The following is a 144,179-nucleotide window of genomic DNA, read 5'->3' on the forward strand; positions in this document are numbered from 1 at the left end:
CGTTGGTGAGGCGCCGAAGCTGAAATTGGGCTTCGGCTTGAACGAACCAGACTTCGGCCTGGGCCTCCCAAAATTCGGGAAGTTTAATCGCCATTGCCTTGTCGTTTGCCATTGCAATGGCGTCGTGTTCGGAAGGATCGCTACGGCAGATCCAACGTCGAGGTCACCATATAAAGCGCGATGCTGCGCGCGCTAATGCTTACGCAAGGAGCAAGCGGACAACGCGGTTCATAAAAGAGTCTTTATTCAAAGTACTCAAACTGCAGCACTAAACTGCTCAGGGCTGCGCGCCCCATGTATATCGTGAGGCCACACCTCTCTCCCTGGCGTGGCCCATCCCCACTTGGTGTGCGGGGTGATGTCACCACGTCAGTGCTTTCGTGTCCGCCACAAAATCCTGTTATTCTTCTGTATGTCTTCTTCTTCCTCTTTACATTCGGTCGCTTTAGAGGTTTCCATATTGAATATCTGTGGCGCGATTTTGGCCAACGTCCAGGAATCGGGTTAGTCGGGGTAACTGTTAGGGCCGTGGCGCCATCCGCTCGGCAAAACAACATCCTATCCGCGGTCCGTAACAAGTGGTGTCAGGAGTGTCGGATTCGGACCTGAAGCGCTTAGCGCGCTCAAATTACGAGTGGCCCAATAATTTTTTTAAATAAAATCCTAAACTTTGAAATCGCGCCATGGACAATCAAGGCGATCGGATGCAGGTGGGTGAGCAAGAAGAGAGGTTAGGGGTAACCCGGGACCACAGGGAAGAAATGGAGGAGAACAATGAGGAGGTGGTTGAGGGAGTATCAGGCGCACAAAATGGCGCCCTCGCGCACGTGGTTGAAGAGGCACAAAATGGCGCCTCGCACATGGCGGCGAGAGCCGCGCCCTCTGTACCAACGGTTGAAGTCATGCAATCATTTATGGCTGGAATGGAGGCCCTTATGGCCGAGATGAGGGAGCAAGTCAAAAATGACTGGGGAAACCAAATTAAAGAAATAACTGAGGAAATGGCGAGGGACAGAGTTGCATATGAGGTAAGGGAAGCGGAGAGGGACAGAGACCGTGGGTTGGGCGAAAGGGTCCCAGGGGTGCACGACAAGGTAAAGCGGGGGCAAAGGAGCACTAGTCTTATGGGGTTTATGGCAGTGAAAACTAGCCCGGGAGGGTTAGGATATAGTGTGTAGGGATCTAGAGAAGATGACAATAGGTAACGGTAAGGTTTAGGTAGTGACAATGATACCTGTAGTGGGGACGCAGGTAGATTAGTTTGGATGATAATGACGTGGTATGTGCTTAGTTTAAAGGGAATACGGGGAACACTAAGTTAGCAGGGCACCAGGTAGTTCAGATGATGCCGTGTGAGTGTTGGAGGTGTATTCAAGTGTATTGAGCATGGTATGAGTAAATGATTGTGAGTGTGAGTTGTAGTGAGATTGCACAGGTGTGCAACTGAACAGGTGGATGGAGCAGTGTATGAGGGAGTGATGGTGATGTGTGTTGTGTTGACCCAAATGGTCCAGGAAGGAAGGAGGGTGCAGGTGGCACTAGGAGAGATTGCACAGGTGTGCAACTGCAGGTGTATGGAGAATGGTTGTGTGGAATATATGGATTATGGAATATATGGAGTATGGGAATGGATGGTCGTGGAGTGAGTATGGTGGAAACTGTGGAGTGGAGTGGATGGTGCGAAGGTGTGGATGGGGGAAAGGAGGATGGACCCCCATCACGAATACCCAGGGGGGGGGTAGTCTAAGAGTTAGGTAGAGGGTACAGGTAAATTGTGGTTGGATATTGGCATCTGTGGTGCGTGGTGGAAGAATGATGGTTGAATGGGTGCATTAGTGTTGTGGAAATGGCTGGGCGTGTAGCCTGTTAGTGTGTGTAGTTGGATTGGGCACTCCACCACTGTGAGGATGTCGGCCAGGTGAGGCCGCAGGTGGGCTCTGGGAGCCGGTAGTTGTTGTGGATGGGGCCCGAGGATCCAGAGGACGGACCCGGGTAGCCCAGTGCCAGAGGGCACCGAGGGGTGACAGAGCCAGGAGGGGCCTTCCCCAGTTAGATAGGTTAGGGTGAGGAGCTAGGTAAGCTCGGGTGGCAACTACAGTGGTGGAGGTGTGCAGGTGGGTAGACCTGCTGGGAGAGCTACACGACTCAGCCCAGAAATTGTGCAAGGGCACCGGGAGATTAATCGGGGGAGTGAGACCCCAAATTGAGAAGCACCACAGTTTGGTCAATGGGAATTTTGTTTTTAAAACCACATAGAGTAAGATTGCCAATGGTTTGGCAGGGAAAGACCCCGGGTAGTGTAAAGTGTGTTAAAGTCATTTAGAGGATAGTTAGGATTGAAGTCTCCTCGCACCATCTGCATCCACTCACCTGTGATGACGTACCTCCACACCATGCCATGTTTTATTATTTTTATTGTGCAGATGTTTGGAATGTGAGACGCATCATGACGTGGGTGTGACATTGTGCTGTGTTCCATCTCTTCCTCCTTATGAGGATTGATGAGGAATTGGGTGATGGCAAATTTTGGATAGAGGGATTGTGGAGACGAATTTGGTATAGGGGAAATATGGGGAAGACGTGACATTAGCAACGAATTTGTAAAGGTGTAGATTTTGTAAATATGGGGTAAGGGCAAGGGTAGAGTAGGTGACAGGGGGGGTGACGTACGGTAGGGACGAGCTTTCTCACTTCGCTCTCCGTACGCACTTCGCCTTGCATTGCCTGTATTGATGTGTACCCTTGTGACCTTACCCCTCGCTCATCTGTCTTTTCCCCCCTTGTCTCCCACATGAGGACCTGTGCGCCACTGGGCGCCGAGGGGAGCGTGCGTGAGTCCGCCATTGTGCGCCCGAAACTCCCGGAACCAGCTGTCTGCATCGATGCACCACCTTATGGACCACATGTCTGTGGCTGAGCACCACTTATGGACCCCATGGGTTGGGGCATGGCCCCTCTGCTGGAACCGGCCATGAAGGCCCGAGATCTTGCTGGCGGACCTTGGTCACAGGGCACCGATGCCCCACAGGTGAACTACACATAGTCGGCCCTGTGGGCCATAAATAAAAATGGACACGTTCTGTGCTTTTTATTATGACAAATAGGCCGCCAGCAAAGAAGATGACAACATCAGGAAGAGAGCATTAGCCAGCAGAGGGGGCCGAAGAGCAAGACACCATCAAGGGTTTTTTTTATTTTTTTTATTGAACAGTGATGACTGTGCACCGATTGGTGCTTGAGGGTGTATTGGTGCATTTTTGGGTGCTTCATGGTGCGTCGATGCAGAGCAGACTGTCTCCCCCCCCAAAAAGAACAATCACAGTTCCTGGGTTAGTTTTGTAAATAAAATAGCGTCATTGTAAATAATGCGCCCCCACCGTAAATGTATAGTTTGAAGACCATTCCGCAATTCGGTTAGTTGTGGGCGTGAATCTGTTAGGCAGGGTGCAATGGAGCAGCGGGACATATTTATTATGTTTTAAAACTGTCGCACTCAGGGTCAGGTTAAATGTAGAGGGAACTACGCCTACGTGCCACACTAAAAGTAAAAGTAATAGGCCCGGGACGTGCCTAAGAGGAGGAGGGTGCAGTGTTGTGGATATGAGAATGGTGTTTTTTTTATTGTGTTTTTTTTATTGTATAGTACATTGTAAAATATCGCCCTCCTTCCTCCTGTTGTGTATAAAGGTCAAAAGGGCATCCCGTAATTAGGTCATCAACAATCACGTTAGCCAATCATAGATTTCCTCCTTGTTGGTAGTTTATTTCCTTATTCTGTGTATTAGGCTAAGGCTTTGTCTTCCATTAAGTAATACTCCATTGCACTGAATTACATAAGATAGATCCCCTTTCAATTCCCTCAAAGCCTCCATTACCAACTGCATTCCCCTCTTTGCATCCTTTGCCGACTGAATTGGGCGGTTTGCTGCAATTGCCGCCATTGAACATGTGCTCGGGTCGGGGAAGAAAGGCGTGTCCCCACCTCGTCATAGAGGGGAGGAGTGAGTCAGCCCCACTCAACCAACCAAGAACAAGGGGTTGGACTTGGAGAGGGTGTGGAGAGAAACATCAAGGAGGTTCGCGAAGGTTCAGGGGTGTAGGGGAATTTGTAGCTGAGAGACTCAGGACTCCAATGACCGGACACAGGTTTACAAAAGGTCTGGTTTATTAACTGGTTATTCACTTCATTCCATTTACCAAATAATACCGCATAATATAATGGATCAGGTTAACTCTTTTCGCTTGGTCCTTCTCGTTCGGCTGATGTTCCTCCGCCACTCCCGTTGGTCAGAGCTTCTGGTAGCAAGTTCTCTCGACTCCACGTTTGCTCTCGTTTATATGGACAAACTGGACTTAATCCCCTCTCCGCTAATGCCCCGAGGTCATGCATGTACCAAGTCCTGGTATCAGCTCGCTCCCCTCCTGTTGTGAGTTCCGTTTACCAAACGATAGTGGGGTGCTTCAGCCAGGGGCTGTGACCAGGTGGACAAGAGATTATCATGTTCGGGCGCATTCCTGACACTCATTTACAAACTCGTCTTTCACAGAGTTTGCATGTAAAATGTATCTGCTTTGTTACCAGGTTAATTAATAAGTTACCAGTGCCAATTAATAAGTTACACTGAGTTACACTTCCACAATTCCCTCATCTTTTTGTTTTTTGTTTATATTAACCATTAATCTAAACATCAATATAAGTAAACAATCAATCACTACAAGTAAACATCATTACAAGTATAAGTAAATAATCAATCACTTTGGTAATCAAATTCCCTTGGGCATACACCGTCATCCTGCAAGAATCACAAAACATTTCGTTGGTCATTGACTCCTTCCATATCGTTCAATGTATTGCATTTGCATCACAAATATATTTTCAAAACAACACTTCACCATCACCAAGATACAACAATTTCACTTCATTTTCAAGTTTTATAAAGCATCTGCACCATCTGGCAAAAACGTTTGCCTCCACACAAATGTTGACTTTGTTTGAAAGGAAGGGCTGATCACTTGTGTTTGAATCCTGGTATGAAACATTTTCTTCTAATGTCTTCATAGCTCCTGCACTACTTCGTGTAGGATTTCGCTGTTGTGGTAACATTTCGGAGTCATAGACTGACCCTGCTCTCCTTGTAGCATTCTTGCCACTTTTTTTGCTGTAAACCATAGTAATTCCTGAACAAGGCCTTCACCCAGTTGTAGTCGACTTGCCTCCTCCCTCATTGTGAGTGGGCAGCAAGTATTGGTGTGACGTTGATTGGCCAGCAAGATGTGGAACAGGGATGCCGGATGCATCCACAATGATGTTGGGACCATGGTGTTCAGGTCATTCATGGTCCTTACCAGGAGCAACCAGCAGAATCGTGCACAGCTGTTGTGACAAGGGCACAGCCGTTTTTTGCAGCTCCATGCTGGTTCCCCGGACGTTGGTGAAGTAATAACATATGTCCCCGCATTTCACAGAGGTTGCAGGTAAAATGTCGTTGTCCTGCAACTTCTGATGTGGTGAATGTTCGAAGCCTTCGAACAAGAGTAAGTGATCGCCTTTCTTTCATATGTTGCAGTGTGATCCAGGCAAATGGTCACATAAATTTCCTTGGTGAAGGTAAGCATTCATCTCCAAGTTACACGGGAGAATGTCTTCATCATTCTTTGAGAAAGAGGGTGTATGCCACGATTAACTTCATTTTTTAGCCACAAATTTTCTTTCTCGAACTTCTTCCCAATTCCGTTAGCAATCCCTCCAAAATGTGATCTCGTCTTATCCTTATGCTCAGTCACATCTGAATCTGCTTTCCGCACACACTGAATCAGATAGGGTACATCTTACCATGAAATCAGCATAATCATGTATATCTTCCGACAGTTTCACATTCAACAATTTGTTGTTTTTCCTTAACACAAAAGTTATATTCATTTATATGCGTCACACAAATAATATTCAATCAGGTATGTATTTTATTACTAAACTAAGAATAGCATTGTATATGATTACAATCACAAACGGGAATACCTAATTCCCAACAACAATTTTTTCAAACCAACAAATTAAACATAATGTATTATTACCATAATTCCTCTCCACTTTTTCTTTTCCCTCTTTTTCCTAACAGTGTGTCACTCGTGGTGATATGAGTTCACTGATATTGTAATTGACACAACTCATAACATTGTCGTTATGCCATTATCTTAATTCTACTGTTTCATTTGCAACATCACTTGATTTAATCTTTTAATCTCAGTATTTATTCATATCATCATAACAATCTTTCTATTTTAGGTCCATATTTGTTTCTATTCTTATCAACCTCCTACGGTTTATCAATTTGTTCCAAAACACTGCAACCAAAGGTTTTAACCAAAGCTCTACCAAACTATTTCCAATTTGAACTCAACATGCTAATTAAACAACAATTCAAAGAATTAACTTCAATGGGTCAACAAAACTCATTTTATAAACAGATCTAATTTTCCCATCCAATAATTTTCCTTGCCAAATGTCATATTGCAACACTTTAATAAACCTTCGAAAAATGTCTCCCAAATCAATAAATTCCCTTTTTACTTCCCAAATACTCATCTGTAAATTACATATTCAATTACAGTTTTTTTCTATTTGTTCGGCCTAAATGGCCACTGAAGTGGCTGCCAACATGCAGTACCGTTTTTATCTACCAAGCAAGTATTCGTCCACATAAGATCTCTACCAAAATGTTGTTTGTAAAAAAAACAAATCTGGGATTTCTGATTACATGGATGCACACTCTCAGGACATTTCAGGCTGCTTGTTAACAATCCACTACGATTAATTAATTCCTTTACCCACAATCAAATAATTAGTACAAATTGAGGATATTATCCCTATCACATTCATTTATAGATTCATTATGTTGGATCTAAATTTTCTCCCACTGCTGCAAGGAAGAACAATAGCTCTAATAAGTCTTTGTAATATCTCACTTCATTTACCCAGCATCGAAGAATTTATTTACTATCCATTCCCATCTGTTAACCAGTGACTTTGTTTGAACTCCAAAACTTAATTTGATGAATCCCATGTGTATGGTACCACTTATTGAAACCCCTACTTTTGTAGAAAATATCCAAGTAAGTGTTTTTTTTTTTTTTACACCCCCTTAACTGTTGCTCATCCATTTCTATGCACCCAGTGAGTACTACTGACACCAGTATGCCAATATAGGTGTGCGAGATTAACAAATATGTTGCAGGTACACGTAACAGCGCGTTCTGAGTATAAATAACGTAACAGCGCGTTCATGTCTGCCCCTTGGTTTAAGATGCACAATGCATTCCGTTTTAAAACTCACAATAGTTCAAATCAGCAAGATTTTCTTTACTATTTTCCCATATCATCTATGCCTAATACACATCCATACATGCAGCACAATTTATATGCTGATAAAATTCAAGTTTATATATATATATATAAATCCATGAGCAGAGTATTCTGGGAAGTCAGTGTAAGACCTCTCCCAAATTTGGATAATTTTGTACTCCCTCATTTCCTTTTATGAAGCTCATATCCATAAATAGCTGTTATTCTCATATAAATTCTATCAAAAATGGAATCCCCAAATTACTCACAATTTTACTATTTAATTAATGGCTGCTCATAACCCAGCACATCAAATCTTTATATTCCATCTCCCTTGACAAAAGAGATAATGTTCATAATCAAATTTTATTTCTATTTTATTTTACGGATTCTCTGCATATTCAATCCCATCCACATAAAACTATCCATTTCCAGACAGGCACACTGTCGGTGTCAACAATCTTGTAAGATTGATACACAAAACAATAAAAAAACACTAACATTGACACACAAAAAATACACACACACATGCATTATGCGTATTTGTTTGCGTTGGAACTATTATTTACAGATCAAGATGGGTGTCAATTTTATTTCAATTTCATAAAATTTGTCCTTCAATTTTTTATAAATGCTAATACACAAATGGACCAAAAAGTTTATTCTTAGAAAACCCCTATGATGTCACATTGAAATTACCCTTTCAGTTCCCACAATAATTTATCCAAATTTGACTACACACCCATTTACATGTCAGTCGACCACTGACTTATCAATCGTGTGGAACAATAGTCCGAAATTCCCACCTGATCATCATGTGACCCTTGTCCCTTGGTTTAAAATTTGCAAAGCAATTGTTCCAACTTTGTAAATTTAAAATTGTGTGCCCAACATAAAAGATCCAATTTCGGCATTTGATCAATTAATTATCAATTTGCTTACAAGCAAAAGAAAAAAATGAATAATTCTTGCTCCGAAAACTTTTCAGACCCAAGAATCATCGACAGTTATTCATGTTTGTCCAGTAATCTAATTTGTTGAGGCCAATCGTCATTTGGGATTTGTCGCAATGAAGGCCTAATCATTGTCTGAGGTATCGGTCAGCACTGGTACCCTTGATCTTGGTTTACCCTATGAACTTGTCTTCCTTTTGGTATACGGACATCCTCTTTTCCAATGTCCCATCCGTCCACACTTGAAACACCGGTTTCTGTCGTTGCCTGGTCTGTGTACCTGTGCACTTGTATTGCTGGGTTGCATCTCTACATCCCTGAGTTGCCACTGCAATCTCTCGTTGTCTCCTGAAACACGAAAAAATTCTCTGTACCGTCCTTTCTGGGGAGACAACTGGAAATCAGATGGGACAACCGTCACTTTCATTCCTAATTTCGAGGGCAGTTGTGCATTTGTCTCCTCCACTGTATCCTGTATCCTTTTTATTTTAAGTTCTAGATCCGTTATCCGTTCTTGCTGTTCCCGTTGTCTGGATTCACCATCCCAAAGATGGAATGCAAGCCAGTCTACCGTTAGATTCTGTCTCTTCCTGGCTTTCAATCTTTGTTCCAATCTTTCCAATCGACTTCGCTCAAATGTACCATCTCTTGGAAACACCTCATCATGTCCCTTTGTCCACAAATACCAATTCTCGACCTGCCTTATAGCTTCTGCACCATAACGGTCGTACATATGATGTGTACAAGTACCTTTTTGTGGAATCTCTGGTTGTCCTTGTGTATTCTTGCAGGCTCCATTTCCCATTCTGCCTTTTATCAAAGTAGCGTTGGATGTGTTGTAATTTGTTCCTCTAAAGCTTCACTCGTACCTCCAGGAAGGGTCTCTCCACCTGTTCACACGGTGATTTTCAGAGAATCTCCCTCAGCCGTGGCTTTTGCACAATCCAATCTCACAGATCAGTATTTGCAGATGAGCCGGAGGGTCAGTATGAAATGGGTGAATCCTCAGGTGTCCGCTCTGTTGACGGGGAAATCACACAATGGTAACCGCACATATATATCTGTATATAAACTCACCACCTTGCTCAATTTTCCCAGGTTGTCTCCACATTGTTAATATCTCGCAAAGATATCAAAGCTTCTTTCTTGAGACCGCATTTTCATCAATCAAACAATCAATATATTCAATTCAATTTATTCAGTTCAATTTATTCAGTTAAATTTATTCAATTAAATTCAATCAATTAGATTCAATCAATTAATAATTCAATCAATTATTCAATTTCAATTAATTCATCAATATTCATCAATAAATCAAATTAATCATTTTGGATGACTCCTTGCATAAGCCCTTTCCCCAATGATGTCAGGACAGGTCCATCCATTGACCGTCACCTCTGGTTCGTACCTCATGTTAATTGATGAATCACCGTCCTGTCCTAGGGTCATATCTGACATATTTCCCCATTTTGCCTGGTCTCCACAAATTTTCTTTGCAACCACTAAAGGCAACTCATCCTTCATTCGTGAGACAGCCAAAATGGATGGCAGATATTAAAGTTCTTTGGGAAAAATATCTCATCATTTTTCTTTTAATAGTACCCAAATCTCTTGGCAATATAAATTTCGTAAAACTCCTGAAATAAGACTGTAAAATTCCTTCAATCTTGCTAAATTTTGAAACTCCATCGCTTGTAACACCCAATTTATCCCATAGGGCTTGAAAGTTCTTTCCCAAGTTCATGCAGCATTCTGCATTTGAACCCTATGATATCATTCATAATAATCATCATGATTTTATAGTCATGGTACTATCATAATCATCTATTTAAAACGAACATTTCCTTTATCACCACAGCTATGTGGTATAATCAACAATAGAATAAAACTGTACATAGCAACAGGCTACCTCATGGCCACTTAGTATACCTATTGACAATAAGTCATAACAATATCGAATAATCATTGAACAATTCAAAAATCGCTTCCACTGCTCCAGCCGCAGCATTCGTTATTTTGTTTGCTCATTCACTATTCCTGATTCGTCATCAAGGATCTCTATCATCACACAGCGTACTTAATTCCGCATTTTAATGAGAATTCAACAGGAATTTACGACTCAAAGGAAAAAGAACGAGCAGACCTTTTGCAGGATGATCGTTACAAAATCGTTACATATATTAAAGTATTTATAATGTCGACAAATCATATCTTAATTCTTACAAGATTTGGTTCTTTGAATAAATCACAGCACCGGGAGAACCAGCTCCAAAAATGGATCTTTGTGTTTATTCAGCACCCTAGTAATTGGTTCTTTGTGTACTAATTACACAGCACCCAGGCCCCGCTCATATGGATCTTTGTGCAGCGCTGCACAGCACCTGAGCAAAAGGGGTTTCATCTACATTTTCCCTATCCGGCGTACCATCCGTGATATTTGTTTGCTCATTCACTATTCCTGATTCGTCATCAAGGATCTCCATCATCACACAGCGTACTTAATTCCGCATTTTAATGAGAGTTCAACAGGAATTTACGACTCAAAGGAAAAGAACGAGCAGACATTTTGCAGGACGATAACTGGAATTAGTCGTGAAAATATATCCAAATACACAAAAATACACACCCACACAAATACAACATTTATTCCGTTTTCCTTATCCGGTGTACTATCCGTGATATTTGTTTGCTCATTCACTATTCCTGATTCGTCATCAAGGATCTCCATCATCACACAGCGTACTTAATTCCGCATTTTAATGAGAGTTCAACAGGAATTTACGACTCAAAGGAAAAAGAACGAGCAGACATTTTGCAGGACGATAACTGGAATTAGTCGTGAAAATATATCCAAATACACAAAAATACACACCCACACAAATACAACATTTATTCCGTTTTCCTTATCCGGTGTACTATCCGTGATATTTGTTTGCTCATTCACTATTCCTGATTCGTCATCAAGGATCTCCATCATCACACAGCGTACTTAATTCCGCATTTTAATGAGAGTTCAACAGGAATTTACGACTCAAAGGAAAAAGAACGAGCAGACATTTTGCAGGACGATAACTGGAATTAGTCGTGAAAATATATCCAAATACACAAAAATACACACCCACACAAATAAACAACATTTATTCCGTTTAACAGAACAAACATTTCCTCTATCATGACATGCATGTCTTCAAAATTATATGACCAAGAGAAAAAGTAAAATTAATTAAAACTGCGAGCAGTGATAATCCGGGGACCATACCGCTCCATCCTGATTGGACGAGTGCGTGCTAGAGTCGTTAACAGCGACAGTCCAGATCCGATTGTTCAAAATTTCAACTCAATCGATCGAAAAATGAACGCAGGGATGCATTTTAAAGGTGCAGTGGCACTAACTGAGTTGCCACGAATATGGCCACGAAATTGCCAATATGGCCATCACAAAATATTTTCCTTAATCAATTGGCTCATAGCATAACCAATCTGTAAGTATTTCATCCGAAGATGTATTTCTGAGGACTTTTAATTAAATAAGTCATTTATAAATCAAAGAGTTAATTTATTAAATGATTAATCAATAAATCAATATTTTCCTTGACAGCCACATCACTTGGTCAGTGTCATGTCCAAATATCAGCTTCCTTACTCAAAATGTGACTGAGTAATGATTACTGTAATTACTGTAATTACCGGAACTGTAATTACTGTAATTTAATAAGAAATGTAATTAATTAAATAAGTACTTCATTAATCGCTCATAATTAAATAACTCGTGAATTCTTATCCGATTTATTTAATATTTGAGTGTCCCCAAAACGTTGGAGCAAAACGTTGCAACAACGAAAGTGAAACGTTGTAGCGACGTTGTGGAAACGTTAGCACAACCCAACATTTGAATGTTCCCAAAACGTTGGAGCAAAACGTTGCAACAACGAAAGTAAAACGTTGTAGCGACGTTGTGGAAACGTTAGCAAAACCCAACATTTAAATGTTCACAAAACGTTGGAGCAAAACGTTGCAACAACGATAGTGAAACGTTGTGGCGACGTTGTGGAAACGTCAGCAAAACCCAACATTTAAATGTTTACAAAACGTTGGAGCAAAACGTTGCAACAACGATAGTGAAACGTTGTGGATTATCCCAATGGATAATCCCAATGAATCACAATGCAATCCCATTAAAATCCCATTAAAATCCCATTAAAATCCCATATCTTGTCACCCTTTGCATTGTTGAAAGCAATTAATTCCATAACTCAATATTACCTCTATTTATATATACTAGGGCGTGCCCGCACGTACGTGCTTGCCCGTACGTGCTTGCAAAAAAAAAAAAACATGCGTGCAAGCAACAACAAAAACTTTGAAACCACGTGGCAGTAACGACCACAGAACCCCCCTTCTATTTACATGCAATGGTTTGGTCCATTCGCAAAGCCAAAGCGAACGACCACAGAACCCCCCCTTCTATTTACATGAAATGGTTTGGTCTATTCGCAAAGCCAAAACGAACGACCACAGAACCCCCCCTCTATTTACATGAAATGGTTTGGTCCATTCGCAGAGCCAAAACGAACGGCTTGCGAGTACGGTGACCATACCTTGGGACCCACTTGTCCGATTAATTTCAAACCTTAACAAATTTTCCATTCCTTCCCTTCCTGATCTTTCGATGTAGGGATGGGTTCTTTTTAGGATCATGTTGCATCGAGCATTATTTTCCAAAACAGTGTGAACATTAACCCACACCAAAACCTCTGACATCCCACCATTAACACCTATTGTAAGCGTGCCGAATCAGTAAGCATCACCCCTTCTATGAGCCTCAACCAGAGGGTGGTTGTTACTCACAAACACTCGTCGCTAGCTGTTCCATTGTCTGCCGATTCCCACTCTGCTGTTTTTGTCTCATAATCACCAAACAAGAACAGTACACATTTCCTGTAATTATCTCTCATAATCAGGATAAATTTGGAACAGCCCTTAAACTAACACCAAGCAGATCAATTTTTATATTTAGGTTGAGGTTTCACACAAACTGGTTAACTAAATAATACAGAATTATTATTATTATTATATCTCCGCCTTGGTGAACAGTTTATGTTTTGTATCCCACTGATAGGCCGGATCTGGATTCGGACCTGAACCAAAAATGGAATCGGCGTGTTTTTGTCACTTTTTTTTTTTAATATATGAATAATATTAAAATAATAACATTAATAAGTATATTATGTTAAATATCATGTATATCGCTTTTCACCCGATCTCTTTATGGTGAAGAATCACTTTAAACAATTCTCGTAGCCGGATTCGCACCTGGGTCTTCACCAAAATCCAATCATTTCGTCGTGTCACCCATGCTATTTATCTGGCAAATTTCGTTAAAAAAAACAACAGCACTGGTTCCGTGTCACCCATGCTATTTATCTGGCAAATTTCGTCAAAAAAAACAACAGCACTGGTTTTGTTTCCTGGAAGCGTCCTGCAAAACGCTTTGCTTCTCGCAAAACGTCCGCCAATGGGAAGTAAAGGGAGGGAAAAAGAGCGGGAGCAAGAGACAGGGTGCCGGAATGGACATGAGGGACAATGAGGGACAGTGAGGGAGTGTTGGTATGCAATTTTTATCCAATCGCCATCTTTCACAGTAATTCTGGACCGGCATGAGGTGGGATTGTCTGTCATGAATTTATTTGTTGATCGAACGAGTTTTAATTTGTCTAAATCCGACCAGTCGTTCCAAAGATATAAGCCTTTTTGTCGCAATACCATAAATTGGAATGAGGTAAAAAAAATATATATATAAATATAATTCCCTTTCCCGGTTCCCTGTCGCTCGCCGAGCGCCGAGCAAGTCGCTTGCTCGCCGAGCAAGTCGAGTGCTTTGAACAAGTGCAAAAAAAAGAAGTACTTTATACGTGTACGGGTGGGTAAACGAGTGTACCGGCCTTACACGTCCTGGAAGCAAATGGTCGCAAGGTGCACGCTTGCTCCGTTTGCTCCCAGGTCACAGTAAGACCCTTAATGACCAGCGCAAAAATACGTATTTACAGAAATCATTTAGAAAAAAAAAAAAAAAACACGAATAAATTGCTACAGTCGTTTATCGAAGTACCATTCGTGATGGCTCACGCCACCTATCGCGGCATCGGTGCGCACGGAACCCCCAGAACCACCTCCTTCCCCATGTATGTACAAAACTATTTCCAAGTTCGTAATCATATTGGACAAAACAAGACACACTCACCTTTTTTTAAAGACTTGTTCGTACAATTGATGTCAGCGGTGCCTCCAAATTGTAGGGGAATTTGTAGCTGAGAGACTCAGGACTCCAATGACCGGACACAGGTTTACAAAAGGTCTGGTTTATTAACTGGTTATTCACTTCATTCCATTTACCAAATAATACCGCATAATATAATGGATCAGGTTAACTCTTTTCGCTTGGTCCTTCTCGTTCGGCTGATGTTCCTCCGCCACTCCCGTTGGTCAGAGCTTCTGGTAGCAAGTTCTCTCGACTCCACGTTTGCTCTCGTTTATATGGACAAACTGGACTTAATCCCCTCTCCGCTAATGCCCCGAGATCATGCATGTACCAAGTCCTGGTATCAGCTCGCTCCCCTCCTGTTGTGAGTTCCGTTTACCAAACGATAGGGGGGTGCTTCAGCCAGGGGCTGTGACCAGGTGGACAAGAGATTATCATGTTCGGGCGCATTCCTGACACTCATTTACAAACTCGTCTTTCACAGAGTTTGCATGTAAAATGTATCTGCTTTGTTACCAGGTTAATTAATAAGTTACCAGTGCCAATTAATAAGTTACACTGAGTTACACTTCCACAGGGGCGTGGCATATATAACCCGCAGAAGACGCCCCCACCTTAGACGAGTCCTGGCAAAACACGCGACGTCCCCAGAGCGGCACGAGCAGACGATTGAGGCAGCAGATGAGTTCGGAGAAGTGCGAGAGAAGCGCGGGGAAGCCTTGACAGAAGTGCGAAACAAGAAGCGCGGGGAAGCCTTTGACAGAAGTGCGAAGTAAGAAGTGCAACGAAAGAGTTGCGCCCCACCAGTAGTTTTGGCTCCACCAGCAGTTGACTCCACCAGGCCGCTTCGACCCGTTACCCTGCGGGAACCAGATTGCAGTGGCATCGGTGGCCGTCGAAGTCCAGCCCGACGTCCCGTGCGGGATCAAGCCCGAACCATCTGCCCCAGCTGAACCTTCCCATTCCTCCTTCCAGCATTCATTCCTGCCATTCCATCCTTCTTGTGTACGTGAGTTTGTTTTGTTTGTCTTGTCCCAGGGAATAAGTTAAGCTTGTATAGTTAAGCTAGTATTTTCACTGTGTCACCTGCTTTTTCCATTTTCCCTGTATATAACCTTGACTGCTCCTTTTGCTTTAGTGTGTGTAAATAATAAATCCTGTTATTCTTCTGTACGTCTTCTTCTTCCTCTTTACATTCGGTCGCTTTAGAGGTTTCCATATTGAATATCTGTGGCACGATTTTGGCCAACGTCCAGGAATCGGGTTAGTCGGGGTAACTGTTAGGGCCGCGGCGCCATCCGCTCGGCAAAACAACATCCTATCCGCGGTCCGTAACAATATATATATATATATATATATATATATATATATATATATATATATATATATTGTTGCGGATATGGGATTTACATCCATCCATATCCGCTTGTAAATATTCCCCTATTTCCCCAATACTTCCCAACTATCCCCAATCCCCCATTCCCTAGTCCCATTTTCTGTAAACAATACTCTGTAGACCCGACCTTCCCCTATTTCCCCCATTAAATGTCGCATCCAGGTCCACCGCATCTCACGTAGACAACTATAGGACATCTTGCTAGTTATTCTTAGTCTATGTCAGTTAAGGACTCGTTTCCATTAATTCTGACTCTTCGTTGCACCAGAATGTGATTGTATGGCACCGTTAGAAAGTTTAGGACCTCCCAATACCTCCCCGCAGCTCTTCCTCATGGTACAACAACAACAACAACAACAGCGGCGGCGGCGCGGGGAGTGTGCGTCCTCACTCCGGCTTGGTTAGCCGCCATTGAACATGTGCTCCGACGGGGTTACCACGCAGGGGCTCGCTGTCAGCTCCTCGTCAAGGGCGGAGCCCGGTAACCCCCCGCACCCAATAGAAGCAGCGGACCGATTCCATCTGGGGGAGACAACGAGCCGAGGGTGTGTCACTCCCCACTGAGCATGCGCAGGAAGAGGGAGGTGACGTCAGATGCGCGCTGAACTTGAAGCGAGAGAGACGCCACCTCCGAGCGCTGCAATACCTCCCCGCATCTCTGGACCGGACCGCGTTTGATTCTGCCCCTGAGCCAAGGTGCACCTTGTGCTATCGACTGCCTGTCCTTCCCTGCCATCAATCCCCGTGTAAGTCAGTCTTGTCCCGTTTGTCTGTGGTCTGTCGGGGATAGATAAGACTGTGTTTAAGTGCCCATCTTTTCTGTGCTTTACCTCTTACCGTGTAATCTACCCCTTTTCTGCATCACCAATTATATCCTCCTCCGGAGGTCTTGAGAACTGTACCCCTTGTGTCGTGTCATTTACCCCAGCCGTTGTGTCCTTTCCATCATTGATTTAGCGTAGCGCGATTCGGCCAACGTTCGAGTGGAATCGGGTGAGTTGGGCGGGATCGGGTTCTAATCGGGGAGTAACTGTTCGGACGCGGTAATACACCACCGCTCGGTCAATATAACATCTGTCCGCGATCCGCAACAATATATATATATATATATATATATTTTTTTCGATACAAGATCGAGGCTCATGTAAGAACTAACATTAATCACAAAAAAAAACAAATGGACACATAAGACAAAATAAAGGGAGCGGGAGACAAGATGGGGAGAGAGGAGGAAGCACACAAGTACAACATTTGAGAGCAGGGAGATCGGGAGATCTGTGGAAGGGAGAGGGCTTGGGGGGAGGAAGCGTGGGAAGGTGGGCGGGGGGGTGGGAGAGGTAAAAAAAACACATTAATTAACAGGGGTAGAAAAGATCAAGGTTTTGGATGGGAGAAGACAAGAGATGGTGGTGAAAGCTGTTTTGAAGACCTGGAGTGAGGAGTGGGATTGAATAGAGTGAGGGAGTTTGTTACAGAGGTTAGAGAAAAGCGGAATGAAGGAGTGAAGGTGAGCAAAGAGTCTTGATTTTGGCAGTTTAACCATAAGAGGGTTGCAGGCAGATATTGTGTGTCCTGTAGGAATATTTGGGGGACAAAGCACAGATAGAGCTGGGGGAGCAAGGCCGGAGAGGAGTCGGTAGAAGACAGAAAGACCACCATACTCTGGTGGCAAGAGTGGTCAACCAGACACGGTCTGCTATAAAAGGTTCTTGTATATGGTTGGATTCCTTAGACCCCCAGCAACAACTTCCAGGTGGACAACCTTTCCAGCAGGCTCCTGTAACTGTGCAATTCAAGATGGCGTCCAAGATGGTCGCCATATTTTTAAATCTCCATATTGTCGTCAATTATTATCTTATTTTCATGTGTAATACTTTGTTTCTTTGGTTTTCACGGTCAGGGAATCTATTTATGATGGTTTCAGAGTGATATGATGTGTTTTATGCCATTTGTCTCATAAAAATCATGTGGGCAGAAATGTCCAAAACTGTGTGATCTGTAGTGGTGTGGCCATTGTGTAGTGTGCATGTAGTCTAGCATATCAGAAATTTGCATGTAGTGTAGCATATCAATAGCTTGCATGTAGGCCTACTCTAGTTGCTAGTATGCATAACATGGTGGTGGTTTTGCTGTTGCAGGTGATTGCATGAGAGGTACGATGATGACCCAGGCAGAGAAACGGGTGGTGGCCCGTTGTCACTGAAAGCTTGTCACTGAAAAAGGAACCCAAGAGGAGACGCCAGGACACTGACATCGACTACACAAAGTGCATAATATGTCAAGGACTTGGTGCAAAGGGACTATATAATATTACAACAACAGACAAACTAGTTTTGGCCATGAAGGCTCGACAAGATGAGACATTTGAGAGACTCAAATATGATTTGGCTACTGGTACATGGCTGACAGACAAAATGCCCAAATGGCACAGTAAATGTAGAAACTGGTACACGAATGAAAAGAGTTACAAACTTGCTGAAAAGAAGAACATTGGAAGCAGTGATGCTGAAGACTTGAACCAGCCTGGGTGCAGTACCTCTTCCCAGCATTCAAGGTTAACCAGGACCAACACACCAACATTTGATGCGAAGAATGCATGCCTCATCTGCAACAAACGGTGGATGCGTGGCAAAGAGCCAACATGCAAAGTATCTACAGAAAACAGTCAGCAAAACATCATAGATAAGGCAAAGCAACTAAACAGAGAGGACATTCTCCTCAGACTGGTTGGTAAAGGGCATGACATGGTGGCCAATGATATATCATACCACAAGCCATGCATGGCTTCATTCAAAGCACATCGTGTCCCCACTGGGAAATCAACAACACAAAACTTGTATGATGTTGCATTTGAGCGACTCCTAGAACAGCTACAGACCCCCCTTTTCCATGACATGTGTGGGTACTTGGTGAAGTCACTGCGGGACCAATACAGGGCCATTTTACGAGAGCTAGGAGTAAAAACAGCAGACTCGTACCGATCTATCACCCTCAAATTGAGGCTGCAACAGAAGTATGGCAAGCGAATTTCCATCCTCGATCAAACATGTGGATCAGGATTCATTTGCGCATCAACCATACGCCTTGGTGAGAAACTGAGGCACCTAGAAGCAGCGCAACATGAGGATGAAAAGCATCGTACACTTCGGCATGCAGCAAAGATACTCCGAGCAGATTGCAAGCAATGCAAAAGACAATGCCGAAATGAACAGTCAACAGAGATTTCTTTTGCAGCTGCTGCCAGACTTATTCCTGATTCCCTGTTCAATTTCACAGCTATGCTGCTCAGTGAGACACCAACAAAACTGCAGGAATCTGGGAGAGTACTGGTCAACCAGCCAACAATAGAGAAAGCCCTCATCGCATCACAGCAATTGCTGCAGCATATTGCTGGTGTACCCACCCCATTGGCAATAGCCACGGCCTACCATGTGTTCAACCAGACACGCAGTAAGTCCTTGATCATGCTGAACAACAGGCTTGGACAGGGTATTAGTTATGAGTGCTTGCAGCGTCAACTGACTGTTCAGAGTGCCAACATCATGCAAAAGGTAGTAGAACATGGTGTGTACATCCCAGAGGGCATGACGCATGGAACAACACATGTCTTCGCAATGGACAATCTTGACTGGAAGAAGAAGACTTTGGGAGGGGGAAGTTTTAATGCAACAACAGCAATCATCATTGAAAATCCGGTGACTGCCAACCAGTCAAGGAGCGGGGAGGGTGTCACGCTCTCTGTTGCAACGTCTGGAAGTCAGAAGACCCTTTCTGATGTCCCAAATGCAGACTTTCCTATGTGTTACATATCTGGCAAGGATAGACAGAAGTCCAGGTCCCTCAGTAGCATCAGAGATGTGGAGAGTTTGGCGACTGCATCTGACAACTCTGCCGAAGTGATGCTACTTGTGTGGCGACTAGGAAGAATGGCACCAGCATCACAGCTATTGAATGTGCCATCAGAAGAAGTCTTGCCTGGTTTTTCTGCTTACTGTGGAAGGCTATTACCACACAAGGATCTTTATTCAATGAAGATGGAACCATGAGGGCTGCAGGTACAAAGGCTAGTCTCGTGAAAACACTGAAGGAGGAGACTCAAGTGACCAGTGCTGATATTCTGCCACAAGGAGACTGGAAGACGACAGTAGTTGTTGATGCAATGCATGCCATACGCCATTGGTCCTTCAAGAAAAATGAGACATTTGGAAACATTGCTGATCGCTACAAGGAGCAGCTGCTGAAAGATGTGCCTGCTGGCACAGAGATCATACATTTCTGCTGCGACCGATACAGTGAACAAAGCCTCAAATCAGCAGAACAGCAACACAGGTATGGCCAATCCAGGCAAGCAAAGGTGTTTGAGGTCAGTGAGCAGTACAAAGCCCCTGACCCACAGGAATTCTTCTCTGTGTCAGCTAACAAAGCAGCCCTTCTGAGTTTCTTGTGTGAGACATGGAGCAAGAGTGAACAGCTAAATCCAGCACTGGGCTCCACTCGCCTTTACTTAGGTGGAGGCTTCAATGAAGAAACCAAGAGCATGCTGGTCACTGAGGGGTCAGCCACCGACATCACTGCCTTGGAGTCTACACAGCAGGAGGCTGATACCAGAGTAATGCTTCATGCTATTTATAGTGTCCAGAATGAAGGTGTTGATAGGGTGGTTATTCATGGCAATGACACAGATATAATCATCATTTGTATCTACTATGCTGCCAGCATTCTGGAAGATCTTCCTGAACTGTGGGTAAGAACTGCTGCAGAGACATATCTGCCCATACACCAAATGGCTAGGTCACTAGGACCTTCGAAATGTCGTGCACTTCCCTTCATCCACAGCCTGAGTGGAAGGGATACGACCAGCTACCCATTCTTCACTGGCAAAAAGACCTGGTTGAACCGTAGCTATACCACAGACATAACTGAGCTCGAACACTTTGGTGAGCAAGGTCAGAACCGCAACCAGATCACATCAGACCTCATCAACCAGGCACGCAAACTTGTCATTGCTGTGTACACTAACAGATCTGATGACTTTGAGGACTGCGATCTTGGAAAGCTTAGAGCCTATAAATTCCTGATTAAAAGGTCAACCATGCTGAAACTACTCCCACCAACAGAACATACATTCCTTCTACATCTACAGCGTGCAGCTCTTGCAACGATTAGAGATAAGACTGCACATGTGGCCAAGCCTCAGCTTCCCCCATTTGTGGATTATGGTTGGGCTCTGGAGGATGGGAAACTAGTTCCAGTCCTGTCAACTCAATCAGCCTGGCCACAGACAATTACAAAGGCTGTTGCATGTGGCTGCACCAAAGGCTGCAACAGGAACTGTTCCTGTGCCAGGAAGAACGTGGCCTGTTACATTGTATGTCGTTGCCAGGGATCAGCCACCAAGTGCAGCCGAGTGAAATACATTGCAGCATTTGACAGCAGTGACAGTAGTGACAGCGGTGACTCAAACAGTGACAATTAACTGTATACCATCAGCTGTTCACATGGACACTTGTATTGCAGCATTATATTGAGAGGTAGACCTGTTCATAGGATGCAACATTGTGGCGTGTATCACTGACATGAATTTTACAAATTTTTGCCTCAGCCATTTGGCTTGCATTCCAAACTGTGAAGCACATGCAGTAGTTCATTTCTCATGTATTCTGTTCTTGGTAACTAGTACCTTTCTGTACCATTGAAGTGCGCGGTGCTACGCGCGCGACTTGCTATCAAGGAGGAAGCGGACAACGCGGGAAGTTTAATGTTCTTTATTAAAAGAGGTCACTGTAGCACTGGCGCGCTCCGGGCTGCGCGCCTGGTGTATATCCTGAGGCCACGCCTACCCCTCGGCGTGGCCGCCGCCCACTTGGTGCGCGGAATGATGTCACCACGCCAGTGAGCTTCCGTGTCCGCCACACGCGCCCCCCCAGAATTCCCGCGCACCTGGAGGGCCAGTTTGCGGGGCAAACGGATGACCCGGCCGAAGCGCCCTCTGGCGACCGGCGGCGTCCGGGGTGCAGGGATGCCAGGTGGGATGCCCCCGGCTATACCCGGGATGGGTGCCGGACCGGGGGGCGGCGTGCCTGCGGTGCTGGGCGGTGCCGGGGGTCCACCCGCAGGGGGGCGGCCCCGACGCGGGGGCCGAGCCACCGGCGGTGGGTGGTCCACGTCGAGGTGGGCCGGCTTGAGGCGGTCTATGGAGACCCGGTCAGGAGTGCCGCCGATGTCCAGGGTGAAATGTTTCACCCCGGTCTCCAGCACGTGGAAAGGCCCGTCGTACGGGGGCCGCAGTGGTGTCCGGTGGGCGTCGTGCCGGACGAAGACGTACTCCGTGGTGCGAAGCTCCGGGGCGACGTGTGTAGGAGGGTGCCCGTGGTGCGCCGTCGGCACCGGGGCGAACCTCCGGGCGGTCTCCTGCAGCGCAGAACGCTCCTGCGCCGCGGACCATGGTGCCGTGGGGTCGGGGAGGAACTCGGCCGGCACCCGCAGCGGTTGTCCAAAAACCTACTCCGCCGCGGAGGCGCGCAGCTCGTCCTTGGGCGCCGTCCAGAGGCTCAGCAGGACCCAGGGGAGCCTGTCGACCCAGCCGCCGTCGCGGAGGGTGGCCCGGTGCGCGGCCTTCAAGGAGCGGTGGAAGCGCTCGCACAGGCCGTTGGCCTGGAGGATGGTAGGCCGTGGTTCGGTGCAGCTGGACCCCGAGCCCCCGCGCGACCGCCCCCCAGAGCTCCGAGGTGAACTGGGGGCCGCGGTCGGACGAGATGTCCAAGGGGGCGCTGAACCGGGCGACCCAGGTGGCGATGAACGCCTGTGCGACGTCCGCCGCCGTCGTCGTCGCCAAAGGCACGGCCTCCGGCCACCGGGTGGTGCGGTCCACCATGGTGAGGACATGGGTGAAACCCCGCGAGGGGGGCAGAGGTCCCACCAGGTCCACGTGAACGTGGTCGAACCGACGTTCCGGCACCGTAAACGGGGCCAAGGGGGCCTGGGTGTGTCGGTGCACCTTTGCGCGCTGGCACGCGAGGCACGTCCTGGTCCAGCCGTGGACGGCCTTCCGGAGGCCAGGCCAGACAAACTTGTCGGCGACCAACCTCTGGGAGGCCTTCGTGCCCGGGTGGGACAGGCCGTGGATGGCGTCAAAAACCTGGCGCTGCCAGCCTGCGGGCACGATGGGGCGAGGCCGCCCGAGGGAGACGTCGCAAACGAGGGCCGTGCCCGCGCCGTCGAAGGGCACCTCGGTGACGCGGAGGCCCGTGATGGCGGTCCGCAGGGCCTGGACCCCGGGGTCGGCGGCCTGGTCCGCCGCCATCCGGGCATAGTCGATGCCAAGGTGGACTTCGTGGGCGATGGCCCGGGAAAGGCAATCGGCCACCGGGTTGTCCTTTCCTGCGACGTGCCGGATGTCCGTCGTGTACTTGGACACGGCCGCGAGGTGACGCTGTTGCCGGGCCGACCACGGCTCGGCAACCTTGCCCATCACGAAAACCAGCGGCTTGTGGTCAACGAAGGCCGTGAACGCATGGCCCTCGAGCAGATGGCGGAAGTGCCTGACCGCCAGGTGAAGCCCAAGCAACTCGCGGTCGAAGGTGCTGTAACGGCGTTCGGGCGGGTGAAGCTGCCGGCTGAAGAACGCCAGCGGTTGCCAGGCACCACGCACCCATTGCTCGTACACCGCGCCCACCGCGCCCACCGCGCCCACCGCGTAGTCCGAGGCGTCGGAGGTAAGGGCGATCGGTGCATCGAGTGCCGGGTGCGCGAGCATGGTGGCGTTGGCCAAGGTGAGCTTCGCGCCCGAGAACGCCGCGTCCATCTGCTCGGTCCAGGTAACGTCACCTTTGCCCGGCTTCCCTCGTAGGGCCTCGTGTAAGGGGCGCAGGAGCTGGGCGATGCGGGGCAGGAACCGATGGTAAAAGTTTACCATGCCTAGGAACTCCTGGAGCCCCTTGATCGTGCGGGGGCGTGGAAACCCCTTCACCGCCTCCACCTTGGCCGGTAGGCCCCGTGCCTGGTGATGCGGTGCCCCAAAAAGTCGATGCTGGTGATGCCGAACCGGCACTTGGCGGGGTTCACGATGAGGCCATGCTGGCCCAGACGTTCGAAGAGCGTGCGGAGGTGATGAAGGTGCTCTTCGCGGGACGCGCTGGCGACGAGGATGTCGTCCAGGTAGACGTACAAAAAATCCAAGCCGCGCAAGACGCTGTCCATTAGGCGCTGGAACGCCTGAGCCGCATTTTTCAAACTGAAGGGCATCCGAAGAAATTCGAAAAGCCCGAACGGTGTGATGACAGCCGTCTTCGGGATGTCCTCCGGCCTGACAGGAACCTGATGGTAGCCGCGCACGAGGTCCACCTTTGAAAAGAAGGACATCCCCACCAACCGGGCGGAGAAGTCCTGTATGTGGGGGGCGGGGTAGCGGTCGGGGGTGGTGGCGTCGTTGAGGCACCGGTAGTCCCCGCACGGTCGCCATCCCCCGCCGGGCTTGGGTACGATGTGGAGCGGGGACGCCCACGCGCTCTCGGAGCGCCGAACGATGCCGAGCCGCTCCAGCGTGGCGAATTCCGCTTTCGCTACCGCGAGCTTAGTCGGCTCGAGGTGGCGTGCCCGGGCGTAGACCGGTGGCCCGGCGGTGGGGATGTGGTGTTCCACCCCGTGCTTGATGGTCCCCGCCGAGAAGGTGGGCCTCATGAGGGCCGGGAAACACGCGAGGAGGCGGGCGAATTCGTCCGCTGCCGGAAGCGTACAGATGAACCTGGCCGGAATGGAACCGCTCAGCAAGCCGCTCGGCGAGCCGCTCGATGAGCCGCTCTGTGAGCTGCTCAACGAGCCGGGCAGCGCGCACGCGAGCGAGCTGAACGTCTCAGCCTGGACAAGCCTTCTGCGCTTTACATCGACCAGTAATCCATTAGCACATAAGAAGTCCGCGCCGAGCAGTGCCATGGGCACGTCGGCCGTAACGAACGACCAACGGAAAACCTGCCCTCCGAACCGCAGGGAGAGACAGCGTTTTCCATACGTGCGTATAGACGTACCATTGGCCACAAGCAGCGCGGGACCTCGGCCCGCGGTGTGCTTGTCGGACGTACCAGCAGGAACGACACTCACCTGCGCTCCCGTATCGCACAGGTAACGGCGCCCGGACAAGGTGTCCGTTATGTACAGAAGGCTGTTGGAATTGCCTACGCTCACCATTGCCACCGAGCGCCGGCTCGCCTGTTTCCCGACCTGCCGAATGAGCACGGTGGGCGACACTGCCGAGCCTCGTGGCCGAACTTGGCGTGGAAGAAACACCAGGTGGGCAGCTGCGGCGTCGGAGGCCGCGGTTTTCTTCGCGGCGGCGGCGGTGGTGGTGGTGGGCGGGGCGTGGCGGCGGCCACGAGGTGCGGTGCATCAGGGAAAGCCTCGGGAGCGGCGACCGCGCCAAGACTCGCCTGCATGTCCAAAGCCGCGTAGTATTTGTCGGCCTCGGCAGCGAGCGCACGGGGTTCCGTTAACGCGGAACTGGCCAAAGCGAGGCGGACTCGTGCTGGCAGCCGGCGTCAAAATAACGCCCGGAATAGAGCGTTCAGGGTTTCGTCGCCCATGAGCGCCAGCATATGATCCATATGGACCGACGGTCGCGTGTCCCCGATCTCGGGGAGGTCCAAGAGGCGATCGGCCCGTGCGTCCACTGTAAGGCCGAACGTGGTGAGGAGGAGACGCTTGACCGCCTCGTACTTGCCGTCGGCAGGTGGATCCCTTAGGACCGATACGACGCGGGTGGCCGTGCCGGGCCCGAGGGCGGCGACCACGTGGCAGTACATGGTCTCGTCCACTGTGATGCCTCGAAGTCGGAACTGGGCTTCTGCCTGCAGGAACCAAACTTCGGCTTGTGACTCCCAGAATTCGGGGAGCTTGATGGAGACCGCGTTGGTTGCCATTGTTGCGGCGGTTTCGGGTGGTCAGCGACGGCTGACTCGAATGTCGGAGGTCACCAATGAAGTGCGCGGTGCTACGCGCGCGACTTGCTATCAAGGAAGAAGCGGACAACGCGGTAAGTTTAATGTTCTTTATTAAAAGAGGTCACTGTAGCACTGGCGCGCTCCGGGCTGCGCGCCCAGTGTATATCCTGAGGCCACGCCTACCCCTCGGCGTGGCCGCCGCCCACTTGGTGCACGGAATGATGTCACCACACCAGTGAGCTTCCGTGTCCGCCACACCATTATTGTTCTTACAACAACAGTAAACTACTGTGTATTGTTCTTTTAGATTTTCTGTGTCATGGTCGCCTTAAAATAATATATTAACATGTAATAAATATTAGGCCTAGTACATGGTATAAAACACATCATATCACTCTGAAACCATCATAAATAGATTCCCTGACCTTGAAAACCAGAGCAACAAAGTATTACACATGAAAATAAGATAACAATTGACGACAATATGGAGATTTAAAAATATGGCGACCATCTTGGACGCCATCTTGAATTGCACAGTTACAGTAGCCTGTTGGAAAGATTGTCCACCTGGAAGTTGTTGCTGGGGGTCTAAGGAATCCAACCATATACAATAACCTTTTATAGCAGACCGTGTCTGTTTTCACAAAAAATGGGGGGTTTGCCCCCTGGGTAACCAACCTGCCTGCGGTGAGTGAGTGAAAGGCCCTTGGAGTTAGCTTCATCGTGGGAGATTCCAATGATTCTGAAAGCTTTGGTTTCAACAGCGTGAAACCAAAGTGAGTGACAACGAACTCTCCACTAGTGCAGCAGATATGTGCAAATATTGTGGGTTTGATGATAAAAGCATAGGATTTGGCTCACATTTAGTACATACCACTAGGAAGATTTTTGGATATAGGGACATTGCATATTCCTCCTGGGGCCAAAATGGCGGCCATTTTACAAAATGGCCGTGATCGGGTATTACATAACACATAATCTGTAGGAGTTGTGCACGTTTTTCAACTGGAGATGCATGCAAGTGATGCAATATCTCTTAAAATATAACCTGGGATGTCAATTAAAGGTCAAACACCTTACATAACCGATTTATTGGGCCTATTAGGCAACAATTACGCAAAATTTGGGTTTTCTTATGAGTTTTGTCCGTATTTTGCACTCTGAAAATGATAGGTTTAACATTAAACTGCATTGCCACTGTAGAAGTGCGTTTACCCTTACATATTATCTTACATTTATCTTTTACCCTTACATTGTCAGTGGGTACATGTCTACATCATATTAAAATATAACAATCCGCCATGCGGACAAAGGCGATCAAGGTGAGCAAACCGAGCATCAAACGTACATTAATGCCAACCACCCATTTACACATGTACGTTATGTAGTTGGATCTTATCAGCTAATGAAATATTCTCATTGGGTATTAAAGCATGGTAGTAGATGGGGTCTGCAATCCCCAGTTGACCTATACAAAGGGGTTATGGTTGTGTTCTCTAAGCCGTCCATGATACTGCAAGTTCTACTCCCGAGCACACTGTCCGCCGCAGTGGCATAGTGCTGTGCACTGGAGTACAGCCTTCCTACACTTGCATTGTCCTCTGCATCCCTTCTTGCAGCCGCATCTGAGAAGTTGCCGGCATGCTTGCGTTGCCTCCGGGAGGGTTGTCCAGCAGACGTCCCAGCCAGTGTCACTCTTCACCCACCCCCATTCGCTAGGGGATGGGAGCTCTGCAGCAGCAACCATCATCTGGCCCCAACAGTAGCCAGCTTGGTAGGCAGTTCTCCTGATGTGCTGTCTGAGGGCTTCTCGAGTTGGCGGGAGAGCATCTATTGCTCGACCCTTCTGGGTGAAGAGCTGCTTACGTGCATCGTTGACATGCTCGTGGCTGCTAGTGCGATCATACAGGAGAACGACAAAACGCTCCAAGGTGTCCAGGCTGTCATCTACGATTGAGGGGTTTGGTGTAGCGCCCAAGGCACAGAAGATCGCAGTGACCTCATCACAGGCCTTCCACGTCTCCCATGCAGTATTTTTGCTCCTGCCTCCAAAGCTTGACACGGTATCACACCCAGTGAAGGCATGAAATGAGGGTAGTCCTCGACACTTGTCAGGCCCCAATGCCTGGGCCATCTCGTGAGCTGCTAAGAACCTAAAGCTCTTCCCGGTACCGAAGGCAACCCACAGCTCATCTATGTTGAGGCGTTCGGCTGCTGCCACCGCAAGGACTACGACATCCGTGTCAACTGTGCGGATCGACACCTTGGTGTAGCCCTGCTTCACAGCATCTTCCACGTGGAGCAGCATCCTGGTATCTATATTCTTCATGTGTACATGGAGCAAGACCAGCGATGTCTCTGGCATGCGTACAGACCACGTCTTTGTGGAGAGTGCTGATGACTTGTTTCTCTGTCTCTTGAGCAGCTAGTCTCGTCGCTAGGAAGGAGAACAGCTCCACCTTGTTCTCGTCGATCCGTAGGAAGGCCTGCCAGTTTCCTGGTATGGAACTAGATGGCTCGACTCGTCTCCGGATGCCTCTACCTCTCTTTGTGCGAGTGTCGGCCTTCAAACTGTCTGGCAGGTATTCATCCCAGACGACATCCACTCCAATTGCATGCTGTAGCTGCGATGTGATGTACGGCAAGAAAACCTGTGTTGCATAGTCAGAGAAGGTCTTCGCACCACCAGGTGCCAGCATGTTGGTGATAGCTGCTCCATCAAGGATGATGACTTCAACGTGAGGACTGGCAACATTCTCTTGTGGAGGGATCATATCTTCTAAGCATCCCACGAGGTCAGACTTTTTGCCCAGTCTCATTTTGCCCATCTGTGACAGGGCAGGGGGACAGGCCTGGTTCTCATGAGCAAAGAAGTCGTCGAGATCTCCATCACGCATCTGGGATGCAATGAACAACCGGGAGAATAGGGAGCAGTCATTCTTGAGCGACGACAGCTGAAGCTGGGTTCCTGATTTCTCTCTGACTGGAGATCGGCTGAAGAGAGGAAGGTTGCTTCTCCTGATTGGGTCGGTGATGGGCTTCGTCTGGTTCACAAGCCGCTCATTGACATGCGTGTGGTACTGCTCCTGCCCCAGCTTCTCGATCTGGTGCACAGTGTTGATGACTGCTGGGTCTGCCAGGTCCCTGCTGTCTAGTACCAGGAGATCATTGCTGTCATCACAGAAGGGGTTCCCCATCTCTCTCATGACACCAGGGAGTGACTTCACATCTCGAGCAAACGCCAGCTGTGTATGCTTTGTCTGCTCATGGTGCTTGGAATCAGTCTTCTTTGTTCTCGTCTCTGCTGTGGCTTGGAACTCAGCAATCACTCTTGCCATCTCAGGACCGGACACCATCCAGCGCCGCAATGCTGCAGGATTCTCAGTCAGTCCGACTGCTGCGCCATCGCCTTTCACTGATGCGTTATTCTGCTCATGTGCCTGGTCGATGGCCAAAGCAGAGAATGCATGTGTTGTCTTCTTCACTGAGAAGTTCCCAGCCATGAACTCTGCGAACACATCTGGATGCTTGTCTTCGAGTGCCACCATGTCACGCAAGTGAACTGGAATCCACCTTGCGTAATTTGTGTGCCCCAGGGCAAAGAACCAGGGTACAATCTTGGTCAAGGCATCGATGTAGAGCATGAAGTCGCCCTCGCGTAGCGATCTCACGTAGATCATGATTTCCAGTTCCAGCTGCAGGATAATCGACCAGAACTTGAACTGGGGACTTGTATCAGCTCGGCTAACACCAGTCTTCTACTGACATTGGAACCTGTCCCTCATCCAACCCATCACAGTATTGGGTGTAACCCTCCTGTCGAAGGAGATACCAAACACTAGCTGTGACCTGGTGAGCCCATCGAGTGCGCGTCACATGGGCGGCTTTGATGAAGGAGTCGGCTGTTCCAGGTGTAGCAACTCCTGCCTGGACCAGGGCTTCCGTCCATCCACTGCAATCCAGAAGGTCGCCCAGAGTGTTGAATGATGCCTTTTCTATGAGGAATCCGGCAAACAGGATAATGAAGGAATCTTCTCCATGTGTGTGAGGCCAGCTCCATTGGATCTGTTTGGCCAGCGTGTACAGTGGTTGATCCGCGGTGATGACTGGGACCTGACCAGGATTCAGGATATCCACTGCCCTCTTGATGACATCCATGGAGTGGCAAATCATGGCCATGGAGTTGGCCTGATCATAGAAGAGGGGCAGCAATGAGGTAATGGCCACACTGCTTGGATCCACTGGTGCTGATTGCTCGCTGGCGTGGTATGCAGCCCATGACACGGTCTCGTCTCCAGTGAGCGGTTTGCCTGCAGTCACCATCTTCCCCATCTGATCCAGCCACCTGTTGAATGAGACAAATGAAACAAGACAGTAAACAAAACAGTGGTGGTTAGTTGGTGTAGACACACAGGGCTACTGTCATTGTCCGAACATCAAATACAGCCAGTCCAGAATATGCATTAATATCATTGCGTATTTACCTGTACTCAGTCTTCACTGCTTGAGGTATTAGGTGGCATTCACTTCTGTTGGGACCCGCCAACTTTGCTATAGGTGGGTCACGTTTACTCAGGAGCACGGGAGGCATGCTGGTGTATGATTCTGGCAGGTGGGCAACTGTTGTTGCAGTTGTTGCAGTGTTGTCTGTGTCCACAATCCGTTGAACTCCAGGGACGTCACTATTCGGGTGTTGGAACAAAGAGATTCCTGTACCATGGAACGAGTCCTGAGCACTTGTCGAGCTGGGGTTGTGGTCTATGTTGTCGACTGCTCCCGTGGTGAACAAGCCACCCTTCAGTTTGGGTGGGCAAACTGCTCCCTCCAACATGAAGTAGCGACAGATGTTGTTCCCCAACTCATACGAAATGCTCAGCACCCTGTTGTAGGCGATGGACACACCAAGGCGGTACAGCTCATCAACGAGGTCTCGTCTGCGTGTCTTCGTGTGCATCATCACACCCAGGTACACAGGCACAGGTGTCTCCCTGTTGTGACTGTGCTTGGTAGATTGTACGGAACCGGTGCTCTTGCGACGGCGTGCACAGCTGTTGAACATCAGGAGCTGGGAGATTGTAAGTGTAGGAGCTGGTATAGATGAGTGGCTTGACTGTTCATGGATATTGGGGCCATTCAAGATCATAGAAACCAGTGCGATGAGTGAATTTGGCACCGACTCTTCCTGGCAGTGGGTGTCAAATGAACCACTGAAGGCAGTCGTCATCTTCAGCATGTCTCTTCGGACTATGTTGGCAGCTCTAGCCAGATGAATGGCATCACTGTCGGCATCCTGCTCACATGCCTTGCGCAGGGCTGTTCCAACATCCTGGTTGAAAGCAAGTAGAATGTCTCGGCCTCGCTTGTGCTCCTCTAAGTCATGAAAATGCCTCAAAATTCGTTTTTTGAGTTCGGTTGAGTGAACACGACCAGTCAGGACTGTTCCAAGCTGCTCCAGCCTGGTGTTGTACAGGGTTGCCAGGTCTATCAGCTTGAACACTGGGGCCACAGCAGAGTCCATACGGGCTTCCTCAATGTAGGACACCAGTTCAGCAAGGGCTATGCCGTGATTTACATCGTCTTGGTCTGGACCCTCATTCATCTTCGTGCCTCTGGCTTTGTTGTACAGGGAGGCTAGACACTTCACATGGTACTTGGCCTCCTGTGCTATAAGATCTCCTCCACTTAGTTTAGCCAACAGTGGTTTGTCCTCTAGTTTCAGGGCACATTTCCTGACACGGGCATCAAGCTCAAAGGTGGAAGCCTCGTGCAGAGTCTCCTTACCCGCCTGTCCGTCACAAAAGAAACACTTGTCAACTGAAGGTTGTGGTTGGTCTACACTATGACGGGTGTACTTCCTTGGGACATCTGCACTGTGCTCACAGGAGGTTTTCCTCTTCTCGGCTCGAAACAGTTGGGTTTTGTTGTATTCAGGTCTACATGAATCATGCCACCTGGCTCGGTGGTGCTCGAATGTTGCTTGAATGGCCTCACCATCATCCAGTTTAGAGAGATCTATAGTCTTTGGCAGACATCCGATCTTGCTGAAGGCGAGGAGATTGTCTGCAAGAGTCTGGAACCCAGAACCACCGGTGCTACGCTTTGATTCAGCTGGACAGCATAGCTTCTCAGAGGTGTCTTTCTGACATAGCACACACTGGTCCCAATCTGTCAGACATGGAAGATGTGTTCCAGATGAGCCGGGCTGTTGGGGGTCCAACACCATAAAACGTTGGGCCATTGTCAGTCAGTCAGAATACGTTTAGGGTACAGCCACCAGATGCAACCACCACCGTGACCTGAAAGCAGAATTAGCAGAATTAAGATATGCACAATGTCTCAGCTCTAGTACATATGTAGCAAGACAGATCTGTCAGATATAAGCATGACAAGGAAGAAAAACGTTATTTGCATCCCTGTTAGGCCACCATACATAATTGTGTTCAAGTCCATGTGAGGCCTATACATAACATGTCAATAACAAATGATACATAGATCCACTAGAATGTGTTTTGCACCAACCATAGTTGATATAGTATACACATATGGACTGGCATAATTCGGTCACTAGTCATATCTATGCACCCCGAGGGACGTTGAGTGACCACATGAGGGAAATAGGACCCTCATGTGGTCACTCACAGTCCCGAGGGGCGCATAGATGTGACTAGTGACCGAATTATGCCAGTCCATATGAGTTTTATAACACACCACCTCTTGAGGGCGCTGTAAACAGTCAAACATAAACGACAAGTATCATAATACTCAGACGATCTTTGTAAAAACCATTGCAAATTTTACCACTATGGACCGGTCCATAGTGTCGCGGCACCACTATGGACCGGTCCATAGTGGTAAAATTTGCACTGGCTATGCAATAGGCTATACTAGTGAACCACACATGACAGTGTTTTAGCCAATCGGGAAGGAGAATCAACAAGAGGTGTGTTATAATTCAACTTATGGGCGAAAATAGTAAATTTTGGCCGCCATTTTGTAAAATGGCCGCCACAGCTACCATGGGACAAATATGCGATGTCCCTATTGTAGTGAAATTATACCAAGGTGAACCCAGGGGTGCTCGCTACGGAAGGGGCGTCTATAAGACCCGGGACAACCGGGGCGCGCGGACACTCCAGCGGAACTCACTGTGACATAGTCCTGTAGTTTGAATGGTATGTACGCCCCTAAATGCTGCGCTGACAGTCCTCTCTGTAGGACCATTGTTATATTGAATCATCCATTGCTGCTCATGAAATGCTCTGATTTTAATGCCTGTTGCATGCATGTATTCTTACAGGATGTACTACAGATCTAAATGATATTAAACCTACCCAGAGGTCAAGTCGTGTCTGAGCTTGATTTTCACGACACCTATATCCAAGAATATTCCTTAGGGTATGCCCTAACTATGTGCCAAATGCCATGCTTTTATCATCAAACCCACAATTCTGTCAAAATATTTCACATATCTGCTGCACTCCAAGTTTCGTACAAATCCATCCACGAGTTTTTGAGATATCCTGCTATGTATAGTTTTTGGTCCAATCTCCAAATGGTGAAGAATCACTCCAAAAATTAAATAATTCTCAATATCCGAATCCATATTCAGATCTTCAGCAAAATCGAATCGCAACGTCCTTGTCAGACACCCAATGGATCCACCAAGTTTCGTCTGAATCCGTCAACAACTTTTTGAGATATCTTGTTCACAAACGGACAGACAGACGGGGCTGAAAACATAACCTCCATCCACCTTTGGTAGCGGAGTTAAATATAGCGAAGTGGGGGAAACATTCCCTGTTGGGAAAAGTGGGACAAGTTGTTCCACCCTCAGTAATACATCTTCGGTCCTGGTGCCGTCTTCAGTATTCTGAACGGCAAACACCAGGCGCCAATCTGGACCAATTGTTGTATTGATATTTGTACGTACGGGGGGCACTCTCGGGCTTCCGGGTGCGCAACTTCCATCCTGACCGAGTGCTGTTCGTGGCCTCCATGAAACCCCATTGTATATGATCCTGACTGTGTTGTATCTCCTTACCAAGTCCTGACGAGGGTGCTTTCGTGCCGGAGGTACATTGTGGACAATCTAAAATAAAAAAATGCTCAGCAAACAGAACAAAATAACCCAAGAGGCCAGGAGAGGGTCACACCTTTGTCAAAAGGGCCACATTTTCCCCACCTTACTTTGCAGACACAATCATTGTAGTTCACTGGATATTGGATCGATTGCTTATTCCAGCCAACGATGTGCGGTGTGCCATCCCTCGGATGGACAATAAACGGGCGTCCTGTCTGCCGGTATTCATTGGTGGACCTTAAAGACCCCATGGTGTCCTTCGTGAAGAGTAGGCAACGTATTGCCGACACGTTGACCAAATTACGAATTCCTGCCCTGACATCCTGAGTCGGAGTGGCGACCGACCAGGATTGTGGCCTCGTCACTGCTTCGGCAGCACCAGCCAAGACTCTGCACCGGAAATGGTACAAAATGATGGTGATGATGGTGATGATGATGACTTAAAACCTGCAAAATTTTGTTGTGCAGCACGTATTTCATTTTCAAAACAAAAAGTCGCACAACATCTGCCTGCAACCCTCTTATGGTTAAACTGGCAAAATCAAGACTCTCTGCTCACCTTCACTCTTTCATTCCTCTCTTCTCCCGCCTCTGGAACAAACTCCCCCACTCCCTTCAATCCCACTCCTCCCTCCAGGTCTCTAAAACAGCTGTTCACCACCATCTCTTATCTTCCCCCTTCCAAAACCTTGATCTTTTCTACCCCCGTTAATTCACCCCAGATCCACTTTTTTTTTGAAATTCCGACTTCTTTCCTGGAAGTCCTTGCAGAGTCCATATGTTTTTTTTTAACTCTTCCATCCCCCCACCCCCACCTCCCTCCCCTCACCCCAAGCCCTCTCCCTCCCACAGACCTCCTGATGTCCCTGCTCTCAAATGTTGTACTTGTGTGTTTCCCTCTCTCTCCCCATCTTGTCTCTTGCTCCCTTTATCATATTGTCATGTGAATCCCTCCGGTTAATACCAGGGACAATGTTCAGTCAGTCCAATGGAGTCGGGACAAGTTGGACATTGAAAAGCTCGGGAATTATTGGCCTCCTGGTGGTTACCTTTTGCCTGCGGGTCGACGGCAGCACTGCCTGACCCCACATCCCAATAAACACTTTATAGCGGCCTTTGGTGGTCTCAAAAAGGTCGTCAAGGCCAAAGTGCATTCGCCTACAACTTTGCTCAGATTCTGAAGTACCTACACCCAAAATTTGGGGCCTCCAGGTGCTTGCATACTGGGTATCTGTTGCAGTCCCACAGACCTTGACTGGGTATCTGTCATAGAACCAGGTTTTTAAGGTTCGGCCATGAAATAATTACTTACAAACAAACACACAAACACTATTAATTGGAATTAACAACAGTATAAGATTACTTAATAATCAATAATTCTGATACAAACAGAAATACAAATGATACTTTAATGGCTTCATTTGTATCATGGATACTGACTATGTCATCGTCACAAGTCAATTGCCTGGACTGCTTACATATTGGAGCTATTTCAATTTAAATTAATTTGACAATCCGTTTCTTTTTGTTCCAAGGTATGCAGCCAAAGCTGAGGGCTCTTGCTCATGCGCTACGCTATCCCCCGAAGCTTCCCAGACCTCAACATCCCCCAGATGCTCGACTCCAGCCGGCCTCCAAAACACAGACACAGCAATCGAACGAGGCAAGTCTTTCCCGTTTCCACGTCCCTCACCTTTCACATCTCTCTACCAGTCCACATACTTTACCAAACTTTCACATCCTTCGAATCCTTAAAGTGAGAATGTGTGTTATTCTCACTTGTCTGTCTGCAAAAGCGAAGGTTAAAATTAAGAGAGATCGTTGAAGATTAGGAATAGGATGGGGCCTAAAATACTGCCTTGACTGGGTAAGAAGGTTAGAGGATTCTGCTGAGAGCCACACGTTGGCTGCGACAGTAGAGGAAGTCAGGAACCCAAGAGGGGAGTGTTGGCCTGGGATGCCATAGGCAGAAAGTTTGAAGAGCAAGGTGGGATGCCAGACTGTATCGAAAGCTCGAGATATGTCTAGAGAGACGTCCCTGATATTGATGGTCTCTTTTCATTGTTGGGAGAGTATAGGCAGTATGTGCAAGGTAGAGTGACCAGGTCTGAATCCGAATTGATGATCTGAGATGAGGTCGATGGAGAAAAGCAAGGATTTTACATCAACTGCTATGATGGATTCCGTGACCTTGCTCGTGATTGGAAGCAGGCTGATAGGTTTGTCGTTAAGGGTACATGTTCCTGCACCTTGTTTATGCAATGCTGTGTTGGCCAATTTCCAAGCAGATGCAAGACGACCATGGGAAAATTATCGGTTGAAAAGGATAGAAAGAGGACATGCAAGAGCAACAGAGCGGGTTTTCAGACACCTGACCCATCCGGCCCAGTTATGGAGTCAGAGTCGAGGGTTTGCCAGAAACGGTTCCATCTTTTCAGGTCCAATAGACACAGAGTTTAAGAGCAGTTGGGTTTGACTGGGTAGTGTGGGTACAGAAAGTGAAGGATTGGGGACACAAGATTTGGAATCAAACAAATATAATTGAGCTATTCCGCCTTCTCCAAGCGGAGTCGGCTGTGGTGCCATTTGAAGTGAGGGAAGGGATGGAGGGGGAGCATACTTCAGAGACAGAGTTAACAAGGCACCACCAGGTTTTAGAGGAGGGAGACAAGGTTGAAAGTTCAGTCTTGAGGTTGGAGAGATGTCATTTTCTGTCTCTGAGAGTGGACACACACTTGTTACGGGCTTTGTGGAAAGCTCTGAGGTTGCCTTGAGTCAGATTTGTCTTGCAGGAAGAGTAGGCAGGTTGTTTCAAGGCCATGGGTGGGAGGATGGGTTTGATAACTGAAGACGAGATGGGATGAATCTGTGCATAAGAGAGCAGGTTTCCGAGGAGGATTTCCAAGGTGAATCAATATCATTGTTCGTAGATATGAGAGACCAGTACTGACGTGTGATGGCTGCTTGCAGTCACTGCCATGGTTGCTTGAGTGAACTGCCAGACTCGCCGATACTGATACTGTTCTCTGAGAATGGCCAGAGAGATGATGACCGTTACAAGCACATGGTCAGATTAACCAAGTGGAGCAGAGGAAGAGCAAGAGACGTTGGCAGGGAAGTTGGTCATAACCAAATCCAAAAGGAGGATTTGCCATCGACATAAATCCAGGTGGGAAATTTTACAGATTGAGCTAGTCCCATGGAGTTACAGAAGTCCTTTCCTGGCATGCCATGGCTAGTGAGAGAGAGGTACCAACACCGAGCCAATTGGCAAGGTAACAATTTAAATCTCCACATATGAGAAGAGAGAGTTGGGATGAGTCATTAAAAGTTTGTCCATGTCGTCTAAGAGAGATGTAAATGTAGTTGTCACTGTTTGGAGGATGGTACAACACACAAAGAAGAGGTAGGAGCAGAAGAAGGGCAGTCACAGCTCCTGAGGCTCTGGAGGAGTAAGAGAAGTACACGGAGAGTGAGAAATGGAGTTATTGATGTACAGTGCGACTACACCGCTTGGACAGACTTCAGATCGGGCAAACCGAAGGAGACACTAGCCAGGGAGAAATGCTGAGTCAGGGCTGGCTTGTGGGAGGAAGGATTTTGTTAAACACATGATGTCCAATTTATCAGCAGCAGCCTGGATTGAGGGATCTGTCAGGTTGGAGTGGAGGCCTCGGATGTTTGAGGTCCACATAGTTAGGGACAGGGGAAGAGAAAATGCTGTAATGTTGAAGGGAGCAAGGAGAGTGGGCATGGTGGAGGGAAGCTGGGAGGGTGCGGGGCTGGGTCCAGTGTCATAGAATATTAAAGTTTGGTGAACTTACCAATAAGCGCTATGGTGTTACTCAACTGTTCACATGGGTGTAACATTAATTATTTACTATTGGAACTTACCCTTGAATCAGCAGTTGACGTTTTAGACTTCTTCAATCCATTAGTACTTTACAGATCTTTTACTTTAGACCCTACAAAACGTTGGATTACAAAACCGGGATTTTGAGGAGGGGTTTTCAAGTTTGGGTCGTGACTCTATCTCTATCAAACTTTTCAACTTTGAACCTATCTCTACCTTTGGGTAGGATTCTATCAAACAATCTGTTGTCGATTTGCTTTCTTTCTTTGGGTTAATTTTGATGTTGTTCCTGATCAGTGGTCAGACTTGGTGCTGCCTGCATTATCCACTTTATGATACTCCCCAGAGGTGACTTCATGATACCTACAGAATATATGAATTCTTTCATTGAGGGTGCTCACTCTAACAGTTTACTCTTATTCCTGTATTAACTCTGTCAACCGATTTCTCTGGGCCAAGATGCCCTGATGCTGAACAATGACACTGTACCTTTATTTTTACTGTCTGCTCACGATATTCCTGGTAATGCAAAATCATCCGCACACGCACATATGGGAAGTTGTCACAATTAGAAAGGAGTATGCCATGACTTTTGGTAGGAGAGTGTAAGTACAAGTTTATGCAAGATGGATAGATTTTAAAAAACTTTTTTAGAATTAAATAACACCTTGATATGATATTACGTAAGCATACAAAACCTTACCCTGTGATCCATATATATCCACACAGCATCCCTGTCCATTGCTCCGTTCCAACCATCACGTCCTTTTAGCTGATGCTTTGGACAAAATGGCATCTCCCAACAATTTGAAGGAAGTACCTCGAGGTAAGACTTATCTTCTATTATAACAATAAAAGTGAATATGTGTCAGTCATTGTATGTGACAATAAAATAGAATGTGTCAGTCATTGTGTGTGTGTGTGTGTGTGTGTGTGTGTGTGTGTGTGTGTGTGTGTGTCCTCCATAACTCCAAAACCATGAAACCTAGCAGTCCAAAACTTTGCAGGCATACTGAGGAAACTCTGAAAATTGGGTGTTTTGATAAATTTAAACACCCCTTTTGAAAGTAATTAACTGGCTTATTGAATTAAAAGACAAGCAGGCTTTCTCCTATACTTCAGATATCACAAGCTTTGTTTCAGCCTGTTCAAAAATGTCTTGCCTTGGAGTAGGCTGCAATGGTAATGCACGATTCAGCATTCAAAATTTATTTTTTCACTTTCCTCAATCACATCATCGAATGCCTGATCTTCATACTTACGAATCGCTGTATACACCACTTTTGTTGGTGCTATAGTTTTTAAATTAGGAGTTTGGAATGATTTTATGAATTACATAATGCGATATTCCACAATGGCCTCTCACGGACTGATTAAAGTATATAATCAAAATCTGTATTCTGATTTGAGGATCGGAGTTGGTGGACCAAATAATCTGAAATTTGGAGTGAAATTTGAAAAAGTTAGAAACTAGCGATTCTCATAACTAAGTGTATTTACGTAAGCAAGGTTGTCATCCCTCATTCTGCACTGTCATCTTAGTTCATACCTCCATAAGGTAGGGTGTCACTCTGAGACCTGGAATATTTGTTTGACCTTGTTTTTTTTTGTTTTTTTAACTGACCTTTTGTACGTATACTATATACTATATTGTTGTCAAGGTGATCAGGGGTGTTTAGTTACCAAGCAGCTAGCTAGCGGTTGCCAAGCTAGCCGTTCCTTATCAACGGTTTTGAATAGAGTGCTTGCCACTTGGCGAGCGCTTTACAAGAAACTTGGTAACTGAACGCACACCAGATTCATTACATGGCAATGAGGATAAACATCTATACTATGACTTATTTCGGCTATATTGATGAATTCAAGGGGGGTAGATTTCGACACAACACGTGGCAATGACAAAGTGCAGGTTGGTAGGAATCGAAAGCGGGATTTATTCTAATTATTTATTTTTCCCAAACGAAGTTAAAATGCTTTGTTCATTGTCGGTGACTATGAGGAGGTAGAAGGGGAAGGAGTGGGAGTCTGGAGGGAGGGGTGAAGTAGGAAGAGGTAGCGAAGGGGTGGGGTTGGATTTTGGAGGGAGGGGAAGGGGTAGATTGGGAGTAGGAGGGAGGGGGTGGAAAAAGAGGGGGAAAGAGGTGGGTGGTAATCCAGAGGGAGGAGAATGGGTGAGGTGATAGTCCAGAGGAAAGTAAGGAGGGAGGGTAAGGGTTGGGTGGGAGTTGTGGAAATGTAACTCATTGATCGTTGGAAATGGAAAACGAAGCAGATAGACGATTTCGTAAATGAATGTCAGGAATGTGCACGAACGTGGTAATCTCTTGTTCACCTGGTCACAGCCCCGGGCTAGAGCACCCTCCTATTGTGAGGCAAATGGAACTCACAGCAGGGGGGGGAGCGAACCGGCTCCGATGAGGCAATTGTGGATGACCAAGGAGCTTCAGCGCACGGAGGATTAACATTTAGCGCACGGAGGATTAACTCGAGTGTGCCCATATAAACGAGAACACACTTTGAGTCGAGAGCACTTGTCACCAAAACCTCTGCCCAACGGAACGAACGAGTACGGAACGAGAAACAGCAAAGAGAGAGGACCGGCCAGGGAAGAAGAAGAACCAACGACTTGAATTAGCTATAATAGTCTTTATTGAATTGAAACAAGTGACTTAGTAATTATAATAAATCCTTACTTTGTAAAAACTGTCTCAGTCATTGGCATCTTGTAGATTGTCCATTATTCCCGGACAACTTGGTGGCTACCGTACGTCGATCAAGTGGAACATCGCCAAGGTAAGCATGGCTTCTTGTGGATTGTCCATTATGATATACGAACCTGTGTATAGTTATTTTGTATGTATATGGAGAAAGTGGTGTTTGGGCTTCTCCACGCACCATCCATTGGTGCACGGAAGCCCTGATAAGGAAAATGTAGATGAGACCCCTTTTGCTCAGGTGCTGTGCAGCACTGCACAAAAGATCCATATGAGTGGGGCCTGGGTGCTGTGTAATTAATTAATTAGTACACAAAGAACCAATTACTAGGGTGCTGAATAAACACAAAAGATCCATTGGAGCGGGACTCCCGGTGCTGTGATTTATTCAAAGAACCAAATTTTGTAAGAATTAAGATATGATTTTGTCGACATTATAAATACTTTTAGATGTAACGATCTTAACGATCGTCCGAGATAACGTCCTACAAAATGTCTGCTCGTTCTTTTTCCTTTGAGTCATAATCCTGTTGAAATCTCATTACAAATGCGGAAGTTAGTACGCTGGTAGTGATCGAGGTCCGTTTTTATCGATTTAGGAATAGTGAATGAGCGGACAAAGTCACGGATGGAACATCGACAAACGATTATAGCTATTATTCGTGTTTTTTCTAGCGATTTCTGTTAATACGGGTTTTTGCGCTGTGTAAATAAATGTGCCAGTTCGACGCTGGTTATTAGAAGCCTTACCATGTACTAAGAGCAAGATCGTGCCATGAGTGCACCATGGGACGATCTGCTTCCAAGTCGTGTAAGGCCGGTACACTCGTTTGCACTTACAAACGTACTTTTGAGTTGCCTGCCCAAATGGTAGGCGACTCGCTTGGCGGAGGAGAGGAGGAAAAAATTTGCCGCCATTTTTTATAACACCTAAAACTCGTTCAGTCAACATATAAATTAATGACAGACAACGCCATCTGATGCCGGTCCAGAATTATTGTGAAAGATGGCGATTGGATGAAAATTGCATACCGACGCCCCCAGGGTAAAAACTGAACATTGTCCCTCATTTCCATTCCGGCTACCTGTGCTGCTACCTGTCTCTTGCTCCCGCTCCTTCTCCCTCCCCTCCCTCTAGTTCCCATTGGCGGACGTTTTGCGAGAAGCAAAGCGTTTTGCAGGAAGCTTCCAGGAAGCAAAACCAGGGCTGTTGCTTTTTCGTGTTTTTTCCTCTGCTCCCTGTGCTTGATATTTAAATCCCATTCGAATGTCAAGTAAATCGGATGAAAATTGAGGATTTTGAAATTGTTGTTGACTTTGGCCTATGGTGATCTCAAAAATAGTTGTTGGTCTGATATTTGGACATGACAGTGACCAAGTGATATGAGTAAAAGGATATTTTGATTTATTGATTAACTAGTGATTAATCAATTAATTATTTAATTTTTATAAAGGACTTATTTAATTAAATTCCTAAAAGATACATCTTCGGATGAAGCACTTGGTTTAGTTATGCTATTAGCCAATTGATTAAGAAAATATTTTGCGATAATCTTTTATTGATTTAATTATACAATTAATCAATCAATTAGCGTACACCTCTCCCTCCAAATGCAGCCTCTATGACGTGCCGCGGCAATGCCGCGCTGTAGGATATTTAATTATTTGGCATAGGGGCAATGTAAGGTGAATAAATAGTTGTTAGTTTTATTTTTACTTTTCACTCTTTCCGTTCATTGTTCTCTTGGTCATGCAATTTTTTGAAGACATGTATGTCATGATTATGAGATATAATTACAGGAAATGTGTGCTGTTCTTGTTTGTTGAGTATGAGAAAATTTGGTGCAGGATTCGTGGAATGTTCAAGCCCGGACATGATCATTGAATTCAGTTTGCTGATAAGTAAATCCAATTCAAATTTCAAGTAAATCGGATGAAAATTGAGGATTTTGAAAATTGTTGTTGACTTTGGCCTAAGTTGAATAAATAGTTGTTGGTTCAATTTCAGTTTGCTGATAAATAAATCCAATTCAAATTTCAAGTAAATCGGATGAAAATTGAGGATTTTTGAAATTGTTGTTGACTTTGGCCTAAGTTGAATAAATAGTTGTTGGTTCAATTTCAGTTTGCTGATAAGTAAATCCAATTCAAATGTTGGGTTTTGCTGACGTTTCCACAACGTTGTTTCAACGTTTTTCACATTACTTTCCTGCAACATTGAAATAATGTTGTTGTAAAACGTTTCCACAACGTCACTACAACGTTTCACTTTCGTTGTTGCAATGTTTTGCTCCAACGTTTTGGGAACATTCAAATGTTGGGTTTTGCTGACGTTTCCACAACGTTGTTTCAACGTTTTTCACATTACTTTCCTGCAACATTGAAATAATGTTGTTGTAAAACGTTTCCACAACGTCGCTACAACGTTTCACTTTCGTTGTTGCAACGTTTTGCTCCAACGTTTTGGGAACACTCAAATGTTAAGTGAATCGGATGAGAATTCACGAGTTATTTAATTATTAGCGATTAATAAAGTGTTGGTTTATTAGCGATTTAACCCTGGTGTTGGGCTAGCGGCTAGGGTGCCGGCTTAGGATACCTAGGATCCTGGGTTCGTAATCCCGGTCGATCGCTGAATTAACGCCAGGGGGGTTGACTCAGCCTGTCATCCTTCTGAGGTTGGCAAATTGAGTACCAGTTCACTGGTAATTCCCTGTTTGTCGTTAAAGGCGGCAAAAAGGGTTGGCGTCAGGAAGGGCATCCGGCCGTAAAACATTGCTTCATAAAGGGGACCAAAAAACAACAACAACCACGGTTCCCCAAAAAGGCCAACCCCTGCTTTGCAGGGAAAAATGGCCTCTAAAGGTGGTTATTTTTTTTTTTATAATAAAGTGCTTATTTAATTAATTACATTTCTTTCTCTTCTGACCATTACTTGCAGATTGGTTATGCTATGAGCCAATTGATTAAGAAAGGAAAAAACGTTCTGTGGCGGCCATGTTGGATTTCTTGAAAACCTTTAAAATGCATCCCTGCGTTCATTTTTCGATCGATTGAGGTGAAATTTTGAACAATAGGATCAGGGAAGGAAGAAATGGGAAATTTGAGGTATTAAAGTTACGGAACTCAAAATATCTAGGTTTGGATGTGCAGTCATTAATATTAGGTTTGTTTTGATGATAATCCTAATATTTGATAAATATTAGGATTTGTCAAAGAAAATGGAAGTTATGTCTTTGGAAAATTTTCAAAATTTGTAAGGGACCTTGCATGAGTCCAACAAAACAATTTTTCAGTTTAATGGTAGTTGGATTTTGTAAAAAAAAAATATACAGACATATATTAAGGGTAAATTGACAATTTTCTGATTGGATTAAGATATGAACATATATATGGTTCAATGTAACACAGAAATAAAATAATATACAGAGTTGGGACATTTGGTAAACTTTTTGAATAATGAGAAAAAGCCATAAAATTCATTTTATTAGGATTTGTCAAAGGAAATGGAAGTTATATCTTTGGAAAAATTTGTTCAATTCGTGCTCAAATGATCAATGTTTATCACAAGTTATGATAAATTAATGGAATTAATGCTGCAAATTAATGAAATGAAATGGAAATCTTGAACCAGATGGAAAACTGGCCTCACTGAAGGAAGAGTGGAATTATGTGATATTTATATTATTTTTAATGAATGGTGTTGATGTTTTATAAGGTGGATGAAAAGGGAAGGAAACGGTGCCCTGGGGGCATGCACCTGCTATATATACATGCACCTGTTCCATAGCTACTATCTGTAGTTACAGATGAGAAGTACAATGATATTGTAATCATTGCTGAAATGTCACAAATTTATTTTTTCAGATTGTAGATTATTTGAGGTCAAATGGGATTAATGTGTATGTTAGGAACATTTTGAAAAGAAATATGGATATATGGCATTACTAAAAAAGAAACCAAGCAATTGAGAGTTCTTGGGTTAATGGGATATAAATAAATGCATCTACAAGTTGATGGTTTAATGACATTATAGGGTTCCAATGCAGAATGATTGCACGAACTTGAGAAAGAACTTTCAAGCCCTATAGGATAAATTGTGTATTACAAACAATGGAGTTTCAAAATTTAGTATGCTGGAAGGAATTTCAGTCCCATTTCAGGACCCAATGAACTGTTTAATATCTGCCATCAATTTTGGCTGTCTCACGAATGAAGGATGAGTTGCCTTTAGTGGTTGCAAAGAGAATTTGTGGAGACCAGGCAAAATTGGGAATATATGTCAGATATGACCCTAGTACAGAACAGCGATTCATCAATTGACATGAGCTATGGATCTGAGGTGACGACCGATGATCTTCAATCTCAGTCAATGGATGGATCTATCCTGACATCATTGGGGAAAGGGCGTGTGCAGGGAGTCACCTAGAGTGATTAATTTGATTTGAAGAAAAAAAATTGATAGATTAATTGAATAAATTGATTGATTGATTGATGAGGATGCGGTCTCAAGAAAGAAGCTTTGATATCTTTGTGAGATATTATCAATGTGAAGACAACCTTGGAAAATTGAGCAAGGTGGTGAGTCTATGTATGGATATATGTGTGGTTACCATTGTGTGATTTTCCCTTTGACAGAGCGAGATACCTGTGGATCCACCCATTTCATACTGACCCATTTGGCTCATCTATTGATCTGTGAGATTGGGTTGTGCAAAAGCCACAGGTGAGAGAGATTCTCTGGAAATCACTGTGTGAACAGGTGGAGAGATCCTTCCTGGAAGTACGAGTGAAGCTTTAGAGGAACCTGGAACAAGCTACAACACATCCAACGCTACTTTGATAAAAGGTGGAACAAACTCCAGTCGATTTTATTTATAGTACATATTATAGTACAGGTGTGTACAGGTGCATTCCAAAGCGCAGATCCTAGTAATCTACCTGGTACATTGAGTGAATATTGAGTGTTATTCACATACAGGCAGAATGGGAAATGGAGCCTGCAAGAATACACAAGGACAACCAGAGATTCCACAAAAAGGTACTTGTACATATTATATGTACGACCGCTACGGTGAAGAGGCTATTAGAGAGGTTGAAAATTGGTATTTCTGGACAAAGGGACATGCTAAGGAGTTTCCAAGAGATGGTACATTTGACCGAAGTCGATTGGAAAGATTAGGACAAAAATTGAGAGCCAGGAAGAGACAGAATCTAACGGTAGACTGGCCTGCATTCCATCTTTGGGATGGTGAATCCAAACAACGGGAACAGCAAGAACGGATAACGGACCGAGAACGCAAAATAAAAAGGATACAGGATACAGTGGAGGAGATAAGTGCACAACTACCCCCGAAAATAGGAGTAGAAGTGACAGTTGTCCCATCTGATTCCCATTTGTCTCCCCAAAAAGGACGGTACAGAGAATTTTTTCGTGTTTCAGGAGATAACGAGAGATTGCAGTGGCAACTCAGGGATGTGGAGATGCAGCCCAGCAATACAAGTGCACAGGTGCACAGACCAGGCAACGACAGAAACCGGTGTTTCGAGTGTGGAAAGATGGGACATTGGAGAAGAAGATGTCCGTATGTCAACAGGAAGACAAGTTCATGGGGCAAAGCAAGATCAAGGGTACCAGTGCTTACCGGTACCTCAGACAATGATTAGGCCTTCATTGCTGCAAATCCCAAATGATGATTGGCCTCAACAGATTCGATTACTGGACAAACATGAATAACTGTCGATGATTCTTGTGTCTGAAAAGTTTTCGGAGCAAGAATGATTCATTTTTTCTTTTTGCTTGTTAACAAATTAATAATTAATTGAACAATTGCGTTGCAAATTTTTTGAAACCAAGTGACAAGAGTCACATGATGATCAGGTGGGAATTTCGGACAATTGTTCCGCATGATCGATAGGTCAGTGGTCAACTGACATGTAAATGGGCATGGTCAAATTTGGATAAATTATTGTGGGAACTGAAAGGGTAATTTCAATGTGACATCATAAGGGTTTTCTAAGAATAAACTTTTTGGTCCATTTGTGTATTAGCATTTATAAAATTGAAGGACAAATTTTATGAAATTGTAATAAATAAAAAAACTGACACCCATCCTGATCTGTAAATAATGGTTCCAACGCAAACAAATATGCATAATGCATGCGTGTGTGTGTGTTTTGTGTATCAATGTTTGTGTTTGTTGTTGTTGTTTTGTGTATCAATCTTACAAGATTGTTGACACTGACAGTGTGCCTTGTCTGAAAATAGATAGTTCCATGTGGATGGGATCGCATATCGAGAGAATTCGTAAACTAAAATAGAAATATAATTTGATTATGAAAAATTATCACTTTTGTCAAGGGAGATGGAGAATAAAGATTTGATTTGCTGAGTTATGAGCAGCCATTCATTGATAGTAAAATTGGGAGTAATCTTGGGATTCCATTTTGATAGAATTTATATGAGAATCAAAGCTATTTATGGATATGAGCTTCATTAAAAATGTGGGAGTACAAAATTAGCCAAATTTGGGAGAGGTCTTACACTGACTTCCCAGAGTACTCTGCTCATGGATTTTATATATATATAAACTTGAATTTGATCAGAATATAAATTGTGCTGTATGTATGGATGTGTATTAGGCATAGATGATATGGGAAAATAGTAAAGAAAATTTTGCTAGTTTGAACTATTGTGAGTTTTAAGTTTTGGAGTTCAAACAAAGTCACTGGTTAACAGATGAGAATGGATAGTAAATAAATTCTTCGATGCTGGGTAAATAAAGTACGATATTACTAAGACTTATGAGAGCTATTGTTCTTCCTTACAGCAGTGGGAAATTATTGGGAAAAAATTAGATCCAACATCATGAATCTATAAATGAATGTGATAGGGATAATATCCTCAATTTGTACAAATTATTTGAGTGTGGGTAAAGGAATTAATTTATCATAGTGGATTGTTAACAGCAGCCTGAAAATGTCCTGAGAGTGCATCCATGTAATCAGAAATCCCAGATTTGTTTTTACAAACAACATTTTGGTAGAGGTCTTGTGTGGACGAGCACTTGCTTGGTAGATAAAAAACGGTACTGCATGTTGGCAGCCACTTTTGCGGCCATTTAGACCGAACAAATTGGGAGAAACTGTAATTGAATATGTAATTTACAGATGAGTATTTGGGAAGAAAAAGGGAATTTATTGAGATGAGACATTTTTCGAAGTTTTATTAAAGTGCTATAATATGACACTCGGCAAGGCAAACTATTGGATGGAAAAATTAGATCTGGTTATAGAATAAATTTATTGACCCCTTGAAGTTAATTCTTCGAATCATTGTTTCACTGGCATTTTGAGTTCACATTGGAAATAGTTTGGTAGAACTTTGGTTAAAACCTTTGGTTGCGGTATTTTGGAACGAACTGATAAACCATAGGAGATTGATAAAAATAGAAACAAAAAATGGACCCAAAGTAGAAAGTTGGATTCATGCCTCTCATTGCAAACGAGCACATGGGGCAAGGGAGGACGGTCCCACAGAAAATGAGGCTGCACCTAGCAGCCCAGCAGAACATTCAGTGGCAGATAAATGATAGTCGTGATTTACAGTCATTTGAATTACATTTTAACACCCCTTGCATTGATAAACATTACATTTTCAACATGTGATATTCCTACTTGGGATAGTGACATTTATTTGCCTACATGACATACAATTACCTACTGATATTAATACAGCATGAGTGATAATGTATCACAACTACACTCATGATTAAGGGATTTAGTTCGACCCCGGGAGATAGGGGGATCAGAGTAAGACAAATAATCTGATTTATGTTACATATTAAGGGATTTTCTTTATTTACCTGTTAGGAAGCTTGTTAGTTTGGTATATAATGTTGAATGTCATGGACATATAATTATGTTATAGGTATGAACATATACAAGGGGTAGCTCACATGTTTTACAGATGGCTACAGGTGGGACAAAGGGAAAGACCTTATCAAGACAAGCCAACAAATCAGGGGAAAACAGAGACTTCTACTTCGGATACTCCTTGAAAATGGTGATATTCATCCTAGGAATGAGTTCTCTAGTAGTGGGGACTCTGTGTTGCATGCATTATTTCGGGGTAATAAGAGAACAAAACGCAACATTGGTGGCCGACATACAGATATATGATTATGCGGGACGACATAAGCAAAAGAGAAGTTTGATGGAAGAAAGGGACACACCTTTAGAACCCGATGGATTACACGGGATTAATACTTTTTTACATTTAGCCCACACAAGGGCTGATATAGCAAATGAAAGTAATTGTTGGATATGCACACAAATGCCACATTCTAGTGAGAACGGAGTACCATTGGAGGCAGTTCCTTTTGGTTGGGATGAATTATGTAGTCGCTTCCCAAAGAGGTTGGTAGCAACAATACGACCTGATTTACCAATGTCGATGATGCTAGGGGATGCTAGTTGGGGAAAAGGGGGATATCAATGTGAGGAATTTGCAGACAGTTATAGGCCTAAATATGACAATGAAGTTATGCCCCCTTACGTAACTATCCAACAACAAATGAAAGGGCTCCTATGTTTCATCCGACATCGAACCACAGAGAATAATAAGTTGATGGAAAACTCCACCTGCCACCATTATAGTTACGAGTTGGGCTATATGAGATTGCTTGTCCCAGTAAGGGTGCCTTCACATACACGGATTATTCTTACGAGTCCTTACGGATCGCCAACTCGTAGTCAATCGCAAGCATCCGTAAATAACGGAAGATGATTTTTGACATGTCAAAAGTTGTTGCGAGTTGTGACGAGTTATCTACGGATACCAGCGAGTTATTTACGGATGCCTGTGATTGACTACGAGTTGGCGATCCGTAAGGACTCGTAAGAATAATCCGTGTATGTGAAGGTTGCATAAAGGACACTAGCTTAAAGATGATATCTTTGTATTGGGAAGGAACTTGGATGTCAGATACTACATGGACCTATAATAATACATATTTTATATGTGGACACAAGGCGTATGCGTATCTCCCACTGACATGGTCAGGATCATGTTTTCTTGGGTTTGTGCTTCCACACATGCGCTTGTTAACAAAGTCACCAACGCATATCCTGCACTCTAGGCAGAAAAGAACTATTAGCATGGGGGAATGGGTTGGAATGGTAATATTTCCATTTTATGGAACCTGGAAGGCAGGGCGAGAACTTAGGCACATGGCATTGGCTATAGAAACATTGGCAAATAAAACAGCTAGTGGATTGGAAAAACTTACGAGAGAACTGGCAGCAACAAGAACGATGGCATTACAAAATCGTATGGCGTTAGATATGCTGTTAGCGGAAAAAGGAGGTACATGTGCAGTCATTGGTACAGATTGTTGTACGTACATACCTGATAATTCAGAAGAAATTTATGACATAGCCGATACAATCAGACAAGAGGGAGCAAGATACCACAATTATATAAAAGGGGGTGCCTTTGCATGGTTGGGAAACACATTTGGAGGAGTGGCAGCTAAGATACTCCAATATTTGTTTGTTGGTTTAGTAGTTATATTGGCAATTGTTTTAGTGGTGGCTTACTTGAAAGCCTTGGTGACGGTGTGTTTGAATAAGGTAACCAACAACACGATGATAATGCATGAAGTGACAAATGAGGAAAGAAATGTGGAACCACAAGAGGAAGACTTTTATGGCGACATAAATACTGAGATTAAAAGATTAAATCAAGTGATGTTGCAAACGAATACAGTAGAATTAAGATAATGACATAACGACAATGTTATGAGTTGTGTCAATTACAAGATCAGTGAACTCATATCACCACGAGTGACACACTGTTAGTAAAAAAAAAAAAAAAAAAAAGTGGGGAGAAATTATGATAATAATACATTATGCTTAATTTATTGGTTTGCAAATTTGTTGGGAATTAGATATTCCTGTTTGTGATTGTAATCATATACAATTTATTTTCTTTGAGGAGTAATAAAATACCTGCATGAGTTAATTTTTGAACTATATTAACCTGAAAGCAATTGTGGATGCTATTCTTAGTTTAGTAGTGAAATACATACCTGATTGAATATTATTTGTGTGACGCATATAAATGAATATAACTTTTAAATGTTTTAAGGAAAAAAAAAACAAATTGTTGAATGTGAAACTGTCGGAAGATATACATTATTATGCTGATTTCATGGTAAGATGTACCCTATCTGATTCAGTGTGTGTGGAAAGCAGATTCAGATGTGACTGAGCATAAGGATAAGACGAGATCACATTTGAAGGGGGTGCTAACGGAATTGGGAAGAAGTTCGAGAAAGAAAATTTGTGGCTAAAAATGAAGTTAACCGTGGCATAAACCCTCTTTCTCAAAGAATGATGAAGACATTCTCCCATGTAACTTGGAGATGGATGCTTACCTTCACCAAGGAAATTTATGTGACCATTTGCCTGGATCACACTGCAACATATGAAAGAAAGGCGATCACTTACTCTTGTTTGAAGGCTTCGAACATTCATCACATCAGAAGTTGCAGGACAACGACATTTTACCTGCAACCTCTGTGAAATGCGGGGACATATGTTATTACTTCACCAACTTCCGGGGAACCAGCATGGAGCTGCAAACAAACGGCTGTGCCCTTGTCACAACAGCTGTGCACGATTCTGCTGGTTGCTCCTGGTATGGACCATGAATGACCTGAACACCATGGTCCCAACATCATTGTGGATGCATCCGGCATCCCTGTTCCACATCTTGCTGGCCAATCAACGTCACACCAATACTTGCTGCCCACTCATAATGAGGGAGGAGGCAAGTCGACTACAACTGGGCGAAGGCCTTGTTCAGGAATTACTATGGTTTACAGCAAGAGTGGCAAGAATGCTACATGGAGAGCAGGGTCAGTCTATGACTCCGTGCAGTTATTACAACAGCAAGACCCTACACGAAGTAGTGCAGGTGCAATGAAGACATTAGGAGAAAATGTGTCATACCTGAATTCAAACACAAGTGATCAGCCCTTCCTTTCAAACAAAGAATCAACATTTGTTTGGAGGCAAACGTTTTTGCCAGATGTTGCAGATGCTTTAAAAACGTGAAAATGGTGAAGTGAAATTGTTGTATCTTGGTGATGGTGAAGTGTTGTTTTGAAAAGATACTTGTGATGCAAATGCAATAGATTGAACAATATGGAAGGAGTCAATGACCAACGAAATGTTTTGTGATTCTTGCAGGATGACGGGGTATGCCTAAGGGAATTGGATTACCAAAGTTATGGTTTAAATACTTGTATTGATGTTTACTTGTCGTGATTGATTGTTTACTTATACTTGTATTGATGTTTACTTGTAGTGATTGATTGTTTACTTATACTTGTATTGATGTTTACTTGTAGTGATTGATTGTTTACTTATACTTGTATTGATGTTTACTTGTAGTGATTGATTGTTTACTTATGTGCACGAACGTGGTAATCTCTTGTTCACCTGGTCACAGCCCCGGGCTAGAGCACCCTCCTCTTGTGAGGCAAATGGAACTCCCAGCAGGGGGGGAGCGAACCGGCTCCGATGAGGCGATTGTGGATGACCAAGGAGCTTCAGCGCACGGAGGATTAACATTTAGCGCACGGAGGATTAACTCGAGTGTGCCCATATAAACGAGAACACACTTTGAGTCGAGAGCACTTGTCACCAGAACCTCTGCCCAACGGAACGAACGAGTACGGAACGAGAAACAGCAAAGAGAGAGGACCGGCCAGGGAAGAAGAAGAACCAACGACTTGAATTAGCTATTAAAAAAACAAACAAAAAAAAACAAAAAACGAAGCAGATAGACGCAGAAGCAGATGCGACACACAACGACTTTAATTAGCTATAATAGTCTTTATTGAATTGAAACAAGTGACTTAGTAATTATAATAAATCCTTACTTTGTAAAAACTGTCTCAGTCATTGGCGTCTTGTAGATTGTCCATTATTCCCGGACAGAGTCTAAAAGGAGGTGGGATGGGAGGAGGAGGAGGGAAGGCAAGGGGTGGGATTGGAGTCCAGAGGGAGGGAGATGAAGGAGTGGGGTGGGAGTGCATAGGTTGGTGGGGTGGGGTGGGATGAAGCAGGGGACGGGTGGGATGGGAGATGGGGGTAGGTGGGAGGGGGTGAGATGGGAGTCCAGAGGGACTTGGGAGGAGGCAGGGGAAAGGGTGTGATGAGGGAAGGGGTGGGATTGCGGTGGGAGGAGGGAAGGGGTGGGTGTCTGGAGAGAGAAGGAGTGTGATTGGGTGAGAGGAGATGGGAGGAGGCAGGGAATGGGGTGGGATGAGGAAGGGGAAGGGGCAGGAGGAGGGACCCGGTATTGCCCGGCAACAGAGGGAGGGGAAGGGGTTTGGTGGAAGGAGGTTGGGGAAGGGAGTGGGTGGGAGCCTGGAGGGAGGATGAGGAGAAGGAGTGCATAGGGAGGTGTGACTGGGATTTTGGTTATTCAACTTTTATTAGCCAGCCAACGTACCTTTGCTAGTCCCTAATAAAACGTGCCTTTCTTTTATAATTATAAAACCCTTGTTAAATGGCAACCCTTGACTCTGACCTGAAGAAATGACAGCCATCACCACAGGTGTTGCTTCCTAAGAGAAGCCAGAGACCCTTTCAACTAACTGGCCTTGCATGCAAGGAGTAGACCAAAGTGAGGAGTTATTCCCTTGTCCTTTCTCTCCGGTTGCTGTTGCTTTGTTGTGTTTTTAGTCTCCACCTTTCAGTTCATCCCCATTGGTCACTTTCTAATGTGGGGGTGGAGTTGAGGAGAGGGATGAATGTGAAGGGTGGAGTGACACGAGATGCGAGGGGACTCGGTTTGCTTCACCATTCTCCATTCTCACCTTATTTCATGTTTCTGTGGCAGCAAACTGTGGCAAAAGCGATCCATAGCAGAAAACTTTCCAGGATGTTTAACAGGATTGATGGACTGAATACACCTGAATGCAATTATAGAATCTAAGCAGGCACCCCAGCCCTTCAGGCAGAAGTACGTACCCGTGTCGGGCCACCTTTGGTGATCAATGTGCTGTGGCACAGTCTTGGAGATACACTATCAATGTCATTTTTTAAATTTTTTTTTTTTTATTGATCACAACGTGGTATTCTCATGTATTCGTGGTAATGTGGTATTCTCATGATACTCCATATCATGAGAATGGCATGTGATAAAGACACCACACTATAATCACAAATATTGTAATCACCGCTGTGTGAGGTGAGGAAAGCGTGTGATAAAGATAAAACCCAAACGTGTGATAAAGATGCCACACCATAATTACCAATATTGTAATGACAGCTGTGTGAGGTGAGGTGAGGAAAGCGTGTGATTTGCCACACCACCGAGATGGACCATTGTTTGCTGACGCGGACAGATGTGATAACAATCGACATGAATAACGATGCTGGGCAAAACAGTCACCCAATTAATCAGTGCCGCAACGAATCAACGAGTGAAGGGAAAAACGGGCACACCCAATTGGTCAGTGACATGACCAATTGACGAGGGAATATTGGCGACAAAGCTACAGCCACACAACTTTTATTTATCATAAAATATAATAATGATATTGCAAACCTTATAATGTCTACACGATTCAATGTTTTTAACACTTTGTTCCATTGCTGTCAATGGCCTGGGTTTAATTACAAAGGCTGCTCACAAAACAATTGGGCACCACTGGATCTATTTTCCTGTAGAAATGTCACTATGGCACCTGCACGACCTACATACGGTTACAGGACCATTACCTCCACCGCAATGAAGAAAGGGTGTAATCGACATGATCTTCTAAATGATTGTCATGTTCTGTTATAATTAAACTGACAATGTAATTGGATCCCCACCAAGCCTTTGCCATTCATTAGCTATAACTCCTGCAATGCTATCAATGTGTTATTGTGGTATCTTGTAGGTTGGCTGTGGCAATAGTGTCCAAACAGATTGGCTGAGGTAGCTAAAGGAAAATGTCTGCTCACTGAACTTGCTGAGTCCTAACGGAAAAATCAAACGCAAAATTATTCCAACCAGATTGGCAAGATTACACAAATAGTTGTTATTTAACAAGGCACCTTACTTGGTAATCAGCCATGGACAAAAAACAAATTTTGTTATACATGTCAAACCCTTATCACAACTTTCCAGAGTCCAAGCTAATAAAACTGGTGCAAATCGCAGCAGAACTGAAAAAAATTCCTTTTTGTTTTTTTGTTCGCCTTTGTGGATTTGAAATGAGTCAAGATATTGAAATTTTAAAACATTTTTTATGTACTCCTGTGTTTTGTTTTACTTTGATACATAGCACAATTTTGAAATTTCATCACAAATTATCCCCACTGTACAATTTGAGGCTGCGGAAGAGCTGCATGCTGCATGCATGCATGCCTCGCATGCTGCGGAAGAGCCAACAGCCCGAAATACGTCAATGGATTGGTTCTCTTCTCTTCTTTCCTGGGTTGAGCTGGAAAATATGCCAGTCCTCCCCCATCCAAAACCTTGATCTTTTCTTCCCCCGCTAATTTCGGTCCCCTTGTGTTTTATACCTCTTCCCCCCCCCCCCCCCTCCCCTTCCCACACCTCCTGCCCCCAAGCCCTCTCCCTCCCACACTTCTCCCTGCTCTCAAATGTTGTGGTTGTGTGCTTCCCCTTCTCTCCCCATCTTGTCTTCCACTCCCTCTTTTTGTATATTTTGTTTGTCTGGTTGATTTGTTTGTGAAATAAATGTTAGCTCTTTCACGAGCCTCGATTCAGTATAAAAAAAGAAAAAAGAAAAGAAAAAAAAAAGTCATTATGACTATCATGTAATATGCTGCACAACCCGTCAGCACTGGACACGTGTCAGTTCTAGCGGTGCCGGTGGATATTAAAGATCTCGTGGTCTTTTGTGACGAGTAGGCAACTTATCACTGGCACTTTGAATAGATTACCAATTCCTATAAAACTCGCAGTCAAATGTCAAGCCTGGCCAGCTGGTGTGTGAAGGACTAGGGGCAAAAATGGTACCCCAGCCATCTCAACAAGCTGGGAATAATTGGGAGTTAAATTAGTAAATTAGGAACAGCTATTATTGTTCAACAATTAATTTAAACTGTTGTGAGGATAGCTTTAAATGAAAAACCGTGCGTGTGAGTGGATCCTTTTTGAAGAGGACTAAAAATGTATTATCCATCAGTGGATGAAGAGCATCAATATCTCCATTGTTGTTAACAGCAAGAAAGTTGGTACTGTTTGTACTTTGTAGCCTTTTTTAGTGTCGCAGGCCTTCAAGATCTGCACGTTACTGTTGTTGTTGGGGGTCAATTTTTGAAATGTGCACCCATTGGTCAGACAGTTGCTGGACCACACCCACATCTGTCGTTCGACTCCACCCACCATAGCACCGAGATGAAATGATATGGCCACAATCTTTGTTTTCTGGTGGGCCAAACACATTAGGCCTGTAAGCCTCTGCCGAATATATACACTTCCTGGGTTTGTTGCATCAGATTCCCATTGGCTTTGATTGGGCCGAGTGTTATTAATGAGGCAATTTGGTATTTTCATTCACCAGAAACTCAATAAAACAACACCGACCCCTAGACCCACGACAGTGCTGCCGTCTTCAAAACACCCAGAATGATTTGCGCAGCTGTGACATCATTCGTACAGGGGTTGCCAGATTTCACCACACACACTCCCAGTGATCTGTCAATATTTTACGAGACAACCTCGAACTACACTCGCAAATGAAGGGTTTATTGAGAAATACTAAGTGCAATAAAGGTCACACAAGCACGAATAACGAGCTTAAAGTGTTGGAGTGTTTTACACATGTTAAAACATGTCAAAAATAAATATCTATAACAGTTAAACCAATACGTGACTAAATCATGGTGAGGCGAAAACCTTCCTAACATGCAAGTGCAGCATATTGTGTACAATGACGATATTAAGCTTCAACATTCAGAATATTGTTGCGGGTGAATTGAAAGAGCAGCACAAAAGCATTCATCCCAACAGTTATTTCTTATCGTCCCCGACATACAAAATAATAGGATGGCAAGATGTTCAAAAGCATCGGACGTGCATTTTGACGTAAACGTGACCTCACTCCACTCCAGGTGAAAATGAGTTTTTAAAAAATATAAAAATATAATTAAGTAAGTTTTGGATTATCCCCACTGAAAAGTCAAAAAGTATCTGAATGTGCCCTCCTGTTAGTTCAAGACACACAACTGATTCCGTGGGTGGACGAGAGACTACACCAACACCAACTAATACATCTCCACTCTCAAAAAAAACAAAAAAACACAACGAAGGTGCACCAGGCATTGCTAGGTCATTAGGATTGCCGTTGTGGCAGGTTGCCCCATTCTGAAAATGCATTCCATAGATACTACAATATCAATGGATACTGCAAGGACAGTGAATGTAAAGACAATATCTCAAGGGAAAAAAATGAAATAAAATTAGGAATATTTCCTCAAGCACTTGAATCCATAAAAAGTGACCACAGTGGTGTGCAAACAATAACAAAAGTTTTTGTTTTTTCAAACATAGTTGTATAATAACTTAGACAAACAATTTGTATAATCAGTTGAACATAATATCATGGCTAGTCCATATTATTAACCACCGTTCAGGAAACGATGCTAAACAAAGACAGAAAAATTACCACCAGAGTAGAGTGCACCACTCGTCACCTTCTCAACGGCAGAATCTCTGCCAGAATCATCCAACAACTGGAACGCATGGACAGAACACGACTCCGGCAAGTCTTTATTGCTGCAACTGTGGGACAGGTTTCTCTCAGTGTGCTATTGTTTTGGTGTCCGAACAAGGCCGTTCATTGCCGTCATCAGCCCTGGGCTGAGCCGGCTGATCGCTCTCTTCATTCATGGGCAACTGTAACATGTGGCGACGGGCAGCGAGACGTGGGCAGCGGGGACACGCCGAGGCATGGAAACAGGCACGATGGAAACAGGCGCTGCAATCTGCAGTTTAAAAAGGAAAAATGACAGGTGAAAAGTTCAGAGAATGATTAGCCTGAAAAGACAGGATAGCAGCATATCGTTTTCTATTACAGCTTAAAAGCAATTCCGAAACCAAACCACACACAAAAAAAATAAAGACCAAGAGCCCATAATACATTTATTTATAACTAGCACAGTACCCACCCTCTGGATAGATGGAGGTTGCACATTACTTGCTGAAAAAGTATAGTCTGTATATATCAATAAGACGATGTTTGTGTGGTGTGCATCTAAAAGTGTAGAAAGGTTCTGGAGGTTCTATGGTTCTGAAGGTCTCTAGAATTCTAAGTTCCCCCACATCCAATAGTAGTTAAGGTCTAAAATGCTATTAGACTTTTTGGTTTTTGATATTCTATATCAAAATTGAAATTGAAATATCAATATTCTATTGAAATATCACTTAATCCGGTTGCTCATGAAATCGCTAATGAAGAAGAAAACCACTCCTTTTGCATCTTCAGATGCATATGGCAGCTGAAGGGGTTTCCTAGGCTATCGGACACAATCCTGGACGGGTCACCACTGACACAGGATACTCGAATGGCTCATTCATCCCAGGAAGTCATTTTGCCAACCTCGGAAGAATGACACGCTGTCAACCCACCTGGGGTTGATTCAACAGCATGACAGGGGCTTGAACTCGGGACCCTGAGATCTCAAGCCAGCCACCTTAACTGTTACGCGAACACCAGGCTATGACCTCTAATGAAAGGGAGACAATTCTAATTTGGCTCAACCTGCCCAACCTATAAATGGTCCTTGGTCTTGGAGTAGATACCAGACAAAGTGATGGGACTGTTCCATCATAATGGAGAAATAACCCAAATAATAACACCTATGAGAAATCCGAAAAAAAACAAATAATAACCCCCCACCCCCTCCCCCGCCCGAATTGTACGATCGCCACACTGGCAAGTACTCGATGACCAGGCAGGTGTGAATGACTGCTGTTCTCAATACTTCAACATGCGGTACCTGACTGGTAGAGCTGCTGAGTATCAAACTCCATACTATACTGTACTCCCTTTAATACCACAATTTAATTGATGACATTAAATGAGGCATGCATTATAAGCTCATCCTCCTCCACTCAAAAAATAAAAGAATGGAAACTTGTACCAACTTTTTAAAATTAACAAGTTCACACAAATAACCCACGAGAATTTATATACAACTGCCCTTCTCTCCCCACTAAATTGTAGTCTAAAATATGTGGGTTTCACCTTGTGGAATACGGTGCTCACAAAATCGTGACTATTCCTCATGCCTCAACAGAAAGGGCCTGTCACATGTCCTTGGGAGATGCAATGTGCACAATGGCTGTACTTCTTTGACAATGCTTTGCTAGCTTTAAGCCCCTTGTTATACCTGTACATGTACACTCTTTACATGCATCCAATCAAGTCGAATTCCATTTAAACATTGAATTAACCCTCAAACCGTTACCTGAACAAACACACACTCTCATTGTCCACAAAATGTGCTCCTTTGACTTTCACCCTCGTGCTATATCAATCAGCCAGATACCCAGAATAGAGGTGCCATTGTTGTGCTCTTCGACTATTGCTCGCACATTTCTCAAATAATGCAGAAAGGGCATCCAGTTCGCTGTCTAGATCCAAGTCTTCCTTCCGATTAAAAACGTTTGAAATGAGTTGCAGCATTATTTACACTGTAGCTTAATGATGCCAAATGCAAAGGGCAAGTATAAATAATAGAGGCAGCATATCAAATCGCAGTGTTATGCAATGTTCTTGCATCCCGGAGTGACCGATTTGAAGAGTGTACGAGTCACTTTTAGAGGTTTGGGAGAAAGCTAAAAGTGCATGATATGTACAGTGGTAATCGGAACACCTGGCGACATAAGAAAGATGTGACAGAATGGCTTTGTTACATTTCATGAGTTCTTCCACATTCTAAAAGACGAGGCAAATTATGCAAGTAAATAAATAAATGAGACCAGCGAGGTCAGAAACACAAGGAAAGGTGCACGCAGGCCAGGTACCTGGGCATTGACTGCACTTTTCAAGTTGAAATGCGAATAAGATGTCTGTTGGGTTTTTGCAGAACTCGCAAATAAAGCCCCTCGCTTGGCAAAGCTGTCATTAAAAAAAAGAAGAAAAGCAATAAGCAAACGATACCAAAACGAGGGACCGTCTATCTAGTATGTACTCAAAAAGGCCCCCCATGGCACAGTCATTTATTGTCACTAAATACCACAATGGCATGGCATCCTCCGAAAAAGTTAGGGCAAACAGAAAATTTGTGTTTCTGCCAAAAGACAACAGCAGAACTAAAATGGCACTCGGTAGAGCACATACCTCTCCCAGGATGAACAGTTTACGTTTTGTATTACACTGATAGGCTGGATGGACCTAAACCAAGCTCATAATATGCACCTGGACCTAAACCAAAATCGAATTGGTTCTTGTCACATGCCCAACTCATCCACCATGTTTTGCAATAACCGGTCCATAACTTTTTGAGATATCATGCGCACAGACACACAGTCAAACAAACTGACAGACAAGGGTGAAAACATAACCTCTGGCCACCTGCGGTGGCAAAGGTAAATATTTGTGTGCGATATTAGAGTGTCAATATTAGATCAGGCAAACCACACCAACATTGTGCCTTCTCCTCCCACCTCCCCTTCCAGCCCTCCTGCCCCTCTCCCCACCCACCCGACACACCAAATATCCCTCTAAATCTTTCCTGTTGTAAAAACGGAACTCCCCATGACACATGCGTTTACAACCCATTGTCATGCTTGAAGCAATTTGTTACTTTTCCTCTTGCTTCTCCAAAGCAACTTTCAACAAGTGCGTGAAGTAAAATACGCGTTGCACGAATGAAGCATGTCATGTCGATTTCTGGTTGGAAAATGACAACCCAATGGTTTAAACTGGAATTGCAAAAAAGAAAAAAAACAACCTTTGAATTACAAAATTTGTCATCAATTTAAAAAAGCACATTCAACGCACTTAATCTGCAAAAATATTTAATATGAAAAACAGAAATACCTAAATTACAAAAGTATTCAACACCGTGAGTCAATACTCCATGGAAGCGCCGTTGGCAGCGATTACAGCTTCGAATCTTCTAGTTAGATCTGTATCGGCTTTGCACATCTGGAATTGAGGAGTTTCTCCCATTCTTCCTTGAAGATTTGCTCAAGCTCTGACGAGAATGGGGAGCATCAGTGAATAGCAATCTTCAAGTCTTTTCACAGATTCTCAGTGGGATTCAAGTCTAGGCTTTGGCTTGGCCACTCAAGGACTTTCACGTTCTTGTTCTAAAGTTATTCAAGTGTTGCTATGGCTGTATGCTTGGGATCATTCTCCTGATGGAATGGAAATCTTTGCCACAGTCTAATGTCTCTTAGACTCTGAAGCAGGTTATTTTCAAGGATTTGCCTGTATTTGGATCCATTTGTTATTCCCTCTATCCTTGCAAGTCTCCCAGTCCCTGCCACTGAAAAGCATCCCCATAGCAAGATGCTGCCACCACCATGCTTCACGGTAAGGATGGCGTTAGATGGGTCATGAGCTGCGTTCGGTTTCCGCCAGACGTAGCGCTTTGCATTCAGGACAAAGAGTTCAATTTTCATCTCATCAGAACACAGAATATTTTGCCTCATGCTCTGAGTCTTTCACCTGCCGTTTTTGCAAACTCTAGGTGTTCTATGCCTCCACCATTTTCTCAGAAATGGCTTCCGTCTGGCCACTCTCCCATAAAGCCTAGATTTGTGAAGTGCCGCAGAGACTGTTGTCCTTCTGGTAGGTTCTCCCATATCAGCCAAGGACTCTAGTTCTGTCAGTGATCATTCGGTTCTTGGTCATCTCCCTTGCCCAATTGCTCAGTTTGGTCGGACGGCCAGCTGTAGGAAGAGTCTGGGTAGTTCCATATTCTTTCCATTTCCTAATGATGGACCTCACTGTGCTCTTGGGAATTTTCAATAATCTAGAAATTGTTTATGATCTATGCCTCCACACAATTCTATATCAGAGTTCATCGGAAAGTTCCTTGGACTTCATGGTACAGTTTCTGCTCTGACATGTACTTTCAACTGGGTGATCTCATAGAAAGGTGTGTTTCTTTCTAAATCATGTCCAATCATTTGAATTGGACACAGGTGGACTCCAACCAAGTTGTGGAGACGTCTCAAGGATGATCAATGGAAATTGGATGCACCTGAGATGAATTTGGAGTGTCATAGCAAAGGGGTTGAATACTTAGACTTAAGACATTACAGCTTTTCATTTTCAATTGATTTGTAAAAGTTTCTAAAAAGATATTCCACTTTGACATTACGGGGTATTATGTGTAGATCAGTGACAAAAAAATCTCAATTTAATCAATTTTTAATGCAGGCTGTAACAACAAAATGTTTAAAAAGTATTAAAATAGCTTTTTATTAATGATTACAAAGCAATATCCCCCCCTCCTCCCCAAGGGTTTTTTGTGATGTGCGATATTACCCCCTACCCCCACTTCCCCTCCACCCTCACGGAAGTACATTTTATTATCGGGAATTTATAACGGTGAGACACTGTCTGATCCTTTCAATGACATGATCCAACATATTATAATGTCATGTCAAGGCATAAAGACAACTTGTAGTGCCGTTTTTACAAGACCACTAGCAAAATTGTTTACAACAAAGGGTAAGATGTTCGGGTGAAGTAGAGGATGAAATGAAAAACAAAGAAGCCAATACAGCGAAAGAACAAACATAAATAAACAAAACACCGACGAAACTCCCCAAGGGGTTTTAATTCTCCCTTGGACAAACTCCATGTTAAGGATTATCATGTGGTTTTTCAGAGGCTGCGTCCAATATATAACAAAAGTAATAACAGTAATTATAACAGCATAATATTAACATTATTGTAAAATAATAATATAAACAATATTAATAATAATTGGCAATAATATCAAGGACAATAACATGACCGCCTGCTGCTCCCGTAGTGAGTGGATGAACGAGTAATAATAAACAGAAGAAAAACAATACGTTGCCAGTCTGGTAACGCTTGGTACCTTAATAATATTAACACACCGCCATCCTGATGGCATGCACATTCACATTACCCTACCACCTTACACCCCCACACCCTCCTCAAACCTCTCAGGGAGCAGGTGTTTCGAGTTAGACAAAAGAACCGACCAATAATAATAAAATATTGCAGTTGACTAAAAAGTTGCATGTCATTTTGGACCACCCAGTGTATAAAATTGCATAGCGAATTATTTAAAAACAAAACTCCTCCACCCTAGGAAAGACAGGACGAGATAGGCATGGAGAGTTAGAGGAACAGAAAAAGGAAAGATTATTTATGATATCTACACCTGGAGCTAGAAAGAACAAATGATCCCTAAACACTGAACACAACTTTTATTCCTAGCTTCTGCCGTCTATGGAACCACCTTCCTGTCTCACTCTTCCCTTCAGGGCTTCAAAGCAAGCAGTGCACTGCAATCTCTTGTCATCCCCAATTCTGTCCCATGATCTTTATTACCCCCATTAAGCTCTCCCAACCCAACCATCTTACTTGGTGGTACCAGTGTTTACTCCCCTCTTACCTCTCCTCTTTCCAAATTAGTAATTCCCTTGACGTTTGTCCTGCCGTCATTGCTACGTCGCTCTTTCATGAGCCTCACTCCTGGAAAGGGGGAAAATGCCATAAAGTTGTCTGAAAAGGTGTGGCCACAAGTCCCATGCCACAGTGGCAGAAAGAACAGCACCAAGAGTCACAAACATGTACATTTAAGATCAATCAGCATCAATACAGAAACAGGCCGTTGCTTTGCGTGGTGCTTTTAACACCTGCAGCGATGGCGAGGCCACGAGTAATCACAAGCTCCGACTCACTTTAGTGCAGAACAGCTTGGAACAAAATGATAAAATAACTACTGGAGTTGTAGATCCTGCCATATTCACAGACCACCCATGATCATGCACACAACAGCCCAATACCCACACACAGATGAAACTTGTGTCAAAAGAAAGCTTTTCAAAATACCTCTCTCCTTTTTCCATGTCATGAACCCTGATTTTCTTGAAACAGTGTTAAAATAGAAAGAAGAAGCTATTGGGCAATTGATCCAATTGATTATTGGTTTTAAAGACTGAAAATAAATAATCACATTACCAATCACAGCAAAGGCTTTCCCCTCAGTGATGTTGATCAGATTGGAAATATTACAAATATCTAACGTAGGCAATTCACCTAAACAAGTTCCCTAGCTGTGTGGTGAACCCCTACATTTTCAAGGAGAGAGCTGCACAAACTAATTTTGTTCATTAATCCTTAACATTCTTCCTGCAGATACGATACCTGACAGCTTTCGATGTGCTGAGTGCCGGCGGGCAAAAGGGGTTGTAGGCGTTGGGCAAGCACTCCTGACCGAGCATCCACAAGCTCCCCAAGGGAGTACACATGCAACTCGCTGGTCAGGTGTGACGGCAGCGCAGAAAACTGCTCACGTAAGCTGGAACAAACAGGTAACACACGTGGATCAATTGCTTACACAAGGCTTATATTTTAAGGCACAGAATAAGGCAAGATAAATATATTTCCAAAAAACCTCAATGCACTCTACTCGGATTACCTTTTTCATTACCAACTTCCGCCGAATTGCATGAGTTACGTGACTATTTTTTGTTATTCATTGCACTGCAATGCTCAGCAGACATCTCATTTGTTTAATTAGGTAACACGTAACCCAGTGCTACCTGCCACATGGTCGAGTGTTGCCGGCGATTAAACCAACACCCCTCACAGGTTTGCTAATGGGGAGGATGACTGTGACACCCTGCCAGGACTAAAAACAACACCTGACAAAGGGTGGATGAGCTCCCTACGGGAGCCAATGGCCATCCAGTACAGAGATGGTGTCTCCTAAAAAAAAAAACACCTAATGGGGGGTAGGAAAATTTATATTTCCGCCTGGCCAAATTACCCCTCCCCCACCCTCTTCCTCCCCCACACTCTTGCATAGTGGTCCTCTGAAGAGTTTTCTTTGTTCCAGGACTAGGTGAAGGTTTTGTCAGTTTTTCCTCATCTTCTTTTTCTCTGTAGCCCTTTACATTTAGTGGCTCTCAGCCTTGTTTAGGGCAAATTTCAATAAAAAGGAGTTATGCTTCCCTTAAATAAAAAAAATAAAAAAATTAATATGCATTTTAAATTAAACAATCAATATAACAAAAATCAGCAACTTCAGGAAAAATATTTTCCTGTTTGGGTAAATATGTCAATGCAAGCCTTCCCAGTCTCTCAAATCCGGCTTCTCCAATAATCACATCAAGCAACAGAACCCAAAGTCAAGTAGATTTAAAAAAGTGTTTCTTACAAGCCATCGGAAACACGATATTGAATGGTTGGAATTTTTCAATGGCTTAATGATGATGTACAATAATAATGTGACATGGAAGGGGGAGGCAGGATTCATAGCTAGACTGTGGTAAGTGTAACATCGTCCATGTGTTTCAAGTAGGTTAGGTTGACATGTAACAGGGACCTGTCAGAGTAAGTCGTCTGATAAAATGTGAAGCTGAGGAGGCAGTGTATGTCATTTATAGACAAGATAGATAGAGTAATACTGTAGGCAAAAACACCTCTTGTTTGTGGGTGGGGCTATGTGAGGACTTCCCATTACAGAGGCACACATGTCACATGTGTGCGAGTAGGACCATTACGATATCTCTGGTCAGAGTGTGCCAGCGATAGCATCGCAGTGTGCTGTGGAGCCAAAAGCGGCAATGGTTAATTTTTATTGGGGCCAACCCGTGAGTGGGACATCCAGGAGGACTTTGCCCAAAAAGAGGATGATGACAAGAAGCGGATCACATATAGGAAGTTTTGTGAGGAAACATTGATCGTGTTATATTTTTGTCTGAGGAAATTTGGAATTTAAAAGTCTTTGGTATGACGCTGCCAGAGTTTGAACCACCGACCTCTGAGACCCAAAGCGAACACTCTAAGCATTACACGACTGAGGCTCATAAAATATGGATTTGAAGTTACAGTCCTGAACAGTCAGAGGAATGTATAACCCACTCAACCAACCTGCTACATCAAATCTATAAATAAACAAAGTTTTAAAAGGGGGTCGAGTGTTTCCTCTTTTCAAACAGCCCGATCTGACAAGATTTGATTCTGTCCCCTCTGGACAGGCTGCCGATACTCTCTCAGTAATGGTTGGAGGCTCTAAAACGTCAAACAATGGATCAGGACCATCTCCATGGACATATCTCGGGAATGTGACAGTCTGGCATTCAGCATTGCTTGGTAAGGTCTCTGCCTGTGGCAAGTGGCATACAAAGCTGCGTTTATACCTCGACTTCTGTCTTCCTGCACTCGTGCAGTCAACACGTTGCTATCAATGGAACCATCTCTTCTCCTCTCCTCTCCCAGTGTAAACCGGAGTGCTGTCAAGGAGTTTCTTGGGCCCAATCGTGTTCCTCATTTAGACAAAAAAAACCTCTGATACACCAGAAAACACTTCCTTTTTGCAGACGACTCCATATTGTATTGTACAGTACCTGCTCCCACTGACAGACAGATGGCAACTGAGTATCTCTCTGCTGGTCTGGGAATAACTAGATGCTGGTCTGCTCTTTTAATCCTGAAAAATCTCGAACTCACCCTGGCAATTCCAGAACGATCACAAAACAAACCCTCCGATATATTCCGATGGTCAGCCAATGGAAGAAATTATTGTCTTGAACTTACATGCCTCGGCTTCAAGAAAGACAGCTCCTGGATCTACCAAAAAGTAAGCCACAGGCTGGGCATCATCCGTCGTTCCATGAAAAATCAGAACTACGTACAGCCGACAAGCCCTTCGTCCATAGCGCAATGGAGTACCCTAGAGTCCCTGTATATAGAGAGTTGTGTCAACTCAAATTTGGACGCCATTTTGTGTCTAAGTGTGTCGGATTAGATATACATGTACATTCGCGATATGGGGTGATATATTCTAAACCTGCTAAAAAAAAATTTACTGCACATATTTAGTCTTATTATTACATACAGGTGATATACAGGTGATATTTGTTTTGTCAAAAACTCAGCTATTGCCGTGAAAAAGAGCTGTGTGGTGATATTAAAAGTGGTATGGCAATGCATATTACAAGCCAACACTGCATATAAGAGCTAACATTATAAGTAAGACAAACCAATGCTGTCGTTCTCTGAATTTTAATAACTTTTAGAAAGGAGTGTGGGCATATCCAATATTTTTTAAAGGGTGCCGAGAGCAATTCCGGTGTCGGACTTCCAGCCGACATATAGTCTAACACACTTAAAACAAATTCTGTACGTGGTATTGCCATATTTCTATAGTGTACAACTTTAGTTTTATCGACATTTATATTCAATTTCCATTGTAATGATTTAACAAGCTGCAAGTCAGCTTCTGTCTCTGACATAAGGAAAACGTCATCGGCATCTAGTAAGATTGAAACGTTCATTTATTACTACACCCTTGCCCAGAACTCTGATGGATATTGCCTGATCGATTAATATGTTTCATAGCTGGCGACTTAATTAACACTTAATTTTCGACTGCGCCAAGCCGTAATTAAACAGAGAAAAAACTTTTAAAAATACCTGCAGTGTGCACGGTTCGTCTAGTCGAACAGATATGGAAAAGCACAGATAAGACGTCGTATTCACCATAACTTGTTTAATTTCCCAGAAATGTCCCAAATTTGTCTTCTGACTTTATCACTTGGAAATCTATACATCTTATATTTCCCAGATTGGTTTGAACAACCAAAAGCAGAACAACCAGTCATTTTGTTTGGCAATAAACAACATTCCCGTACCAAGCTGACGTTCACGCACAGTGAAGTTAGACACAAAATGGCGCCACAAAATCACGTGACCAGAAATCTCGGGTCAGCGCATGGCGCAACTCTCTTTATACAGGGACTCTAGAGTACCCTATAGGCTGATGCCCCAGCATCGCATTTGTCTTTCCTGGAATCTTTCAAATATAAAATATCGACAACATTGGCATCTCCCACAATGAGGCAGAAGGCATTCTTCTTATGAATTCCTCCAGTACACACCTTCTGGTTCAATTTCCAAAATCCAAGTAAAAAAACATAGATTTGATGACACCACTGACAACACCTGCAACCACTGCCAGACCGCTCCACACACAATAAAACATATCATGGAAAACTGCACGGTCCTGGGATCTCTGGATCACTTTGGTGAGATTGATTATTTCCGTGCTGCTGGTCTGTTCAACCAGAACTGACTGGGGCAACACAACAACTCCTAAAATCCAGGATTATTACACACCTCCACTCTTCCTTCCCATTTGTGGAACTGTATTCTTGAGATAATCTCACTCTTCCCTCCACGGCTTAAAAAGCAGGTGGTACACTAACATTTCACGTCATCCCCTATCACTACCCACAATATTTCCCACCTCCATTAACTCTATAGTATCTAACCTAACACAGTCCTCTCATTTGCAGGTTAGTGTTTCCTCCACTCCTCTTTTTCCTTTTGCTCATTCCCTTTTGTGTTTAAATGTAGCTGCACTATGCCACTGTCAGGTGAATGCTTTTTTTTATCCTCAATCACCTCACTCTTTCATAAGCTTCAAAAATATTTAGAGAAAAAAAAGTACGAATTTAAAAAACAACTTAAAACTAGAACGGCACTCTCCGACCGATATGCCTCCAGCCACATTATTACAATATTACATCATTATACATACTTGTACCAAGTTTGATTTAATTCCCCTCAGCTGTTCTCAAGTATCAAATTTGTAACCTTATGTGACCTCTGACTCTTATTTCCGAAATCTAATCAGTTTATCTTTGCATCATAATACATACCTGTACCAACTTTGGTCAGAATCCCATCACCGGTTCACAAGTTATTGCTGTAACAGGATTTTAACCCAACATGACCTTGGAACTTTGGCTTTATGACCCCAAAATCGAATCGGTTCATCTCTACATTATTATACATACTTGTACAAAGTTTGACTTGGATCCCTTCAGCCTTTCTCAAGTGATCGCAGTAACGAAAACCTATCATGGACAGACGGACGGACAGACGGACAACCCGAAAACAATGTCTCCGGCGATGGAGGAGGTATAAAAAAAAGTAAAGAGTGCAGATCAGTGTTGTAGAAATTGAACCTGGCATATAGATAGAGCAAGTAGTTAAGGCATAATTTACCTCTTCTAAAACATACAAGGAGTTAAGCAATGACAACTTGATGAGAAAGTAGCCAATGCACATTTACAATAAGCATTTACAAAAAATAAAAATGTGAAGGATAGAGCAAAAATACCTGCTTGCAAAGCGACACAGCTTGAGAAGTTTATTGAGTGGAACCAATCGTTTCCTGAGGTCCTGCAGGGAGAGACTTTCTGATGAACTGAAAACCTCATGTTATGGGCAGAGATTCACCAACCCATGCGAAAACCACTGTATTAAACACTGCAATTTGATCAAGGCATTATAAAACTGCTAAATGGTGACAGAAATGATTTGAAACCAATAAACAACAACCACCCTGTTTGTCGTTAAAGGCGGCAAAAAGGGTTGGCTTCAGGAAGGGCATCCAGCCGTAAAACATTGCTTAAAAAAGGGGACCAAAAAACAACAACAACCACGGTTCCCGAAAAAGGCCAACCCCCGCTTTGCGGGGAAAAATGGCCTCTAAATGTGGTTATTATATATATATTATAAACAACAACAAACATGCATGCTTGAGGAAGTTTCAGTGACTAAGTTTAAATGACAGAAAGGCTGAAGACAAGTGGTGATGAAGCCTTACCCGCACAACACTCAATGCCTTAGCTTTCTGGTATATGTTGGGGTTCACATCTTGCACGTGAAACAGTGGTTCGTTCCACAGGCGGGCAAGCAACTCTCGTGAAAATTCGCACACGGGATACCTACACACATCAAGCACCACACTTCAGCACGTTCTCACCTCCAAGGCCGAGCTCACACTTCATAAACACCTCTCAGCTTGATGTGCAGAATACAATGAGAACTACTTTAAATTAAAGAACCAGAACCCTTGCCATCCCGAGGTATCCTGGTTAGTGTTGGCCCCCACCGTGAGAAGTCCCACTTATGCAAGATGCGTGCAGGAATGGGTGAAAAAGCTCCTTGGTGGCAGCAGGGGCAGAAGTACCGGCCCAAGTAGTCACAGTAGCGCAAGCGCTTCAGGAACCCTGCATAAAACGCCCAAATATTCAACACAACTTGTTTTGTTCATAACAATCATGACAAACTATGTAAAGAGCAATGGTCAATAATATGAAATGCCCTCCAAACATATTGCACACACGGTAGGGCTTGTGCATACTGACCGGGTTCCACCCTGCGCCCACATCCAGCACATCTATAGTTCTGCTTTTCAACAGCCCCTTTCCGCCTGCACAACATGTAGTGGGCAATCGGAGACAATCTGTTTAAAATTTTCATTTCATCTTCATGTATTCATTCAAAACACTGAAAAACAATTTACTCTTCTTCAACTCTTGCCCACATTGTTCAGTCATTCCATTCCCACTTCTTAAATTGGCATTTCCTTATTTGTTGCTGACTCACTCAAAATAGATTTTCATTCCTTCAAGTTCAATAGTCATTCACTATTTTATTAACTATAATAAACATAGGGGCAATACGCCTGGTGCTCACCTGGTAGAATAAACAGTATACTGCACTGACTAGAGGTATTTTTAAAAAATTTCAATGGTTGCTAGAAGACAGGGCAGCATGTAGAATCATACTAACATAATCATGAGACCTTAAACAAACAAACAAAAAAATAACTATTTGGGGGGCCAACCCGCCCCCCCCCCTCCCACCTCAGACCCCAATTTTCCAATGCCTTGAAAAAAGCATCGGTACATCACTGATGATGAAGATTGTGGTGACATTTCATCAAAATTGTGGGTGTAGGTTCTGAGAAGAAAACAAATACCTATTTTGGGAGGCAAGCCCCCCATAGATCGCCAAAGGGGCAGATTTTTTTTTAATGCTTTGAACAAGCTGCGGTACATCACGGGTGATGAAGGTTGTGGTAAAGTTTCATAGAAATTGTGTGTGTAGTTTCAGAGGAAATAGCAAATTCCTATTTGGGGGGGAGGGGGGAGGGGTCAAATTTGGATCCACTTTGACCCCCGGTAGACCCCCTTCGATCCCGATTTTTTTAAATGCAGTGAACAAACTTTAGTCACAACACAACAAATATCATTTGTGCCAAATTTGGTCACAATCCCATCAGCAGTTTTGGAGAAGTTTCAAGTGTTTACGGACGGACGGACGACGAGCCATCGCATATGACCTCCCTTGAACTTCATTCCAGGTGAGCTAAAAATCACTTGGTTTTTTTTTTCCATCAACAAACAAAAGTACCTCATTGTTGGGTGGATATTGAAAATGAGCTGTTGACGGGGTGGAGCCCAGTCCAGCGTGCCACGCACCCGGATGTGCAAAGGTACTAGATCTGAGTTCTCTCCATCATCAGGACCCACAGGAACAGAGGGTGGGATTGGCAGTAGCTGGATGGAAAGCAAAATAACAGGCACAAAGGTTGAATTGTTATTGCAAGTGAGTGAAGGAAAGTTACGTTGAGACAATAAGAACACAAAGTAAAATGAGAACGGCATTCGGAAGAGCACATACCTCCGCCAGCCTGAATAGTTTACGTTTTGTATCCCACTGATAGACCGGATCTGGATCCTGACTTGAACCAAAATAAAATCGGCTTGTTCTTGTCACCTAACTAACTCATTCACCAAGTTTCAGCTAAATCTGAATCATAATCATTTTTAGCCCTATCACTCAATAGTAAAGCATCACTTAAAAAATTATAGTACCGCATCTTCACCAAAATCAAACGTCCACAAAACATTCTATTTGTTTTCACAAGCGTTAGACCTGAATATCTTGGGACTTAACCTATCAAGACAAACTAATGTGTGAATTAGCTCCATATTAAGGAAAACTATCAATTGTGGAATTAACTTTCACATACTCAAGTTTTGTTTATTATTACAGGGGAATGACAAAACAATCTATCAAAAGAAAAAAGACAGTCAGGGGTAGATAGACAGGCACGTACCTTCTGAGGCACATCCTCTTCACTTACGAGCCAGCTCAGCTGAGAGGCCGAAGGGAGGCTCAACCCAGCGAATTGGCGCAGCAATCCTAATGCTACGGCTTCAGCTGAATTGGTCTGCCTGTTTGGTAAACATTCGGGCCACGTCCTACTTTTACACACTTAAATGCAGAAATATTACATCACAAACACAAAGCAAGATGATTAGTAATTTACTCTGGATCCATTGCTTCTGCCAACCAGTTTTAAAACACGCACTCATTTTGGCAAACACAACCATTTGAAAAAAAAAAAAAAATAGGGGCAATATCCAATACCCAAACCAATTTTTCTAATGCCTTGAACAAACATTGATACATTATGGGTGATTAAGGCTTTGGTCAAGTTTCATCGAAATTGGGTGTGTAGTTTCAGAGAAGAAAGCAAATATAAATGATTTTTTTTGGGAGTGGGAGTGGGATTTGGGAGTGTTGAATTCCTGCACTTTGTTGAAGCCGAGGCGTGTAATGAGTGGGGGGGGGGGGGGGGGGGCGGGTCAAACCTGGACCCACTTTGATCCCCGGTAGATCACCTGAGACCCCGATTTTTTTTAAATGCCATTAACAAACTTTAGTCACAACATAGCAAATATCATTTGTGCCAAATTTGGTCGCAATCCCTTCAGCGGTTTCGGGGAAGTTTCAAATGTTTACGGACGGACGATGTGCCATCGCATAAGCTCCCCTGAACTTCGTTCCAGGTGAGCCAACTGGAGTGAAGTTGATGGCACACCATTGCAAATCCCCACGCTTCCCAACTAAAGCAAAGTTGAAAGATGGGAAAAAGTTCCACCAGGAATGACCCAATATCAAATTTTGAGTTTTAATAAATAATTATGTTTTGACCCCTGCAACCCCAAGTCCCCACCCCGTGGGGTATGGACCGGGGTCATCACCAAAAAGTTGTGACGTATTTCATACTTCCATCCCCCAATGTTGATTGAATATACAAAGTCTCATTTAAAAATGTTTTTAAATGGTCCCGTAATTGCATTTTTTGGTATTTGATATTTTGACCCTGCCGGCACACTCGCCTCAGCCCCAGGCGGCGAGGCCAAAAATGATACTGCTCTCGCACCTTCTTGCCATGTGGTGATCATAACCACCAACTTTGTTGAATTCCTGCACAACCGGTTTAGGAAGAGACTGACAGAAAGACAGACAGAGCCGACTACAATATCCCCACTCCTCACCTACCCCGCCCCCTTCCAGTTTTGTTTTTTTGTCAAAGAGTGTGGGGATAATAAAAGGAAAAAAAACAAAAACTTTTCCCTCCAAAATGAAATCTCAATTTCAAACTTACGAGTGCTCACTATTAGTGCCATCTCTGGAATCAAGTTCTCGTTCCAGATCTGCAAAAAGTTTGATAAAGTTAGCTACAACAGAAACCATGTCCAAATTGCAGATGAAGAATGTCTGAGAGGTAGGTACACCAGGTGCATTTAGTTTGTCGTAATTGTTATGCTGATAATTATCACAGGTTACCAAGATGAGCATGATGAACCATGTGTGCAATGAAGTATTGTCCACCTGTGGTCATTCCTCCGGTGGAAGCCTCTTCCAGCTTCTCAGGCTCTTGAACAGCACCACTCACATCCTCCTGCTCCTTAGATTCTGAAAAAAACACAATTTAAAAATTCAAATGCTGAAATGATTGAACTTTTACCGAGAATAATGCACAAAGATCCTCGATGCAGTGCCGTTGAATATATTAGAGTCTCTTCATATCTTAATGAGACTCAAGATACCTGCTCCACCATCTCTTCTTGAGGTCAAATTCTCCATTTTTCACACATTCTCCCAAGTTATTTTACCTTTGGCAATTGTTGTTGGCTCAATGAATACTACTGGTGCTTACTGAATATCCCAGTGAATTTCCATTCCCCGTTTTCACATCAAGGAGGTTTGATATGAGGCTTGACATCAAGGAGGTTAAAGGTCCACCAAACTTCTTTTTATTCTCCTTCACAACACATCAGTCATCTCTTTGCTTTGCTTTAACAATCAATCGCAGGGCTTTCTTGAGACACGTTGTTTTTGTTCGTCTATCAGATTGAATATCAGGATTGGTGGAGCCTACAATGTTTCCATCCATTAGGACATTCCTCACAATTGATTTGAGGGACGGCTAAAATGGTTGAAGTTGTTCCAATGGAGGTGCCCAGTCGATGATGCCGTGAACTATTATTCCTCATTGTTAATCCATTACCTTCTGCCTCTGAGACACCATGCTCTGAAACCAAGCAATGAATTACTCCATGAATATTTACATTCTTCAGGGTTATACAAATATAGACACCGAGAGATATCTGCCATGACCTTTAGTGGGATAGATAACACATGGAAGTATTACCAAATTTCGAATTTTACATCGAAGTAAGTTTATAATTTATAATCGAGCTACATTAAAATGTTATGCCATCCAAAATGTAATAGGATGCAAATTGCTACAACCAAACTCCTTCTTCTTCTTCTTTAACGGCCAAAATTATTCCCACTTTATTGTGTGGTTAGCTCGGGGTTGGAGTGAGGGAATTATTGGCCCAAGTCTTTCACAAACCGGCTGGCCTGGCCTGATGCTCGACTTAGTAGTTGGGGCAGGAATTTGTAATTTGTTCACGGTGCCTACTCTTTACAAAGGACAGCATGGGTTTTTTTGTTGTTTTTTTTGTATACAGAGTCGAGGCTCGTGAAAGAGCTAACATTTATCAAACAAACAAATCAAACAAACAAGCAAACAAAGTATATAAAATGGGGAGCGGTCGACAAGATGGGGAGAGAAGGGGAGGAAGCACACAAACACAACATTTGAGAGCAGGGACATCGGGAGATGTGTGGGAGGGAGAGGGCCTGGGGGGAGGCAGGATAGGCATAAAACGCAAGGACACCAAGGACTTCCAGGAAAGAAGTCGGCACCTCAAAAAAGTGGATTTTGGGGTGAAATTAGCGGGGGTAGAAAAGATCAAGATTTTGGATTGGGGAAGATAAGAGATGGTGGCGAACAGCCGTTTTAAAGACCTGGAGGGAGGAGTGGGATTGAAGAGAGTGAGGGAGTTTGTTCCAGAGGCGGGAGAAAAGAGGAATGAAGGAATGAAGGTGAGCAGAGAGCCTTGATTTTGGCAGTTTAACCATGAGAGGGTTGCAGGCAGATCTTGTGCAACCTGTAGGAATATTTGGGGGATAGAGCCCAGAGAGAGCTGGGGGAGCAAGGCCGGAGAGGAGTCGGTAGAAGACGGAAAGACCACCAAGCTGCCTGCGGTGAGTAAGTGAAAGGCCCTCGGAGATAGCGTCATCGCGGGAGATTCCAATGATTCTGAACGCTTTGGTTTCAACAGCGTGAAGACGAGCTAGGTGTGAGGCAGGAGCACCAGCCCAGAGGGGAGAGCAGTACTCCATTGAGCTGCGGATGAAAGCCTTGTATGTGGTGAGGAGCTCAGGTGTGCCAAGGAAGGACTTCGCACGACGGAGGATGCCCAGTCGGCGACTGGCTTTGGAGGCCAGCTTGGAAATGTGGTTTTCCCAGGAAAGATCATGGCAGATAGTGAGACCCAAAAGCTTGAGTGACAGAACTTCTTGGAGAGGATTATTCAGAAAGTAGATGGGAGGGTTGTCCAGTCGGTCTTTTTGGAGAGACATCGTAAGAGTGTGAGATTTGTCAGGAATGTTTGATTTGGAACAACTTCAACCATTTTAGCCATCCCTCAAATCAATTGTGAGGAATGTCCTAATGGATGGAAACATTGTAGGAGATTTGTCAGGAATTTTTGTCGTTTCCTAAACGTCCACTAACTAATCCGGCAGCCGGGACATCCGTTTAACATCCATCTGAGAGATGGCACATGCATTGATGAATCGCCCTGTCTGTGAAACACTGGGATGACAGTTTATAGCTGGGCCGAGATTCAAACCCAGGCTATACATCTCAGAGGCGAGTGTGCGTACCTCCTGCCAGCCCAAAATGTTATAACCAACAATGACTTAATATATTGCCAAACAGGATGGTATTACACCTGTCTAAGTTCAATTCTGAAACCAACTACAAACTGTCGGACTGGTGTTTCAGAGGCAGGATATTGTAAGCAATGAGTGTGTAGTCTCTTGGATGGATGTTTAACTGGGACCCATCTGTTTGCATTTGCTGGTAGACATAAGAGATACCACAGCATCTTTCAACAAAGAGTATGCGAGTTATCACGAGCACCCCGGTCAAATTCCCAATTCCAGTCCTAATGTGATCATCAGCATGGCCAACCCTGAATAATGATGCAACCAGTGGACCCAATTCCAAGAAAAAAAAAAATCCCAGTCCAACATGTTCATGATGATGACCCAATAAGATGTTGCGGCGACCTTCAAAATTATGCAGATGTTAAATAATTAATAAATTGTCTTCACAATCTAGAATTTGAAATTTGGCCAGGAATTTGGTTCATGGAATTTTCTCTTAGGAAATATATTGTGGCATCTCACCTTCATATATCTAACCTACCTATAGGTAGAACGAAGACTACAGGTACCCTGTCCATTAAAACCAGTGAATGTTAATGGACTGGATACTCAGCTTAACATCTCTCAAATGTTGGCACACTCATTGATGTGCCCTGCCTGTGAAGCGTACCAGTCCAACAGTTTACAGTCAGGTTGGTAATAAAACCCAGACTACCTCCGAGATATCCTTTTTACCCCAATAATACAGTAAAAATAATTTTCCAAATTAAAACTGCGGGCAGTGATGATCCGGGGACCATGCCGCTCCATCCCGCCATGTCACGTGACCTATGATGTCATAATTAGGATATGCATCCGATTGAGTGCCATACTATAAGTGGTCAAAGTTTAAACTGAATCGATCGAAAAATGAAGGCAGGAATCCATTTTTAAGGTTTTCATGAAATCCAATATGGCCGCCATGTCGTGACATATGACGTCACAATTATGATATGCATCCAATAAAGTGACATACTATAATTGGTCAAAGTATCAAGTTCATCTGACCAACGGTTTGGCCTGTAGGTCGATACAAAGTTCATGGCATCACAATATTAATTAAATTTAAAAAATGCAGAGTCAGCACTTTTTTAATTGGCGCGCCGTAGACTAATTAAGCAAAAAATTAAAAATCGGAGAAAAGAGCGTTCTTCGCCTTGAGGTGTAGTATATGTGTGCCAAGTTTCAACTCAATAGGTCAAAAAATGGAGGAGGATAGATTTTTAAGATTTTCACTAAATCCAATATGGCCGCCACATAACGTGACCTATGACGTCATACTTAGGATATGCATCAAGTCATATGGTATCCCATATATGGTCAAAGTTTCAAATTCCTACGATGAAAGGTGTGACCTGTAGGTCGCCAACAAATTTTCATGGAATCAGAATAATAATAATAATCCGAACGATTTCAAAAGGGTACCTATGGTCCCCTAATTAATGACCTTTATTTTATTTTTTTAAAGGACATTTTTTGCCTCATCAGCAGAGTACAGAATAGCAAATAAGCAGTTCAACAAATGAATGTGGGATAACAAATATGGAAAGTAAAAAGCACAGGCATAATCCTGACCGTTATCCCCAATGAGGTCACATTCTCTCTCTGTACGAATCTGTCGTCTTCGTTGTCGAATTTTCTCCTTTAGTTGCCGGATTTCATCATCTCCATCATCTTCTCCACAGCCATCACTATCATCCCTGAGATGAATGCCTCGTCCAACCCCAGCACCAGCTGCCCTGGCGGCAAGAGTACTGCTCTTCATGAGCTCGATGGCAGCAATGAGAGATTCTGAGATGCTAAAGTGTGCATTCTCCTGGTAAATAGAAAGAACCCAATAAAAGGAATCAGAAGATGATTTTTGTAGACAAGGAAGGTTTAACAAGATTGAATGAATAAATAAATGAGGAAGCGGAATTAATGATCGTGCATTGGGAAGGGGTGAGACACAGGATAGATGTGCACAAGGCTAGCATGGTGAAGTTATGCAAGTATTACCCTCTCCAGATCAGCACAGCTACCAAAATCCTGCTCAGCAAGGAAGCTCATCAGCGACTGGCCCTCACTGGGTCGCCCTGACAAACAGCAGCAATACATTTTAATCACAACACCATACATCATTTTAACATCACTGACTGACTCAACAGGTTTGGAATGTGTGCACCTGACAATAATACCTGCTTTATTCTGTAACCCTTCAGGACAATTAAAAGTGGATACATAAAATAGATGCTGTATCATTTTTAAACGAAATATGAGTGGGGATCAAGTACGACAGATTATTATGGGTCATCATCTTGAAGGATTTTAGGAATGAGCACGACTGTATGGACCTGGAGGCAGCTCCACAGTTGGGAGAGAATGGGTACATTAAAATGGAGGTGAGCATAAAGCCTAGATTTAGGAAGGGCCAAAATTGGTTCCTCGAGGAGCTACCTTTGTCACCCAAGGCATAAAATGATCAAAAGTTTGCTACGATGGAGAGAAACGAATATTGTACAATGCCAGCAGGGAAGGGAAGGGATAGGGGGAGACAATCAATTGCAAATAATGCCACTGTGAACACAGATGAAATGCAAAAATTGTCAAAGCACATGAATTTTAGTTATATTCAGTCACTATTTGTTATTTTTACAGAAGGTGTGACAGCTGCAAGCAGAGCGATCGCCACGTGTTACATCTCACAGTCGGATGTTAACAGCACTACGCTCGATTATCATGTTAGTCAAAGAGTGGTCAGACAGTTGGATTACTATAGATATTGACTATAAACAAACGTGCATCTTTTTTTCGTGATATACAAATCTAAATAAATAAATCAAATTTCAATATAAAATAAAATGGGTCCACGTGTTGAAGCATTCATCACAATGTGACACCAAGTTTTATACATCGTTCACAAAAAAAATGTGTGCTGATACATGCAAGGGATTTATGATATTCATACGAATATTAGGGCGGGCAGGATAGCCTACAAGTACTTTCGTACGTACGTGCACACACACACACACACACACACACACACACACACACACACACACACACACACACACACACACACACACACACACACACACACACACACACACACACACACACACACACACACACACACACACACACACACACACCTCCAAGCTTTCTAACCTGGGTTTGAATCTTTGACCCAGCTACAAATTGTCATCCCTGTGTATCACAGGCAGGGTGATTCATCAATGCGCTGCCATCACGCAGATTGACGTCAAACTGGTGTCCCGTCTGCGACGTTAGTTTGTGGGTGTTAAAGATCCCATGATGTCCTTCGCGTAGAGTAAGTGAGCTATCGCAAGCACCATGAACGAATTCTAAATTCCTGCGTCATGAAGTGGTGACCCGACCAGGATTGTAGCCTAGTAACTGCTTCGGCAGCACCAATGCTCTACATAGAGCATGGTACATGATGATGATGATGATGATGATGATGATGGATACCAATCTTAAATCCATTGCTGATCTATTTTTTTTAAAGCACAAGCTTCTTTCCTCAAAAGGTACCACAATAGTAATAATTTTAAAATGTCTAAAAACAGAGGTGTGCTGATGATAGCTACTTTAGCTCTTAACATCTGCATATGGTGGTAAGGCCCAAAATTGTCACATGAAACTCCCCCTTGGGAGTACTTAACATCTGGCACATGATACATGCCCATTTCCAGGTAGTCTACTCGGTGGTCAAAACCACGGACTTGAGCCTCGCCTTGCTGAGCAGCTGGACTCAGTGGGGTATTTTTCCATTTTTTATTTATTATTTATTACTAGGTGGTGCTCAATATTCATTACTTGCTATGGCTGCTGTTGCTTCTGTAAGCATTTTGAGTTTGCCTGTTGGACATTCCCATCTTGAGAACATTTGCTTAAGGTGTGACACAAAGTTCAATCCTAGAGTATTGATTTGTCCATAGGATACTAACATCCTTGGAATTAAAGTAAAGATGCATTGACATCCAATTGATGGATGTATGACGAACATCCTCATATGACAGTTAATACCTCCATGTTCATGTTTCCCCAAAATATTATTTTGATCCAACGTTTTGATCAACACCCAAAATTAGTCATAAGTGATTACTTTCATTTTACAAACTCTTCCATGAGGCGTGACTACGTGTTAAAATAAATGGCAACTGAAGGGGCTCGGAGAAGGAGGGGGGTGGGGGGTGGGTGCAAAGGCAGTCCAAGACTTGCCACACAATGTTAAAATGTAAAATGTGAGCTCATTCTGTTTAACTACATATACAAGCCCAATTTCTGCCTCACTTGTTCCCCCCATCATTTGGTGGGCAAAACTTGGTTGAACAATGTCAGATCGTGATCTAATGTGATGAATCATCTTCCGAGTTGTAGGAACCACCCTATCAGAAGTGATGCTCGCATCGTCGCTTTGGACCTCCCTGCACACAAACGGCACAATAAAATAATATCAAACACAAAATTTGTGTGCTTGGTGAAGATGTGTTCAAAAACGCAAGTATACAATTATTGGCCAAGTCATTGATGTAAAGGGAAAGAAAAAAATTGCCATCAAAGGGTGACTTCCAATTCAAATAAGGTGAATATACAATTCCGTGTAATAATTTCAGACCGTTTCGCAGGACTTCAATGACAATCAAGCAAGAATTAAATTTTATCGAATATTTTAGACAATCTATCCATCTTCAAACTGCTCATGGCCGCCTAAGTCAGACAAAGGGCTTTTAGTTACAAGGTGTTCGGGCTTCATAAAAAAGGAAATCTCAGATTTATCAAATTATCACATTCACGATATCACAAAACATTAAAGAAAATTCTCCTTTATGTTACCCTTATATATCAGTACAAACCTGAAGGATAATCCACATTCCATTTAAAATATAATTCAAATTTTGATGTCGACAAGTTCATATAATAACAGCACAGAATAATTGCCTTTATAAAGGTGTGCATTAGCGGACAAGATAATTTTGATTTTATCAACGAAATGTTGATAAGAGTACATTTACCGCCATGGGAAGCAAAGTGTGACTGGTGCGTAGACTGTTAGTCTTTCGAAACAGCAAAATGTTTTGGTTACTTTTATTTCTTTTTTATTGCTCCGACAAAGGAGCCTGGTGTTGGCTTAGCGGTTAGGGTGCCGACTTGGGATCCTAGGATCCTGGGTTCGAATCCCGGTCGATCGCTGAATTAACGCCAGGGGGGTTGACTCAGCCTGTCATCCTTCCGAGGTCGGCAAATTGAGTACCAGCTTGCTGGGATGAATGATCACGGTGTACCCCGATTTAGAATAGGTACACCGTATCCCTGTGCATCGTAAGAGGCGACCAAGGGTTGGCGTCAGGAAGGGCATCCGGCCATAAAAACATTGCCTCAAACAGGGAACCATGATTGTCATGGGGCCCGTAAGGCTAACCCCCGCTCTAGCGGGGAAAATGGCCTTTAAAACGATCATTCATTCATTCATTCGACAAAGGGTTAACAAAATGCAAGGACAACCTCGCTTCCAATAGTGGTAAACGCACTGTCAAATTTTAGTTTATAAAATCTCATGTAACAAGACAACCGGCTTGGACAACAGCGATGGGAGATAGTGTCCATGGTAGTGCAAAAATTAACTTGAATATTTCAATAAAAAAGTAATAAGATAGATGACACACAAACCTTTGACCTTTTCCAGCATGATGTGAAATTTCCACCTTCTTAATCCCATCCCCTATGGCGAGATACTCAAGACCTTCATCGACTCCATCTGCTCCTTCGTTATTCACATCAGTAACAGACAAGTCATTGCTGCAAGAAGAGCTATTTGTGGTCTGCAGGGATAGGCTTGAAGTGTCAGAGGCAGTTGGAGTAGACAGGGGACATCCTCCCCCAGATTGCAAAGATGCTGATCTATTGATAGACGTTTTGAAATTGAGGTTGTCCAGGCCTAAAACAAACAAAAAAACAACAGAAGGACCTCGATTAATAAAACAAATGAAAAACAAGAAACAATATAGAAAGAAGCTCTTCCACGAGCCTCGACTTTGTATACAAATGAATAAATAAATAAATAAATAAAAGGCAACCAAAAATGAAAGTCCTTGATAAAATTATTCATGGTTCTCCTGCAGGGCTTTTAATCCAAAGTAAACGTAAAAAATTTTAATCAGCATTTAACATGCCACGTGAACAAATATATTCCTCACAAAAAATTAAGCAATAACTTTTAAACTGCGAAATAGGCTACGGATTCACAGTTCAGAAACATATTAGTCATGTGTATGCAAGTTGCATCGCTATTGAGGAAATAATTCCAATCTTTAAATCGGATGAGCAACTTGTCATGTTACAAAAATCCTCACCTGAACAGAGAGATCCTGGAAATTTATCTACAATTTGCATTTCCCAGATAATCTGCACATGCCCTCTGTTAAAAGGGGTCTATAAATTCGCCACCCATGTGGTCCAAATATGTTTGATCATGGCTAGATGTAATTTCCCACCAAATGAGTGTCATCGAGGTGGTTCAAGGAGATGACGCAGATTGCCGTTGAATCCCACCTCCGAGTACAAGTTTTATCTAAGAGGACGATAGGTTTCATTACACCATAACAAGGACAATTGGTGCATTTTAGAATGATTTGTACAACTAGTGATTCTTTTTAGCGATTGCAGCAAGTTTTCAATATGTTCTGTCCCACGGTGCAAGAGAGCATAAGCAGTTATGAAAATTCACCCTCTTCCGATAATTATTCCGACTTTAACATAAAAGAAAAAACCTAAGTTGGAGTGGTCATTCCAATCTGGCTTGAGGGAGTTAAAAAGTTTTTAAAGAATTAAAAAAATAAAAGTTCCGGGGGTTAAGGGTGGGGGGAGGTCCCCAACTATTTCTATGTAAATAACTATGTTGGGCGAAGCACCACTCCCGATGGGAGAGGGCATTACAGGTTGCAGAAAATGGTCCAATTCATGGGGGAAAATAAAATCAAGAAGGACAGGTTCTTCACGAGTGTTTTTAATGCACATCTACTTCGCATCGAAGTTCAAAAAGCGAACACTCTGTTTCGATCAAAATATGCTACTTGTCGAGAGCTTAACACAGTACACTTCAGGCTTTTCCCATTGAAGAAAAATAATAACTCAGCACAATGCAAACACCATGCCTCACTCTGAAACTTGCTGCGAGTGTTGAAGTTCAGCAATACAATTTTCTGGTGTGTGTGACGGTGTTGTGAGCCCAAGGTGCTTGCAATGAAGGGTGACGACTGTGGCATTGTAAGCGACCAGGTGGACCGTGAGAACGAACTGAGAGAGCCCATCATTGGAGGTTGGAGTTCACGAGTGAGCTGGAAAAGGAAGGCAAACAAAAATCTGCAGATTTCTACTCAAACTTTAAAAATAAATGAATTTACTGCTTTGGTCTCAAAATGAACAATTTGGCAAAATGGCAATTGGCATTTCAGAAAACCATGGCATGTATATACCTTGCACAAATCGATCAGCTTGTCGTACTCAATCATTTTTGTGAAGGATTCAACTTTAAAACGTTAAGTCTAAGTACTTTTGTTAAGCTCAAGTACTTAGGCCAGTACAATAGACAATCAATCCGGTCTAAAAGCTGGCAAAAGGCATAAAGTTCATTTTCTTCCAACAAAGCAGTGAACTCATTTATAAAGTTTTAGTTCACAAAATCCATAGGTTTTCAAACAATCTCAAAAATTCATCACATTTCTTAGATGTTAAAACGAGATATGGTTACTACATGGTGCACACAAGAGCACATTAAAGCCACAAGTATGGGACACTGAGCAGACTGAGGAAAGTGGGAAGAAAAGTGGGAGAACGTACCAGGCCGATGTCGAGGCGAGCAAGGAGGGGGGCATTGCTCTGTTCCACAGCCTCCAGGCAGAGCAACAGGGCAGCAGCATGAGGCATGCTGCGTACAAATGCCCACGCTAGACCACAAACGCACAAGCACACACACAAACGGTAACATATCAGCACAAGAACAACATTGATCAAATATGGTGCAAAACATCAAACAACAACAACATGCATTTTAAGGCCATTTTCCCTGCTAAAGCAGGGGTTAGCCTTGCGGTCCCCATGACAATCTTCTCCATTTTGCCCTATTTTCTGCATCTCCCCTTGTTAACCCCCTTGCCCGCATTTCTTCTTCCACCATCTTTAGCCAAGTCTTTCTCGGTCTTCCCCGTCCTCTACTTCCTTCTACATTAATTTCCATCACTCTTCTCAACCAGTCACTTTCATCCTTCCTCAACACATGACCAAACCATCTCAACCTGTTCCTCTTCACAGCATCAATCACAGGCAATATTCCCATCATCTTTCGCAATTCATCATTTGTACTTCATCATTTGTCATGATCAAATATGGTGCAAAAATTCAACAAAATTCTACAAACGTGTTCAGCAAATTGGTGGAGAGCAGGCAGCACACTGAACAAATGTATAAAAGTAACAACATGAATAACACATCTAAACTGATGTATAAAAAACATAGACTTTCCGGGTTAGCACAGTCCAACTGACCCTCGTAGTACTTATCAAGGATGGAAAGTGAAATCAAAGGGCGGAGTTGGGGCGAAAGTTGTAGCGATTGGAGGTTCTGTCTCAGCCAATGAGAACCTTGGTCTGCTTCAGCCAAACTTCTTGAAAGGTCTGGAGACCACACCTCTTTCCATTTTATCTGTTCAGGAGAAGAATTGTGAGTGGAGAGGCAGGCCAAATGCCAGCACACACAACGATAGGCTTAACTAGCTTTTTTGTCTACTTCCTATAGTTACTCCAGCAGTTGCTGCAAAGTAGCAACGCCAAAAGAAAGTCACATGTGTTTACATCTGCTTCTGAAAAAGGCACAACTACATTAACGAGCAATGGCTTTAAAAGTTTATCCAATATAGAAACCTTTGTGGAATCAAAAAACAACCTCAAAACTGATAGAAACTCAAGTGTTTATGTGAGAAAAAAAAATAAAGAAAGATCTGATTCAATTAGATAGCAAAACATACTAGGAGTAAAACAAGTACATTTGGCCATTTCCTCGATGGGAAGAGCAATGTATGAGCAAAATAGCCACGATAGCGAAGCTACAGAAAGAGGAGATGACTGTGGGCATACAGTAATTGCTCCTCCAGGAGCCTGCGGCTTTGACAGACTACAGGTGCCTATTATATCTAATTTTCTGAAGCTCAGCTATAACAGTACTGTACTTCTTTGAATAGCAATGTAATTTAATGGCATTTATAATTTAACTGGGAACCACTGGATCACAAACTCCACACACCATGCTTCGATCATCTTTTTTCTGCGAGATGTTCAACTTTCTACAACTCCAGGGTGTGTAACTGATAATAATAAAAAAAAGTTGCAATTATCCCCTACTTGGTGTGTTGATTTTAATAATAGTGATACAATAGTTAAATCATTTTGAAATGTAAATGGAATAAAACTAGGACAATGATGATTATGATGATAAGTAATCATCAAATCATTATGAACATGACCTCACCTGGTCCCCATTGACAGTTAGAGGCTGCAAACTTTGCACGAGAGGCCAGTAGGATATCTGGTGAGGGAAATATGTTAAATGTTATGCAGTCTCAAACAAAGTCAAAGAAACGTGAACAGATATACAAAAAAAGTTATTTTAATCAATTTAAATACAGTTTTAGCAATGGAACCGTTTGGAACATTTTCGATAAAAAATTGACACTGCCAACAGATGATGATAAAATACAATTACAATAATTGCACAAGGATATACTGTAAAGAACAAACAAGGACATTTATGGCTCCTCTCCCCTGCCCCCATCACAAAAAATTATTGTAATCCACAGTTAATTTATTTACCATTTTTAATGTACAGTACTTTATTTGAGTCGAAAGAAGCAAATAAAGTTTTGGTTGAGTGAGCATTACAAAAATAAAAAGAATGCTTTTACATGTTAGCATTTCCACAAAATAATGTGCATCAAAAGCCAGAATAAACAACCCTCAAGCAATGTCATTTGGTCAGGGTGGTGCGTGTGTGCACAGAATAATAATAGAGCCATGTGAATGAAAGGTTGTGAAATTAAGGTCTGGTGACATTGTTGGCAGAAGAGACGTTGCATGCTGGTGCGTGGACATTCCACCATGAAGCACAATTTGGAACAATTCCAGAAACATGTGGAGCCATAGTGATGATATGGGACAGGTTTTGAAAGATAAACTTTACTAAACAGACCAATGTACAAATTTCTGTTTTTTTCTTGGTATTTGATTTTAACTTTTCAATTCTCAGTACGTAGCTTGAGCGGGCAAACAAGTGTCACAGAGGCAAAATACATGACCTAAACCAACTCGCATTACAAATAAATAAATAAATAAATAAAATTCGCACCCGTGTGAAAAAGTCAAGCAGTGTCAATGCCTTCTGAAGGCACTGTACATACTTGCACCAAGCTTGACTTAGATTCCTTCAGCAGTTCCTAAGTTATCGCAGTAACGAAAACCTATCATGGACGGCAGACGGATAACTCGAAAACATAAAAATGCAAATATTGGCTGTCAATAAACTGCAACATCGATAAAGCATGTCGTTCAACTCCCATCAGTGAAGAAACAGGTTCAATGCCAGTACAATATGTATGAAATGCAGCTTTCCCACGTGTGCACATGCATCGACTTGTGAAACAACAACAACATGCATTTTAAGGCCATTTTCCCTGCTAGAGCGGGGGTTAGCCTTGCGGTCCCCATGACAATCTTCTCCATTTTGCCCTATTTTCTGCATCTCTCCTTGTTAACCCCCTTGCCTGCATTTCTTCTTCCACCATCTTTAGCCAAGTCTTTCTCGGTCTTCCCCATCCTCGACTTCCTTCTACATTAATTTCCATCACTCTTCTCAACCAGTCACTTTCATCCTTCCTCAACACATGACCAAACCATCTCAACCTGTTCCTCTTCACAGCATCAATCATAGGCAATATTCCCATCATCTTTCGCAATTCATCATTTGTCTTCCTCTCTCTCGACGATACTGCGCACATCCATCGAACCATTCGCATTTCCACCCTTTGTTGCTGCTCTACGTTCATTACCCATGTCTCGCTCCCATAAATCATAACACTTCTCACACATGCAGCATACACCTTTCCCTTCAGCTTCAGCGACACTCTCCTCCTCATCAAATCGCCACTCAGTTCCCGAAAATTCTTCCATGCACATCTCATTCGAGCAACCGTTGCCGAGTCTGATCCACCTTCTCCATTCAGCATGTCTCCGAGGTAGCAAAATGTTTTCACACCTTCCAGCTTCACGCCGTCTCCAAGATCCAACTCAACATTTCCTCCATCTGCAGCTCCCCCCTCTGTGCACACCTTACATTTGAATGTAGCTGCCACACTGGTAAATGACCCTCTCAGACCACTACATTTTTGATGAACCCACTCAGCGCACATTGTACATTGAATGGAGTTCACTCCGACACCCTTCCTGCACACAGCACACGGCCACTTCCCAGTTCTTTCCACCTCACCACATGCTTTACCACTTGCCATCACCTTCGTCTTTCCGATATTCACCTTCAGACCTTTTGTCTCCATACATTCCTTCCACTTGTTCATCTTTTCCTTCAGTCCATCCATACTTTCCGCAATCAACACCAGATCATCTGCATACAACAACTCCCACGGTAAACCCTCCTTTACGTTCTGAGCCAGCACCTCCATCACAGCTACAAATAGTAGTTGACTTAGTACCGACCCCTGATGCACTCCCACCTTCACCTCAAACTCACCACGGTTCCCGTCCTTCGTCCTTACAGCTGTGCGCGCTCTTTTTTGTACATTGCCATCACTACTCTGATCAACCATTCCTCCACTCCTAACTTCCTCAATGCCCATGTCAATACTTTGCGTGGAACCCTATCGAATGCTTTCTCCAGATCAACAAACCTAAAAAACAACTTCTTCCTCTTCTCCATGTACTTCTCCTGCAACTGCCTCACAATGAAAAGCACATCTGTCGTTCCTCTTCCTGGCATAAATCCAAACTGCATTTCGTCGATCTTCACTTTCTTCCTTATCCTCCTCTCCAACACCCTTTCCAATACCTTCATTCCATGCTCCAATAACTTTATCGCTCGGTACGAGCCGCACTCCAGAGGGTCACCTTTCCCCTTGTATAGAGGGACGAGGGTACTCAGTTCCCAATCCACTGGAATGCGGCCTTCTTTCACCACCAGATTACAGATCTCTGTCATTCTCTTCACACCCCAACTTCCTGCTGCCTTCAACATATCTCCCACAACTCCCGTCGGCCCTCCCGCTTTTCCACTCTTCATTGCTTTTATCGCTTCCTCAACTTCCTTCGCAGTTATCTTCTCTGCCGGTCCTAAAACTGGGTTACTCTCTATGTTGCCATCCCATTCATTCTCTGTATTCAACAGCATTTCCACATATCTTTTCCATCTTCCTTTAATTCCATCTGGGTCGACAACGATTTGTCCCACTTCATCCTTCAAGCAACTCACCCCCATCACATCACACCTCTTTCGCTATGTGCTTTGCAATCCTGATTACTGCTTTCTGACCCTCTTCCGAATCCAAGCGTTCTCCGAACATTTTCCTACATGCCTCCTGCGCCTTTGCTGCCTCTTTCTTTGCAGCCTTCCTGGCTGCCTTATAACTTTCATGCTCTGCTGTTTCTGCTCCCATACCCTTCGCCTTCTGCCACTCCTTGAACTTCTTCCTCTTCTCATCAATCCCCTTTCCAACTTCATCATCCCACCACCATGTTTCCGAGTGCCTCGGTGGTCCTTTTGTCCATCCACATACCTCACCAACGGCTCCCAACAGACTAGCTTTCATTGACATCCAACCACTTTCAAGCTCAACCACATCATCCTCTACCCTACTCAGCCTCTCTTTTAATGCCTCCCTTACTGTCACCTCTTTCAACCTCCACACCTTCATTCTCGGTTGGTACTTCACCCGCCGAGCTCTCCTCGCACCTTTCACCCTTATGTCGCAGACAACCAAGTGGTGCTGTGAAACAGCCTCCTCCCCCGGGATCACCTTTGTGTCCCGGAGGTGCCCCCTATCTCGCCTACGCACCATCAGGTAGCCAACGGTTGTCGTCGACCCACCTGACGTGTATGTAACAAGCTTATTATCCTCTTTCTGGAACTGAGTATTACAAATCAACAAATCAGCTCCATCAGCAAACTCCAAAATCCTTTCACCTTCTCCATTTCTCACACCATATCCATAACCCCCATGAACTCCCTCAAAACCATCCATACTCCTTCACACATGTCCATTCAGGTCTCCTCCCACCACAACAACTTCCTCATCTTTCACGTTTTCCATCAGCTTCTCTATCGCACACCAGAACTTGTCCTTCTCTTCATCGCTTCGACCAACCTGCGGAGCATATCCCGAGATGACGTTCACCAAGAGCTTTCCATTCATCATTTTCACCATCATCAACCTATCACTCACTCTAATCACACTCACCACACTGTCTACAAACTCCTCAGAAAACAGGACACCAACACCATTCACGCCCTCCGGGCACCCTTGCCACACAAACTTGTATTTCTGTCCCTGCCTACCCTTCACCATTCTCACACCACTTCCCTTCCATCTCGTCTCTTGCACACAACATATGTCCACTCTTCTTCTGACCAATACTTCCACCACTTCTCCTGATCTCCCCGTCATTGTCCCTGCATTCCATGTCCCAAACCTCAGGAACCGATCTCCACTTTGGGCTGTACACTGCCCATAAGTAGTTGTAATCGTCATGGTTCTCTTTTTGAGGCAATGTTTTTATGGCCGGATGCCCTTCCTGACGCCAACCCTCTTAGTCGTCTCTTACGACACGCAGGGATACGGTGTACCTATTCTGACCAGGGTACACACTGGGAAACGTTTAAAACATGGAAATTCTGGGGGGGGCGGCGTGAGCATCATGGCTGCGGTTTAAACATATTCCAACAATATCCGAACAGAACCATGAAAACCATGAAAAACAATCTGGGAAAAGTCTCCAAGCGAGAACGTGGATTTGAGAAAGAAGGAGCAGAGGCGGAAGAAAAACGAGATACAGGGGGCGGGGCACAAGTCGAGACGAGGAGGAGAGCGAACAAGCACGTGTCCGGGAGGAGAGAAAGAATCAATATAGAATTCTTTGTCTAGGGAGGTGAGGTGAGGGGGAGAAAATAAAATAAAAGAAACAAGTAATACAGCGAAGGAAAGAACTTAAATTGACAAAACACCGACGGGGGGAGGGAAGCCTCAAGTTACCAGGCCGCGCACGAGGTACGACCCAGAAAACGATTAATTACACACACGTTTGTACGAATTACAAACCAATACTAACTAGAAACACACAACAACACGTACACAGTAAAATAACCAGTGGAAATTTGACAAAGACAAGAATGGGAAAATACTTAAACTTTGATGCCGTGGAGAGCTCGAAGTACGCTTTCACTCGAAGTACGAAGTACGCATCGACTTGTGAAAACACACCTAAATGCAGACTTATCATGTGCTAACTTAGTCACATTTGCAGTTTGGCTGAATGAACTTGCTTTAAAAAAAGCTTCCACATTCCACTATAAATGGATGGGTCATGGGAGGCATGTTTTATGTGGAGTTCTACTGGAGCTTTCTGATGTGGCATATGATAGACCAAAATGATCGGCATGATCTCCTGAGTAGATTAGGCTAATTAACTACAAAGAATCCGGAAGAATAACTACGTTTCTAAATGTTAAGTGGCGTTTCCATGTTAAGGTGTATACAGCAGTTTAATAGTTCCATCTACGGCATGGCATTCCAATTACAAAATAAACAAGAGCAATCAGATTGCAAACCCTCACCAGGATGTATGTGTTTTTTTATGGCTTTTGTGTTAAAACAAATATGGCGGCCGAACCACGTGACCAATGAGGTCATTATTTTTTTCTCCACTAATTTATTCCTAGATTATGCTCAAGAAATTTCATCTTGATCGGATGAAGTTTTGTACTTGTCGAATTATGACGTCATAATGGAGGCACCTATGACATCATCATTCGCAGATGTTATTTGACATGGAGAGTTCTTTACAATGAGCCGTCTCAATTTTTTATATTCAACGCTTTCGGAGATATGGAGGTGCAAAGTTTTTCGGTTTTTCCAACATGGCGACCATACCACGTGAGCTATGACGTCATAATGATCATTTAAAAATTCTACAGGTTGAGTTGCACCTATGGTGGAACCTTCCTGTCAATCGGACCAACGGTTGCCAAGAAAATCATATTTATTCTGTGTGGACAAACAGACAAACAGCCAAACAAACAAACAAACAAACAAATAGTGGGGCAACTTAGCATAACAATTGTGCATTTTGTGAGGAAAGCACCAAATTTGGCACACGAGTAGACTATCATATTATGAAAAGATCTGGATATTGGGCCATCTCAGATTCAGAGATTTGATTTTTGCAAGATTTCGATTCGATTGGGATCGAAGAGAACACCTTCTTCATCTTCTGTACAGTGAAGTTGCCAGCCCTGAATTCTCTGGCTACATCTGGGTGCTTCATTGGGAGTACAACCACGTCCCTCAGGTGAACAGGGACCCACCTGGCATAGTGTGTGTGGTCTAAGGCATGGAACCATGGGACCAGTTCCGTCAGGGCATCAAGGTACATCGTGAATGAAGCCTGCCGCAGAGAACGCACGTAGACCAGTACCAACATCTCTAGTTCCAGCACAGTTGCCCAGTACTGAAAGTTGGGAATGTCTTCTCCTCTCTGGTGACACCAGTCTTCGAACTCAGGCAGGTCTTCTGCATCATCAGCATATGTCATACAGTGGCGTTCATACGCACGGTGTTGCAGGATGTGCAGTGCCGCTGCAGTGATTTGATGAGCTCCTCTTGTGCGGGTGACGTGGGCAGCTCGCAGGAAGGAGTCGGCCGTCCCTGGCGTTGCAATCTCAGCTTGCAAATCTGCAAAATCTGCAAATCTTGCAAAAATCAAATCTCTGAATCTGAGATGGCCCAATATCCAGATCTTTTCATAATATGATAGTCTACTAGTGTGCCAAATTTGGTGCTTTCCTCACAAAATGCACAATTGTTATGCTATATTTAGCTTAGCTGCCGGACTAAAAGACCCAAATGCAATACCCTCTCCTCCTGCGAGGGTAATAACAAAAAGAACGACATTGTAACAAAGCATTTATGAATTAATACTTGAGCTTCACAATGTTGAATATGATACACCAAAATGATCACCATGATCTTCCGAGTTGATAAATTAACTACAAATAATCCGGATTAATTCCCGTGTTTCTGAACGCTTGTTTCTTTCGAATAGGACCTTCCATTGCATGAAATTATAATTACAAAATAAATAATAAAAACAACAATAACATTCTAACAAAGCATATATTAATTAATACTAATAATATTAACAACTAGAACGGCACTCAGTGGAGAGCATACCGTTATGTCGGTGGAGTAGCGGGATATATAGATCCAGGTAGATCTGCATAGGTAGGTGCTTCAACTGTCGTGATAGGGAACCTCACTTGTAATACGTTTGTTTAGGCGGTTTGTCGGATTAAGTGTATACCTGTGATCATACAAGGGTGATCAGGTGATAGGTAGAGCAGGGATTATGCTAACTCCCCGGTATGTCGAACCTGTGATAATTCCGGTGTCCCGTATGGCAACGAACATCATCGTGCTTGAGCATCGTGCATCATCGTGCATCATCAACATCACCTATTCTAACTTTACTCGCAATAGGATTTAATGTGTTATCATATATTTATAACTTTCCTTACACACTCTATAATATGATAATATCATTAAATCATTCACATCCTACCCTTGTATCATCCCGCCCCTCATGGCGCGCCCTGCGCTTGCCTCTTCCCGGCGACCCCGCCCCTCCTGTTCAAACAGAGCACGGAGCACATATTCACTATTTGCAGCGAAATGAGAGGGCGCGCACCCCACGCTTGTGAAGCTGCTTTACCCAGAGAGGGAAGGGGAGGGGGGGCATTAGCTTGGCATTAGCATATAGACATATAGACATTAGCTTGGCATATAGACATTAGCTTGGCCCATTAGCACACCACATGTTAAATAATTCCCTCCGCTACAATGACTTACAGGAAGAACAGACAGGAAGCCAGTTTGTGGCACCGCCGATGGGGCCGCAGCCAGCGACATCACCACAAAACACACATCGAACAGGCAGGCTGAGGCCACGCCCACCTCGCGATAGATTGACACCAAGGGTTTGATGGGCGGATCACACGACTGGTAAGAAGGGACTCATTGATTGGTAAAAGGCCCGGGTGACATCAGAGCCGCCTGGACAAGATACTTGGAGCGGCGGACATTTTGTCTCTTTGGTCCGGACTTTGGTGGTGAACGGTTGTGTGCCGACAGCTCTTCCTTCTTCCCTCTTCACCCCTTCGCCTCTGCCTATCTTCGCCTCCGCCTTCCTCTTCCCTTCTTTTCGTGTGTTGGGCCTCTTCCCGTTTGGGCCTTGGCTTGTTGGGCGACGACGGACGGTGGAGCATCGACGATCCTCCTTACCTGTATTCGCGTGCAGGACCGAACGTGCAGACAAGGCACAGCGGTGTGCGTTGGCCTGGGGGAGCGCGAGCAAGGGCGCATCGAGGCCTGGTGAACGGGGGCGCGGGGAGGCCTGCGTTGGACGACGGTGCTCAAGCCCCACGATTCCTGACGGACGCTGCATCCAGACAGAGATAAGCCACACCACACAGAGCCACAACGATTGCTTTTATTCAATCCTTCCCATTTGTCCTGTTGTTTAAGTCTGGTGTGGGGACGTCCCGATTTAGGAGCATTATTTATTTATCGTCGCGTCCATTGTTCTCGGGTTCCAAATAATAAATAGTTTCCTTTGTACATAATTCCATTTTCGTTTGCGAGTTACTTTTCGCAGGTTGAAGACTGCGCGAGGACCGTCAGGTAAATCTCGCCGCTTCTTCTTCTTTCCTTCTTCCTCCCACGCATAGAGTGAAATCCGCCATTGACCCGAACGCCTCAAGTAAGCTTGATTGCTATCCACGATTTTCCGGTATTAACCAAGGGGAATCACACGACAATACCACAACCTGGTGAACAGTTTAGGTTTTGTATCTCAGAGCAGACCAGAAAATCACAATACAGAATCACATTTAATCAAAAGCAATCACAGTAATCACCATAGGTCCAGTCTTTCATACCCCGATCTACTCCTCGTTTTTGGCCATATCACTCAATGGTGAAGAATCACTTAAAACATTCTACTAGCTGGATATGGATCTTCACCAAAATTGAATAGATTCTTCCTCATCACACACATAACCTGTCCAACAAGTTTCATCCAAATCCATCCATAACTTTTTGAGATATCCTGCTATATATCGTTTTTGGCCATATCTCCCAATGGTGAAGAATCACTTAAAAATTAAATAATTCTCATATCCGAATCCAGATTTCACCAAAATTGAATCGATTCTTCCTTGTCACACACACACAACCTGTCCACTAAGTTTCGTCCAAACCTGTCCACAACTTTTTGAGATATCCTGCTATGTATAGTTTTTGGCCATATTTCCCAATGGTGAAGAATCACTTAAAACATTCTCGTAGCTAGATCGGAATCCAGATCTTCACCAAAATCTAAACATTTCGTCCTTGTCACATACACTACATCTCTGCCAAATTTCGTCCGAATCCGTCTACAACTTTTTGAGATATTTTGTTCATAAACAAACAAACAGACAGAGAGACAGTGGTGAAAACATAACCTCCATCCACCTTTTGTGGCGGAGGTAACAATAATAATATTAGCATCACTTGGCAACAATAACGAATGTACAATCCCCCTCATTCCCCTCCTCCCCCTGGTCCAAGCATATCTGTGTAAGGCGAAAAGCAACACCTTCGCTTTTTGGGGGGGGCATTTAATCCCCCTGCCCATAGACTCCCGAAATGAGTGCAGATTTTGATGCGCTCAATACACCTTCATTAGACAACAGATATGAAGCTTGTGGCCAGGGTTCCTCCAAAACATGTGTTTGGTTCAAGCGATAATGACTGAAGTGTTTCCAGACTCACTGACTGACTGACTGACTGACTGACTGCTCGATCACATGAGCTCACCGGAGTAAAGTCCATGTCAGCTAAAAATGGTACATGCCACTTCCTTGCTTAGTGCTCAGCATTTAAAAAGGATACAGCACGGAAAAACAACCTCGAGTTGGCGATAATAGTGGAGACTTTGATGGGTCTAATGGCCTCCTCCTGCATCAAAGTCTCTTGGAAGGTAACTGTTACTGATTCGTCACTTCCGGTGTTGTGGTTTTCATCCACTTGAAACATTTCTGGTTCTATGTATTATTATGATTGTTTGAAGGAAATAGCCATTATTATTGTCAAAAGGTAAAAAGGTTAATGTTAAATGAAACGGGAAACCGGATCGGGAACCGGAAGACGAAGACGAAGATGAGAGAGAAAAGAAGGCGGGGCAAAAAGTCGGACAAGAAGCTGGTCGCTTCAAGCTCCGGAGCGAGCATTGTCGAACGAAAGTCACGAGTGAACTTTGAGTTTCCTTGAAAGGAATTCCTGCGATAGGTGTTATCGCTGGGACTGATAAACCTGCGTGGTCAGGTTTGGCGTTGGGATTCTGAAGAATCATCGCCGGGTCGTTGCGACAAGTACAAGCCGTCGGCCATTTTGACACTCGCGCTTTGCTCAACGCAAAAGGTCTTTGCTTCGCGTCAGTTTTTTCACCATTCAGACGTCTATCTGGGATGTGTGTGTGCAACACAGAGTTTGAAGATTAATTTGCGGTTCGCCGACGGTGAACCGTGAACGTTCATACCTGGAGGGCGCCTTTGGATTTCCCATTCCTCCGTGAGTTTGCCTTACGCGGTTTTGGACCACGTGACTCTTTGCGCCGCTTCGGCCGCCTACGCCTCTGTGCTGTTTTGGCGGTGTGACTGAGCCCGTCATCTGAATGGGGTTCGGGTTTCGATTCGATATCGCTCTGACGCTCGCTGGAGGGGATCACCTTTGAGCTATAGAGACATTGGGGAGTGTTCTTTTTCACTCACTTGGAGCACAGTGAGTTATCTTAGCCTAGCTGATGGTACCATCATAAGATGTGTTGATTGTATTGTTGATTGCTATTATTGTTGTATCGTTATTCTGGTGTGATTTTTAATACAATATTTGTTTGTTGATAACCATTGGTGTGGTTTCACTCATGATTTTTGACACGGAGTAACACATTATTCTGCCGTGGCTCCTCTCGGGCCTCGGAGGTACACCGTGACCAGGGGGTCGGGGAGGACCACGTAACAGTAACTCATATTATTATGATAATCTATAGTGAAATAATCGACAAGAGAAAGTAGTTAAAGTGTGACAAGGTGAAAATGAGAGATTACAGAAAGGAAGGAACAAACATGTGCAGGCAGCAGTCCATGCAAGAGTATTGCGTGGAGGTCCCGGGTGACACGCTCCAGACCCCCATACTTGTTCCACACATTCGGAGAACGAGTGGCCAGTAATCCAGCCACAGTAGTCCTTAGGGTGCACAGCAGCCGTTGGCACTCGACACTGTGGAGCAAAAACGCTAATTAATCACCGCAATTATAAATCATGAAAATATCTGCAATCACAATTCGCCTTCGTATTATGAAAATCACTGCAACAATCAAAACATTTGAATGAGGGGGGGATCATTGCCAGTTTTTTTCCAGTTTCAAACAAAATCCAGTTATAAATGGAATAAGTATTGTTATAGGAATGCCTTCTAGGCATCTAGGGGGTAACCTTGCATAGTATAACTATAGTTATTTCCCTTAGTGCATGTATTAGCATAAACATGAGGTAATTTAATTGTAATTTAGGATTATGCATTGTTATTCATATAGAAAGCTGCTGTCTTGCTGCCCAGAATGCGTGTCTAAAACTACTTTCCCTTCAAACTTTTTTAAAAATGGTTTATCCCTCGGGAATATGTCTTGTATATTTTTAAAGATTCACCAGGCCGTAGGCATGAGTTTTGGTCGGAAAATCCGCCGCCACCACCACCAGACGTGCACTTTCAAACTAGGTGAAAGGTAATGGCAGGATGCCTCACCCACGCACTGGGCTCGTGGGCCAATAATAGCTGTTTGGGGTGGGGCCAGTGGCATCACGACTGGGAGGGGGACAATAAAGGAGACGGCGTCAAACTGCGATTTTGTGTGCGGTCTCTTGGTGCTCTCCATGGGCACGAGACACGCCCTACTTGCAGAAACACCTCCTTCCACCAGAGCCCCCTCATCACAAGCTGTACCCAGCCTGTCTTCCCATCGTGCTTGCAGCAACGGACTGTTTCCTGCCAAGCCAAATACACCTCGGGTCTCGTGTCCCATTAAATGCAGCCCCTGTATTTCAGTCTTGAAATTCTCCCTGGATCTTATTCTTCGTTGAATGTCGGACGGAGGCCTTAAGGTTATAAATAAGCAAGGCGTTACCGCATGTATGAAATTCGGGGAGGGGCACGGGGTTTTACCCTACGAACAATTTATTGTATTACATATTTGTACTCCCACCCTTTTTTGTCCAGTTCGATACACGATTATAAAATCACTTTGGCTCAGAGTGATTTGAGTGGCGTTTGATCATGAGCCACATTGGCTATTAACGTCCGTTAGATAACCAATTGGGTTTGCGGCGATTAGCACACAGTATGAAACGTACCCTTGTCCAAGCGGCCAATGCCTGGGTCACTAATTTGGGTGATCGAGCTCACAGTACAAAAAGCGTGTCACCTCACTAGCTCGGGCATTCCACCTGAGCAAGGTAATGCGGCAAACAGGCCCGGGACCATGTTCGGAGTGCCCAAATTATTTGGCCGGAGTGACCGCTTCGACAGAGTTTGCCAGAATTTGGATGAGTCTGGCGACTCCAATAGTGTGGGATTTTGGGATTTTGCCATATTCATAGTTATTTAAATAAATAAACAAAAGGCTTGGTGAGCACGAATTAAATACATTTTATATCAAAAAGTGGTCTAACGACTTGCCAAGGATGGATTAATCCCAGATCCTTTCAGGGTGTCAGGGATATCGAAGCAGCTTCATGGACAAATTAATACACTGGGGGATTTTGCCATTGCTTTCTCAGGGGTAATAGTTGGGGCAATAAATAGGAATCTGGCCAGTGAGCCAGCGGCAAACGCCTACTCTTTGTGAAAGATGCCAAAATGATCTTTAACATTCACCAGCAGCCAATGTTGTGAGAAGGTCCCCAGCTTCACGTCCCTTCCAATGGACTGCATACTCATTGACACGTCCTGCCTGAGGAATACCAGGATAGAGTTTATAATCGTGCTGGGAACCAAACCCAGAAAAAAACAGCTCAAACTGTTGCAGCACTTTAGCTATCGATTCTGACAACCCTACTTGCCAAGACAGTGGGAAATGTCATTGGAAAAAAACAATAATAATGTCACGCAACTGCGATTAACATCAGAGTTGCGGAGGCAGATTACGAGGCTTTAACTCCCGAGGCGAAAACTCAATAGCGGATTCCAAAACCAAAGCGCGCAGGATGGAGGGGAACGACGAGAGCCCCGCAGCCTTATCTATTAAAATCAAACACCCGGAAAACTGCGTTCAGATATATGTACAAAAATAATACAACGATTTATTAATGAAAAGCAAAGACAGTGAAAAAGCACGCGCCGGTAATAAAATAAGGTAGCTAAATCGGGATCCCGCACTCCAGACCTCAAACACGAGACGAGGGAGATGAATACGAAAATAACACGTCTTTTATGTAAAGTGTATTTGCGGATACGGCCTTATCTCGTCCGTCGTCTTCTTCCCGGCCTGGACGAATCCTCCGTCCGCCTCGCACGCCCCGCTAGGCCCGAGCCAACACCCTCGCCGCTGCACCCGAGGTCCCGCTCCAGGCCAGCGCGAATCCACCCAGCAAAAAGGAGCGAGCTCCAACCACCTCGACGGCGATCTTCCACACGACAGCCAACTCAACCCGGGCCAGGACCCTGCTCACAAGCCAACTCAGGATTGCACCGGGACTCTCTCAAGCCGTGAACTCCTTCGAACTGCACTCAACTCGACTCTCTCAACTCGACTGCCGAAAATGGCGTCTGACCCTCGATAATATCCCTGGCCGATGACGTCACATTGGCGCACTGCTCTGCCAATCGGAGCCTCCCAGCTCCCACGACTCGCCGGCTCGTCCAGGTCACGCCCTCTGCGTCACTGCCGCTCTCTCCACTCCTACTCCTTCTTCATAGCACGTGCTATGCGAGGTTGGTAGGCCTTGTGGAGGTGTCAATGGTGGCGGCCAATTGTGGCGGTGTTCCAGCCCGATTTCTTCCTAAGTCATGTCAGGGGGAAGGGCGTCATTTAGTGTTGTACTAAAGGTCCTAACTAATGTTTATGTGGTTTGCAGTGCCATAACGGACAAAGGTTTGATGACCAGGTTGGACTCACCGGGGCGTTATCTTTAATCCCTAACTACTTAACACTCGAATCTCCTGGTAGATCCACATTCATACATCTTATCCCGACAAACGCCTAAACAGGAAGAACTTATTACAGGTAGATTCCCTATCGCGACATCTCGAAGCATGTTACCTACTCAGATATACCTGGCTCTAGATATTGCTTTACCCCCAGACATAACAATAACAATAATAACAGTAATAATTATATGGCCTCCAGCATTTTCAGGTTCGGACTCCCGCATAACGTTATTTTCCCGGGTGCAACACAAACGGCTGCACCAATCACTGCACAGCTGCACCGATCGGACTCGGTGACCTCGGACAAAGACCTTTTATAAGGACATGAATCCCTGCTTGAGAGAATGCCAACCCCCTCCCTGCCATCACGGTCGTCTCTCCAACTCCCACGAGGTGTGCGGAAAGGACGACCCAAAACCAATTATCTTCTTTTTGATTCATATATAAATATCATTAAAAGCAAATAATTACCTCGGCCAAAGTTCAAATGACGTGAGTTTAATCTTGACATGAGAGAATTCCACATACCTATTTGGGTGGTGTATAAGCTAACAGATCGCTGTCTCCATCGATCTTGCCAAGGCCGCAACACCTATTGGCTCAAAATCCTTTTAACTATTGACTTGGTAGTTTTTACAATGGAGGAAACACGTATGGGGAGTACATACGACATAGCGATTGTGAATGTGACAGCTCTGAGGCGTCTTTCGCTTCGCATCGAATTATTCATTACATTCATTCATTCATTTAATGATCCTTACGCTCATTCTTACGCTCATTAAACATTAAATGTTCATTAAACGATTACGTAAATTAAAACGAAAAACATTACGAAATTACGTTCACACCGTCACATCACACACTACCATGAACACAAACATCGTCACAACATCATCACAATGAAAACATCATCACAAACGTTACGTTACGTAATTCAAACCGTGAACACATCAAATATTGGAGACACATTGCCCAAATTTGAAACACGATGGAATAATATTTACTGATATGAACAGTGATGTGGCTTTTATTGAAATTCTACAAATACTGTTTAGATTTTGATGATTTGTGTGTGATATGATTTAACGGATGTTTATATAAATCGTTTAAAATTTAAAAAGCCTTCAATTTCTGATATTTTACCTTTTCATTTGGGCCTCCCAATTGAAGCCCCGCCCATAGGGCAGGTACCGTTGCTAGTCTTACCATAATTCACTAAATGTCTGTCCGTCCGTCCGTCCGTCAGTTCGAAGGTACCGCAAAAACGGCTGAACCGATCGCAACGATATTTTGGGTGGGTAATCCTAGGACCCCCTGGAATAAAATAGACTATATTGTTTTTCCAATTTTTCCAAGTTTTCCAGTTTTTCCAAATACAATGGAATAATATTTACCGATATGAACAGTGATGTGGCTTTTGTTGAAATTCTACGTACCAGGAGAGAGTAGATCGACTCCTGATGAACTCTTCCTATATAAATGTGCGGCTCCGAAAAAACACGGCAGCGTGTGCAAAGCGACTGAGAAACAGGTGTAGCGGCCGCTTCCGTGTTACAGATTCGGCACGCACTTGTCACACATAAACGTGCGACTGAGAAAGACGTGCAGCGGCCGCTTCCGTTTTGCAGAATTCAACCTTTTTTCAAAATGTGCGCCATGTACTGTTTAGATTTTGATGATTTGCGTGCGATATGATTCAACGGATGTTTATATGAATCGTTTAAAAAATTTTTTTAAAGCCTTCAATTTCTGATATTTTGCCTTTTAATTCAGGCTTCCCAATTGAAGCCCCGCCCATAGGGCGGGTACCGTTGCTAGTAACAATAATAACAGTAATAATAATAATAATAATAATAATAATAATAATAATCGAGTTGAAGCTCAGGCCCCACAAAGGCTAATGACTGATCGGCAGCACAGGGGCCGTTAACACCCTGAAGACGATTTGTAAACAGAAGTGAATGGTATAAATGATACGACAGCAAAACAGACATCCAATGGGACTTCCATGACGAAAAACAAAGTATGCTGTAAAAAAGTAATATCAAGAGCATTAATGGATCATCTAAAGTTTATAGTCTATACTGTAAAAGGAGCTGTGCGTGTGTGCGATTTCCACCCAATGGTTGGACAGTTCGGCTGACTCTATCCACAATTTCTATACTGCAGCCACAAATTTAGGAATCCTTTAGAATTACCCTTTAGAATTAACCTTTTCTCTCAAGCAGCATTTTACTGCGGATGTTTGCAGGTTTGCTATTATTTCTGACTATTTTCTCAAATTGTGAGTCAAACAGGCGACTGCGTGTACGGTTCTCTGTGAAGTCGGTGTTAGCATGATAGGAGAGCAAAAAGCGTTACATATTCTGCTGTTTTAACGTGGGAATGCCCATTTTCTTTTATGAGCAGGAGGAGGGTGAGAGTAAAGTTGGGACAACCTTGGAAGATGGGGGGAGGGGTTCTAAAGCCATGGGACACTTCATTCAAATGCATGTTCACGTGTGATGGGCACGCACACCTCTACGGCAACAATCAGTGCAGGTTGTGTGGAAACGTCTGGGATAAATAACACCTGCTAGCCAACTAGAAATCGCGCTGATCACCCAATAAAGTAAATACTGTGGTCAAACAAGTGGAACATTTCTTTCAATCCTGACAAATCTCACACTCTCACTTTGTCTCTCCGAAAAGACCGACTGGAAAACCCTGCCATCTACTTTCTCATCAATCCTCTTGAAGAGGTTCTGTCCCTGTCAAACTTTTGGGTCTCATTTATCTGCCATCATCTTTCCTGGGAAAACCACATTTCAAATCTGGCCTCCGAAGCCAGTCGCCGACTGGGCATTCTCCGTCGTGGGAAATCCTTTCTTGGCACACCTGAGCTACTCACCACATACAAGGCTTTCATCCGCAGCTCAATGGAATACTACTCTCCCCTCTAGACTGGTGAACCTGCCTCACACCTAGCTCGGCTTCACGCGGTCGAAACCAAAACTTTCAGAATCATTGGAATCTCCCGCGATGAAGCCGATTCTGAGGGCCTTTCACTCACTCACCACAGGCAGGTTGATGGTCTTTCTGTCTTCTACCGACTCCTCTCTGGCTTTGCTTACCCTGCTCTGTCTGTACTGTGTCCCCCAAATATTCCTTCAGTATGCACAAGATCTGCCTGCAACCCTCTTCTGGTGAAACTGCCAAAATCAAGACTCTCTGCTCACCTTCACGCTTTCATTCCTCTTTTTTCCCCCCGCCTTTAGAACAAACTCCCACGCTTTCTTCAATCATCTCCTCCCTCCAGGTCTTTAAAACAGCTGTTCACCACCATCTCTTATCTTCCCCCACCCAAAACCATGATCTTTTCTACCCCCGTTAATACACCTCAAATCCACCTCTTTCGATCTCAAACGCCTTTTCTGAAATTCCAAGTAGTGTCCATTTGTTTTATACCGTGTTACCCACCTCCACCACACCCCCCGCCCCCCTCCCTCGCCCTCCCACAGATCTCCCGATGTCCCTGTTCTCTACTGTTGTGCTTGTATGCTTCCCTCTCTCCCTATCTTGTCTCCTGCTCCCTTTATTATACGTTTTATGTGTCAGTTTGTTTTTTGCGTTTAATGTGTTAGCTCTTACACGAGCCTCGACTTTGTATATTACAAAAAAACAAGACCGAAAGTCGAACAGCGGCGTAGCCGGGCTTGTAAAATATTATAAACCACAAACACACATGATTAGCTTTTCAAACAGTCGCTAATGCTGTTTATAACATTAAACAAAGAAATATGGAGGAATCCAGACATCCGTCAGGTAAGTTTTACTTACAGAACTGAGGGAAGATATACTGTAATCTAGATTATACCCCACAAGTGTTGGGTACGTACCCTTTTGTTGGAAGAGACGCAACGCCGATCGTACCCTTTTGTTGGAAGAGATGTAACGGCGATCCTTTCGATATCTGATGATCATTTTAACAATCGGTTTGTTTGTGTTTCACACTGAATGAAAAACGTAAAGGTAGAGCATGGCGCTTGTGATATATGACAGCTTCGACGATATGTATCAAAATATATATCAAAATGGCGGTGTGTGGAGAGTCGGCCGCGGTGCTGCCATAATGACATCAGACGTAATCACATCACCCTGTCATGTGACCAGATCCTCAGCTCTGATTGGTATACGTTTGAGGGGACATACATACATACAGACGGACGGACAAACACTGTTCTAGACGGCTTTGCCCTATGGGTTATGCCGTAAAAACTGCATTTACAATCTCAAAGGACTTATAACAGATAACTAATGAACGAAATCATTCACCAACTATGCACAGTCCGAGAACCATTTACATCACATTATTATTTACACACAGCAAGCGATGATATCAAATGTATCAAAATTTCAGATTGAAAACTTGATGAAATCTCAGAAACGTAAAATACGTCATGACGTCATGACGGGGGTTAACTTTAGCGGGGAAGAGGGAGATGAGATGGAAGACCAATCTGTCAGAGGGGAAAACCCTCGACCCTCCTGATAGAAGAAAATAAGTAAAAACGTAAGACATATTTTAGTGTTTCTTGGTTTATAAATAAATTGGGTTTGTAAGTATCAATCATGGAATAGAGTACAGTAGGCCTATATACCTTGCTTCAAGATAAACCCGGGAAATACACACATCCAGGGACAACCGAAGACCCAAGCATGTTTTTTTGTTTTTTTTTAACGAGAGCAGTAACCGGTTTTCAAGAGTGACGTTTAATACGATTTTATTACAATTTCGCAATTTTATTTCGAATGTCGAACGATCCGTTCGGTTTTCCTGCCCGAGGCCGAGACGCGCCCAATGGCGGGATTAGCATGAACAACTGGTCGGTAAACACGATGAGCACGTGTCATGTGAAACATTCAAAATGGGCGAAGGCCGAACAGCTGATCGACGCTAACATAATAATAATAATAATAACTTCATGTTTTACCAAACACTATAATCGCACGCCATGTTTACCTCGATCAAGGTTAAGGTAAACGCTACCTGAACTCCAGTCCCAGGTAATTAGATATTGACGCGTTGATAAATAAATTAATCAACATATACTCCTACGTACATATTTATTTACATACAGAACATCACAGACTCGGGCTTCACCAAACCCACACCGGTCGCACTTCGCACACCTTCGCTCTTCATCCATGGCGCCAACACACAATCCTTTAAACGTCTTCCTTCCCTCATACCATTGCACTTGTGCGGAAAAAGCGGCAGTGCACGCGACTTCCGGCAACTCGAGCCATTAATACTGTACACGAATTGCAGCCTTCGGCGGATAATCACGTGGTATTTGAACCTTGACCTTGTAAAGGGACGCTCTCGTTACCCGATGCCATGAACATGTCTTTACCATCGGGAAGTGAACAATGTCACACCTTTTGTGTGTAGGCCTATTTCACCGTTAAATATCTCCAATCAACATTCCGAACTTAAAGGTACATCACGAAAAAAACGTTTGGTCACCATGACAGTGGTATGCTGTTGTTGTTGTTATTGTTTTACGCCCTTAATTAACCCGTCCTTGTGAACAAGCCAAACACCGGAATAAAATATGCCATATAAACTGTTAGTGTTAGTGTTCAGTGGTAAAAAGAGATCATATTAATTAATTCAGGGAATGAAAAACACGTCAGCCCATCACGACCATATACATCAACACAATTATATGTGAAAAATTCCATTTGTATATTAATAGTTCTATTAAAGCGCGGCGTTACGCGCGCTGCTTGTGAGCAAGGAGGAAGCGGACAAGCGGTAACATATAAACGTCTTTATTGTAAGAGCACACTGTAACACTGATGACTGAACTGCTCCGGGCTGGTCGCCCGGCCCGGTGTATATCATGAGGCCACGCCTACCCCTCGGGCGTGGCCACCGCCCACTTGGTGCGTGGAATGATGTCACATTGTCACCACGCCAGTGGGCTTTTGTGTCCGCCACACTATGGTATTTACGTCAGTAAAAGGTACATTCATAGAATAAAAGGGTGTGTCTCATCACCGGGAGCAACCGAAAAACTTCAATAAAATGAATATCCATTTTCCTGATTACATTTTCCAAATAATAGAGAGAAACCGGGAACTGAAGGGTATGGTGTAGGTTGTGGAAATGCTGTCGAAGAGAAGAGGTTGGGGGAGAAGGAAGAAACGATCGGGGAGGAGCGGGGAGGAGGCAGAGGATGTGGGGGTGGCAGAGGAGGTGGGGGAGGCAGAGGAGGTGAGGGAGGCAGAGGAGGTGAGGGAGGCAGAGGAGGTGAGGGAGGCAGAGGGGTGCGGGAGGCAGAGGGGTGGAGGCGGCAGAGGTAGTGGGGGTGGGGGCGGCAGAGGTAGTGGGGGTGGGGGGCGGCAGAGGTAGTGGGGGTGGGGGCGGCAGAGGTAGTGGGGGTGGGGGCGGCAGAGGTAGTGGGGGTGGGGGCGGCAGAGGTGGTGGGGGTGGGGGCGGCAGAGGTGGTGGGGGTGGGGGCGGCAGAGGTGGTGGGGGTGGGGGTGGGGGCGGCGGTGTGGGTGGGGGCGGCAGAGGCGGTGGGGGCGGCAGAGGTGGTGGGGGTGGGGGCGGAAGTGGAGGTGGGGGCGGCAGAGGTGGTGGGGGTGGGGGCGGCAGAGGTGGTGGGGGTGGGGGCGGCAGAGGTGGTGGGGGTGGGGGCGGAAGAGGTAGTGGGGGTGGGGGCGGAAGTGGAGGTGGGGGCGGAAGTGGAGGTGGGGGCGGAAGAGGAGTTGGGGGAGGCAGAGGGGATGGGGGAGGCAGAGGGGATGGAGGAGGCAGAGGAGTTGGGGGAGGCAGAGGGGTTGGGGGAGGCAGAGGGGTTGGGGGAGGCAGAGGGGATGGAGGAGGCAGAGGAGTTGGGGGAGGCAGAGGGGTTGGGGGAGGCAGAGAGGGTGAGGGAGGCAGCGGGGTGGGGGGCGGCAGAGGTGGTGGGGGTGGGGGCGGCAGAGGGGTTGGGGGAGGCAGAGGGGTTGGGGGCGGCAGAGGTGGTGGGGGCGGCAGAGGAGGTGGGGGCGGCAGAGGAGGTGAGGGCGGCAGAGGAGGTGGGGGAGGCAGAGGGGTTGGGGGAGGCAGAGGGGTTGGGGGCGGCAGAGGTGGTGGGGGTGGGGGCGGAAGAGGTGGTGGGGGTGGGGGTGGGGGCAGCAGAGGGGTTGGGGGAGGCAGAGGGGTTGGGGGCGGCAGAGGTGGTGGGGGTGTGGGCGGCAGAGGTGGTGGGGGCGGCAGAGGAGGTGGGGGCGGCAGAGGAGGTGGGGGAGGCAGAGGGGTTGGGGGAGGCAGAGGGGTTGGGGGCGGCAGAGGTGGTGGGGGTGGGGGCGGCAGAGGTGGTGGGGGTGGGGGCGGCAGAGGGGTTGGGGGAGGCAGAGGGGTTGGGGGCGGCAGAGGTGGTGGGGGTGTGGGCGGCAGAGGAGGTGGGGCGGCAGAGGAGGTGGGGGAGGCAGAGGGGTTGGGGGAGGCAGAAGAAGGTGAGGCAGAGAGGGGGAGAGGCAGAGAAGAGGAGAGGCAGAGAGGAGGGGAGGCAGAGAGAGGTGGGAGGCAGAGAGAGGTGGGAGGCAGAGAGAGGTGGGAGGCAGAGGGGAGGAGAGGGGAGGAGCGAGGGGCTAGGCAGAGGGTGGGAGGGACTAGGCAAAGGGTGGGAGGAGCTGGGCAGAGTAGAGTCCCTGTAGAAAGAGTTATGACAACCCGGAATTAGAAGCCATTTTGTTTCCATTGTTTGTGCCACGCACTTACCTGACAGGAGTAATACCTTGTCAGTGGACTCACTCCTATGGTCAAGGTGCACGTCCAAGGCTGTTCAAATGTTTGGTTTTTTAAACCTTTTTTTCTATAAAAAAGGCAGGCCTTAGTGCTGGCCTCATAAGCACGAGTGCACTGCCCGCTAGTGTGTGTACATTGTGCGTAACCTAGTACAAAATCTGAGTGCCTACATTGTGTAATTTGTGATTTGCACCGTGCCCCTCGCTTTTGATATGATTTTCTCTTAGTCCAAGATAAGAATCGGATTTTGTTTATTGCAATAATCTTTGTTCAGAAATGTAGTTTTATGTGGGGAGGAGAGGGAGGAGAGGGAGGAGAGGGAGGAGAGGGAGGAGAGGGGGAAAAGGAATAAAAGGGAAAGAGGGGACAGGAAGTGCCTATCATTTTCTGGACTACCTTGCTCTCTTGCGTCTCACTTTCTTGACTAGCTTGCACGCACACAAAGCCCACAATGTGAACACTTTCAAATCTCTGTTGAAGACTCATTTATTTGAAAATGCCTACATCTGATTATCTTAGGTTTTCTTCTTGTATAATTTGTATTTGTTTATTCATCTCGTTGGCTTTCTTCTCTTTTCTAAGCGCTTAGAGGCTCCTGCAATTTACGCGATATAAACTCCTATTATTATAACAAGATTGCCTCAAAACCATCTCGACAAATGACAGAAATGTTGATTTTAAATATGAAAATTAAAAAGTAATTTAACTTTTCATGTCGGCGCACCGGGAGAAATACATATGCACAATTAAATTGTAATTATATAAAAGGCCCAGAAATTGTAATCCAGACTTGCAATGGAAGAGTAGGCCCTATGCATGTAAAACATACCCGTTTTTCACAGCAATGTACAATTAGTTGTATGGTGTACATCTAAACTATTCCAAATTACAACATGTACATAATAATAATAACAATAATAACAGTATTGATATTGCGCCTTAGCATGAAATGAACAAAGCGCTTCACAACATATCTTGAAGACTACAACTTACATTACACAATCTTAGAAGAATACGACTTAAAGATACTTTTCAAAAAATACAATTAAGTTACTTTGGAAATAAATGTGTTTTGAGTTTTGATTTGAAAGTTTTTTTGTTGTGTGAGGTCCGAATAGTTATAGGTAGTTTCTAGTTTGTTCCAGAGGGCAGGTACTGAGTTGCAAAAGGCTTTGTCCCCGTATGGCATATGAGTTCTATTACAGGCAAGGAGAGTCTTATCAGCGTGTGATCTTAAGTATTTGGCGTCATTAGAATGAGTGTGAGTGTTAACAAGACTGACACGGTATGATGGAGCTTCTTTAGTTTGAGTTTTATACGCCAGACAATAAAATAGAGCGTTCCTCGTATGTATTCAATGCAAGGCCAGAAACACGCAAAGATCGGGCAGGAAACAACATGGCGTCCACAGATCACGTGACCAATTTTTTTCGGACCCTTCATGTTGCAACTCTCTATACAGGGACTCCAGGGCAGAGGGTGGGAGGAGACTAGGCAGAGGGTTGGAGGAGACCAGGCAGAGGGTGGGAGGAGACCAGGCAGAGGGTGGGAGGAGACTAGGCAGAGGGTGGGAGGAGCTAGGCAGAGGATGGGAGGAGCTAGGCAGAGGATGGGAGGAGACTAGGCAGAGGGTGGGAGGAGACTAGGCAGAGGGTGGGAGGAGCTAGGCAGAGGATGGGAGGAGCTAGGCAAAGGATAGGAGGAGACTAGGCAGAGGGTGGGAGGAGACCAGGCAGAGGGTGGGAGGGGGTTATGCAGAGGGTGGGAAGGGACGAGGCAGAGGGTGGGAAGGGACCAGGCAGAGGGGGGAAGTGGGCTAGGCAGAGGATGGGAGGGACTAGGCAGAGGGTGGGAGGGACTAGGCAGAGGGTGGGAGGGACTAGGCAGAGGGTGGGAGGAGACTAGGCAGAGGGTGGGAGGAGACTAGGCAGAGGGGGAAGTGGGCTAGGCAGAGGATGGGAGGAGACTAGGTAGAGGGTGGGAGGAGGCTTGGCAGAGGGTGGGAGGAGACCAGGCAGAGGGTGGGAGGAGACCAGGCAGAGGGTGGGAGGGGGCTATGCAGAGGGTGGGAAGGGACGAGGCAGAGGGTGGGAGGGGACCAGGCAGAGAGTGGGAAGGGACTAGGCAGAGGGGGGAAGTGGCTAGGCAGAGGATGGGAGGGGGCTAGGTAGAGGGTGGGAGGAGGCTAGACAGAGGGTGGGAGGGGGCTAGGCAGAGGGTGGGAGGGGCTAGACAGAGGATGGGAGGACGCTAGGCAGAGGGGGAGGTGGGCTAGGCAGAGCATGCCAGGTCTGTTCTTTCACCCACAAGATTTCTAATTCCACTGTTTACCAGGTATCTAGTCACCCATGAAGCTCAGTACTCGTCTGACATCCGTGGCACAGGCTGAGATTGGCCAGTTCTCGGGAGCTGTATACTTACCTGGGTCCATTTGAATTCCTCCACCTGACACGATCTGCAACAATAACTTTACCTCGGTCTGACACAAGAAAAACTAATTCGGTTTTAACTTGAGGCCATGGTGTTTCAGTTGTGATAACAGTGTCCAGTCATTCCAAGTGGGTGTCGAAGTCAGAGCTGTAGATCAGCAGGTCATCCAGGTGTATGAGCAGACTCTCCCATTGTAGGTCTCTGAGGCAACACTCTATCAGACGCTGGAAGGTCGCAGGGCTGTTACAGAGGCCAAAAGGCATCCACGTCCACTAAAAGTCCAAAAGGTGTGGTGACTGCAATTGTAGCTTGATCCTGCTCATCCGTTTTTACCTGGAAGTAACCAGATGGGAGATCAAGGGAAGAAAATATATGAGCATTGTTGAGAACATCCATGGATTATTCCACCCGAGGAATTGGGAATGCATCCTTCCTGGTCGCTTTATTTAACTGACGGTAATCACAGCAAAACCTTATGGTCCCATCTGGCTTCCAGACAATCACAGCTGGAGAAGCCCATGCGCTTCTTCAAAACGCCCTGTTCCACAAGATCTACCATGTGCTGTTTGAATTATTAGCTCACCTGGAACGAAGTTCAGGGGAGCTCATGCGATGGCGCGTCGTCCGTCGTCCGTCAGTCCATCAGTCAGTCCGTCTGGCCGTCAGTCCGTCCGTCAGTCAGTCCATCCATCCGTCAGTCCGTCCGTCAGTCAGTCCATCCATCCGTCAGTCCGTCCGTCAGTCCGTCCGTCAGTCCGTCCGTCAGTCCGTCCGTCAGTCAGTCCATCCGTCCGTCACTCCATCCGTCCGTCAGTCAGTCAGTCAGTCCATCCGTCCTTCAGTCAGTCCATCCATCCATCCGTCCATCCATCCGTCAGTCCGTCTGTCAGTCCATCCGTCAGTCAGTCAGTACATCCGTCCGTCCATCAGTCCGTCCATCAGTCCGTCCATCAGTCCGTCCGTCAGTCCGTCCGTCAGTCAGTACATCCGTCCGTCCGTCCGTCCATCCGTCAGTCCGTCTGTCAGTCCATCCGTCAGTCAGTACATCCGTCCGTCCGTCAGTCAGTACATCCGTCCGTCCGTCCGTCAGTCCGTCTGTCAGTCCGTCCGTCAGTCCATCCGTCCATCCGTCCGTCCGTTCGTCAGTCCATCCGTTCATCCATCCGTCAGTCTGTCCATCAGTCCATCCATCAGTCTGTCCATCAGTCCATCCGTCCATCTGTAAACACTTGAAACTTCTTCAAAACCGCTGAAGTGATTGCAACGAAATTTGGCCCAAATTATATTTGTTTGGTTGTGACTAAAGCTTGTTCACAGCATTTTAAAAATCGGGATCCAAGGGGGTTTAATCGAATTAAATCGGAAATCTAATTTTAATTAATCAGAATCTAATTAGCACCGGGGGTCAAAGTGGATCCAGGTTTGACCCCCCAAAATAGGAATTTGCTTTTTCCCCTGAAACTACACACAATGTTTTGATGAAACTTGACCACAACCTTCACCACCCGTGATGTACCAATGTTTGCTCAAAAAAAATCGAAGTCTAAGGTGGGGGTGGGGGAGGTGGAGGGGGGGAGTTGGGTGGAGTTGCCCCCAAAACAAAATAAGTATTATTTTTGTTTGTTTGTTTAAAATCTCATGATTACGTTAGTATGTTCTACATGCTGCCCTGTCTTCTAGCAACCATTGAAATTGGTTTAAATACCGTGATAATGTTTAAAATACCTTCAGTCAGTGTCGTATACGACTTTGTTCTACCAGGTGAGCGCCCAGGGGTGTTGCCCCTATTTTATAAAGCATGTGGCGACACTCTACGATGTCTCTGTTTGATCGCAGCATGATCGATCACCAGTGCTTATACCGTGAGAAACTCTCTGTTTCCCCAAGGTCATTTGGGTGCTGTGAGAAAACCGCTCTATATGTTTCTCCAAATACCCTCCAAGTTTCTGTCGCTGTTGATCAGTTAGCTCAGCATCCCCTAGATTGACCTCTGGTAGGACTCTGCCCCTGGTTCGACTGTTACACATATCATCCGTATTCTGTCTGGTAAGCCTCACCTCCACATCGTAACCATGGACTTGGATGTCAACATCCATACTTTCCACTTCCCCACGAGCCTGCAACTCTCCGACATAGGTGCGAGGACAGCCGTAAAGGTGAGTCCCCAATGTTTAACATTCGAAAAGGGACTACTCCCTTTTCTACAGTAGCACAAACCCTCGCCATCAACAAATTTGCAGGTAAGTGACTACCTTGGGTATGCTCAGCTGCAGCCTCATAACAACTACCCGACTGATGGACTGTGCACAACCCATTTACAACAACTTCACTTTTGGGTGGTATACGTACTGGGGTTTCAGATGACATTTTTATGTACCATATTCTGCCAATGTGGAAAATGTGCCTGTTCATCTTACTGGTTTCGATGACTACCTCTCTAACTCCTTCAGCTACAAGCCAAGCGATACCCGAGTTTGCCAACCTCTGAAAAGAGACATATTTACAGTGTAATTAGTTCCTAATTGCAGTAACATTTTTTGAAAAGGGTTGTCCTTAACTACAAACACAGCTTGACTTTTGAGTGTCTTACCAAACACAACAACATCAACCTCCAACAACTATTGGGGACACCTCTTTGCGGTGGTTGTACACCCCAATGCAAGTCAGGGGCCAAATCTTCCCCATTCTTCCCTGCTGCTCGGATTCATCAGGGTGGTGCGGTCACAGTCAGAGGCCCTTTCCCTCTTGTCTGTCTCTCTTCTCCCTCCTTCCCTCCCTCACTTCCTGGGCCTTACTTTCTCTGTCTCTGTCTCTGTCTCTGTCTCTGTCTCTCTCTCTCTCTCTCTCTCTCTCTCTCTCTCTCTCTCTGTCTCTGTCTCTGTCTCTCTCTTTTTCTTTCTTTCTCTAACTCATGGCCTGGACTTGGTGAAGGCGGAGTACACCATCCTGGAAGTGGGTGATCTCTGTGTCGCTCCTGTGAGATTGATCGGCTGTCTCCTTGCCACGGGTTTGTTCAAGAGAACTGTCTGGGGTTATGCCACAACAACAACATCAACCTCCAAGCAACCAACATAGGGAATATCTAAACCATTATCAGCTCTCAGATGCAAAAACCTTACCTCCCTTGGCACAAGTTCTCAAGGCTTAAAGTACAAATTAAAGAATGTCCCCCTGATGGTCATTCTTGGGACTTTGTGTCCAGCGAGCACTCTGTCATCACACCGCCGATCTCCATTATGAGGGGACACTTTCCAATTCCTCTGTCCAGAAAATCATCTGCTGTCTCAGTGTGCATTGAACCTGGTACACCCCCTACTGTTTGCTTCTCCACAGTAGGAAAACATTCTCTGGCTTCATCCCAAGTGGACAGTCCCTCCAGGTGAGCCCAGGATTTGCACGTTTCCAACACTGTATGCTCCCTTTCTCATCTCTGGCTGGTCTCTGTTGGTAGGCTGGCCTACCCCCATCCCCTTGTTTGAACAGACTAATTATTTCACCTGTGCTGTACCAGTTGTTTTAGTACATCCAAGTTATTGTTAGCCTCTTTCTCCATTTACTGTACCATGCTATCAATTTGGATGGCAAATGGTGCCCGACCTGTACTAGATTTAGCACCACTTTCGTTTTCTTCAGACCACATTATGGCCACCTGCATCAGATCCATAAATGTGATTTCGGCAATTTCACGCAATTTCATTTTTGCCTCCCTTCGGACAGTTGAATTCCTCAGACCAGCAACAAATTGTTCTTTTAGCGCCAATTCTGTGTTTGGTACTCGTCGTTCATCTCGCCGCACAACACGTTGCATTCTCTCTTGGAAGTCGTAACCATAGGCATGGATCTTTTTGAATTTCTGGGTCCTCTCATAAAAATCTTTCAGCAGGCCTCGCACGGTTACTGTATCAAATACACCCTCTGCAGGGTCTATAATACTTTCAAGATGTCTGCTTGGTCACATTCTGGCATTAACTTTAGCATTTGCCTGGCTTGGCCGACAAGGTAGTCCAGCATGACATCTGCTTGATCCCAAACAGGAACATGCTATGTTCTGAAGGCACTCTTCACTGCATCGACCCATTTCTCTCCAATTGATTGCTCGGGTTTCCCTGGAAATCCTGTGAAGATGGGTGCTTTACGTTTCCTGGAGACATAAACAGCTTGTGGTGTACTTATGCAGGTCTCCTGCTGTCTCAACTGGTCTGCCTGCTGTGTCACCATCAGGGTTAGCTCATGTAGCTCGTCTTACAGGCTCTGGGTGTTTCTGGCCTCAGTCATAGTTTACTTCCTGTCACTGCCCTTTAATTTTCTTAAATCCTGTTCATGACGTGCAGCGGGCAGGAATTTGTGTGGATACCCCTGACGGTCACTTACTGGATTTGATTTTCACGAAATAGATTGTGAACAATCTCCAAAGTGTGTTTTTGCATTTCCATCTTATATATTCAGTACAACTTACCTCCTTTCCTTCATTGCTGTTTGAAATACAGTCACGACTTTTGACGGACCTTGTATGCAACGGAGGATGGTGCATTGTGGTAGATAGCAAAGGATTAGGTTAATGAAATGTCTGTACAGGCCTCCCTGTAAACAATCCACTGTGTGCACCAGGTGGCAAGAGAGGAGCAAAGGAGAGCGAGGCAGATAGCAATGGGGCTCCGCCAGGCAAGGGAGAAAGGGGGCGGAGCTATGGTCATCTCCTATAAGGGGTGGAGCCCAACACCTCGAGGGGCAGAGTGTTGTCCGGAGAGCGAGGGGAGGAGCTAGGATTGTGTGGGTTCAGTGTGCAGGAAAGATCGCTTAAGTTCTGAGGAGATTCTGAAGAGAGGTCTGAGGAGGTTGGGAGAGCGCCAGAGAGTGATTCTGGATCACGATGAGAGGAGAGCTTTCAATTGCATCGTGCGTTCTGGGAGGAAAAGTGTTCTTTGGCCGTCTGCCTGCCTGCCTGCTTGGTTACTGCTTGACTGTTCATCGTTCTGCTCGTCTCATCACATCCTTGTCGCCTGCTCCTCACCGCCTGTTTGTGGCTGCTCAGCACCCCATCCTGTGTTACCACCAAAGTGAGATAAGCCACCCGGTTTTTGTTCCCTTGCCCTGTCTGCGCTTGAGTCTGGTGGGTTGCATCATAGGTCCGTAGTTTTTTTGTAAATAGTTACTCGTTTCTGGTTTCCCCATTTTTTCCTTCACCCATTCCGCCATCAAATTCCCCGCCGCCAGAGTCAATCTTCCCTGTGGTTATTTGTTACGGGAACTAAACCCATTGGTTTTACACGAGATAAGGTTCTCGTGTTTCTTCTCAGTTCGATGCGAGCGCAACAATGCCATAAATTCAACAGAGTCTGAGGGAGTTAAAGCCTGTTCGAACCATCCATTCAGCGGCAGTGTTAATCACCCTGAACACAAATAGTATATATATATATATATATATTATATACACACACACACATACATACACATACACTAGTGATGTTCAAGTAGCATTAAAACGCAACAACCAACCAACTTTCCGAAAGGTAATTTTATTTTATTGACAGTACACCTGTTTTTCATTCACTGAGTAGTTTACGATATTGTCTTGTTAATGAAGAGGAAGACTTGGTGTTGAAAGAGGGGTGAGGAAGAAAGCATATGCAATACCCAACACCATGTTCCAGTGTGCACTTCATTCAGGAGTATAACCGGTGCCCACTTCCAGAGGCAGAACCTGCCATGGGGTGCAAACAAATAAATTATGCTCACACAAAGCAATAGCATCAACATTACCAAATTATATTCAATAAACTATTTCATTCACAATAATCGCCAGGAAGACTACAGCTATTGAATAATTAATATTTACTCATAAAATGTCACATTTATTAGCACAAATTCAATTATGTCTGAATTCTAAATTATACCATTTCAATCACATCTGGTATATCCAATTGCTGAATGACTCGTTTTTTTATGGCAATCATTATTATGACCTTTTCTGGCACACTGGGCACCACTTTGTTGTGCAACCACAGGGGAGCACCTCCGATGAGTGCCACCAGAGGGGGTGCGTCCACCTTGAGAAGCCTGAAGTTCGAGGCCTGGATCCACATTCCTCAGGGACATGGCTGTTCGGAAAGAACCCGATGATCTGAAAATGACAAAATATGAGCGCCTCATTGTTTCTTTAATAAACTTATTGAATCGTCACGAATGACAACTTCTGCCCAAGATCGCTGAGATTCAGCCAGAATATCATGGTAAGTACACAATCGATGCTTAGTGGCGGCAAACCATGCTCACGTTTTCTCTGAATATTTGAATTCCAACGTGACCGTCACAAACTGCTCATTTGGATGTTGGATTGTGAAACCGATTTTCGGGATATGCATATGAAGATTAGGTCTTAACATTTTTTTTTCATTGGCTAACTGAATAGGTAGACCAAAATCCCACTGGTCTGCAGAGGTGACATATTTTAACGAGATCAACTATTAAGATCACCAGACTTGGTGGTGCCATCTTGGTGGTGAAAATTGAGGATTTTAGTAATTTGGCCTATGTGAACCTTTTGGCCTATATTAACCTAAAATATAATTGGTGGTTGAATTCAGTGACCAGATATGCAAGTGCTCTTCAAATTTCAAGTCAATCGGATGAAAATTGAGGATTTTAGAAATTTGACAAAGTTGGTGACCTTTGGCCTATGTTGACCTATTGACCTTTTGACCCCCAAAACAATAGGCTTCTTGCTTATGACCAACGCTACCATTTGGTGAAGTTTCGTGAAGATCGGTTGAAAATTGAGATCTGTAGGCGATTGACAGACAGACAGACAGACAGACAGACAGACAGCCAAACAGACAGAATAACGCACAAGGCCAACCAATATACATGAAAAATCTTCGATTTTCGCAAGTAGCAAACAGACAGACAGACCTCTAAATCTTCTGTCCCAAACCCATCCCTCTCTGTACCCACCGTACCCAGTCGTACCCAGCTGCTCCTGGACTCTGTGTCCTTTCCTCCTGACAAGGTGGAAAAGTTTCTGTCAACCCTCGACTCGGATTCTGCAACTGGACCTGACGGCATCAGCCCACAGGTCCTAGAATCCTGTTCTTCCGCTCTTTCACTCCCTCTCTCTGTTCTCTTCACCCTCTCTTTTGCTCAAGGTCATCTTCCATCTGCTTGGAAATCTGCCAACATCACCGCTTTGCACAAAAAAGGTGCAAAAACAGATCCCAGCAACTACAGACCAATCAGCCTTCTCCCAATTATCAGCAAAGTCATGGAATCCATCATTGCTTCAGATATGAAATCTTTCCTCTTCTCCAATGGCTTGATCTCTGATCATCAATTTGGTTTCAGACCTGGACACTCTACTCTGGACATGCTGCTTCTGCTTTCTCAACAATGGATGGAGGTCCTCAATGCCAAACAGGAAATTAGAGCAGTCTCCCTTGACATATCACGTGCCTTCGATACGGTCTGGCACCCCGCTCTGCTCACCAAACTCTCCTCTTTTGGTATCAATGGAAATCTCCACGCATGGCTGGCGGACTTCCTCTCTAGTCGTAGTCAACGTGTGGCCCTGAATGGGTTTCTCTCATCTCCTCTTCCTGTTCAGGCTGGAGTTCCACAAGGCAGTGTTCTGGGCCCTGTGCTTTTTCTGGTCTTCATCAATGATCTCTCTGACTCTCTTGAAAATCCTCTGTATCTCTTTGCTGATGACTCTACTCTCTGTCGCTCCATTCTTCATCCCTCAGATCGGCAGTCTGCTGCCTCCTCACTCTCTGCAGACCTGGACAAAATCACAGACAGGGCAAACAAGTGGAACATGTCTTTCAATCCTGACAAATCTCACACTCTTACGATGTCTCTCCGAAAAGACCGACTGGACAACCCTCCCATCCACTTTCTGAATAATCCTCTCCAAGAAGTTCTGTCACTCAAGCTTTTGGGTCTCACTATCTGCCATGATCTTTCCTGGGAAAACCACATTTCAAATCTGACCTCCAAAGCCAGTCTCCAAAGCCAAAGCCTCCAAATCGGCCGCCACCTAAGGGCATCCTCCGTCGTGCAAAGTCCTTCCTTGGCACACCTGAGCTCCTCACCACATACAAGGCTTTCATCCGCAGCTCAATGGAATACTGCTCTCCCCTCTGGGCTGGTGCTCCTGCCTCACACCTAGCTCGTCTTCACGCTGTTGAAACCAAAGCATTCAGAATCATTGGAATCTCCCGCGATGAAGCTAACTCCAAGGGCCTCTCACTCACTCACCACAGGCAGGTTGGTGGTCTTTCCATCTTCTACTGACTCCTCTCTGGCCTTGCCCCCCCAGCTCTCTCTGGGCTCTGTCCCGCAAATATTCCTACAGGTCGCACAAGATCTGCCTGCAACCCTCTTATGGTCAAACTACCAAAATCAAGACTCTCTGCTCACCTTCACTCCTTCATTCCTCTCTTCTCCCACCTCTGGAACAAACTCCCTCACTCTCTTCAATCCCACTCCACCCTCCAGGTCTTTAAAACTGCTGTTCACCACCATCTCTTATCTTCCCCCATCCAAAACCTTGATCTTTTCTACCCCCGCTAATTTCACCCCAATTCCACTTTTTTGAAATACCAACTTCTGTCCTGGAAGTCCTTGGTGTCCTTGTGTTTTATACTTCTCCCTCCACCCCCCCCCCTTCCCACGCCTCCTCCCCCCAAGCCCTCTCCCTTCCACACATCTCCCTGCTCTCAAATGTTGTGTTTGTGTGCTTCCCCTTCTCTCCCCATCTTGTTTTCCGCTCCCTCTTTTTGTGTGTTTTGTTTGTCTGGTTGATTTGTTTGTGAAGTAAATGTTAGCTCTTTCACGAGCCTCGATTCAGTATACAAAACAAAACAAAACAAACAAAAAAAAAGACAGGAGTGATAACAGCCTCCATCCCACCTTAGGTGGCGGAAGTAATAAACACCAACAATTGAAAACTTAAACGAGACAGTTCAACAACAGTTATTCTCAGCTTTATCAAAGGGAGGCGCAAAGCGCCCCTCCCTTTATATAAAGGATCGTTTCTCTGTCTGCAGCTTTAACATGGGGACTGAAAATACATTTCTCGGCTTCTACTGGACGAAATAGGCTGCAAATGTCAGAAGTAAATGCTTTGTACATCGAGGTAATATGTTCCAAATTTCAGCAACGTCCGTTTCCTCATTCTTGAGTTATATTTAGAAAACCTCGAAATCACGTTGGTCATCTGTCCATCCGTCTGCCCACCCAAAATGTGTTGGTGTTCATATCTCAGGGCTATACATTGAAACTAGCTGAAACCTGGAATATACATCGGCCAATAGGTCTAGTTAATGGCTTTCTAAACAAATTCCACCTAAGTGCTATAGTTTTTGCTTTAAAATTAAATACATATAAATATATAAAAAATATATACATACTCTTATGTCTGGGGGTAGAGTAAAATCTAGAGCTAGGTAGATCTGTATAGGTAGGTATTCGACTGTCGTGATAGGGACTCTACATGTAATAAGTTCTTTATGTTTCGGCGTTTGTCGGGATAAGATGTATAATTGTGGATCTACCAGGAGATTCGTGTGATAGTTAGATAGGGATTAAAAGATAACGCCCCTGTGAGTCTCACCTAGTAGTCAAACCTTTGTCCATTATGGCACTGCAAACCATATAAACACTTAGTTAGGTCCCTAGCGCAACATTAAATAATTCCCCCCCCCCCCCCCCCGACATGACTTTGGAAGAGAACAAACGGGAAATCGGGCTGGAACACCACCACAATCGGCCGCCACCATTTACACCTCCGCAAGGCCTACGAACCTCGCATAGCACATGCTATGAAGAAGAAGCAGGAGTAGAGAGAGCGGCAGTGACGCAGAGGGCGTGACCTGGGTGAGCCGTCGAGCCGGGAGAGGCTCCGATTGGCTGAGGAGTGCGCCAATGTGACGTCATCGGCCGGAGATATTAGCGAGGGTCGGACGCCATTGTCGGGAGTACAGTTGAGTTGAGTTGGCTGCCAGGCGAGTTGAGGGAGTTGAGTTGAACAGTTCCGCAGTGCAGTTCGGAGGTGCGCTGAACAGAGTCGAGTGCAGTTGAGAGTGCAGTTGAGAGTGCAGTTGAGAGTGCAGTTGAGAGTGCAGTTGAGAGTGCAGTTCAGAGTGCAGTTCAGAGTGCAGTTGAGAGGAGACGGCAGTCGAGTTGAGTTGAGAAGAGTTCTGCAGTAGAGTGCAGTTCGGAGGTGCGCTGAACTAAGTTCAGTCCCGGTGTGAGTTGAGAGGAGAGCAGAGCCCTGACTTGAATCAAAAGTTCAAGTGCAGTTCGGAAGAGTCTGGAGAAAGCGAACTCAGATTTGAACCATAGCGTGCAGTCGCACCTGCGCTCTCTCTCCTCCTTTTTGCCATTCATCTTGGTTCTGGAGTTTGTGCTCGCGTTGGAGATCGACGACGCCTGGTGCTTTTGGTGTGTGGTGCTCGGCCTTGTGGGACTTGGAACGAGGGACCTCGTGGTGTGTGATCAGGCCGGAAGGAGCGGTGTTGGACGGCAGCCACAAAGACGACGAAAGACCAGATAAGCCCGCATCCGCGTACATTTTGAACGACGGGACGTGTTCTTTTCGTAATTCATCTCCCTCGTTTTGTGTTTGATATCAGTCGTGTGGGGACGTCCCGATTTAGGATATTAGATTTACCGGTGCGTGCGTAATTCCTGTCTTGCTTTTCCCAATAAACCCTTGTATTATTTTCTGGATATATTTGAAAGCAGTTTCCTGGGTGTTTGATTTTAATAGCTAAGACTGCGGGGTTTTCGTCGTTTCCCTCCATCCTGCACGCTTTGATTGGAATCCGCTATTGAGGTTTTGCCTCGGGAGAGTATAGCCTCGTAATCGGCCATCCGCAACTTTGATGTTAATCGCAGTTGCGTGACAATACTTTATAACTCTTCAAAATGTTATTACCCAAACCTAATGTGCTGGTTTAATGGCCGAATGGATAAGTCATCCAACTCCCAATCTGGGGAGTGTAGGTTTGAGTCCCATCTGGGTTGAATAATTTTTTCTTCTTACTTTTTGAAGTATTTGATATCGTCTTGAATAATCAAAGGGAGGCACAAAGTACCCTTCCCTATGTATGGGATCGTTTCTCTGAATGCAACTTTAACATGGGGACTGAAAACGTGTTTGTCGGCTTCTACTGGTATATTATATATACTAGCAACGGTACCCGCCCTATGGGCGGGGCTTCAATTGGGAAGCCCAAATGAAAAACCCTCCCATCCACTTTCTGAATAATCCTCTCCAAGAAGTTCTGTCACTCAAGCTTTTGGGTCTCACTATCTGCCATGATCTTTCATGGGAAAACCACATTTCAAATCTGGCCTCCAAAGCCAGTCGCCGACTGGGCATCCTCCGTCGTGCGAAGTCCTTCCTTGGCACACCTGAGCTCCTCACCACATACAAGGCTTTCATCCGCAGCTCAATGGAATACTGCTCTCCCCTCTGGGCTGGTGCTCCTGCCTCACACCTAGCTCGTCTTCACGCTGTTGAATCCAAAGCATTCAGAATCATTGGAATCTCCCGCGATGAAGCTAACTCCAAGGGCCTCTCACTCACTCACCGCAGGCAGGTTGGTGGTCTTTCCATCTTCTACCGACTCCTCTCTGGCCTTGCCCCCCCAGCTCTCTCTGGGCTCTGTCCCGCAAATATTCCTACAGGTCGCACAAGATCTGCCTGCAACCCTCTTATGGTCAAACTGCCAAAATCAAGACTCTCTGCTCACCTTCACTCCTTCATTCCTCTTTTCTCCCGCCTCTGGAACAAACTCCCTCACTCTCTTCAATCCCACTCCACCCTCCAGGTCTTTAAAACAGCTGTTCACCACCATCTCTTATCTTCCCCCATCCAAAACCTTGATCTTTTCTACCCCCGCTAATTTCACCCCAATTCCACTTTTTTGAAATACCAACTTCTGTCCTGGAAGTCATTGGTGTCCTTGTGTTTTATACTTCTCCCTCCACCCCCCCTCTTCCCATGCCTCCTCCCCCCAAGCCCTCTCCCTTCCACACATCTCCCTGCTCTCAAATGTTGTGTTTGTGTGCTTCACCTTCTCTCCCCATCTTGTTTTCCGCTCCCGCTTTTTATATATTTTGTTTGTCTGGTTGATTTGTTTGTGAAGTAAATGTTAGCTCTTTCACGAGCCTCGATTCAGTATACAAAAAAAAAAAAGAAAAAAAAAAAAAAGGAAAAATATCAGAAATTGAAGGCTTTTTTTAATTTTAAACGATTCATATGAACATCCGTTGAATCATATCACACGCAAATCATCAAAATCTAAACAGTACATGGTGCCCATTTTGAAAAAAGATTGAATTCTGCAAAACGGAAGCGGCTGCTACACGTCTTTCTCAGTCGCACGTTTATGTGTGCATGCCGAAGTGCATGCCGAATCTGTAACACGGAAGCGGCCGCTATACCTGTTTCTCAGTCACTTTGCACATGCTGCCATGTTACTTCGGAGCCGCATGTTTATATCGGAAGAGTTCGTCAGGAGTCGATCTACTCTCTCCTGGTACGTAGAATTTCAACAAAAGCCACATCACTGTTCATATCGGTAAATATTATTCCATCGTGTTTGGAAAAACTGGAAAATTGGAAAACTTGGAAAATTGGAAAAAAAGTTGGAAAAACAATATAGCTTATTTTACTCCAAGGGGTCCCAGGAATACCCACCCAAAATATCGTTGCGATCGGTTCAGCCTTTTTTGCGGTACCTTCGAACGGACAGACGGACATTTGGTGAATTATAGTAAGATAAATATAGATATATACACACTTAATACCCCTTAAATTTTATTTATTTATTTTATTCTAACGTGCTGGCTCAATGGCCTAAGGAATAAAGTATCAGACTCCCAAGCTGGGATTATGGGTTCGAATCCCATCTGGGTTTAATATTTTTTCCCCTTACTTTTTCAAGTCTTTTATATCGTCTTAAGTAAAGTCTTGTACGATGAGAAAATGCATTTTGTTTGTATTTAAAATGTATCTTGGAGAAAAATGCCAGAGGCATAGAAAAGGCCCATCTAGAAAAGTTTATATCAAGGAGCGCCCTACATGTGGCAAATAAAATACATTTACTTGAATCATGCAGGTGTATGAAACAAATTGATGCCCCTTTATATTGCCCCCCCCCCTCCCTAAAAGACCACGAAGACCCAAAATACCCCAAAGACCTTAAATACACCGAAGACCAAAAATATCAAAAAGACCCTGAAGACTGAAAAGAAACAAAATATCCCAAAGGCATTTAAAGACCCCGAAGACCAAAAAAATAGAAAAGACCCAGAAGACTGAAAAGACCCTTAAAGATCTCAAATACCCTTTCATATCCCAAATATACAGATTGATGACCCAAAAGACTCAAATGACCCAAAAGACGCCGATGAACCAGAAGACCCAAAATACACAAAAGATGCTGAAGACCCAAAAGACCCCGAGGACCCAAATGACCCAGAGGACACAAAAGACCCCAAGGACACAAAATACCCCAAGGACTCCAAAGACCAAAAAGAAGAGTAACAAGTACAGATACATTCAAAGTACACCGCCCCCATGCCAAATAATTAAATATCCTCCAGCGCGGCATTGCCGGGGCACCTCCGGCGCCTGGCAATACTGCTGTGCAGCTCATAGAGACTGTATTTGGAGGGAGAGGTGCACTATATTTGATTGATTAATTGCATAATTAAAATCAATGAAAGATTGTCATCAAATATTTTCTTAATCAATTGGCTAATAGCATAACTAAACTACTAGTGCTTCATCCGAAGATGTAACTTTTAGAAATGTAATTAAATCAGTCATTAATTAAAATTTTAAATAATGAATTTATTAATCAATAAATAATTAATCGATTAATTGATTAATCAATAAATCAAAAATACCATTAACAGACAAATCACTTGGTCATTGTCACATCCAAATGTCAGCTTCCTAGCTCAAAAGGTGCCTGAGATATTGGCCAGATGAGAATGAAAATAAATAAATGATTAATAATTAAAATCAATAAATAATAATCGAAAAAAATTAAATAATCAATCAATTGCCTAATAGAACACATAAACCACCACTATTTCATCCGAATCTGTAACTTAAAAAAATATATTTTTAGCCATTAATTAAATAATTAAATAATTAATCGATTCATTGATTAAGCAATAAATCAAAAATAGCCTTTACAGTCAAATCACTTGGTCATTATCATGTCCAAATATCAGCTTCCTGACCTAAAAGGTGCCTGAGATATTGGCCAGAAGAGAAAGGAAATGTATAAGTACTTAATTAATCGCAAATAATTAAATAACTAATCAATTAATTGATTATTCAAAAAACAAAAAATTACGTTTTTGACAAAGTACTTGCTCACTATTGTGCCAAAATTTCAGCTTCCGAGCTGAAAGGATGGCTTAGATATCGCCCGGACAAACAAACAGGAAAACAAACAAACAAACAACCAGAGTGAAAACTGAGGACTCCCTTTCAGCGTGCGTCATTGCCGAGCCCCCTTTGGTGCCCGGCAATGACGTTATGCAGCGCCTGGAGATGGCATAGGAAAGGAGCGGTGTACAATTATGCCTCTTACATTGGAATTGTAGACGGTGGCTTGCAAATTGAGCCTTAAGGTCGGTGTTCAGAAGCGGTATCTATCTATAATTCCACTAATCTCTGTGTGTATGTTTGTTTGTATGTTTGTATGTTTGTATGTTTGTCTGTGACCGCTGTTTCTCGACAACTACCGGTCCGATATACTTGAAACTTGCCAGGTATATTGCTGGGGACCCGAGGATGTGCCTTTTCAAGGTTTTAAATTAATCGCAGAAGTAGTTACCGAGCTATGTCCAAAAAACGATTCAACCAATCAGAGAGCAGCGAGCTATCACGTGTGCCGAACGTGGCGAACAGACTCTGCCTCGGATGGCACATTTGAGAGCGTATTCATTTATTTCCCGTCGGCAAACTATGTTGCCGTTAAACTATGTTTTAAAACTAATTAAAAGTAATTTGCGATTCATCGTATTCATCGCTTCACATTTGCGACAGTGAAGACTTCACTTCCGGCAGCCAATCACAGAACGCGTTGTTGCGAGCCCGAGAGCCTGCGCCATTACGGTTCGTAATTCGATTTCTTCCGGAGAAAATAATAATTTCTCGATTTCTTATGCGCATTATTTCTCCCAATTCAGTCAGAGCGAAGGGCGGAAGCGAAGAGCGTTGTTTTTTTTGTTTACGGGCGTACGGGCGGGGTAGAGCGTACGGGTAGCGTTTTTTTTTTTTTTTGGCAAGGAACGGGCACCCACGTACGGGCATGCCCTAGTCTATCTATAATTCCAGTAATCTCTGTGTGTGTGTGTGTCTGTGTGTGTCTGTGACCGCTGTTTCTCGACAACCACAGGTCCGATATACTTGAAACTTGCCAGGTATATTGCTGGGGACCCGAGGATGTGCCTTTTCAAGGTTTCATATTAATCGGAGAAGTAGTTACCGAGCTATGGCGATTTATTTACCAAACTCCGCAAGCCGTTCGCTTTGGCTTTGCGAATGGACCAAACCATTTCATGTAAATAGAGGGGGGGGATTGTCACCGTACTCGCAAGCCGTTCGCTTTGGCTTTGCGAATGGACCAAACCATTTCATGTAAATAGAGGGGGGGGGGGATATAATTTTAGATATATATATAGTACGGGCATGCCCTAGTTTTTAAAATCACAATAAATACAAGGCACAGGGATGTGAAATTTGCTGCACGTGATGTGCAATGCGCACAGAGTAAAACGAGTGTTCATTTATGTCTGTAGGATGTCTAACAAATAAAGATGATATTAACATTCCTGACAGTAGGCCCAGACTTCAGACTTTGGCATGCTCACGTGGCTGTACCGTCAAAAACTGTTCCAACCCGTCATTTTTGACAGGCTTTATACTAGTGGTATTTATAATTAACTTGTAGCCACAAGTTACAATATAACATTTTCTGGCCAAATTTTAGTGCCGTACTCTGACCAAATTACAAATGCTTGCACAAAGCTACAACATTCTTCTCCAGAGTGGTGGCCTGTCTATGGTTACCTCTCAGCAAAATCCTTTATGACTCATCATGGGTGCCCTGCTATGCTGTGTAGGAGTACATATTCTGGGTTGTGGTTGATGGTCATACTCATATTTTCACACACATTTTCTCTCTCACTCTCTCATGAAAGAGCAGAATTACCAAGCAGAACCCACCTTCCTGAGGTGATGGAGCTCTGTACAGAACTTCGGCTTCTGGATGCTCGACTGCCAGCAGTGGAGGAAGTTGAAGGCAATGATAGTCCAACCTGTGAAATATATCATCAATGGAAGGTAGCCCAACTGTGCTCTGTTCACTTTAGTTATTCAATTATTAAAAATTGATAAAGATGTGTGTATAACAACAACAACAACATGCATTTTAAAGGCCATTTTCCCTGCTAGAGCGGGGGTTAGCCTTGCGGTCCCCATGACAATCTTCTCCATTTTGCCCTATTTTCTGCATCTCTCCTTGTTAACCCCCTTGCCCGCATTTCTTCTTCCACCATCTTTAGCCAAGTCTTTCTCGGTCTTCCCCGTCTTCTACTTCCTTCTACATTAATTTCCATCACTCTTCTCAACCAGTCACTTTCATCCTTCCTCAACACATGACCAAACCATCTCAACCTGTTCCTCTTCACAGCATCAATCACAGGCTCTATTCCCATCATCTTTCGCAATTCATCATTTGTCTTCCTCTCTCTCAACGATGTGTGTGTATAAGGTAGTTAAAAACTAGAACGACACTCTTCCATGTCGCGACGTCCACCGATATGCCTCCGTCCACATTATTACATCATTATACGTACTTGTACCAAGTTTGATTTAAATTCCTTCTACTGGCCTCAAGTATCACCTTTTTACCTCACATGTGGTATGTTACATGTTCCTCCCCAAACCCCGGTTACGGTGCACCTCAGAGTCTCGAGAGGAAACGCGGCAGAAAGATTTGTTATTTTGAGTGTTCTAATAAACCATGGTAAAACCACACCAATGCAATATTGCAGAACAAAACAAGTAATTGTATTAAGAACTCTCACATACACAATAATAACACTATTAAAGAAAGTACCATGAAAATATCACTGCCATCAAATGAACAATACAGATGATGGTACCATCATTCCCCAATGCTTTCAAAGCAATAAACTCATGATACGCAAAAACATGAGTGGGATGTAACATTCCCCCAAAGTCCGTGCACAAATCCCCACGCTGGTTGAAGCCATGCAGAACGACGAGAACAGGCAGGTATCGGTACGATGGCGGACGAGGTGTTACGAGGTGAGAGGTCGATATGGGAATTGTGCCGATATGTAAACCAACGGCAATCCACACGATGATGTCGATATGGGAATCCCAATGACAAAACAAGATGCACCAAGCGGACAGTCTCTTACCCATCATGAAACCCATCATGAAATGTAACGAAAACGAAATGAAACCCATCACCATACCATGAGAGGTAACGAAAACCCATCATGGACGCATGGACGGACGAACAACCTGAAAACATTATGCCTCTGGTGACTTCGTCGGAGGAAGCATAAAAATTGATTTAGACCCGATGATGTAATGGTTAGAGCATCCGCTTTGAGTTTGGGAGGTCGGCAGTTAAAACGCTGGCCAAGTCATATGAAACACTTTAAAAATGGGTCGTGCTACTTTCTTGCTTGACATTCAGCATATAAAAGGATAAGAACATGGACAATCCCCATAGGTTGGCATCTGTGGAGAGGAGGAAATTCCTCATTAGGAAATGCCCCACTGAGTGCTATGGTGTCGTGAGAAAGGCGGTGCCATTGATATGGTGTCGCAGGTACCTTGACTGCCCCAGGAAGTGACGGCACTTCCCCCGAGGCTGTTTGTCTTGTTTAACAATCCTGTGCTGTCTCATGTATTCAATTCATCTGTAGGTGTGTGTGTGTGTGTGTGTGTGTGTGTGTGTGTGTGTGTGTGTGTGTGTGTGTGTGTGTGTGTGTGTGTCAGCTCCACCATGAACCTTAAATACAGTAAAAAATAAAAAATAAAAAAACCCTGCTGGGTTAGACCAAAGATTATAAAATGGTACATGCTGCCTCCTTGCTTGACGTTCAGCATTAAAATAATATAGCACAGGAAAACCCCAGAGGTTGGCAACTAAGGGTGGAGGGAATTCCTCCTTGATTTGTGTGAAATTCAAGTCTACAGTAGTGTTATCTCGTGTATCTATCTACATGTGTGCATGAATTGTGTTGCAGCTCCTCCACGAGCCTTAGTATCTGTAAAGAAAAACCCCCCCAAAAACACCCAGTCTTTATTTGTAACCAATCAATTTTGTTACGTATCCATCGGCTGTTGATGTGACAACTACAACCCACTGTTCACCCCTCTGGCTGACTGGTTATATTGAGCAAAGCCTCCTTGATTTGAGGTGTAAGTATCAGGCTCTAAGAGCACTTTGATTTGAATTCAGAAGTAGATTTTCGGGAAAAAAACAAAAAAACATGACAGGCAGGTGATCCCAAAGTATAATTATTCATTTAATCATTTAATTCCTCATTAATCTGCCATGATCTTTCTTGGGAAAACCACATTTCCAAGCTGGCCTCCAAAGCCAGTCGCCGACTGGGCATCCTCCGTCTTGCGAAGTCCTTCCTCGGCACACCTGAGCTCCTCACCACATACAAGGCTTTCATCCGCAGCTCAATGGAATACTGTTCTCCCCTCTGGGTCGGTGCTCCTGCCTCACACCTAGCTTGGCTTCACACTGTCGAAGCCAAAGCTTTCAGAATCATTGGAATCTCCCGCGATGAAGTTAACTCCGAGGGCCTTTCACTTACTCACCGCAGGCAGGTTGGTGGTCTTTCTGTCTTCTACCAACTCCTCTCTGACCTTGCTCCCCCGGCTCTCTCCGGGCTCTGTCCCCCAATTATTCCTGCAGGTCGCACAAGAGCTGCCAGCAACCCTCTTATGGTTAAACTGCCAAAATCTAGGCTTTCTGCTCACCTTCACTCTTTCATTCCTCTTTTCTCCCGCCTCTGGAACAAACTCCCACACTCCCTTCAATCCTACTCCTCCCTCCAGGTCTTTAAAACATCTGTTCACCACCATCTCTTATCTTTCCCCATCCAAAACCTTGATCTTTTCTACCCCCACTAATTCACCCCAGATCCAACTTGTTTGAAATTCCAACTTCTTTCCTGGAAGTCCCTGCAGTGTCCATATGTTTTATACCTCTCCCAACCCTCCCCCTTCCCATGCCTCCCCCCCCACAAAGCCCACTCCCTCCCACAGATCTCTCGATGTCCCTGCTCTCAGATGTTGTGTTTGTGTTCCTCCCCCTCTCGCCTCATCTTGTCTACCGCTCCCCATGTTATATGTTTTACGTGTCGGTTTGTCTTTCTGTGTGATTAATGTTAGCTCTTTCACGAGCCTCGATCTTGTATACAAAAAAAAATAAAAAAATGTTTATCATTACATTCCCTTTCATATACCTTGTCTATAAATAAGTTGCCCATTTTGTGAAGTGCTGGAGAGATAAACTTTAAATGTGAGCTACTTTTGATTAACGAAATATTTCAAGAACTAAAATATAAATTGAAAATACTGTATATGAAATTGATAAGGGTACATGGTACAAATTTCGTTATGACAGCGAAATTACAAAAATACATATTTAAAGTGAAGGAAAATTGATCTTTACCTTAACTTCAGTGTGAAACTTGACACTGCACACCTGTCCACCAGTACTGCGTAATCTAGTGTGTATCCTGCGAGGGCAACCGTGATGGAGTTCTTCAGGTTCTCGTCAGTCAGACGGGTTCGAAATTTAGATTTGATGCCGTTCATGTCGGAAAAGGCAGCTTCGTAGAGATAGGTAGAGCCAAATAGGGAAGCCACTTTCATTGCTGCTTTTCAGATGTTGCTGAACTTTTCAGAATCCACGAGACTCCATAAATTTGTGACAGATTGCCTTGATTTCCACTGAATGTCATTTTGAAGGCTGATAATCTCCATTTACAAAGGGACACAATGAAGGTCAAACAGCACACTCATTTGTCCAGAAATGTCACAAATGTCAACTTCCATGAAGGTGTTTGAAGTGAACGTCACACAGGGCTCCATATCCTCAAAATCATTAAATCTGTCATTGAACTCTTGGCCAGGCCTGGTCAGGAAATCACTGCACTTGTTAATGTCCACGATTCTGACATCTACGTCATTTTCTGCAGCTTTTGGAGCATGGAAGGAAAATGTTGCATTTTCCTTTTCTGGACTTGTATCAGAAGGTTAAGTTTCGACTTGAAAGCTTTCACTGCACCAATTATGTCGGCAATTGGGTTGTTTCTCTTGCAATTCACAATTTAGGGTGTTCAAGTTATCTGTCACTGGCAACGGTACCTGCCCCACGGGTGGGGCTTCAATTTGGGAGGCCCAAATGAAAAGGTAAAATATCAGAAATTGAAGGCTATTTTATTTTAAACGATTTATATAAACATCCGTTAAATCATATCACACGCAAATCATCAAAATCTAAACAGTATTTGTAGAATTTCAATAAAAGCCACATCACTGTTCATATCGGTAAATATTATTCCATCATGTTTCAAATTTGGGCAATGGGCTCTCCAATATTCGATGTGTTCACGGTTTGAATTACGTAACGTAACGTTTGTGATGATGTTTTCATTGTGACGATGTTGTGACGATGTTTGTGTTCACGGTAGTGTTCGATGTGACGGTGTGAACGTAATTTCGTAATGTTTTTCGTTTTAATTTACGTAATCGTTTAATGAACGTTTAATGTTTAATGAGCGTAAGAATGAGCCTAAGAATGAGCGCAGCCGTGCAGCGATCGGTGCAGCCGTTTGTGCGGCATCCGGGAAAAGAACGTTATGCGGGAGTCCAAACCTGAAAATGCTGGAGGCCAAAGCTGAAATTGGAAAAACAAATAGCCTATTTTACTCCATGGGATCCCAGGATTACCCACCCAAAACATCGTTGCGATTCGGTTCAGCCGTTTTTGCGGTACCTTCGAACGGACGGACAGACAGACAGACAGACAGACGGACGGACATTTGGTGAAATGTAGTAAGATATCTTTTGGAAATGCCAAATCAAGCAGCCATGCAATGTTTGATAATTGGGTGGTATCTTAGTTTTTTGACTCCATGAAAACGTCAGTATCCGGTAAAGTTACTTATTTTATTTATTTAAAAAAAAAAAATCCAAATTTTTTCTTCTTTAATCCACGATTATAATGAGTGATACTCATTGGCAGCCAACGAGCTACCAGTCGGTCACAATCAACATGTTGTCGACCTCTGCACTATAGTCATGTGACATCTGATATGATCTGATCTCTTGGAGGTTGATCAAACATTTGTCTCCATCTTTGTTTTTCAGTGGTTTTGGTGTTGGGCTAGCGGCTAGGGTGTCAGCTTAGGATCCTAGGATCCTGGGTTCGAAACCCGGTCGATCGCTGAATTAACGCCAGGGGGGTTGACTCAGCCTGTCATCCTTCCGAGGTCGGCTAATTGAGTACCAGTTCACTGGTAATTCCCTGCTTGTCGTTAAAGGCGGCAAAAAGGGTTGGCGTCAGGAAGGGCATCCGGCCGTAAAACATTGCTTCAAAAAGGGGACCGAAAAACAACAACTACCACGGTTCCCGAAAAAGGCCAACCCCCGCTTGCGGGGAAAAATGGCCTCTAAAGGTGGTTTTTTTTGTTTTTTGTTTTTTTTCAGTGGTTACAGAGCAGATTAGAGCCAAATTATGCAATAAATTAACTGTGTCTTAAACTTTGCACATAACTTGGCTTGGCTATAACCTCAGAGGCCTGCTTGTGCAGACAGATATCCACTTTAACTTCGATGATGAAAATACCAATTGAGCTATTATGTCAATCCCATCATGTGATATATGCAGTCAAAGTAAATAAAACACGTTTCTATATTATTTTCTACTATAAAATAATTTGCTGTAATTTACTGTAAAGGCAGATAACATCAAGCAAATGCATATTTGACTGTGACTCAATGAAGAACTCGGCCTGCCAGCTGCATAATCACTGAGGCACTAATCTTCATATATGTCCCACATGACATTGACGTAGTACACCTGCACATTGGGGCAGGAATTTGAAATTTGTTCAGGGTACCTGCATGGCAAATAGTAAGGGAAACATATGAAAATCTGTTAACTAAATTGTTACCAAAAAATTTCTTCACCAATATGTTTGTAAAGGTGTGTAATAACATGTGTTAAAATGTTGAAGGTCAACTCCCGTGGGAAACCCAGAAAAAAAGCTGTTGAATTCGGGTACCGAAAAATTATTTTCGAGAATTTTTATTTTTTTTAATCGGCCCTTAAGTAACTTATGAGGGGTCAAATAAGGGTTTTTCATGATTCTGAGTTGATTGTTAACAGATTCTGAGTTGAAGAGAAGACGCACTACTTGTGAGTTCAGTTCATCAACTGGCTGCAGTTCTAGAAGATCACAGTCAGTTGACCTCCTGTATAAGGATGTATGCATTCTTTACAACCAACCAGCCCAGCTCTACAAAAATAATCCAGCACAAGCTAGAAAGAAATACAGAGTGCCAGATAATTTGACTGCAGATACACTGAAGGCAAGCTTGCTGAAGACAGCACGGAGTCACGGGGATGACTGGGGCACTGAAGTCACTGGACGCCTGGAAGGGATCAACGACTTGGTAGCAGAAGAAACACTGTACCATTTGCGATGCAAACTTATGTTTGCGAGAGGTGACAGTTTGTCCAAGACTGATGAGTAAGGAAAAAGGAAGAGAGGACAGAGGAGTATTGATGAGGAGCGAGAGGCAGTTTTTATTGAATTCTGCGAATGGTTAGACTCAGAATTAGAGCATGGGGTAATGAACATGGACCAAGTCCATGAAAAGCTGCAGGAGTTTGATCAGTCACCAGAGAAGAGCCTTTCTTATTCAAAGCATTGGCTAAAGATAAAACTTCTAGAGAAATACGAAGACACCTTGTATTTCACAACACAGGAAAGAAGGGCAGATGTACTCTGTCTCAAAGATGGCACCGACAATATTCTGCGAGTGCATCATGCTAATCTTGACCATGGAGATGAGAAGACTCAGATCATAAAGACGGCACTCAAGTTCATATCCAATGATATTGCCTTGATTGATTTAGGTCCAAAGTCATACCCCACCACACACAGTATGACTGACATCGATAGTCAGCTGACACTTGTTCCTGCAAGCCTTCAGATGTTCTTGAGACCGATTGTCAAGACAGACGAAAGAGTTGCCGTTTGGGGGCAGAATTTTATTAAGGCCTGTCGACCTCGGTCTGGAGTATTGCCACACCAAATGGGGCTTGCCATACAACTTGATCATATATTTGGGTCAAAATGGATGCTCAACAAGTTCCACCGGCTGGGATACACTGAGTCTTACACGGAGACACAAAACTACAAATACTGCTTCCTTAATAGTAGGAGTGGAGATGATGTTCCAGATACTTCTGGCACTCTTGACACCATTGTGGAGGAAACCGATGAACAGATCAATGATGAGGTTGCGGTTGATGCTGCGCTTGAGGATCAATCAGTGATGACAGCCAAAGTGCCAGCCAGTGAAAGTGAATTGTCAAGTAATGATCAGGTGGTCTTTATGGAGGTTGGGGAAACAAACAATGCAGTCACTCAGTTTGTTGGAGACAATATAGATTTAAACATTGTCTCTATTCACGGAAACACTCCCTTTCACTCAATGGGTTGGATCGAAGTCACCTCTCCGGCACTACCTTTGCCAGATCCACAGACAACAGCAGCTTTCCCCCGGGTGAAGTTGAAGGCACTCGACAAAGCTAAGATCCTGAGAGGAACTGAAGTAAAGATTATTCCATTTACGAACAGGAAACAGATAGGAACGAACGCGATCATGTTTCTCCCCCTCGCTGAGCTTTCCTCCTCCCTGGCTCATGATCAGCCACTCCTCACTCCAGGTGACACACTCTGGGCAGCGGGGTGGGTGATCAAAGCCAACGATCCCGAGTTCCCACACTCCAACTGGAATGGCTGGATGAAGAGAATCCATGCTAATGATGCAAAGCAGAGCACACAGATCGAGTTCCTCCCAGTTATTGAAGGAGACCCTAATGACCTCAACACCATCTTCACCACTCTGAAAGAGTGCATACGGCGCGCTGGGGTCGCTATAGTGACCTTTGATCTTCCGATTTGGCTGAAGGCTGTGAATATAATAAAGCAGGCAAATCTACCCGTCATTCCAAGGTTGGGTGGTTTTCACCTGCTGAAGTCTTATCTTGGATCAATGGGTAACATCATGGAAGATTCTGGACTACTAGATGTGATCCAGTTGAGCTATCCTGGAAGTACGACAGCCAACCACATCATGGATGGAGGATGTTTTGACAAGGCAATCCGTGTTCACCTCCTCATCGATGCAGCCATCTATCAACACATCATGAAACTTGCCTTCACTGAGGAGGAGCGTGGTGACATGAAGACCTTCATGGAGAAGGTGGCTGATGGGAAGATGGGAGCCAGACACTCAGACCCAGTAGTGCCAGTGTTTGAGCAAAGGTTTGAAGAAACCTTCAAACGACTCGCAAAAGGAGGAAGAACACCTGCACTCTGGGTGGAGTACCACCACATGGTAGATGTGATCAAGGTCTTTATCAGAACCGAGCGACTTGCAGACCACAATGGGCATCTGTCCTGCATTGTTACCAAGATGCTTCACATCTTTGCCGCTGCAGGCCATCATCAGTATGCCAAGGGCGCATGGCTGTACTGTCAACTCATGAAGGAACTAGAAACTTTGCCTGCTTACAAAGACACCTTAGAACGTCTCACTGCCCACGGGAACCACGTTGTCCGTTACTCAAGTCATGAGTGGTCCGGCACATGGTGTGACATTTGCATTGAGCAGACATTAATGAAGGCAGCCAAGTCACAAGGTGGACTGAGCAGAGGAAGAATGAGAAACAGTTTTTCTGGCCACAAATGCTGGGTGCTCACCCTCAGTCACCTGTCTGATGTCAACCGGCGGATGGAGGAGGACGTCAGTAAACATGTTCCAGTCCACAGAGACCTTGCCAAGACACAGATGAAGCGAGATGCAGAGGCAGTTGAACTTGTCCTAAAATGGTTTGAGGAGATCAAGCCATTCGACAACGATAGAGACAAGGAGTTGCTCGTGTCTTTCTCAACAGGATTCACAAGCACTGGAGATGACGCAGTCAATGCTGAGAGAGCAGCTGAAGTTGGGATGGAGATGCAGATCAAGCTGGATGGACAGTCAGTGACGTCGACCATGGATGTCAAGTCAAAGATAAAAGCCCTGTCATCACTAAGAAAATTTTCGTCGACCATGACTGCAGTCATGATGTTGTTGAGTCTGAAGAAGACATAGACAATGACTGTTGAAACTTCTGACATTGTGAATGAGAAATAACTCTTGAGTATTATATATGTATGTGAAATAAAAGCTACTTTGTGTGTAAATGTAAAAGTGAAAATATAAATGTTAACAATCAACTCAGAATCATGAAAAACCCTTATTTGACCCCTCATAAGTTACTTAAGGGCCGATTTAAAAAAATAAAAATTCTCGAAAATAATTTTTCGGTACCCGAATTCAACAGCTTTTTTTCTGGGTTTCCCACGGGAGTTGAACTTCAACATTTTAACACATGTTATTACACACCTTTACAAACATATTGGTGAAGAAATTTTTTGGTAACAATTTAGTTAACAGATTTGTGAAATATCTCATAAAATGCCCTTACTAAAAGATACCTGCCACACATCCAATATTTTTTTTATCAACAATTGTCACATGGCTAGTACAATATAGGATATACATCCAGGAAAAGTGAAAGCTTCTTTTTTTGAAGTGTTTTGAATGACAGAAGAGTGTATAAAATAAAGGTTATAAAAATAAATATATAAAAATGTACAAAACTACTATTAATTCAGAATATGATGAACAATGTGATTAAAATGGAAATGCACACAATAACTGGCTCACCTGCTGGCAGTAGAGCTCCAGTGTAGCACGTTTCATTGGCTCATTAAATAGGTTGGCCAACTGGCTGAGCACCCGATTCACAAGCTCCTTCTTCTCTCGCACTTCAAGCTCTTCTTCCACCTCACAAGCTCTCTCCTTCCCCATATTTTTGCAAAGCCGCTCGCACTAACAGAACAGCCAAATAATTTGATTACCTCAGTACAAAGGTGTTGGGTATAACCTGAAAATCACTTTCTAAGTAATACAAATGGTTAAATTATTCAGAAAAGGTGGTCGTGTCATGTGGTGCTATGCAGAGTGAAAGTGAGGACAGCAATGTTGCACACCTGCTAGATTTTCACAAATTAACACATGCCTGCTCTTCTTTTTTCCAAAGCCATGATGATAGCCACTGGGCCTCATTCAGTCCACACTTGTACATCTGATGTTTTGCTGCTTAATACCTGCTTGCAGACACGCTGGAGCTTCTCCTGCTGTTGCTGCAGTTCTTTGTTCAGCTTAGCAAACTGAGCCTCAGCCTGCTCCTTCACTGCTTGCTCCTCTGCCTCCTCAATTGCCAGCTTACCCATTGTCTCCTGCATTGTCTGAAATACAGTAAAAACAGTGTACTGTACAATATAGCATTTAAGCATAGTATTGTTACGTTTGTGGGGGTAGGTGATGCAATACCATAGTGGAGATAGAACTGTGTAGGGTAGCATGGACCGTGTGTGAGTAGGAAGCCAATCTTGATGTATTTAAGTACAAAAACTGTGAGCTTAAGATCGTTTGTGTCTTTACACGGTGGGTGGAGCTTGTGTTAACTAGGTAGGGTTAAGATTAGTTTCCCCGGTATGTGATTGCTTCCTGTAGTTTTCCCTACGTTTTTAGAACAAGGCCAGCCATAAAAAAAAACCCTCGTTATGCCAACAACAACAACAACAACAACAACAACAACAACTGACATGCATGCCGACAGAACCCAAGCAGAGCCGATTGACAAGTAAGCCCGCCCACATGAACACGAAAGGAAAAAGGCCATGCGCTGAAGTTTATCATTGGTTGAGCCTGACCATGGGGCGATTCAGTGGAACTCGGCGATTGATTGGTGTGACGTCAGAGCAAGAAGGTTCAAGAGCTAGGAGGAGAAGAATCGCTCAGAGTGTCTGTCTCTGTCTGTCTCTGTCTCTGTCTCTGTCTGTCTCTGTCTCTGTCTCTCTCTCTCTCTCTCTCTCTCTCTCTCTCTCTCTCTCTCTCTCTCGCTCTCTCTCTCTCTCTCTCTCTCTCTCTCTCTTACCTCAATGCAGAGGTACCTCAATGCAGAGGTACCTCAATTAGAATTATACGTATACCTCAGCATTGGTTTTTTAATTTTATTATCTTTTTTTTTTTTTTTTTGTGTGTACAAGATTGAGGCTCGTGTAAGAGCTAGTACATGAAACACACATGACCACATAAAACACAAAAAAAAACATAAACAGACATAAAACAATAAAGGGAGGGGGAGACAAGATGGGGAGAGAGAGAGAGGGAAGCACAACAGTAGAGAACAGTGACATCAGGAGATCTGTGGAAGGGTGAGGCCTTGGGGGAGGGGGAAGGGAGGGAAGGGGTACACGGTATAAAACAAATTGACATTTCAGGAATGAAGTTGAAGATTGAAAGAGGTGGATTTGGGGTGTATTAACGGGGGTAGAAAAGATCAAGGTTTTGGATGGGGGAAGATAAAAGATGGTGGTGAGCAGCTGTTTTAAAGACCTGCAGGGAGGAGTGGGATTGAAGAGAGTTTGGGAGTTTGTTCCAGAGGCAGAAAAAGAAGAATAAAAGAGTGAAGGTGAGCAGAGAGTCTTGATTTTGGCAGTTTCACAAAAAGAAGGTTGCTGGCAGTTCTTGCGCGTCTTGCAGAAATATTTCGGGGACACAGCACAGACAGAGCTGGAGGAGCTAGGCTAGAGAGGAGTCGGTAGAAGACAGAAAGACCACCAACCTGCCTGCGATGAGAGAGTGAAAGGCCCTCACAATCAGCTTCATCGTGGGAGATTCCAATGATCCTGAAAGCTTTGGTTTCTTCAGCATGAAGCCGAGCTAGGTGTGAGGCAGGAGCACCAGCCCAGAGTGGAGAGCAGTATTCGATTGAGCTGTGGATGAAAGCTTTGTATGTGGTGAGGAGCTCAGAGGTGCAGGTGCCAAGGAAGGACTTCGCACGATGGAGGATGCTGTTGGGGAATAAAATATTCATATTGACCATATTGTTAAAACTACAGAATGTGATCTGGTGCAAATATGCTCTGTGGTGCAGTTTGGTAAAACTGTGAATCCTCTTGAACTATTTAGCCTCTGTTAAAGAGCTAAACAGGTGGTCAAGAGCGAGTTAATTTAAGGAACAGAATGTGTAACGCTCTTGGACTGCCATCTGTCTATCGAAAATAGCCTATGTTCAGTCCACTGAACACAGGCTAGAAAATGCATCTGTCACCTCTCTGACAGTTTTAGCCATGGGCAAAATTCCCCCTCAGACAGGTCATACAAAGTGACCTCTCAAAGGGGTATGAAGCACTTTTAGCTTTCTATCCCAAACTATGGCTAAATAAGGCTTTTTGGATAAAGGAACCAGAGACACTTGCAGGCTCTCATGTCCCAAGGGGTATTTAACCTCTGGGTTGACCCAGAGGTCTGGGTTGACCCGGCATGCTCCGTGACATCAAAGGAGCTTGGGCCTTTATAACCAAGAGAAAGTTGCGATTGGAGTGCAGTGAAACTGGGAGACCGACTGTGAAGTTCTGAAGATCGACAGACCGAGCTTCAACAAAGACCTACCGAACGAGCTTCAACAAAGACTGGAACAAAGACTCATTAAGGATCTCGGCTTAGTATACAACAAATTCTCTAAAGTGAATAAAACATTGATTTTGCTAAAACGAGTTTCTTGAAGTTTTAGATGTAGAACAGTAGAAATTATTCTTCTACAATAATTGGTGGTCCGTTAGGGAGTCAACTGCACAGACCAGGTAAGCTTTTGTTTGTTATCTGTGTAGTATGATGTTAATCTGCGATAATTGTCCAGTGTTTGAGTTTTGTGTATTTTTGTTGATATGTGGAAGGTGGGAAAAACCACGAGGCATACCTCTTCGTGGGTGGATAATTGGTTCCCCCCGGAGTCTGTAAGGTGTGTAAAATTTCAGAAGTCATGACGATATTTTTTTCAACTTTTTTCAAAAACAATTGTTTTTTTTGTTTTTTTTTCTAATTTGGATTTTTTTTCGGTACATTCTACGAGTTCAAAGGGCCACTAACGAACCCCGGGGCGTTAGCGAAAGGGTGCTGCATTCGTCCAGTCATGAAAAGAAACTGAAAATGGATTTTGTGTATTTCGTATGCTTTTGTGTATTTCTGTTCATTTCATGTGATTTCATACGTCATTCCAGTTTAATGGTCTGCGTCAAATATCTGCCCGTTCCTTTTGTTTAATGATTCAAATAATGTTGGGCTCCTATGGTTGAGACTTCTATAGTATTTCTGTAGGTATTCCTATGGTGAGCCTCTTTTTTTTTGATGTGGTCACGATGGACGAGTAGATATGCTGTCGCAGGAGCAGAACAGCGATTTTCTGATTCAATCTGTGTGGAGAGCAGATATAAATGTGGCTGAGTAAAGGGAAGACCAGATCACATCCCAAATGGAGTGCTAACGACATCTGGGAAGAAGTTTGAGAAAGGACAATTTGTGAAAAATGAAGTTAATCCTGGCATACACCCTCTTTCTCAAAGAATGATGAAGAAATACTCCTTTGTAAGATGGATGTTTACCTTCACCAAGGGAAAATTATGTGACCATTTGTCTGGGTCACACTGCAACATATGGAAAAGGGCGATCACTTACTTTTGTTCAAATATCTCGAACAGTCATCACATCAGCAATTGCAGGACGACGACATTTTACCTGCAACTTCTACGGGATACGGTGACGTGTGTCATTACTTCACCAACTTCCGGGGAGCCAGCATGGAGCTGCAAGCGAACGGCTGTGCCTTTTCCTTCACAACAGCTGTGCACGATTCTGCTGTATGCTCCTGGTATGGACCATGGACAACTGAGTACCATGGTCCCAACATCATCATTGCGGATGCATCCGGCATCCCTGCTCCACATCTTGTTGACAAATCAACATCACATCAACACTTGCTCCATGCTCACGATGTGTGAGGAGGCAAGTCGACTACAACTGGATGGAGGCCTTGTTCAAATCTACTATGGCTCACAGCAAGAGTGGCAAGGATGCTGCATGGAGAGCAGGGTCAGTCTATGACTCTGCCCAGCTATCACAACAGCAGAAAATCCTACGCAAATAGTGTAGGTGTTATGAAGACATCAGAAGAAAAATGTTTCATGCTGGAATTTCAAACACAAGTAATCAGCCCCGTTTTTCAAACAAAGAAAGTCAATATTTGATTGAAGGCAAACGTTTTGCCAAATGTTGCAGATGCTTTATTATTTTAATGATGGACTGAAATTATTGTGTCTTGGTAAAGATGAAATGTTTTGTGATCTTTATGCAAATTAGTTGAATTGAATTATCAACATAGAAAGAGTCAATGAATGAGGAAATGTATTGTGATCAAAATTCTTCCAGAATGACGGTGTATGCCTTAGGAAATTGAATTACCAAATTGGTGGTTTGAATATTTAATGTGGTAATGTTTAGATTAATGGTTAATATAAACATAAAAGAAAAAACTAGGGACTGTTGGGGAATAAAATATTCATATTGACCATATTGTTAAAACTACAGAATGTGATCTGGTGCAAATATGCTCTGTGGTGCAGTTTGGTAAAACTGTGAATCCTCTTGAACTATTTAGCCTCTGTTAAAGAGCTAAACAAGTGGTCAAGAGAGAGTTAATTTAAGGAACAGAATGTGTAACGCTCTTGGACTGCCATCTGTCTATCGAAAATAGCCTATGTTCAGTCCACTGAACACAGGCTAGAAAATGCATCTGTCACCTCTCTGACAGTTTTAGCCATGGGCAAAATTCCCCCTCAGACAGGTCATACAAAGTGACCTCTCAAAGGGGTATGAAGCACTTTTAGCTTTCTATCCCAAACTATGGCTAAATAAGGCTTTTTGGATAAAGGAACCAGAGACGCTTGCAGGCTCTCATGTCCCAAGGGGTATTTAACCTCTGGGTTGACCCGGCATGCTCCGTGACATCAAAGGAGCTTGGGCCTTTATAACCAAGAGAAAGTTGCGATTGGAGTGCAGTGAAACTGGGAGACCGACTGTGAAGTTCTGAAGATCTACAGACCGAGCTTCAACAAAGACCTACCGAACGAGCTTCAACAAAGACTGGAACAAAGACTCATTAAGGATCTCGGCTTAGTATACAACAAATTCTCCAAAGTGAATAAAACATTGATTTTGCTAAAACGAGTTTCTTGAAGTTTTAGAAGTAGAACAGTAGAAATTATTCTTCTACAATGCCCAGTTGGCGACTGGCTTTGTAGGCCAGATTGGAAATGTGGTTTTCCCAGGAAAGATCATGGCTGATAGTGAAGCCCAAAAGCTTGACTTCTTCGAGAGGATTGTTGAGAAAGTAGATGGGAGGGTTTTCCAGACGGTCTTTTTGGAGAGACATAGTCAGAGTGTGAGATTTATCAGGATTGAAAGACATGTTCCACTTGGTTGACCAGTTTGTGATTTTGTCCAGGTCTGCAGAGAGTGAAGAGGCTGCTGCCTGCCGATCTGAGAGTTGAGATATGGAGCGGCAGAGAGTAGAATCATCAGCAAAGAGATAGAGAGGATTTTCCAGAGAGTCAGAAAGATCATTGATGAATACCAAAAAAACCACAAGGCCCAAAAGACTGTCTTGAGGAACTCCAGCCTGAACAGGAAGGGGAGATGAGAGAATTCCATTCAGGGCCACACGTTGACTGTGACCGGAGAGGAAGTCCGCAAGCCATGCGTGGAGATTTCCATTGATACCATTGGAGGAAGGTTTGATGAGCAGAGCGGGGTGACAGACCGTATCGAAGGCACGAGATATGTCAAGGGAGACAGCTCTCATTACCTGTTTGGCATTGAGGGCCTCCATCCATTGTTGAGACAGCAGAAGCAGCCTGTGCAGAGTAGAATGACTTGGTCTGAATCCAAATTGTTGATCAGAGATCAAGCCATTGGAGAAGCGGAAGGATTTTATATCAGAAGCGATGATTGATTCCGTGACATTGCTGATGATTGGAAGCAGCTGATTGGTCTGCGGTTGCAAGGATCTGTTTTTGCACCTTTTTAATGTTGGCTGATTTCCAAGCTGATGGCAGATGACCTGGAGCAAAAGAGAGGGTGAAGATAACAGAGAGAGGGTGAGATAGAACGACAAAGCAGGATTTTAGGACCCGTGGGCTGATGCCGTCTGGTCCAGGTGCAGAATCAGAGTCGAGGTTTGACAGAAACTTTTCCACCTTGCTGGGAGAGAAGGACACAGAGTCCAGGAGCAGCTGGGTTTGACTGGGTAAGGTGGGTACAGAGAGAGATGGGTTTGGGACACAATATTTCGAGGCAAATACAGAGTTGAGGCATTCAGCTTTTTCATGTGTGGAGTCAGATGTGTAGCTGTTTGAGGTAAGGGAGCGGATGGAAGTGGACCAGACACCAGAGACAGATTTAACCAGATGCCACCAGGATTTGGAGGAGTGAGACAGGTTTGAGAGTTCAGTCTTGAGAGTCGAGAGATATTGCTTCCTGGCTCTCCTGAGGGTAGACACTCACTTGTTCCGGGCTTTGTGAAAGTAAATGAGATTGCCTTCCGTTGGCTTTGCCTTCCAGGAGGCGAAGGCAAGTTGTTTCAGGGCAACTAACTCACCACGAGATTATGTGTAGCATGGACGGGAGGAAGGGTATGACAACTGAAGACGAGATTGGATAAATCTGTGCATGAGAGAGCAATTTTCTTTGGAAGAATTCCCAGGATGAGTTGATATCAGAGGCAGTCGAGATGGGAGACCAGTCCAGATGATTGATGGCTGCTTGAAGACCATGCCAGTCGGCCTGAGTGAAATGCCACACTCGTCGATGCTGAGGAGGCTCTCTGAGAATGGCCAGAAAGATGTCCACTTTAACAAGGAAATTATCAGATGAACCGATTGGAGCAGAAGAAGAACAGCAGACATTTGCAGGGAAGTTAGTCATAACCAAGTCTAGAAGAGATGATGTACCGTTGACTGAGATCCGGGAGGGGAAATTGACAAATTGTTTCAGTCCCAGTGAGTCGCAGAAGTCCTTTGCTGAGGTGCCATGGCTGGTGAGAGAGGTACCCACACCCAGCCAGCTAGCATGATGACATTTGAAGTCGCCACATATGAGGAGAGAGTTGGGATGAGTGGATGGAAGTTGGTCCATGTTGTCAGACAGCGAGATGTAAATGGAGTCATCACTGTTTGGTCGACGGCACAACACATTTGAACAAAAGGTGTGAGCGGAGAGGAAGCTGTAGCCAGAGGTACTCCTTACTCCTGGGGTGTGGTGGAGAGAGGGCAGTGCAAGGAGAGTGAGGAAGAGAGTTTTTGATAAAGATAGCAACCCCACCACCAGGACGAGGCTCAGGTCTATCATAACTGGAGGAGGGAGTAACCAGGAAGAGAATTTAAGGAATCAGAGATATCTTGAAGGAGGAAATTTTCTGTTAAGCAGATTAAGTCTGGTTTGTCTGAAGCAACCTGTATGAAGAGGTCAGTCAGGTTTGAGCGAAGGCCCCGGATGTTGGAGGTCTATACTGTTAAGGAAGCGGGAGGGGGAGCATCGGATACAGGACAAGGGAGGGGGGGGGTATGGAAAGTTGAGGGAGGAGAGTGGGGCAGGGAGAGCTGTAGACACTGTCGGAGATTGCAGGAGAGCTAGGAGAAGGGGAAGGATGAGGAGGACAAAAGGTTTAATGGTGATGGGATGAGGCACAGTGAGGGGTTGTTTGAGGGGGGGGGCAGAGCAAAGTAGAAGGTTGGAGGAGGTGGAGGTATGAGATAGAAGGGAGACAAAGTGAGGAGGAGGCAGCTTTGAGGAGGAGGAGTGAGAGCTGAGAATTAAAGAAAAATGGTGAGGAGGGAGTTTTGATGGGGAGTGATGAGGAGGAAGATTTGATGGGGAGGGGTGAGGGGGGAAATTTGAGGGGGAGTGTTGAGGGGGGACATTTGAGAGGGAGTGGTGAGGAGGGGATTTGAGGGAGAGGGGTGAGAGAGGAAATTTTAAGGGTTGGGGTGAGGGGGGAGATTAGAAGGGGAAGGGTGAGTTGGGAGTTTTGAAGGGGAGGGGTGAGTTGGGAGTTTTGAAGGGGAGGGGTGGGTTGTGAGATTTGAGGAGGAGGGGTGAGTTGGGAGTATTGAAGGGGAGGGGTGAGTTTGGAGTTTTAAAGGGGAGGGGTGAGTTGGGAGTTTTGAAGGGGAGTGGTGGGTTGGGAGTTTTGAAGGGGAGGGGTGAGTTGGGAGTTTTTAAGGGGAGGGGTGGGTTGGGAGTTTTGAAGGGGAGGGGTGGGTTGTGAGTTTTAAAGGGGAGGGGTGAGTTGGGAGTTTTGAAGGGGAGTGGTGGGTT

At 44.4% G+C, this 144,179-nt stretch overlaps 1 protein-coding gene across 2 annotated transcripts; it reads right to left on the reverse strand.

Annotated features, from left to right (window-relative positions):
• Positions 1 to 56,289: 56,289 nt before the first annotated feature.
• RUBCN (rubicon autophagy regulator) lies at positions 56,290 to 104,659 on the reverse strand. 2 transcript variants are annotated; one of them, XM_068101434.2, is made up of 21 exons: positions 104,479 to 104,659; positions 96,227 to 96,380; positions 85,256 to 85,312; positions 84,277 to 84,433; positions 83,573 to 83,679; positions 82,893 to 83,070; positions 81,404 to 81,671; positions 80,027 to 80,160; positions 77,729 to 77,805; positions 77,306 to 77,546; positions 73,274 to 73,357; positions 73,047 to 73,095; positions 71,709 to 71,826; positions 71,000 to 71,145; positions 69,949 to 70,013; positions 69,693 to 69,810; positions 69,405 to 69,525; positions 68,916 to 68,977; positions 63,929 to 64,082; positions 59,593 to 59,686; positions 56,290 to 57,548 (listed from the first exon to the last, which is right to left on the reverse strand). In XM_068101434.2, the coding sequence occupies exons 1-21, from the start codon at positions 104,493 to 104,495 to the stop codon at positions 57,364 to 57,366; spliced, it is 2,586 nt and encodes an 861-aa protein (XP_067957535.2). In that variant the 5' UTR covers positions 104,496 to 104,659; the 3' UTR covers positions 56,290 to 57,363. The 2 variants fall into 2 exon arrangements, with proteins under 2 accessions (XP_067957535.2, XP_078640531.1); XM_078784405.1 differs by having other exon boundaries at positions 69,949 to 70,020; positions 70,998 to 71,145; positions 104,479 to 104,615.
• Between the last annotated feature and the right edge of the window lie 39,520 nt (positions 104,660 to 144,179).

The sequence above is a fragment of the Myxine glutinosa genome, chromosome 1 (assembly GCF_964187855.1).
Source record: "Myxine glutinosa chromosome 1, kmMyxGlut1.1, whole genome shotgun sequence".
In the NCBI taxonomy this organism is placed as follows: domain Eukaryota; kingdom Metazoa; phylum Chordata; class Myxini; order Myxiniformes; family Myxinidae; genus Myxine; species Myxine glutinosa.

Coding starts and splice junctions, on each gene's coding strand:
- RUBCN (XM_078784405.1), bottom strand. Junction 81,672..82,892: donor CACTCGCAGCAAGTTTCAGA/GTGAGGCATGGT, acceptor TGTTTGTTTTAG/GCCTGGACAACCTCAATTTC. Junction 69,526..69,692: donor CATAAGTGGGACTTCTCACG/GTGGGGGCCAAC, acceptor TGATGTGTGTAG/GTATCCCGTGTGCGAATTTT.